The 144,179-nt window shown below is 48.6% G+C and overlaps 1 protein-coding gene across 1 annotated transcript; it reads left to right on the top strand.

Moving 5' to 3' along the window:
* The first annotated feature begins 52,596 nt into the window (after positions 1–52,596).
* On the top strand, positions 52,597–129,365 carry LOC119405967 (uncharacterized). The gene is made up of 5 exons (XM_037672792.1): positions 52,597–52,835; positions 63,489–63,625; positions 98,463–98,545; positions 124,313–124,387; positions 129,136–129,365. The coding sequence occupies exons 1-5, from the start codon at positions 52,725–52,727 to the stop codon at positions 129,270–129,272; spliced, it is 543 nt and encodes a 180-aa protein (XP_037528720.1). The 5' UTR covers positions 52,597–52,724; the 3' UTR covers positions 129,273–129,365.
* Positions 129,366–144,179: the final 14,814 nt, after the last annotated feature.

The following is a 144,179-nucleotide window of genomic DNA, read 5'->3' as shown; positions in this document are numbered from 1 at the left end:
CTTTGGATACTCAGAATAGGACACACACACCGCATACACGCGTACCCAACGTTACTAGAACAAACTCAGTTTCAAAGCTCCGTATCTCCGCCAGCGGAGGAGGGTGGTCCGAACGGCGGTCGCGAGAACTAGCGGCGCTGCAGTTCCGTCTTGCGCCACTATCGGCGCGTCGTCTGCTGCCACGGCATAACGCTGCGGTCCGCCGCGCAGTTGCTCGCGGTAACTGCGCGGCAACTTTCTTATTGTACTAGTTAGGTGGATACTTAGGTGAATATGCATAAGGTCGTCTGTATGCATTGGCCCGCGTGCGTTGTTCATTGATTGGCTAAGAATCAATGTTCGGTCTATATTGCCACGCCCACTTCTTGTTTTATTTTGATGTATTCGGGTTTGACCAGCAAGGACGGTTATCAACGCTCGACGCTGTCCGCGAAGCAGTGTTCGAGAAGCTTCGCGGTTGTAGTAGATCGTTTGTTAAGATTGCGCGCCGCACGCGAATGTTCTAGCTTTGTCGAGAGATAACGCCGCCACCAGCGATATCGCTGGAAAGTTCGATAGCGCCTGTATAAAAGCCGACGCGCTTGACCGCTTGTCAGTGGATCGACGGTCGACGCTCTGTTCGCCGCTATCAGTGTATTGCTGTAGTTTGACTTTCAGTTTCCCGGCCACAAGTTCGGCCAAATAAAGAGTTTCATCTCGGACCTGCTGACTGCTGCCTTCGTCGACGTCACGACCCTGTGACAATATTTGAGCTGTCTACATTGCGCTTAACTTCCAAGAATAGGAGTTTCTAAGCGAATGAGGGTTTTCAGCGTAATTTTTATAACTACCACCACAATTTTAACCGCTGCCGTCTTATCTAGACCAAGAACAACCCAACACTTTGTGAAAGCCTTTATAGTGTACAAAGAAGCGTACTTACTCGAGATACAAAAACGTTTCAGAAAAACAGTACTCATGTTTCTACAATTTATTGAAAAAACTTTCTCGAAAAACATCACCAATGCTTTGCAATGTTTACAAGACACGTTTTCGCGACGGTTAAAGGGATACTGACCCAAAATCGGAAAATTTTACGAGAACTCGGTAAATGAAATCTCAGTGTGCGATTACATCGAATAGATGTCGTCTCTGAGCAATATTTTTTCAGCGGATAGTTGTATTTTCGGTGTCTCATCTTTCTATACGTCGCATCCTTCTACGGTACCTTAAACAATTCGAACAGATCGGCCGTGATGTGAGCACCGAGCAGTTATTCGCGCGTACTCTGTCGCTAGAAGAGTCGTCAGTATTCAACTTCAGTTTTTCAACTTCACCGAGCAGATGTTCCATGCCCGCAGCACTTCTTACACTGTACGACAGCCGTTTGCGTTTCGTGCTGTAGCCGTTCACTACGCAGTTAAACTGCTCGTCAACTACAACTATCTTTTGCACAAGTAAGTCTCCGTTCCCGAAGCAAAGTGTGGGATTGGGCTAGTTGGTGTTCCATTATTAAACTGCTCAGCGCAAAAAATTTGACACGGTACACATAGAAAAGACGAGGACCAGCGCTGGTCCTCGTCTTTTCTATGTGTACCGTGTCAAATTTTTGCGCTGAGCAGCCCGTTCCCGAGCCGGCGAGTGTAAAATATTCCGCACATCTTGTTCGATACCTCGTCGTAAAATCTCTCGAAAATCCACACCTTTGAAGGCATAGCGACAGCTGACAACTGGCGGCTCCTCCAAACTGGGCACTGGGCTTTCGCGGGACGCCGTGCGTTTTGGGGGGGATTTGCGCCTAAACCCCGAACATTCTGGCTTTGAAATGTGGGGTGGAAGTGTGGGAACAAGCGCGACACGGCACCGGGCGCGAGTTCCTACTTTCCACGTGGGATCAAAGCTTCTTGTCCCGCAACGACACGACGATAGTGCTTTACAATGTCGTCACTCTCAAAATGAACGTCACAGACCTTGCATTTCGCAGTAAGCTTTCTATCTTTGCGATGCGAAGCTTGAATGGCGTAGGATCTTTTGGAGGTCCGAAGAAGTGTCGTGAAGCGGAGTCGTCGTTGCGATAGCCGCTCTTGCAGCCCGGCGCAAAGCAAGTCGGCATACCGCACTGTGAATCTGTTCGCCCTCGTTACGCTTCGTACATCATGCACGTGTCTTCGTACAAGACGCTAAGCCTGGTCAAGAACAGTCGCAAAAATGACGAGCTAACAAAGCGCAGACGACGCTGTAACCCACGTGCGCTCGTACATCGGCGGCGCAGATCACAACAAGCGCCAGCCGCGGGAGCTAGACGTGACTGCAGCGCCACTAATTCTCACGACCGCCACGCGGACCGCCTCTCCGGCGGAGCTTTTAAACTGAGTTTGTTCTAGTAACGTTGCGCGTACCTTTATCAGCTGGTGACCCACCCAGCTGTGATAAATTTGGTCAGCCCCTCTCAGCGTTCATGTCTGGCTGGAAAGCCGGGAAATAGAAGCAACTCGGAAAAATGATTTTCTAGTCGTATTTTGTCAGCAAATCCCATTGCATCCAGTAATGTTTCTAAGTAACGAACAGTTTTAAATGCGATGCGTATCTTAGCGAGCATCAGGCACACTGGTCGTTTCTACCTACCTACCTACCTACCTACCCGCCTGCCTGCCTGCCTGCCTGCCTGCCTGCCTACCTACTTGCCTACCTACCCTACCCTACCCTAACCTAACCTAACCTAACCTAACCTACCTACCTACCTACCCTACCCTAACCTAACCTAACCTACCTACGTATCTATCTATCTATCTATCTATCTATCTATCTATCTATCTATCTATCTATCTATCTATCTATCTATCTATCTATCTATCTATCTATCTATCTATCTATCTATCTATCTATCTATCTATCTATCTATCTATCTATCTATCTATCTATCTATCTATCTATCTATCTATCTATCTATCCTCCTACGTCTGGGCGCTTTCCTGGTTGTCTCCATAACATGTCATATAACGAAATTGGCATAGCAGGGGATTAGTGTATAACGAACACGATTCACTGGTGATGACGTGAATAGCTCAAAACGGCTGTTGCTTACGTCATGAAATCCTTTCCCTGAGTGACGTGTGGCACATACCCGCATACCACCGCTTATTTTGTGCGGGTATGTGCTACAGCCTCAATCGACACATTAACGGCAAACATACACATTGAAGCGAAATTACAGTTGTACAATGGAGGAGAGGGAGGAAAAAGCTGCAGAAAGACGACTTTAGAAACCTCAACCCTCTTAAGGAGCGAGACACGTCAGCAAAGCATACAATAAGAAAGAATAGGCAGAAGACAAATAAAGCAATAAGTTTGGCGCAGCATGTAAGCACGTTCAATGGACGCTGCTGATACATTAGCAAATGCGTAAGGTATGCTGTGAGAAAATTGCCAGCTAAAAACAAGCAATGACAATCACAAGGGATGTCAACATAGCAGTCGCATATATGGAAGCAGGTGCCGTATGCACAGCTGCGAGAACAGTTGCACAGCAACTCGCCTTTAGAGCTGCGGCGGTGCTCTCGATCGGCTCGTGGGCAAACAGCACCGGCGTTATACGAAAGTGCTGCTCTTTTCAAGTTCTACAGCTGTTGAACATTGAAAATAGCTTTATCATACAGCACGTGCAGTCGCGCCCAATATGAGTTGCAACCTGTGCGTGCTCAAAGTGGCGTCAACACTGCAAGGCACCGCCAAAATAGCAAGAAATTACTGCCGTAGACACTGCGTCAGTTGCTGGTATTCTCTAAACCAACTGAAAGCGTAAATAAAAACCGACATCAGCAGCGTTGACCCGACAAATGCAAAGAATAAAATTTAGGATACCAGCAGGAATCGAACCCAAGCATTCTGTGTGGCATTCAGGTATTCTACCACAGAGCCATGCCAGGTCTACAAACTGGTTTGGAAAAACAGCCTAGAGCACTGCACGGGCCCGGGCCGGCCCGAAAGCCCGGGTCCGGCCCGGCCCGCGGGCCGGGCCGTCCAATGCGTTTCCCGGCGGGCTCGGGCTGGGCTCGGGCTTGAAAGTGCGGGCCCGGGCTTGAAGCCGCGGGCTTGGGCCGGGCTTGAGGCTGCGGGCCGGGCCGGACTCGGACCCGCTCATTAAAGGGACACTAAAGAGAAACAATGAATTGGTTTAGATTGATAAAGTGTGCTCGGAGAACTCTTGTGTAGTTTATTTCACCACCATAGGCCGATTATTAGAGGAAAAACCAAGTTCAAAATTTCATTTATAATTTCGCGGCGAACTTTGTAATTCGTGACGTAAAACATTTCAAAGAGCATTTAACGTATTTTGGCGCCACTGGCCCGACGAAATTTCCACAAACTCGTTATGTCAAGTCTCTGGCCCCCTCAGAGGACAATGTACTTCGATTTAAGCGGTTAGGAACAACGTAGGCCCAAGCAGGCGCCGTCAAAATTATGTGACGTCACGGCAAATGGTGCGGGAATTCCAAGGTGGTGTCGCCACATGTATTTTCTTTTTGCGCGTTTTCTCGCTTATTAAGCGTCTTCTCGCAGCAAGCGTGGTGGTTTTGGTATCGTGGAAGACTACTTTACTAATGCGAGAAAAAACGTTTTGCTCTTTAGTGTCCCTTTAAAAGGCGTAAGTCGGGCCTTCGAGCACACGCGAATGTTATGAATTCCATGGTCTAAGGTATACTGTGCCAAGCTGAAGTGACACGTATATACATATATATATATATATATATATATATATATATATATATATATATAATATATATATATATATATATATATATATATATATATATATATATATATATATATATATATATATATATATATATATATATATATATATATACATATATATATATACATATATATATGTTGCATTTTTCCCCACCAAATTGCGGCCGCCGTGGCCGCGGGAGTCGCACCCGCGTCCTAGGACTTAACAGCGAAACAGCTTAACCGCTGACCTACCACCGTGGGCAAAGCAACATTTCGATGCATGTACACACCGGATTTTCCGTCCGATCGCCCGCTACAAAGCGCACGGCATTAATAATCATGATCAACAACTAATATCCTCTAGCGGGCCCGGGTCGGGCCTGGTCATGAACAAGCGCGCCCTGGATTAGTTTAGTAATGAACGCCCGCAGAAACCTGGAGACTTACAAAGAGGGTTCAACTTAAATTGAGGACGACGCAGCGAGCGATGGAAAGGAAAACGATAGGTGTAACCTTAAGAGACAGGAAGAGAGCAGAGTGGGTCAGGGAACAAACGGGGGTTAAGGATATCATAGTTGAAATCAAGAAGAAGAAATGGATATGGGCCGGGCACGTAGCACGTCGGCAGGATAACCGGTGATCATTAAGGGTAACTGACTGGATTCCAAGAGAGGGCAAACGCGTAAGGGGAAGACAGAAAATTAGGTGGGTAGATGAGATTAAGAAGTTTGTAGGTATAACGTGGCAACAGAAAGCACAGGACCGGGTTGATTGGCGGAACATGGGAGAGGCCTTTGCCCTGCAGTGGGCGTAGACAGGCTGATGATGATGATGATGAACGCCCGGGCCCGGGCCGGGCCGGGCTTGGAACGACGGACCCAGGCCGGGCTCGGGCTGGGTACGGTCAAGCACGCCTGGGCCCGGGCCGGGCTCGGGCTGGGTTCGGTCATGTACGCCCGGGCCCGGGCCGGGCCCGCGGTGGGAACCACGGGCCCGGGCTGGGCTCGGGATTCATAAAGCGGGCCCGGGCCGTAAAATCCGACCCGTGCAGTGCTCTAAAACAGCCTATGCAGGCGTAATGTCAGTGCAACGCCAAATATGGCTGTGGTGCTGGCTATCTAATTTTACAAGAAAGCAATAAACACTACATATGTACTCCTACTATACAGGCGTCATATCAGATTAACGTCTGTGGTTCCAGTGTGGGCTCAGCTTTTATGGTAGTCTAATAAACATTACATTTGTATTCCTATGATTGATCAAGCTGTATTGAAGCTTAGAATAAGAGAGAGCTGAGCTAGTTGGTAAGTATTCATTGTAAAATATTGAAGCATTGCTCGACCCCGGAGGAATACATTAACGAGAGCTAGGATGATGTTCACACGATTGCACCGTAAAGTGCACTTAGTTTCGATAGTACTGACTGATGTACTCTAGCGTGGGGGCTGACGTTACGTCGCACCATAAGTTACCCTTTAAACGCCATTGTCGACGTGCCTGGTAAGCCTACGATGTGCACACAGCTACTACGTTTACAAAAACACATCGATCTACCTCGTAACGCTTGGATGAAAGCCATAAAACACAGCATAGAAGTACTGGTTAACTGCATCGCATGAAATCGATTCCCACACAACGCGTGGGATCTGCCGATTGTTTTTGTTAAATTGTTGTTCCTGCCAGTAACACTTCTAAACAAAAGCTAAAGCCTATGAAGCAGTGATCCTTGGCCCGTTTGTGTGTACCTAGTACCGAACTTTTTCTTTGCTCTAGACAAGCCGTCATTACGGCTTCGCTATGTGGGTTTTATTGTAAATTAAACCAGCAGCGGCTGAGTAGCACCTTCTATTTTTCTTCTGAACTAACTATGGCAGGCGCACGTATATAGCTAAAAATCTGTCTAGTGAAACCAGACTTTTTTCGAAGTTCAGGATCTGATGAAGAAATTTCAATTACCCCTTAGGGGCCCATATATTGGGCGCGAGGACATTATGTGGCGCCGCCATGCGGAGGCATCCCTGTGACGTGCAAGGTTGGATTGCTCCGCCATCCCTCTCCCGCTCAGCCCGGAGCCACTTTCGCGTCTGCTTGTTTATTATTATTGTTGTACCTCACTTTGAGTAAGACAGTAAAATACTGCTGCGGCTTCGTCACTGACTGTACGAAATGCTAAATAACTGCTCAGAAAAAAATATTACGTCCTCATAATGCCTTAGACAGCGTCCTGACCGCCGGCGCCGTCTGCTATGGCCACCGATATGGAAACCACGAGGGCCGCGCACGCTGATTTTGTAAAAGGTAACGTTGCGTCGAATGGCCTTTAGCGCGTGCTTGCGACAATGACACATATTTTTGCTGCAAGAAATGCGTGTAACCATGCAACTTCACTCATTGTAAGTTTGCATTTAAAAGGGGGCCGCGGTTGACACGACAAGCATGGGCAAATTTACATTCCTGTTTAGTAGTCATAGCCCTATGACGCACGACGACAACGGTGTCTCCGTTTTATGGGAAGCAATCCAGTATGATTAGAGATTCATGCAGCTGCAATCTGTCTCGTATGATTGGAGACAAACGCACGAGAGCCATATGTACGCGCGCGCCTCATTCAGTGTTGTGGCTAGATAACATTCCACTTGAGTTTGTCTGCGGCATTATTTTAATATCTATCTGTTGCTTCTCATTGCACGAATTTTCTAAGGCTGTCACACGTACGGTGCATTTTCGATCGCCACCGAGCCACATCGGGATGAAAATTTTCCACAATTGACTCCGTTACACAGCTTGCACAAAGGGGAAAATCGCGATAAAAAATACGGTCCCGATCGGGCTCGACTGCGATAGCAAATGCACCGTGTGCCGGCCAGCCGTATTACTTGCGCACTTGAATGGCCATGCTGCAAGGTGTAGCTTATCGTGGTCTAAATGGAAATTTTATGTTGCAGTGAAAATACCAGCGTCCAGCATTATAAAGCTTCATTGATAAGCAGTATGACACTTCGCGGCTACTGTGAGAAAGTGAATCAGTGTTTGAAGCTGGCCATGTTTTCGCCTGTAGCGTAAAAGAACATCTATAGAGAAGAATAAGTGCCACTGGTTATGGGCTCGTTTTACAGAAATAATCTATAAGCAAGGAAACCCATGGGCTGAAGTCGAGAGTCTGACGGAAGCGCGTGTGGTCGGGAAAAGACGCGAGGACAATTAAATTGAACACGAGGGCGGGGGGGGGGGGGGAAGGCTCAAGCAAACTGTGGTGGAAGTTACATCGGCGAGACAGGCAACTTTCAGCAAAGACTCAAGCAGCACATGTATGACGTAAGAAATGCTTCATCGAACGCACTGGCCGAACACGTAGAAGCAACTGGCCACGAAATAGACCGGGATAAGGCAATGATAACGGAAAGACAAAAGAACTGGACTTCTCAGCTTTATCTTGAATCTCTCACAATCTAGACAACGGCGCACACGCTTAATCGTCATGACGACAACTTTCCAGACGTGTCCGTACGTTGCTTACGTCAAATTTTAAAACATACATAACCGGACTACTTGCGCATTCATTTAGTAACTGTGAACAAGGCTCCCGTGCGGGAGCCGGCACGTTTTGCTTTTATGAATATCCGTGGTCGGTGTCCATTTTAACATCATAGACTTGAAATAACAAAAGAGAAAGACAGGTGACAGCGGCATCATGCTCGTGAAAAACAGGGTAGCGATAAAAGTGAAAGCTCACGCCTGGCTCCTTCGCGTACGTAGTGCACTGTGGCACGGAGCAGAAGAGTACCAGGCCGCCGATAATATTTACGGCACTTTTCAGGATTGTGTAGTCTCTGGGGGTCCACACACAAGAAGTGAAAGCAAAACAACGCTGTTCAAAAGCGAAAACGCCGCGAAATCGCGGTTACAACAACGAATTCAACCGTCCGCTTCCCTTCGCCAGAGCAAGGCGAGGCCACGTGATCCAAACCTGCACGTCACAGCGATTGCAGCGCCCGCGTATCCAGTGGTGGGCCTCGCGTCCAATAGGTTTCAATGCTGTAGTCAGCACGAATTAACGAATGTAAGTTGGCCACCAGATCTGATCTAACCAAGCTTTTCCTGTAATAAATGTATAAAAAAGCCGTGGTTTCTCTCATTTTGACACAGAAGAGTTTTTCCCTGAGTGTGCGCTCTAACGCTACTGCGTTAGAACATCTCGGCGTCCTAGTCGCGGCCCTCGGTTTCTTTTGACGGGACTGCAAGCCACCCATGCACAGAATATTGGAGAGAACGGTGGCACACTCAAGTGCCAGATGATGCTAAGGGTGGCGGCAGTTCCTTTCCTTACTTCTTGGTATAGGTGACACAAAGAACAGCAAGTCTCCTCGCAAGGTTTTTGTTCGGCGTGCTCTAAGAACCGCTACATACGTTCTCCGCGTCTTTGCATATCGGCAACCTGTGAAAGTTTTACTTGACCCGACCGTCTACCTCGCCTGCATCGTCCGCACATGGAGGCTCTCATGTACTGCCGACATGGGATGCTTCATGTCCACGGGCGCCCTCAGTCCCACCTCACGGGCTTAGTGGAAACACACAGAAGCACACTCTATTGAAAATACACTCAAAACATTTCTACGGAACGCTCATGGTAATATCGCTTGCCTTCACCAATTACTGCTTCCATGCGGTGAAGTTTACTATTTTTGAGCGATTTGCATTCATGTAGACAGATAGAGGTTAGTACCCTACGAAAATCTCGAAATCTCTTGCCTAACTTGTACATCCGTGAGCAAAAGTATACGGACCATGGTGGCGCGTGCCGAAATTGCCGTCCGCAGTCGAGAGCATTGCTTTGGCGAATGCGCGGCAAGACAAACGCTCTCGACAGCAGATGGCACGCCACTAGAAGGCGCAGAGGGTAATTCGGCGCGCGCCCCCGTGGTTTGTATACTTTTACTCACGGGTGTACGTGCATTCACGTTTCATCTAGTCAGATGACTTGCTGCTGCAGGATCTTCATCCGTCTTTTCAATACCTAGGATCCCAACGTGAGTGGGGACTCATCAAAAACGAATTGTCTCTCTTCACTTAGTTTTGATAGTATGTTTAGGATTTCAACTATGATAGTTTAGTATTGAAATCATGTGCTGATGGTTTTCACAGCTCTTAAAGAATGGGCATGAATTACCAATTCCTGTTTCACGTTTGTAATATTTTGTAGTACCATCCACATTGCATAACTTTCAGTAGTGTCAACTGTGGCGAACTCTGTTGTCGAACCATGCGCTCTTATTTACATTCTACGGCACTGCTTTTCATATAAGTGTGCGCCTCAATCTCTTGGCGTAAAATTCTGCGTAATTAAGTGTTGTTCGTTTGCTGTACAATAAGAATGCCCTATAGTATGTTTTCACACGCCGTGTCTTGTTTTTTTAGATAGTGTTAGAGAAAATACGAAGAATATTGTGAAATCGTTCCGTAGAGGTGATCATGGAGCTTTTATAAAGGAATGTGCTTCAGTACTATTGTTGCATTCGTAACATTTGTGTTTGTACCTTAGTATCAGCGGTCGAATAGCAGCTGACTTGTTTGTGTAGTGTAGTCGTGTGTCAGTGTGCGTGAGAATAGTATGAAGTATGCGGTGTGGCAATGAAGGAATCAAGAGAACGTATGTACACATGAATTGCGTTATTCTGTGATCATGGACGGTTTGTTACTTTTCAAGTACAAGCTGGGGATGGGCGAGATCCACCAGGAACCGGTCGCCAAGCGTAGCCCTTTATTATAAATATCCAGCGCCAAAATGTGAAAGCGTGAGTGAAATGTCAACGCTTTTAAAAGGGCACAGAAAGTCAAAGAAAGGAACAATTTGATCATATTGAAACCGCGCTCTTCGCGGAACTTATTTACAGCAGTAGGATAGCGATTGTTGTTCGATTCCCACGATCAAAACAAAAAAAAACAACCTTTGTCTGCCGCATTTCTAAGAACTAACAGATAGTCATACGTATACGTTGACAGAATGTATTTGTGCCCTTTTGTATTGAAGCCTGCTGCAGTTCCCTTTCAGAGTAAGTACTTGGCAAAAATAAACACGGCTCAAAAGATGCCAGTTTACTTCGAGCGAAACGCATATGGTACAATGTGTATTTTACAGCACGGGGCATGCTGTGCCGTTGCGGCGAGAGGCAGCGCCACAATTCCGTTATGGTGACATCATGAGATCTATGCGAACACGCGTTCTGCTTAATGTGTTGATTATCGGGGAGCAATCTCAAGAAGACCATGAAATAACGTTTGCACTTTACTGCTGGGCTGACACAAAGTGAGGAAAATGCATCTACTGTTTCATGCGTAGGGTGCGGTGCTGCGTATGCTACGCAAGAAGTTCTGTTATCAAAACATACATCTGAGCGCGTTTCATCGTCAACCTTGACGGTCCCAAATGTTCGCATGAACCTGTATGTCATACGCTCGAAGGGCTGAAAATGAAAAACCAATAAAAAAGCAAGAAACACAAGATGGCCTTACATATTGTGTAACAATTAAGTATTCATATTAAAACTGCTTTATGCGCAAAAATAGCACACACCACAAGAGAAGGCGACGGGAGGCGCTGTTCTTGTGGTATGCGTATTTTTAGCGCTATTAATTATAATACAAAGAGATACCAACTTGCCCAGCACGAAAGCTCTCCTAAAATCTGTTTTCCAAAATTTGCCAATCTTCGAGCTGTGAAACGTTTCATTGCAACAAAGCTGTATATCCCTAGGGTTACATGCATTTTTCCTGTGCATCCACAAACACGCATGTGCCACAAAAACTAGGCTCGACTGGTCTAGTAAAAATGAAAAAGGGTACGCACGGGTGTCAAACATCAGTTAAGTTCGCGCATGAAATGCAAACACAAGCGGCAAGTCAGACAAGACAACGCATGTCGTGAAACGGAGAATGCGGCAAAAACATGCAAGTACCGTGTTGCTGAAATAGAAAGCTTTATTGTAGCACACGCTAAATTAAAAAGGGACATCCTGGAGAGATATTTCGGATTTAGTTTCAGGGCCGGTGTTTGATTGTCCATGGTCTGACATGTGTCACCTCTGTGTTGTATGCTAAACAGCTTCCCTAGTCATCCACCTTTACAGTGAGGAATGCCTCACAATTTTTATCACTCATCTTAAGTACAGACAAATTTCATGCAGCAACTGCTAAAAACAAACTCATTTGTGTCGCAAACGCAGCTGCCGCAAAGAAAGTTCACGCCTGCAGTGATCAACAATGCGGAGGCCAGCGTTGCACGCTATGTATGAAACGAAGTTTAGAACACCACTGTACAAGACAAAGGGCCAACAGGTCAGGAGCAGCTGCCGGTAAGTTAAATCTGAGTCCAAATGTCGACCTCATCAGGCGGTTGTGTAATTCTCTTCAGATATGTGCAACGCAAATCTGCGAAGAGTTTGGAGAAGTAGCGTTTCTGCTTTCCAATGACGTAGCGCATCATGAGCTAGTCAAATGTCAGCTTCAGAAGTTAACATAACGCGCATGGCTGCAAAGTTCGCTCAGCTAAGGAACGGCTAGACATGTACTTATTCATAGGAAGCACTCCACGAATCCTGTTTGCCATTTTAAAGTTCGCTAGGTCGCCAGCTTATACCGAGTGTCATTCACACAGAAGGGAAATATTAATTTCGTAAACGTGTAAAAGTCAAGGCGTCCGTGTATTCTTTATGCGAGATGCATGGTGAACTTTTCTTTCAGGCAGAGGATGGACTTGTACCTGGGGCGGCAGTGACATTTCAGGCGTCATAGGTACCTGTTTAGTTATTTTCGGAAGCATGTGCCCTTAACGTGCTGCAGTTTCATATGGACGAAGGGCAGAAATATCTTTAGGTTTTGAATGTGAGAACGTAACAGCTGTCACATTTTACTGAATGACCTGCCCTTCCAAATGAGTCAGATAATGTGCGTTGCTGTGCACTGTTGTCTATCGACTGCCAGTTCACAAAAATAATAAAAGTGGGGTCCTAACTTCACTCGGCTTGCTGTGCTTTCTCATTGAGCATAGAGGGTGGCGTGTAAATAACATGGAAAAAGATTCGCATTGTCATGAACGAAAAGGTGTCCTGCTGCTGCGCTTTTAGAACTTGTGAAATTTTTATACTGAGTGCACGCATGAACGCTGAAAATGGTCACCACAAGCGTCTTCAAGCTGCCGTGGTATAATTCGTCTCCTAAAAAATAGCTGATGTATTTGTCTGTGCGCTTCGAATGACTGACCTTTTCATAAGTAGATATTGTGATTCGCTTGCATCCTACCTCCTCGTTCTCGCACTCGAACTTGACCAGTTGCGATTCGAGACCATTTCAGAACCTTCGAAACCCTTCGCAATTTTGCTATGTTAACTCGAGCGCTCAATTTCACAGCACGTCATCGGAGAACCCAGCAGAACCGTTGTCTCTACGTTGTCTCTATGTTCCATGCGGGTTTTCTAACCTAAAAGGGCTGCCCTAGGTGAAAGAAGGAAAACAAAACTGAAGGGGCACCTAAAGAATTCATGTGATATGTATGTTCGAGAACGTTACTACTTGCTTAATTATGCCACTGAGTTTAGCGCTGTGACAGAACGTTGCAGAGCTCGTAGGTGGTGTTCCACAGAGCCGAGTCTATCGTGTCACACCAATTATTCATTTCCTTGTGTACTGCGCCTTCCTCTCCGTCTTGCAGCCCTCTCCGAAGTACAGAGCTCAAAACTGGAGGTTTCTGGTTAACCTCCCTTTCTGTCGTTTTCATTTCACTTCTTGACAGGTTTCGAGTGGCATGAGCAGGATGACTATGCGCCTGTCTCAAATGAGCGAGAACGTTGCGTCGCTCTAGCTCGCAGTGCTCGTTCTTCAGCCTACCGCTCTGCCTTTTGCGTTCTCGGATACTTGCTAACAGGTACACATATTCTTTTTCGCCCACTGGACAGCGTCTATTGCTCGTATTGTTCGTAAAATATACGTGCTCCTCGTCGCGAATTTACGCTAGAATAGCGGAAATGCGCGAACAGGAGCAGGCGAACGTTTGTTGGTGGTTTACCTTCGCGTAGTGGCGTGTTGCCGCAGCGGCGAGGTTCCGAACGAGCGCAGCTTCGACGCCTCTCCACAACGGATCACGTGGCGTGACGTCACGCCTGCTACACTTGCGTCCCCGCGGCTCAAGGTCATTACTACGCGATGAATGACCTTGAGAGACAGCATTTGTTGTCACAAGCTAGCTCCACATAGCCAATGACCGAAGTTCACATCCAAAAGGTTAATAAAAAATCGGCATACGCAGGGTAACACACACATTGACCGAAAGTGATCCTGTTCCCGAAGTGCAGCAGCCCGACCTCTACCCATTTGACCACGGACTCCCGAACGATCTAAGTTGGCTGTGACGTTTAGAGACGGACATTGTGGAGAGTGTGGAAAGTGCCTAAAAGTTGCTACTGAAGTTATAGAAGCAAATGCGCCCCGCATAAGCTCGTGCAAACGCCGAGAAACCTGCACACATTTTACTAAACCGGAAAAATACTTCGCGGAAGAGTGTCCCGATATATCGAAGGCCTACGAGAATGCATAGTAACAAGAAATGCTCTAGGAAAAGTTGGCTGATGCTCGGCAAAGACGTTAATACAACGAATGTTTGCAGTTACAGACACGTCTTTATATTTTTACTCACATTTTATTATTGCGATAGCATTTATATGGACACTCTCGGCCGATTTTTGCCGTCGCCGTCATGTCCCGAATGTGTATATATATGTATATATATATAAAAAAGGGACAAAAAAGCAGAAGAAAAAGATTTCGAAGTGCCCGACCGGGGATTCGAACCATCGACCCCTCGCTTCCCAGCGCGCTGCGTTAGACAACTGAACCACGCGCCATGCATGCGCCGGAGAAATAATGACGAGCTATTTATACACGCCACTTACCGCTGGCGGTAAGCGAATGTCGGAGGAGCGTGAGCGTGTTTTCTATCACGCAAAACTCCTACATTTTCTTTCAATTTGAAAACTGCCCTTCAGACGCGCACCACAAAGTGGCCCCTTTCTGTACCTACTCGTGATTTGGAAGAAAAAAAAATCACAGCATATCCACGGAGTGAATGATGATGAGTGGGCGAAGCTGCGGAGGTTCATCGGTAAACCGTGAATCTTCCGTGAATTCTGCCCAGTACATCATCACCGACGTGAGATCGGGCGCGTTTATACTAAAGGTTCGATGAGTTATGACGACTTGCAGCTCACTTTAATTTTACTTGTACGCTGTGAATTTTCATTGTTTAGAAAACCATCGCTTTAGAAAACATCTGGCGTCTTTCGTTAAGCAGCTGGCGTCTTTTCGTTTTGCTTTAGAAACATCTGGCGTTCTTCCGTTTTGCTTTTACAAAACATCTGGCGTCTTTCGTTGGTTTATTTCATCAATCAACGGCGTTTTGAACAAAATTTTTATTGTTTAATCACGCACAGGAGAAATCTCACCAGGCACTACCTTGGAGGTAAAGAATGGCTGCTAATGGGAATGAGAGACAGAAGAAGTCGGCTTTTAGCTACCGCTGCGAATTTTTTATTGTTCAACAACGCACAGGAAAAATCTCCCACCGGCACCACCTTGGAGGTCAAAGCGTAAGACTGGTTACGCACTACGACTACGACTACGAGGGACAAACGGGTGCCGCCTTAAGGAGCTTCGCCCCTAAAAAACAAAAAACACTGGGCAAACCTTGCGTCAGACGCCCCCGTGTGGCAGGAGAAGCAGAGGGGTCACTCCACGTGCCGCAGTTTAAGAGAAAAAAAATATCTAAGAGCGTCTGCTTCTCCATTGTCGACACTTGCAGCGCGTTTCTCAAGCACAAAGGCATAACCACTGTAACAGTTGTTAGTTCACGCTTTTCCTGTGTATGACTGTGAGTTCTTTTCGGGCGTCCTTCTTTATGCTTCAGCGGCGTCCTGCTAGTGTCGAGCGGCTTCTCGTTCTTCGTGTGACATTCCACTTTCTTGCTATCCCATTCATTGCTTCGCCCTTGCCGCGAAACTTACTTTCTTGGCATTTAATTGTTTTTATTTCCAATTGCTCATCTTCATTCACTTCTTAAATTTATATTCTGTTTCGGTGGCATGGGCATTTGGCTGGTCTTGGCGCACTTTACTTGTGCCATAGCGGTAGCAATAAACCTATTGTTCGTATGGCGTACATTGTGACTGGTCCTCTGTTTTTTGCTTTCACTTTATTTACGCTAGTTAGGCTAGAAGAAAAGAAAGTCAGTTAAAAATGCTGCCGGCCGGCGCATGTGTATTTGCGTTGGGCTCATTTTTACTCTTCGCGCAGATGGAAATGAAGAATTATTCTACACGCACCCCACGTGTATAAACATTGAACGGAAGACCGTTCTAAAGCTTTTCGGTTTGCTCACAAACAAAAGATTAACTGACGGATTGCAGGTATTTAGAAGAAAACTCAGGAAATCATTGCATATATGTACCTACATGTTCTGTTTATTAAAAGGCTCTAAATAAATGACCTTAAACCAGAGAGGGCATCCACAACCTACTTTACTGCATTTATGAAGATATTGAGAGTTAGAAAAATTACCGACTATTACGGTGCTCCCTAATGCGAAATGAGGGTGCAGTTCGATGCGGGATTTCATTTGTACTGAGGCAAACGATTTCAGATAGACGTGTGTCCGTACATATACATAGTAACCATTACTGTTAGTTTAAGTTTTAGTTTATTGAAATCTTTATTTGCTTTCAAATATTTCAGTTCAGTTTTTTTATATTGTCATTTATTATTGTTCTGTTTGCTTCAGTTTATCTTTATTTTCTGCTTCGGTGGTGCAAACTGCACTTAGCGACAACTATTTATATTAATTTATTTATACATTACCCCGTATTCATCTGTTATCTTTTATTTTAACGGCTTATTTTTATTCACTCTGAAATTTGTTTTCTGTTTCGGTGGCGGAGGTATCATAGTAATCCAGTTGACCTCGGCAAAACGAGAGCGTCGCGTGGATCGAGGTGTCCGGGAAAAGAGATCTTTCGCTACGCTCTTTGGATCCGGACGTGGGACGGCGCTCAAACAAGGAGCATATGGGTTGTGCTGTAAAATGCTGACAGCGAGAAATAGAATAGGCTACCCCTCTTCACACGAATAACATGAAAATACACGCACACTATGGAGCACACACTCGCAGGGCTTATGCCACGCGATTATCCGGCTTCTGTAGGACGTCTCGAACAACATATCTGTGAATGAGCGCGCCTACGGTACCCAAAATGTGTGGGATATTTTACCACACATTTTATGTTAGGTACATAAAACGGGATGGAACAAACAGGCGCAGTCAGCACCGTAGTGTGATCAACACGTGGGCATTTATTAGCAGCTTTTACAAGGGCAAGCTCGCCAGCCGCATCTAATAAAAGACCAATGTAAACATGATAAATGGCCGAATATAATGTTATTGCAATAGACACAAAACATAACACATACAATATACCGCAAATGGGGCGTTGCCGACGTTCCACTCACCACGGAAGTCAGCGGAACGTGCCGCGTAATCGCACCCATGGACCTTCCACGAGAGTCGACCGTCCACGGTTGCACCAAACTTCCAAAAAAGCAAGTGCTCTCCTCCTCATGACCTTGTGTAACCTCGCTCCCGATAGGCGGCGCCACCCCGGGAGCACAACGCCAACTCTCTCTCGGCGGCAGCAAACTTAACCACGCTAACTACGACGCGGAAAACGATTTTGCAGGGGGTGGTAGCAACGCTGTGATATGGGGCAGAATAGCGCAACCGAAACTAAGCGATCGCTGCCGAAGACGACTACGAAGAAGACGGCAAGCGCGTGACAGCGTTCGATTGAGCACAGCGCTCGAGTGCAGCTGGTTTTCGGATGGACGTCCGGTCCGGGGAGCTAGGCGAAGTCCTCTTGGCGCTGTATCTTGATTAAGTTCTTCACGACCAGTGGAGGAATATCAACGATGCCGCTGCTTTTACATTTGTAGACAGCTTGGTAATGGTTTCAAATCGCGAATTGAATTATTCCGACCGGATGGGTTTGGCGATATCAACGATGATTAGTTGTGTTTTACCCACTTCCCGCCGACTCATGAAGCGCCTGTAGGCAACATCGTAGGATTTCAAACGGCGAGGTGGGTGCCGGTGCTACGATCGCATAGAGATAAAAGAAAAATTCGGCAGATCCCACGTACCATGGGAGTCGATGTTATGCGAAGCATGCGGTGGGTAGGTGACTGTGGCGTAACTTTTTTTACTGAGCGACACGTTACAAAATGACGCTAAATATTTGAATAAATTTTATACGCACACATACATATCTTGAATAGCCGCATATGTGTTATATATCTAGTTGTTTACGGTTGGGTAACGATGCCAATGGCAACATGGGTATTACCAACACCAGAAGCGGTAAGCTGATATGTCGTGCCTATACGTGTCCCGAGAACGCACGCGCGTTTCACGAACCCGTGTGCATGTGTGCAAGAAGTTCTTGACAGTTCTTGAAGGGCATCATCACCGTGATCAGTGAGCACCAGCAGCTGGTCATGACTTGTTATCGGATCCGGTCGTGATCGCGGAGACGAGTGGTTCATGTGTAGTGAAGTATGAGGTATAGTACCGATGTTGGAAATCGTGGACGCCTCGGTCACTTTGTCGATAAATTGTCTGTCGATAGAGCCGGCGACATGCAGGAACCTGAAGTCACCCTTGGCGTTGGTGAAGTATAGGACATCGAGGCTGGTAGGCCTGGATAGTGCTACGTAGACCAACATCAGTGGATGGTGTTTGTCGTATTCGTAGACTACCTGGGCGTATGTGCCCTACGTAGCCTAGTCTAAAAAGCGGCTGTCAATCAATCTGGCATCATCCCCGGTCAGCATGAGGCCATCGCCCAGCCTCGTAAGAAATGAATAGGACACTGCGTCGTTCTGGTGGACGAAGTGCACTGTACGGTGCGATGATGTGGATATCATACGTAACTTTCGTTAATGTATTCCTCCAGGGTCGAGCAATGCTTCAATATAGCTTGCTGAATCATATAAATACAAACGTAATGTTTATTAGACTGCTATAAAAGCAGAACCAACACTGGAACTACAGAGGTTAATCTGATATGACTCCTGTATCGTAGGAGTACACATCATAGGAGCATCATGTAGTGTTTATTGCTTTCTTGTAAAATTAGATAGCCAGCACCACAGCCACAATTGACGTTGCACCGATATTACGCCTGTGTAGGCTGTTTTTCCAAACGAGTTTATAGACCTGGCGTGGCTCTGTGGTAGAATACCTGATTGCCACGCAGAATGCTTGGGCACGTTTCCTGCTGGGATCCTAATTTCCATTCTTTCCATCTTGGGGCCAACGCTGCCGATGTTGGTTTTCCTTAATGCTCTATTATTTAAGAAGTTATCAATGTCTGTTCTCGCCGTTCATGGGTAGATATAAACTGTCAATCATATGTGGCGCATACCCGTACACCGCGGCCTGTGGTAAACGTGTATGTGCCACACGTGTCTAGTGGATAGGGTTTGAGAGCGTACGCGACAGGATTTTAACGTTATTCATACCATGACCCGCAATCATATTCGTGAAATCCTCTTACGTTCCCATGCAAATTTTGGTCTACACCAAGGGAAGGAGGCGATCATGAGAGCACCCAGACGTAGGCGGCTAGATAGATAGATAGATAGATAGATAGATAGATAGATAGATAGATAGATAGATAGATAGATAGATAGATAGATAGATAGATAGATAGATAGATACGCTCAAAGTGCCAGAGGTTCGCTAAGAAATGCTTCGCATTTAATAAGCCGATTGTACAATTCTCGTGAGCTCGGTGAGCGATGGTAAAGCGCGGTGAGCGGATGAGAAAGACAGATTGCAGGAAAGAAATTCCAATGTGGACCTTGTTTTACTACTGTTTCACAACGATTGCAGAGACAAAGGAAGAAGGCTTACGTGGGCGAGAGAGGCACGGCAGCATGCCTCAAAAGCACCGCACGTAATTTGCCAAAGTGCGAAATTACGGGCGGTGGCTGTTTATTCCACACTATTGCAGTGCAAGCGCGTGTATATAGGTCAAGTAAGCCGTTGTATTGATTATAAAATGATTAAGCAACATAATTATCAGAGAAAATGTTTCAAGCAATTTAAGCATTCACTGGCAAGAAGTGCGCCTGCGTCCTCTATCTCAAAAACACGCCTATTTTCAACAGGGACAAAATAGGATGAAATAAGTTATTTAATATTTAAGAAAACTTTGGTTTTTGGTTTGGTTTTTGGTTTTTAAATTATGGCTTGATAACTTTTTTAATGAAGCTAGAGTAACCTAGAATAGGGGGAGTGTCCAAAGCGCCGCGCGAATACATGGGAGGAGCGAGGGCCTTTTGCGGTGAACTACCGCGCCGCGGCGCTGCCGTGCCGGACCCGTGGGCTTTCTCCGCGGCGGAAGCCGCGTCAAAGCGGCGAGCGTCTGCTACGCGCGTGATATTTTGGCCGCTGTTAGCTAAAATTGCGGAAATTTGGGCTGTATTTGATACTGCGTCACTGCAACATAAAACTGCAGCGACTCATCACACAGAGAACGCGGTTGTGTGTTGTGAAACGGGGATTTGTATATTTTCTTTCAGCTGGTTTGTCACCGCAATGGTCCATACTTACGCGGATGTTTGAGGAACGCATTCTGCGCGCACTTCACCGTGAGAGAAGATCGGTGTAAAAAAGTCTGCAACATGAAAATTTTCGCTTTTGGTGCTTAGTTCATATTTATTTATTTTTTATTTCCACCAAAAGGAGGAGTAATATTGCTGCGTGCAGGGATACAGGCAAGCATTCTCGGTTTTGTTCTTTTCGCTTTTTTTAACGCATTCACCCTTCGCTAGGTGGCTCCACCGACCCGGCTTGGACACGTAAACGCTATCCCGCTAAACTAAAACACGCTTTCCGCAACCAACGTTTGCGGCACGGTAACCCTATTCCCTTAGCCCCGCTGTCACGCTAACGCTAAACAATTACTGTCTATTGTGCAAAGTAAAACACGCGTTAAGGAATGAGTGTGTACAAGAAATGTTCAGCGGAGAGGAGGGTTGTTGATTGAGAAAGACAGAAAAAGTTATTGCCGTATTTTTTTTTTTTGTATAGTACACATTTCGAAGCCTGGTTACACATGGTTGAATCGCCGCGGTGTGTGGCACTTCTCTAACATAAGATCCAGCTGTTCATTGGGACTGCTAATGCTTGCCGACCAGGAAGGGTGCGTCTATTGGCCCCCGTGAACGAGAAACCGAGCGCTCTTTGGCCACCTGCCCCTCAATGTTTGCTATACGTTGGCCCTCTGCCTTATGTATGCTTTTCGCCTAAATGTTTCTATAACGTCATTGGTGCCACCGGTGAGCTAGCGACTCAGAAATCATCCATTGGAACACATTAATTTTGTTACTTTGCGAAACGCAAGGCCACATGGACGGCGTCATTAACAATGACACTTTAATTGTACCAGTCTTGCGATTTTGCTAGCTATTCTGTTTACTGACGGCGGCGCCACAAACAGCACTATGTTGAAGCAGGAATGGAGCGTCTTTTGTATCATATATGCAAGATCGCGCCAGAATATATAAATTTAGATTGGTTTTCACCCGCTGCGATGGCGTGCTTGCCTAGCAAGGCGCTTTCCAAATAATACTTCAGGATTATATATATATCCTGAAGTATTTCTGTTATATATATATATATATATATATATATATATTTGATTAAAAAGAAAAGACATGTCGCAAAACAGAGAGGTTTCTTAACGTTTCGGCCGTGAGACCGGCCTTCGTCTGACGAAGGCTGGCCCCACGGCCGAAACATTAAGAAACCATTGTGTTTTTCGACGTGTGTCTTCTTTTTTACTCATGAGAACTAACAGAAAATAATGCCAAGGAAAGTATAGGGGGTGTTATTTGTAGCAATTAGGATATAAATGTGACGAAGGTAAAGTGGACGAAAAGATAACTTGCCGCCGGCAGGGACCGAACCTGCGGCCTTCGAATAACGCGCCCGATGCTCTACCACTGAGCTACGGCGGCGGTCATCCCGCCGTCCACATTATTGGGCATATATGTGCATTTAAACCCTAGGAGTGTTAGTCAGCGCCCATCGCAGCCATGGCGGCGAGTGTTCCACACTCAGTGGTAGAGCATCGGACGCGTTATTCGAAGGTCGCAGGTTCGGTCCCTGCCGGCGGCAAGTTATCTTTTTGTCCACTTTACTTTCTTCACATTTATATCCTAATTGCTACAAATAACACCTCTGTACTTTCCTTGGCATTATTGTCTCTTAGTTGTCATTAATATTGTGCCTAACAAAGAAAAACGAGCCCTTAAAGGTTATCTTTCCTTCATTCATAGAAAGGGTCTCTTTCTGGCAGATTTGATGCCTTCAGGTAGTATGCGAGAGATTATTGGTCAGCTGCCAGTTCGTAAAAAGATCACGTGCTACGTGACGCCAAAAACGCAGAAAAAGGGTGTTCCACACTCGCCGCCATGGTTGCGATGGGCGCTGACTAACACTCCTAGGGTTTAAATGCACATATATACCCCATAATGTGGACGGGGGATGACCGCCGCTGTAGCTCAGTGGTAGAGCATTGGACGCGTTATTCGAAGGTCGCAGGTTTGGTCCCTGCCATGGGCAAGTTATCTTTTCATGCACTTTACTTTCTTCACATTTATACCCTAATTGCTACAAATAACACCCCCTATACTTTCCTTGGCATTATTGTCTGTTAGTTCTCATTAATATTGTGCCTAACAAAGAAAAACAAGCCCTTAAAAGTTATCTTTCTTTTTTATTCATATGATTTACCGGCGCACCAACCCTCGAAAAAAGTTTCTGGCAATGCCACTGCTATGGAATCCTCACGGACAATTTGTTACAGCTTCTAGATTTCAATGTCTGACTTTCCGATGCGGATGTTTGCTGGTTGTGTTCGTCGGCGAGAGCCAAACAGCAACACTGAGCTGGTACCCCGACAAGTTTCCCGCTGCGTCAAGTGGCCTTGCTGTGTAGTGAGAGTCAGGCTCGGTAGGGAGGGGAAAGGACTGCGCGTCGCCTGGAGTGTTGAGAGAAAGGGTCGTTCGGAGGGGGAGAAGGTGAGGAGCGTCGTTGTACGCCATGGATAGGGTGACCTAGAATAGGGGGAGTGTCCAAAGCGCCGCGCGAATACATGGGAGGAGCGAGGGCCTTTTGCGGTGAACTTCCGCGCCGCGGCGCTGTCGTGCCGAACCCGTGGGCTTTTTCCGCGGCGGACGCCGCGTCGAAGCGGCGAGCGTTTGCTACGCGCGTGATATTTTGGCCGCTATTAGCTAAAATTGTGGAAATTTGGGCAACATTTAATACTGCGTCACTGCAACATAATACTGCAGCGACTCATCACACAGAGAAGGCGTTTGTGTGTTGTGAAGCGGTGTTTTTGTATATGTCCTTGCAGCTGGTTTGTCGCCGCATTGGCTTCCGCGGCTGTTTGAGCAACGCATCCTGCGCGCACTTCATCGTGAGAAAAGGCGCTTAGCTTGCTTTCATGTGGAATGACGAACGTAAACTTGCTGCAGGAGAGAATAAACTGGAGATAACCAGGAGAACGTAGCACATATGCACGTAGTAACTAGCTCATGCATGCTAACGCGTACGTTTGCACCGTTCATATCCTATCTTTTATTTCGTGCATTCGATTTGTTTTACGAGGCTGCCTCCGGCGCTCTGCTGTTTCAAGCCATTTCATGCGAAGCCTAGTGTGTCAGTCGGCGTGGCCGCGGTACCAAAAGTAAAAAAAATTGGCCGCGTATCTGCGTGCTTCGCTGCAAATGTCGCCGAAAGACGATAGTCGTCTGCCTGCCGTACTACATGTATCCTCCTCCTCTATGTTGAATCGCCACATCTGGCTCATAGCGTCGCATTTGCAGCGCAGCCCGGAAAATACTAGCATTTTCCACGCAGCCTAAGAAACACTGCGGTCTTTAGAATTACGTATCGATGTACTTTCTAGTATATATCGATGTAGCGCCTCAGATATGCGTAACATTTGCTTTTTGATCGACTATGTTCCCAAGTATGAACGGCGGTACCAGTTCAAGATGGCTGGGCATTCCGCAAGTGGTTAAACTTTGGCCGGGTGGCTGAATCGGGTGACAGACAGACAAACAGAAAGACGTGATTGCTCTGTTGCGGACTGGTAGTCCCGGCGCAGCAACAGGCGAAGACCGGTGGTGACCAACGCGACCGGCGGGGACGCCAGCCAGCCCGAACACGCGGTTTGGCGCGAAGCGCCGAAGCAGAAGAAACGTCCGCACTGAACGAGTGCTCTCCACACACTCTTTTATATTCACGTCGCCTGGGTAAAGCAGGAATGCCAGAGTGGCGCCCCATGGCATTCGTACAGTGCAATACTGAACCGAAACCGAAACACAACAATGAGCTCGTGCAGAGGGCACGGAGGAAGCCAAGTTTCGGCGCAGTCGCATTTTCAGCGCAGCTTAAGAAGCTAGAGTCTCTAGAATTACGTATCTATGTATTTTCTATTAAAGGAACACACAACCTAATACTTACCTAGTGATGTTGCACCTCAGATATGCGTAATGTTTGCTTTTTGATCAACAATGTACACAAGTATGATCCTAGTCAGCCGTTCACGATTGCTGGCCCTTGGGCAAGTGGTTCAACTTTGGCCGAGTGGCTGAATCGAGGGACGTGCCGACAAAAAGAAAGACAGGCAGAAAGACAGACCAAAATTTTTGCGTTTAAGTACTCGAGTATTACTCGAGTACTTAAACTTCACCGCTTCCAACTTCAGAACAACTGCTCGCAAGACTGGGAGGATGTGCAGTGTTTTCTCGGCTGGACTTGGATCAGGCTTATCAGCAACTCTGTGTCGATGAGGACACCGCCATGCTGCAGACCGTGACAACTCACAAGGGCCTGTTCAAGGTGACACGATTGCAGTTTGGTGTGGCAGTCGCCGTAGCCATCCTTCAACGTTATATGGAAGGACTATTGAACGGACTGGAAGGGGTTCAGTGCTTTCTGGATGACATCCTAATTGGTGGAAGAACAGTTGCTGAGCATGACGAACGGCTGCGCAAAGTGCTGCAGCGTATACAAGACCACGAGCTTCGCCTGAATGCCGAGAAGTGTGCATTCAGGGACAACGAAGTGACGTACCTGGGGTACCGTGTCAACAAGGACGGAGTAAGTCCTTTGCGTGAAAAAGTGCAAGCCATCAAGCAAGCTCCGGAACCGAAGAACAAGAAGGAGCTGCAGTCGTTCTTGGGAGCCTTAAATTTTTATGGCCGTTTCTTGAAAGGAGCGTCACATGTGTTGGAACCACTTCACCGCCTCCTAGACAAGCACAAATCATGGAGTTGGACCGAGACGGAAGCGAAGGCATACCAAGATGCCAAGAGCCTGCTGGAATCATCAGCCGTCTTAGCACACTATGATGTGACAGGTCCCACAAGGCTGGCCTGCGACGCGTCTCCGTGCGGGCTGGGTGCGGTACTGAGCCAAGTGGGTGAAGATGGTGTTGAAAGACCAGTGGCTTACGCCTCGAGAACCTTATCAAAAGCAGAGCGCAACTATGCGCAGATAGACAGGGAGGCTCTGGCTTTGCTATTCGGAGTTAAGAAATTCCACCAGTATATTTTTGGTCGGAAGTTTCAACTCTTGACAGACCATAAGCCATTGCTAGGCCTCCTGCACCAAGCCAAGCCGGTTCCTGCCGTATTGTCACCTCGGATGTTGCGCTGGAGTCTGCAACTTTCTGCATATAACTACGAACTTTTGTACGTACCCGGCTCCAAGTTGCCACATGCCGACGTTTTCAGTCGTCTTCCGCTTCCTGTCAGGCATGAGCACGAGCCACCGTTGGGAGACATTTTGCTGCTTGAAGCAGTGCCGGAAGTTCCTCTGAATTCTACCAAGATCGCAGCATTGACGCGTACAGACCCTGTTCTGTCGCGGGTACATCGCTGGATTTTGCAAGGTTGGCCTTCCACGAAGGTGCCCGAGGAATTCCGTCCTTTGGTGGCCAGGAAGAACGAACTGTCCACCTACCGAAATTGTGTGCTGTGGGGATCTCGTGTTGTGATTCCAAGTTCTGCACAGCCGGGCCAGGTCCTAGACATCCTACACACCACGCACCCAGGCGTAGTACGGATGAAAGGTCTTGCACGCAGCACCGTGTGGTGGCCGGGCATCGACAATCACATAGAGCGCAAGGTATGGCTGCCAAGTATGCCAAGAAACTCGGCAAGCTCCCAGTAAGGCACCGGTGCACCCATGGGAGTTCACTAAGAACCCTTGGTCACGTTTGCACATAGATTTTGCCGGTCCCTTCAAGGGAAAAGTGTTTCTGCTAGTCGTCGATTCTCATTCCAAGTGGCTGGAAGTTTCCCTGATGGAATCAATGACGACAAGAGCCGTTCTTAAAGAACTTCGGTCAATGTTTGCTCGTTTCGGCATTCCCGAAGTGTTAGTGGCGCTCTTCGATTTTCCACTTCTGGCTACCCGCGGGCTGCCAGAGCCAGCTAGAGCGCGCTCGTTTTTCTCGGGTTGCTCCGACCCCCCCGCGGTGCATTTCCGGTTGGCGTTCGTTTTTCTCGGGTTGGACGGTTCTGGCGACCCGCGGGGAGCCCGAGGGTCGCCAGAACCTTCCAGGACAATTTAGTCGTGGAAGCTCTCTGGAAGGTTTCGGGCTAGCAGACGCCGAAAAGAGACGATACGCGCTCGCCGCCATCTTTGTGAGGACTCGACGGATTGCAATGCGGGCGCTTGCGGACTACACCTTTGCTTGTCCTTACGCTCGGGCCGCTCGGCGTCGTTCCGCCGTGCTAGATGGCGCGATTACGAGTGGCGGCGAGCATTTGGGGCTAATGTTTATTGCTTTTCTTATGTGTCCCGTGAAGTTTCCTTCCGTGAACAACACGGCGAACTGTCGCTTTCTAACCATTCTAACTGCGTCGTGCACATGTCCCAAAAGTTACGTACACGTTCGTACGAACGCATGGAGACCCCCTTCTAGTTTATTTTTTCGTAGTGGTATTGGATTGTGGTGTCGTGTGTGCTTTATGTGCATTTAGCTGAGACGATTGTGATCGAACTACCTATTTCGCTCCGTCGTATGTTTGCGTGCGTGAACCCCGTCAGAACTTAACTATTTCAACTAGGTCTTCGATGTTGATAAAATGCACTGATCGAATAAAAGCGATCGCGACATTGTTTTTTGTGTGATCCTCGTTTGTCGCGAACGGCGTGCGAGCGTACTTCGTATTATGTTATGCTACGACGCGTCGATGTGAAAAAAACGAAGATGAATTTACAAATGTATACATCCTTTTGTTGCTTATTTCATCGTCGGCTCAAATAAAAGCTGAGCTAGCTTGGAGTGCCACTTGTGACTGGAAAAGAGGCTCAGGCAACATCTGCCATAACGAGTCGAAGACGCGTCACACAGAAGTTTATTTTAGATATAACGCGCACTCGTGGTACCCATACCGCCGCATGTCTCAAGTTACGACAAAACGCAAGCTGGCCAAGCGTGTGTGCGACGTAGTACGCGATAGATCCTCGAGCTCTTTTGGGGACACGATCACTTTCGCGAGATTTTCGCGTCGTGTTGTGCAGTGACTGTTAGTACTAAGCAGACGTGAGCTAGTTAAGCCGTTAGCGGCGCGGTAGCTCACCTTGCATCTCGTTCGTGGCGCCGTGCGCCAGCTGGCTGTTTTGTTCGCGGACGGGGCGAGTTGCGCACGATTTTGCGAACGTACGTGATCGTATCCCAAATCCGTATGCTCGAGAATATCACTTCAGCTCTTCAGCAAACCTAGCCACATATTTTCAAGCGGGCAATGCAGAAAAACCAACGCGCACGCGGCGCAAAGTTTCGTTTGCTGCCACGGCGGTAGCGTTTGTTTACGTTTACGCTGGCTGTCCCAGCATTCGATTTTGTAATCTTGGGGCAGCTTCGGGTTGTCTCGGGCTTCCCACGCATGTGACCAAGACGCTGCTTCCTGTCCCGACCGGAACTTGCTGGCTGACCCTCTGGCTATCTCTGGCTGCCAGAGAACTGCCAGAAGTCCGAAAATCGAAGAGCCCCAGTGTCGGACAATGGAACTGCGTTCACGTCAGAAGAATTCGCCGAGTTTGCAAACAGAAACCAAATTCGGCACATTACAGTCGCGCCCTATCACCCCTCATCGAATGGTCCGATAGAGAGGATGGTTCAGGAGACGAAACAAGTCCTGCGTAAGTTGTCGGAGGGACACTGGGCCACCAAGCTGTCTCGTTTCTTGCTGGGCCAGTACATTTTACCCAGTACAACTACAGGGAAGAGTCCCGCTGAACTGTTGATGGAGAGACGACTGCGATCGGCCATTGACCGTCTGCATGCAGACTTTCACATGGTTGGGTCGTTCCTTCAGCATTACTTTAGTGATGGTTCGCAACGTGTTCGGCATTTCTATCCAGGCGACGCTGTGTATGTACGGAACTATCAAGGTGGCACCAAGTGGGTCCCCGGGTCCATTGCTTCAGTCACCGGACCCCTTTCTTACCAAGTTCGTCTGTCCGACGGTAGCTTATGGCGAAGACACGTCGATCAGCTCCGCAACCGGGCCAGCTCCCTGGACCTCGGTGAAGCTGACAGTGATACTTGTGGGAACTCAGCCGATGGTGATGACCTCGCTGTGACTGGCCAGGACCCACCACTGCCAAGATTGAGTGACACTTCACCCATATCAAGTCCACCTAGCAGTCCCGCCCCTGGACCCGACGGTCCTGATGTACCTGGAAGCCTTTCACAGGAGCACAGCTCTTCCAGCCAACTTCCAACAACCGAGGCTTCTAGGTACCCTCGACGTGAGAGGGAAGCCCCTCAGCGTTACCGGGACTACGTTCCGTAAGGGGGAAGGGATGTTGTGTATTCACCAGTGAATAAGGTCGGCAACCATGAGCGCCCGTGGCGCCGCCCTTGGAAGTGGAGTGGACAGTAGCTCTGACGGACGATTCATTCCTCCTCTTGTTTGGCAACGCTTTGTACCCAGCTAAGTCCCATATTGCAAAACCCAGCGCCACTGGGTACCAGCGTCCAGTGCCATGCCTGATTATGGACCCAGTGTCGCGCTGGATACTGGGCCACTGGAGCGGCGTTTTACTGGGAGGCGCTGGGTAGTCAAGCGGAAAACGGCTCTACAGCGTTAAAACGGCGGTGCCTACCTGCCATACATAAATATACTAGTAAAGAAAGCGATATAGAAAGCATTAGTGCAATAAATAAAAAAGAAAAGCCGTATGAAAAAAAGCACCACCTGGGGATTCGAACTCGCCACCTCTCGATCACCAACCGAGTACTCTACCACTGCGCCACGCTGAAACTTTTTTTTTCTTTCATGGTATTTATTACAAATGTGTGTAACTAGCATACATAGCGAACAAAATATTCAGGCGGTCTCTACCAGCGTACAAGCGATACACAGAAGCCCTAAAAGGGTATTAAAGCTATACATTTCATGAAGAGTGGATACCAGTCCGGTTGAAACTCTAATTGTTTGTAAAAGTCTTTTAGCTGAAGAGCCATTTGAATGAGATGCAACCGCGATGATACCATGGGTTACGCATGTCTGTCTAGCATGCGAGTTTTCCATAAACCGTGCATACCCATTAGTAATAGCATGTCAACAGGAATAGAATGGCTTTTCGGTGGCATGAGATAACGTATGCTATACGAATTTAAATCGAGTTGTTTTTTAAGGCCCTTTGTAGAACGTCCCAGAAGAGTATGGCGTCTTTACAGCTGATGAAGCAATGTTCTATAGTTTCCGGAACTTCACAGAGGCGACAGTTAACTGAAGATACAAAGATGCCTTTGCTGCTTAACCAGGCCTTCACAGGCAGCGTCTGTGTATGCACTTTGTAGAAGAATGTCTTGGATGCTGGTGAAATAGGCATTTTCTTCACACGCACAAGCACGTCGTGTCCAGGCAATCCAGCATATAGTGAGCGGTAAAAAGGTGCAGGAAACAACATATCTAATATGGCATTATATAGATCTTTTCGTGAACTAGAGAATAAATAGTCATTAGAGAATCTTACTGTCAAAAACCGCACTGATTCATACACTTCACGCATGAATCCTTGCAAATAGGGAGGCGAGGCACAATTAGCAGATACCACTAAACTTGGTAAAACATCGACGAGATTCACTTGTAAAAATGTTCGAAGCAGCGGATGATCGCAGTCCCGAAAATAGAAAAACGGGACACCAATTGTCTAATAAAGAGATGCACTAACCCAAAACCACCTGCACAAACTGGTCTAAAAACATTGTCACGCCTCATCGGCTCGTAACTTGATGACCAAATAAAGGTCGCGAAGATTCGGTGAAACTTCTGAATGTAAACCCTGGAACAATGTAGTATTTGCAGTACGTAGAATAATTTTGTTGCCAGGAATAGATTGCATGCTTTAGCTCTGCCAAAAATTGAGAGGTTATGGGGAATAAACGTCTGGGCGTAACGCTTTAGGCTGGGTACACGTTCTTTCCAATAATGTGCGCTTGACTTATATGCATCCAATGGAACGCCAAGGTATTTCGGTGGCACACAAGACCATGCAATACCCTCGAAATTCGTTGGTTTATAAGCCCATGGGCCAAACCACAGTCCTAAACTTTTAGCAATGTTCATTCGTGCACCAGAAATGGTTCCGAATTCCCGAATAGTGGACACCACTGTTGTTATGCTCGAAATGTCTGTACAAAAAAAAAAAATTCGGCAGATCCCACGTACCGTGGGAGTCGATGTTATGCGAAGCATGCGGCGGGAAGATGACTGTGGCATAATTTTTTTTTACTGAGCGAAACGTTACAAAATGGCGCTAAAGATAGGTATAAATTTTATACACACGCAGATACGTTGAAGAGCCGCGTATGTGTTATATAACCAGTTGTTTACAGTTGGGTAACGCTGCCAACGGAACGTGGGTATTACCACCACCAGAAGCGGTAAGCTGATGTGTGGTGCTTATACTTGTCCCTCATGACGGAGAACGCAAGCACGTTTCACGAACCCGTGTGTATGTGTAGAAGGGGTTCTTGACAGTTCTTGAACAAGGTCACCACAGTGAGCAGCAGCAGCTGGACCGGATTTGTTATTCGGATCCGTTCGTGATCGCGGTTGTGAGGAGTCTGTGCAGTGAAGTGCGAGGTATACGTAGTGCAGCTGGTGGAAATCCTGGATGCCGCGTGGTCCACGTTGCGGATCACGTGGACGAGTGGATTGTAGTTGAGTGTCTTCCAGGGGTGTTCTGTCTTCAGTTTCCCCACTTTCCTTACGTGTGCCGCGGTGGTGTAGTGGTTAAGGTGCTCGGCTCCTGACCCGAAGGTCGCGGGTTCAATCCCGGCCGCGGCGGTCGCATTGTGATGGAGGCAGAATGCTAGATGCCCGTGTTCTGTGCGATCTCGGTACACGTTAAAGAATACCCAATGGTCAAAATTTGCGGAGCCCTTTGCTACGGCGTCTCTCATATAGCGTGGTTTGCGGACATAAAACCCCAACGAATATTATTATTTTCACTTTCCTTGCGTGTCAATGTGTGTGTGCACGATTACTGTGTTGGTTGAGACTCTGTATCACCTGTGGCACATACCCGCATAACATTAACTCTGGTTTACGGGTATGTGCCACACGTGACTGAGAGAAAGGGTTTCATGACGTACGCGACAGGTATTTTGCGTTATTCATGTCATGACCAGTGAATCGTGTTCGTCATACACTGCTCCCCTGCTATGCCAATTTTGGTGTAATACTAGTTATGGAGGCGGCCAGGAGAGCGCCCAGACGTAGGCGGCTAGATAGATAGATAGATAGATAGATACGTAGATAGAAACGGCCAAAGTGCCTGAGGTTCGCTAAGAAATGCTTCGCATTTAAAACGCCAGGTGATCTGCATACGCTAATACTTTCACCTCATTTCCATAAACACTGAAACCATGAACATTGCAAGATCGAGCGCCACGCTGAAACTTGTCGATTCGCTGTAAAATGGCTAGTCAATAAAGTAACACAGCGTTTCGTTTCCTATTTTGCTGTCGCATACTCAAGGAGGACGGGGTCTTCCTTTCCAAATCAAGCCTGCTTCTCTATTAGACACGAACAAAGGGTTGCCGGCAACGAATGAAATGCCCAAAATGGGAAGAGCGCTAACTTTCTTTAAGAATTATCGTCTTAACTCCGAAAAATATGAAATGGCCCGAGAAGCAGGGTACAGTTTGGCGGCTGTTACTGCCGATTTTTGATAGCCGTTTCTCGCCCTTGCTAATAATCAACGTGTACAGAAGCTTTATGATGACTTGTTCGATAAACACGCGCGCAGATGAATTCGGCTGCTTTCAGTGAGCCTGTGTCAGTTGCTGAAAGCGCGTCGCATCGATGGTCATCCCTCCTTGTGCAGACACCGTGCACAAGAAAAAATAGCTAATTTAGGTTAACGGATGTCCATACTGTACTTTGCAGTCATTCTTACACGTTGGAATTGCGTGTATTTAAACGAAGAAGCGCCGGTGGCATGTAGACGGACTCAGCCGATACGCTAGGCCTAACGCTCATTGGGAGTCGCACTGGGTAGGAACGATCTCAGCGGAGATGAGTTGCGATGGTTGAAGCTTCCGCATTTCGGCCTCGGAACCTTTTTATCTGTTACCTAACGTATTGATGAAGTAAATGGAAGTGCAAGAATTGCCCGAGACGGCTTTCCGGTGTGGCGATATCGAACGACGGCTGTTTTTCTGGCTTCCGTTGGGAGGGCTCGCGAAGCCAGAGCTGATTTGCTTCTTGCCAACTGCACGGCAATGTAACGATTTGCTCTGCATTTTCAGACCTATAAACATTACAATATATGGACTCATTACCGCAACACATCACGGATGCAAATCTGATATATATGCGGGGCATGAACAAAATGTTTATTCATTGCTGTACGTGCTTCGCAAGAATTAACGGCGTTATCGGCACTGCATGAATAAAAAAAAAAGCGTGCTGGAAAGCAAAATGATCAGTGTTCGCTGCTTTGGATTATTAACATATTTTTCTTCACATTCGACCGGGAAACATTAAAAGTGACCGTGATTTCGCATATCACGTACGTATACATCATGAAAATAGTGCGCATCTCATCGTCTTTCTCTGCCAAGCTAGAATTTGTGACACATCCTTGGGACCTGTTAGGATAGCATCTATATCCGAAGCATTTCGCCGCGCACAATACTCAAAGCAGCGCGCGGCACTGGAAGAAAGAGTACAGGCTCCAGTATGTGCCAGCGCACGCCGGTGAAAATTCCAGCGTGTCCAGCGCTTCCCAGTGAGCGCCAGCATCACAGCGGCAAAGGCAGTGCCCCTACCAGTACGACCCAGCTCTTTCGCAGTGGGTTCACCGGAGTCCCAGTGAATCCAAGCGTGTACCAGTGTTCCCACTGTGATCCAGTGCCGAAAAACGTACTGGTATGACGCTGGGGGTACTTGAACGGCGCTGGTTTTTGCAATAGGGTCAGCTGGTAATAAACTACAGTTATGCATACATAACAACCTCAATATAGCGTCCACCACAATTTCGTGCTGAAGCACCGGAGTACTTAAATAGCGAGTCGGCTCATCTCTTGAATAAATATAAAGAGATGACCAGACGGGTAAAGCAAGCTTCTTTTGTCCCGCAGACGCGTGCAATCAGCTGCTCTGAACTGAGAATCACGTTTGTTTTCGGGCGATCGCTCGTAACATGAAGTGAGGCGTACACGATGTTGCACTGTTATTGCTTCATTTTCTTGGGTTTGCCTTTTTTTAACGCTAAAGCCTTAGATGCCTAATCAAACACGAAAATTGACCGTCGGCGTCCCGCGTAGCCAACACGAGTGATGCAGAAAATCATCACGCGATGACGTCGACAGAACTTGTGACGTCACTATGACGACATTCAACGTGACGTCATATGATGACGCCATAATATGACATGGTCGCTTTCTATTGCCTCCATGATCGGGGGCCAATCACGGAGGCAATGAAAGCTTGCAATGCCTTCGATCCTGTCGGCAGTCCGAAACCACGTTATGTGCAGAAAGCTTTTGGAGAGGGGCGAGGGAGGATCAGTGCATCGACTGACGAAAAAGATGGCTTTCGTTTTCGAGTCATCTCCGGCGAATGCAAAAGGGACCATGTTTTTTTTTTTTTTCGTGTATTTTTTTCGCATGCATTTTACCTATGCGGTCAGTTCTTCGAAATGTATGGGTAAGTCGAACATGTTGACATCGATATTGGTGACCACCACGTTTTTTAGAACCTGACGGAAACAAATCGTCAGACCACACATCGTCAGAATTATTTCTGGCTACAGAAAGCAGGTTTGCGCGCCACACACCATATTATTATTGTTAGTCGTTACGCAAATGGCAAGCATGTTAAGTTAGTGATGTCATGACCTATCGGTCGTGTTGGGCATACGTACATTCGTGCCCCTCCGTGCCAATTTTCGTATATACCAAGTGAACGAGACGCGAGTTACGCGAGTTACGCGAGTAATTTTTTACTTTTGGTACCGCGACCACGCCGACTGACACATTCGGCTTCGCATGAAATGGCTTGAAACAGCAGAGCGCCGGAGGCAGCCTCGTAAAACAAATCGAATGCACGAAATAAAAGATAGGATATGAACGGTGCAAACGTACGCGTTAGCATGCATGAGCTAGTTACTACGTGCATATGTGCTACGTTCTCCTGGTTATCTCCAGTTTATTCTCTCCTGCAGCAAGTTTACGTTCGTCATTCCACATGAAAGCAAGCTAAGCGCCTTTTCTCACGATGAAGTGCGCGCAGGATGCGTTGCTCAAACAGCCGCGGAAGCCAATGCGGTGACAAACCAGCTGCAAGGACATATACAAAAACACCGTTTCACAACAAACAAACGCATTCTCTGTGTGATGAGTCGCTGCAGTATTATGTTGCAGTGACGCAGTATTAATTGTTGCCCAAATTTCCACAATTTTACCTAATAGCGGCCAAAATATCACGCGCGTAGCAGACGCTCGCCGCTTCGACGCGGCGTCCGCCGCGGAAAAAGCCCACGGGTTCGGCACGACAGCGCCGCGGCGCGGAAGTTCACCGCAAAAGGCCCTCGCTCCTCCCATGTATTCGCGCGGCGCTTTGGACACTCCCCCTATTCTAGACACCGTTTCATACATCAGGTGCAACGCTGTGGAAGCTATGCAAGTAGTTCGGCCAGCAAAATGTGTATATCCGCGTGTCCTTTGCTTGGCCTCTGCGATTAGTTCCTGCAGCGCGCTGCCAGTGCCAATCGCGGAGGCCACGTTACCAAAAAAGAAAGACACGCTAAGCGATGCAGAACAAAGTATCGACAGTACTGTAAATAACGGGGTACGTTTATTTCTTGGGCACAAATCGCCTTCTTTTATTATAAGGCCCTAGGAGGGTAACAAAATCACATTACGGGTGGTAAATTCAGTGAACTGTTTCTTCGCGCGAAAGCATCTACGGCAAGAAGTCTCGCTAGCTTCCATAGCGTTGCACCTGATGTATGAAACGGAGTATAGGTCACTCTATCCATGGCGTACGACGACGCTCCTCACCTTCTCCCCCTCCGAACGACCCTTTCTCTCAACACTCTAGGCGACGCGCAGTCCTTTCCCCTCCCTACCGAGCCTGACTCTCACTACACAGCAAGGCCACTTGACGCAGCGGGAAACTTGTCGGGTACCAGCTCAGTGTTGCTGTTTGGCTCTCGCCGACGAACACAACCAGCAAATATCCGCATTGGAAAGTCAGACATTGAAATCTAGAAGCTGTAACAAATTGTCCGTGAGGATTCCATAGCAGTGGCATTGCCAGAAAACTTTTTCGAGGGTTGGTGCGCCGGTAAATGATATGAATAAAAAAGAAAGATAACTTTTAAGCGCTTGTTTTTCTTTGTTAGGCACAATATTAATGAGAACTAACAGACAATAATGCCAAGGAAAGTATAGGGGGTGTTATTTGTAGCAATTAGGATATAAATGTGAAGAAAGTGAAGAGCATGAAAAGATAACTTGTCCATGGCAGGGACCAAACCTGCGACCTTCGAATAACGCGTCCGATGCTCTACCACTGAGCTACAGCGGCGGTCATCCCTCCGTCCACATTATGGGGCATATATGTGCATTTAAACCCTAGGAGTGTTAGTCAGCGCCCATCGCAGCCATGGCGGCGAGTGTGGAACACCCTTTTTCTGCGTTTTTGGCGTCACGTAGCACGTGATTTTATTACGAACTGGCAGCTGACCAATAATCTCTCGCATACGACCTGAAGGCATCAAATCTTCCAGAACGAGACCCTTTCTATGAATGAAGGAACGATAACCTTTAAGGGCTCGTTTTTCTTTGTTAGGCACAATATTAATGACAACTAACAGAAAAATAATGCCAAGGAAAGTACAGAGGTGTTATATGTAGTAATTAGGATATAAATGTGAAGAAAGTAAAGTGGACAAAAAGATAACTTGCCGCCGGCAGGGACCGAACCTGCGACCTTCGAATAACGCGTCCGATGCTCTACCACTGAGTGTGGAACACTCGCCGCCATGGCTGCGATGGGCGCTGACTAACACTCCTAGGGTTTAAATGCACATATATACCCAATAATGTGGACGGCGGGATGACCGCCGCCGTAGCTCAGTGGTAGAGCATCGGACGCGTTATTCGAAGGGCGCAGGTTCGGTCCCTGCCGGGGGCAAGTTATCTTTTCGTCCACTTTACCTTGGTCACATATATATCCTAATTGCTACAAATAACACCCCCTATACTTTCCTTGGCATTATTTTCTGTTAGTTCTCATGAGTAAAAAAGAAGACACACGTCGAAAAACACAATGGTTTCTTAATGTTTCGGCCGTGGGGCCAGCCTTCGTCAGACGAAGGCCGGTCTCACGGCCGAAACGTTAAGAAACCTTTCTGTTTTGCGACATGTCTTTTCTTTTTGTTCAAATATATATATATATATATATATATATATATATATATATATATATATATATATATATATATATATATATATATAATAGAAATACTTCAGGATATATATATATATAATCCTGAAGTATTTGGAAAGCGCCTTGCTAGGCAAGCACGCCATCGCAGCGGGTGAAAACCAATCTAAAATTATATATTCTGGCGCGATCTTGCATATATGATACAAAAGACGCTCCATTCCTGCTTCAACATAGTGCTGTTTGTGGCGCCGCCGTCAGTAAACAGAATAGCTTGCAAAACCGCAAGACTGGTACAATTAAAGTGTCATTGTTAATGACGCCGTCCATGTGGCCTTGCGTGTCGCAAAGTAACAAAATTAATGTGTTCCAATAGATGATTTCTGAGTCGCTAGCTCACCGGTGGCACTGTTATGACCGGCAGTCGGTGGCGAAGCACTGACCATGAGAATCGGCGGACGAGGCGTTCTCAAACTGCTAGAACACCTGCATCCTTCCACGAAACGGAATTCCTGTGACGACGAGTGACCAACAATGGACAGAATCTCGGCCTCAAAAGTCTGGGACGGCAAAGCCAGAGACAATGGACCACCTGGGCTTGGCTTGGTACGCTGCCGAAGCCACCTGACGGGTATGTCTGGACGGGAGTCTCCGCTACCCTGTTGCTGCCGTCGGGAAAAGATCTGCATGGGCAAGCACGAGGAACCTGTTATCCTGCTTCTCCCCACCTGCGTGCCGGGACTCTTGCCGCTTCAAGTGTGCCATGACCCCTCCGCGACTGTGAAATGGACTGTGCCATGGTGGGAGGTGTCGTGTGTGTGATTGGTGGTCATCAAGAGGGAGGAGCCAAACTGAGGGGTTAAAACGACGGTGCTGAGTGAGAAATGGAGCTCTGAGCCCTCGGTAACAGGCTCATCCAATGCGCTCGTCGCTGAACTCTTACCTTGTCATGATGTAAATTGAGTGTTCAAAAGTGCCAGTAAACTTGTTATTGTTTTCCCATCTTGCTAGCATCAGTTCCTCAACCCCGGAGACTCGACTACGCTACCAAACGGAGTCCGGGTACGACGCTGCCCTCTCGTAGCAACAGCATGGTTGTCGAGAAGGGACGGATCCAAATACACCGGCACGACAACAGGAGTCAGCGGTGGGATTGATCCAAAAACCCGGTCGCAACAGCACCAATGACGTTGTAGAAACAGAGGAAAAGCATACATAAGGCAGAGGGCCAACGTATAGCAAACATTGAGGGGCAGGTGGCCAAAGAGCGCTCGGTTTCTCGTTCACGGGGGCCAATAGACGCACCCCTCCTGGTCGGCAAGCATTAGCAGTCCCAATGAACAGCTGGATCTTATGTTAGAGAAGTGCCACACACCGCGGTGATTCAACCATGTGTAACCAGGCTTCGAAATGTGTACTATACAAAAAAAAAAAAAAAATACGGCAATAACTTTTTCTGTCTTTCTCAATCAACAACCCTCCTCTCCGCTGAACATTTCTTGTACACACTCATTCCTTAACGCGTGTTTTACTTTGCACAATAGACAGTTATTGTTTAGCGTTAGCGTGACAGCGGGGCTAAGGGAATAGGGTTACCGTGCCGCAAACGTTGGTTGCGGAAAGCGTGTTTTAGTTTAGCGGGATAGCGTTTACGTGTCCAAGCCGGGACGGTGGCGCCACCTAGCGAAAAGTGAATGCGTTAAAAAAAGCGAAAAGAACAAAACCGAGAATGCTTGCCTGTATCCCTGCACTACCTGCACGCAGCAATATTACTCCTCCTTTTGGTGGAAATAAAAGTAAACAAATATGAACTAAGCACCAAAAGGGAAAATTTTCATGTTGCAGACTTTTTTACACCGATCTTCTAGATAGGTTTAGGGACGTTCGAAATGGGAAGCGATCTCAAAAACTACGCTAAGTTATCCGTAATACCGTGTGGTCGAAGTTACCTGAAGGCAAGCGAAGCCATTTCGCGCAGTCGTTTGCTACGAAAGAAGTGGATCCGTCCACATCAACGCTAAATTCAGTTCAAAGCGGGCGTCCAAAACCGCCGCCATGTGTTACGTACACTACGTTAACCACGCAAACACGCTAACGCTAAATCTGAAAAATAGCGTGCGTACGGTAAACGCTACGGGACGTTTACGGTACTGCGCATGCGCACTTCAATCCCCTATTCCGCTAAGCCCGCTTTTCCGCTAAACCCGCTAAACTATAACTGTCTAATGTATCAACGTTTTCTACCCTCTTTTTCTGAAGTTCCATTGGTTTTTATTTCGAATTACCCATTGCATGATGTACCACACCCCTTATGTAACGCCCCTATAAACGGGGCCTTTAAGGAAAATAAACTGAACTGAACTGAAGAGTACTTAACAAATGCGCAACCTACGCTGCTACGCTGCATTTACTGTGAAGCCTGATAGAGCACGGCCACGGCGAGCGCTACGATAGCGAGCGGAACAAGCGCGCTCGCCATCGAAAAGCTGTGCAAACATCGCCTGTCTGATGGAGCCCTGTGGGTCATGAGGTTCCGGGTGCATGGGGGTGGCGAGGACAGCCAGCTTGAGTCCGTCATGCTCGCGTCGAAGCGTCTATTTTAGCGTGAACAGGAAGAACAGAAAAATATCTTGGATAATTTCCGGCGCAGGCGGTTCTGGGTCGGTGGTGCCTGCCACCACGAAAAATTTTCGCGGGGAGTGGGGGGGGGGGGGGGGTGTCGGTTGGTTGCTACCCGATAAACCCGCCCCACCCCTGGCTACGTACCCGTTTTATAGGCATAAATGAGGCAATTACAACTCACCTTGCAAAAGTATAACATGTTGTCGACATGTTGAGCGCTTCATCAGAACTACAATATATTTGACACATCTGAAAACATTTAATACACGTGTTGCCTGGAGGTAGTTTTGTGAAGTTTTTATTAATTTGTCAAAGTAAAATTTGTCAAAGTGACACAATAAATGTTGCTACATACGAGCCTACATAAATGCTCTTTTGCGGAGAAATTGGCTATTGTCAGAAGCGACGTGAATTCTGGATGTAGGTATGAAGTAAATCTGAAAATATTCAGACAGACAAAGACCATTCAGAAATTGCGCAGCCATGTTGTCTGAGACAGTTTTTAACTGATGAAAACAATTACTTTAAATTTTGAACGTTGTGGTTATTTGCCTTGTGATGACCCCTATATATCCTTCCGTGAACTCTGAGTGGATGAACTTTTCGCGCCATTTAGACGACATGCCTGGAGCCTTTCTTTGGCGCGAAAGCTACGCTTATAGATGAAGTTACATTCTTTTTGCGGCATACGCCTCATATTATCAAAGCAAGGAGTACATTTCCCACGTTTACGAGAATAACTTTACTCTTCGATGGGTTCAGTTCTAAATTTGTCAGGTGGGTCATCATTTCGATGAGTCATTAAGGGGAACTGGTGGTATATTACGTCACAGAATGCTGGAAAGTTTCGAGGACGAGGTTACGTGGCTTCATGCAGCAGGTTACTCTGGAATTGTATAATATCCATCCAAAACTGTCCTTCCGAAACGAAGGAAACTAGGAGACATAGTTCTTGGATGTGGGCGCGAAAAGACAAGGACGAAGGGAAGAAGACACAAACACTCGTCCAAGAACCAACCCACATCCAAGAACCATGACAGACCAACAAGCCCGCGTCGCTACCCTAGGAGACACAGGCAGCCAATGAACGAAAGACCTTTGGTTGTGCCTTACGTGCGTAAGGTTGCTGATGACCTAAAAAGGCGTCTGACGACTGCAGAGAACCTTTTAAGGCCTATTGGCCTGGTGTGCGACCGATGGCGGCGCTGCGAACGGCGCCTATATGACGTCAGAGCGGGGATTCACGCGCTTTCGTCTGCTACGTAGGCCCAGCGCCGTGTCGAAACCACCGTTGTGATAAATCTCAACAAAAAAGCAGTTCAGTTGGTTATCTTGCGTATGGTGACTACTGACGCTGTTCGAACAACCGTTGGTCTGCTTTTAACGTTCATTTAGAACTACAGCTCTTTACTTCGTAAAACTGCGGCCGCTTGTCTCCGCGGCGAGTGCTGCGCAATGGTGAAGTACTGCTCTCAGTGTACTCCGTCCGCTCGTGAAAAAGGCGTTAGTTTTCACAACTATCCTAAGGACCCAAAGCTGGAGAAGAATTGGATAGTCAAGCTCAGAATGGGAAAGCGCCCCACGCCTTCATCGACAGTGTGCAGCAAGCACTTCTCGGACAGTGACTTCTGCTACCCACCGTATACGCGCCACTCTTCGGTAAACTTGTGACCGCGTTTATGCGCCTCGCCAATACTTAAGCTGTTTATTGCACGCAGGCTATAAGCATAGGCGACGTACACCAGGTGCGGGGCCGTCCCACAACCTGCCGCGAAGGCCCCTAGAGAAGAAGCTGACGACGCGGCCTCCGAATCGCCTCGCAGGAAAGCGCGCCTGGTGAGCTCAGCTGAGCGGCGCCGGATATCTGAGGCTACGGCTGCATTTGGATGGTGTACATACGTATTTTACTTATGAACTCAAGCGTGCGCCTAGCGGACTGCTTATCATAAATTCATAAGCAAAACCTGTTGCCGCTGTTTAGAGTACATTCTCTAAAAGTTTTCACTTGAGCCAGCACAGACACCTTTTTAAAAGCGGAGCTCTTTAAGTTTTTCGTTAGGCTGCGTGGTGTGAAACTCGACCCAGCTTGCCTTTGCCACGTTAATCTCTGTGGCCCTGTGAGTGGTATAATCTGCGATTAACTATTTGTTATATTCTAATACCCTTGCTACGGCCCTGTGCGGTGTTAATATGAACTATGTCGTAATATCGTTGTCACTGAAGCAACATTACGGGACAAACTGCGATCATGGGTATCGGCAGGGTGGTGCAACAGGGCGGCAGTTGCGCGCTTGTTTGCAGGACGAGAGCTGCGACGGTGATGCGTTCTCCGTTGACAGCCTCGACCGGGCATTCAACAACGTGGCCTGCGTCGTACACCGCCTCGCCCTCGATGAGGCACCGCGACCTTTCACAAGCTTTATCTACATACTTGTAGATGCTGTAGAACGGCACGCTTACTGAAGTATCGAAAGAAACACCCAAACTAATTAGTATCGTACGGCGGAAATAAGATAAGGAGCGAGAACACTCACACACAGTTTTACTTTCTTACCAGCAATGCGGTCGGTGGCATCGACGCACTCGTCGGCCATCCGGGAGATTTCTTGGCGCTGTCGATTGGGCCGCAACTAAAGCAAGTTCAAGTTCGAAAACATTCGTTGCAGCGTCAATTGACCGTCGCGAGGCTGTTCGTTCGACAAAGTTCCCGCCTGAAGCAGACGATCCGCATACAGGAGCAGCGGCTGCTGCTGCGCGGTTGAGAGCGGAGTCCCCGCTCTGACGTCACACGCGAGAGGGCGCCACTCCAAGATCTCGAGGCCAATACATAGTCCAGCGTAGCGTGCACGCGCGACCACGCGCTACGCGGTGAAGCTACGCCGGCGAAAAGTGGAGAACTGATAGTCTGGCGTCACGGCGTAGCCGGCGCGCCCGGCGACATTCGACGCGCTCCGCGTGCCCGGCGCAGATATAGAGATGTTCCTATTTCACGCGCTCCGCGCCGCTCACGCGCCGCTCACGCTCAATGCAGTGCTTCTGCCGCTGGGCAGAAGTGCAAAATGGCGGCGTACGGTGCGCGTACAAAAAGTCCAGTCGCGGTGTTTTCAACGCCCGTGGATGATCGCTGCACAGCCGAAGACGCGACGGTTGAGCGCCTGCTCGAAGGTATCAGGAGTCATCCTTGCGTTTACGACGTCAAACGCAAGGTTCCAAAGTTTTATAACGAAGTCAGCACGGAAACAAAGGGAAGAAGCGACTGCGGCTCCCAGTTACTGAACGTTTTCTCTGTGAAGACTTGGGAAATATCTTGCATATTATATAGAACGTCGTGGTACACTCGGCTTCAAATTGGTCCTTGTGTGGGGAAGAAGAAGATCATATGCGGCAGTGGGCCACGATGACCATCGGAGGTTGGGCCGTGCCTTGCTGGGTGGTTTCGTCGGCTATTTCTGGGGGAGCGGGCAGTCTCCTGTTTCGGAGTTCCAGGTTGAGTACCCCGCACCTCCACCACTCTGGAATGAGGTTTATTGGCGACAAGTAGCACTTGAGAAGCAGGCTCACGGACGCTGAAGGCGGCGGCGAAAACCAACACAAGAATCACAGTCCAAACGCCAACAGCTCGCGCTCGGCTCTTTCAGCTAAGGTCGTGGCCCACTGCCGCATATGATCTTCTTCCCTGCACTTGAAAGTGTGGGGGGATGGAAGCAGCCGTTCTGCAAAGAAATGTGAATGTATGTAGAAATGCTTTCGCTCCGGTATCCGCTGTTACTAACACCTGATTTATGTAATCTTTTTACGTCTTCGTAACGCGCTGACGAAGTCTAAAAATTGGCAAGGCTATATGCGCATGCAGCAAAGAACGCTTCTCCTTCGGTTTCATAACCCATTTTCTGAGTTCACAGGAACGTTGAGGTTTGCCCCCAACGTGCAGAACCCCGAAATGCAGAATTCTCCCGAGCAACTACCGTGCAATATCTCTACTGCCATGGATCGCATGAAGCTTCATCAAGATACTGTCCGTTAATGAAAAAAGAATGGAGCGTATTGGAACAGGTGGTCAGGGATGGCTAAACACATAAATAAGCCGCTGATATTACCGGAAAGTGACAACGAGCCTCCCGTCGCCGACGGAGGTCTAGGAATAGTGCTGTCCAATGTCATTCTCCAGGACTTCTCTTTGCTAACAGCTACCATCACTGCCGCCAGCACCAGCAGGAGCCAAAACGTTACATTCGGAGAGCCAGCAAGACGCACTGTTGATGAAAGTGGCAGAAATTATATTGAGGCTTCAAGAAAAACATAAAATAAATGCCTCAGCCTGCACCACCGAAGTATAAGAGGTTTAATGATGAAAGTGGCAGTGGATGTCGCATGGTCATCATTACCACCATTGTGTCCTCATAGAAAGCCCGCACAAGATTCCGCTAATGACCTTCGTTACGAAGGCCTACGTGTCAAAGCGGGTGCGACTTGGTTAACCTCCCTGCCTTCACTTTCCTTTGCCTTTCTCTCTCTGTTTCTCTTTCACCTTCTCTGCACTGCTTCAAATTTTCTTCTTAGATAAAAATGACTGATTTGGAAGAAGAGACCGTTGCTTTGAATGCACTCGAGCAAGGACGTAGCTTAATTATGATTTAACAACTTTATCATGGTGTTGTGCACCTCAGCCAATCTATCTGCGATTAAAGCATTTAATTTAAGTTTTTGTGGCTGAATATCATCATTGTAAACTTCGAACAGGTTTCTCAGAGTGATGTTCGTCGGTACAAAATATTTTGCAAGAAAGTATGCTTACATTTGACACACTGACTCACGGCGAAACATGCCATATCACAAGAAAAGCGACACGTCAAGCGAGTCTTTAAGATTCACAAACCACAAACGAGAGAAGGGTGACGCTTGCTAAGCAATCATTTTTACCAAATCCCTTGCGTTGCATGAGATCTGCAAAGTATGGAGAACAGTCTGTTAGTGTTGTTTGAATGCGAATCATTTCTTAGCGAACGAAATGCGCTTTCTATCTATCTATCTATCTATCTATCTATCTATCTATCTATCTATCTATCTATCTATCTATCTATCTATCTATCTATCTATCTATCTATCTATCTATCTATCTATCTATCTATCTATCTATCTATCTATCTATCTATCTATCTATCTATCTATCTATCTATCTATCTATCTATCTATCTATCTATCTATCTATCTATCTATCTATCTATCTATCTATCTATCTATCTATCTATCTATCTATCTATCTATCTATCTATCTATCTATCTATCTATCCACCTCCGTCTGGGTGCTCTTGCTGTCTCTTTAACTTGCTATGTACCAAAATTGGCTAGGCGGACATGAAGGCATCACTTACTGAATGATAAGAATGCGCTGCATATAGATGCGCAGATAGGAATAACACAAAAACACAAAAAGGGCAAGGACCTCGGGTGTTCTTGTGTTGTTCGTTTCTGTGCATCTATGTAGCGCATCGTTACCCCTTCACTATGCCGTACCAACTAGCCGCAGTGCAAGCATTGTTGGGTGCATGACGAATATGAGTCACAGGTCATTCGCCAGGCCAGGGTTTTATGACGTGGCGGCAGGCAAGTCACGTTACATAAATAACGTGACTTGCCTGCCACCACGTCACAAAACCTTTTCCACCAGTCACACCTGCCAACCCACATAACATGGCCCGCGTTAATAGGGTATCCGCCAAAGGTGATTCACAGTATACATCAACCTAAGAACAGCTAAAAAGACTGAAAATTTTCGGGCGAAAGCGCAGAAAATTCGGTGCCAGCGTTGTCGATTAGTGAAAAATCGCGATGGCAGTAACGAATAAAAAAAGTTATACCATATCCCACTAAAGGGAACCATGTGGGCATGCGAAGAAGCGCATGGGTCGAATTAAAGTTCCGCTCATCACGGGCACCTTGCCCGATGTTAACGCGTCCTTACAAGTGGAGCACACCATGAATTCACTGTGGTTGCTGTTGCTATTACTCGTCCCGAACTATTGTTGGAGCACGGCACACGGGTTCATCGCGCGTCTGCAGAATCTCGTTCCCCGACGCCATCAGGTGATTTATGAGAGAGTGTAAGGGAGAGAGGCCACAGCGTCTTACCCAGGCCCCTTACACAGGCCTGAACGCGCTAGCGCGTGCCAGCACACATGGTTCTGCCTGCGTTACGCCAAGCTAGGACAGCATACGGCAGCCCGGGCCCCTAAAGTGCTCTGCACGTATCATCATCAAGGCGATCGAAGAACAAGAGGAAGAACGCTTCTCCTTGGCGTGAGCGCGCGCTCAATATGTTACAGATGGCTATGCTAGGTGGTAGAAAGCGGACGGTCGCCAAGGGACTGCCATAGCCCCGAGCAAAAGCTGCTTCGCATCTGAAATTGCAGCACGAGCCGGAATCGAACCCAGACATTCTGCATTGCAGCCAAGTATTTTACCACAGAATAGGGGTGTGCGAATATCAAAATTTTCGAATACGAATCGAATACGAATATCCACCTTCGAATATCGAATCGAATATCGAATATCAAAGGAAAAATGCCTCAACAGTAACAATATTTTATTTAGCATGTAGCTATTTGAAAAAAAAACATTAACAGCCTGACTGCCAACAAAACATACACTGCTATCTCCAGAACACAATGTCCAGGCTAGCATAATGCACATCACAACACAAGCAAATATCACGGCACAATGAAAGTAATGACTATACGTTATCATGTAGAAATATGAGTTCCTCCACATGATCAGGCAGCAGGCGCTCCCATCTAACAGAGTCAACCCCCCCCCCCGCCCCCCGCCACGAAAAAGGCACGCTCGCTTGGAACGGAAGTGGCTGGTATAGGGAGTTACATGGGGCAAAGCTTTGCCAGACTGGGGTATCTGAAGGTGCCTACAGTCTGCCACCAGTCACGTGGGTCACTGTCTTTCTTCAGAAGTGGTCCCGCATAGTGAACAAGTGGTAGTGCGGCACGTTACGGCCGCATAATATTGAAAATGTACGGTTACATGATCGCAAACAGCGCTGCACGTCGGAGATGCACCAGCAATAAATCATACGTATTGGGGCGCTCGTCGCAGGCAAATATCGTGCCTGTGTGTACTTACGATGTTTATTGCTCCTCTCGGCAACGTTTTTAGCTATACGAACGCAGCAGAAATGTGAAAGACGAGTTATTTTATGCATGATAATCGAATCGCATATTCGAATTTTTCGAATATTCGAAGTCATCGAATATTCGAACTTTTCAAATACATGATTTTCGAACCGAATGCGAATATTTCGAATGTAATATTCGACGAATATTCGAAACTTTCGAATATTCGCACACCCCTGCCACCGAATCATGCCAGTGCTTCAAACTGCTTTCTAAAAACTATCTACAAAGACCATGTCGAGGTAACGTCAATTGCGGTTGCAGTGTAGGCTATTCGCTTTTATAACAATCCAATAAATATTGACTACCCAAACTATTCGCAATGCCCATAGACTGTCGCGCCACCGAGCGGAATTCAGGAGCGTCCTCTCGAGGAGGGTTAGTAGGCGACAAAATGGCGGCACTATGCAGTCGCTCCCTTGTTCGGCTGTGCTAGCCTCAGTGTTAACGCGTTGGCAAGAAAGGAACACTACGACTTTGCATGTTCCCTGCATCAGTGAACAAACCGGGCCCTCCGTGACACGAGAAATCTGATTCGTTCTTGCGAGACGCGAAGTTTTCGTGAAAATACGTGGCAACTCGCGCTTTCAATGCTAGCCCATAGTGTACACATACTATCAGCTTCGCGAGGCTTTTGTAGCCACGTAGGTAAGTTAAATGTTATCGTCTGACATATTCAGTTGAAGCTCACCCTGTTTTACTTGCATATATAATTGGTCAGTGTTTCTTGTAGTGCATGAGTCCCATAACACTGTACGCGGGAGGGAGGTCGCGCGGGCGCGCGATATGCTCCTGTATAACTTAGCGATCTCAAGTTGGCGATACATTAAAGTAGGGCCTCTATCCTTTGTCAGCAAAGTGCTGTTACGAATCGTGCGAGCGACGTTTCAATCATTCGAGGACGCGTCTGCTCGACGCCTTTCGTGGAGCGAACGCTTTCCATCCACGCCGTCCTTCGCCAGTGTGTTGGGTTTCATAGCCACCGCTGCGCCGCTTGTTTTTGTACGTTTGTTGATAGGTGCCAGCACACTGCAAGCGATTTGCTTGTTGACCGGTCTGAGAGCAAAACGTTCTTCGCGCCCAGACGTCTGTCTAATTGTAAACGTGGTGACGCGGAGTGGTCGAAGTCGTTCGGCGGAGGAAATTCTTCAGAGTGCTTTCAGCAGTGATGTTGAAAGAAACCATCTTGACGACGACAATTTTTCACTGGACGTAGAAGACTGTGAAAGCACCGAGAGTGACAGCTACGATGAACCACCAGCTGCTAACTCACGAGGAGCGAGTTGCATTTCACGTCCCCTCGTGCGTTAATGTTATTTCACGCTCGTAAGTCACTTTGATTGTATTCAATGTATAACATCCTTGAGCGAGATCATAATAAAAGCATAGTTCCTCTTGTGCATTGCATGTATCACAATCATTGTGAATATTATAGAGCGCCGCGTGCCGCCGACACGCTCGAGCTCGACCAACGAAGCGAAATGGTTAGAGCGATGGAACGTGCAGTCACGGCCACAATCCACGCCTCTCGGCGAACATCTTCGACGTTGCGAAAAGCATACGTGTTTATTCTTTTCAATATTCATGTTCCGATTGTGCTGATCGAACCTGCAACATGCGAGTGAAGTACACACGGCTAGAGTCTCAGCATGGCTGTGACACAAGCGCTACTGAATGGCATGTTAAATGCTTGTGTTCCGTTGAAGACGTAACTCCGCGTTTTCCACTGCGCAAGTAATGACGACGGGGTATTATCACAGAACACATTTATGTTTGCAAGCCATCATTACGCGCAGCAGCGATGGCGCTACTCGCTGGCGGCCTACTACTGCGGCAAATCCGTCAGGCAGGCTCGGTACGTACTACCTCGGAGTGCCGTTCAGCTCATACGTCAATTCTAGTTCATACAGGTTTATGTAGCACGCACAGGATTTCGCAAAGCATCGTTATGCACGGTAACGGAGCTGAAATATAACCTTTCACTTCGCAGCAAATAATTAGGTGGCGTACTTAGCACTTTCCATGGTTGGGGAAGTATTTTAGTCTCATATCCATTTCAGCGCAGCTCATGACTTCATCCGGTGAAAGTGGCACGGTCCGTACGTCCGCACGTCCTATCTGTTTATGCTAACAAACGGGTTGACCCTCCTCCTGGCGCCATATTGAAAAGCACGGCGCGCCACCTATAGTTCGTGGGCATTGCGAATAGTTAAACCTTGCTGGAATACACCGGCGAACTCGACACACATATGCACATAATTGGACCATGGCCTAAACTTTGTTCCCAAAGGCTTACATATCTGCTATAATGTGAGTCCAACGATACGTCGCACCATGAGCCACCATTTAGACGCCAAGTGTTGTCAACCGCGCCTGCCAATCCCACTATATGCTTACAACTACAAAATGTACACAGAGAGGTCAATACACCTCGTCATGCTTGGCTGAAAGCGAAAAACCTTCTGTAGGCTGCTACTGGCTGACCACTTCGCACGAAATTGATGCCCATGATGCGTACGATCGGCGTGAATTTTCATACATAACTCGTAATTCCTGCAACTACTTAAATATTAACGGAAATATTGGTGGAGCAAAATTCATTAGTCTTGCTCTTAAAAATAGACGGTTAGTCTGTGTTTAGCTTCACCATGACAGAAAAACTTGGCTAAATATGGGAATATTCAAGAAGAGCACCAAGTTAGACCTGTGGGAGGACGTTCAGCGCAAAGGCTTTTAGCTGCGGAGCAGTTTAGGAGGCCGCCTTGTCGTCGTCTGATGTGTCGCGCTGCCGTCACGCAGGTCCCACGTTTGATACAAATAAGTGGGGCAGGCTGCACACTGGAACGCCTGCGCTTGCTTGCCGTGAACGCTAACCTCCTCCAAAAGCTAATTGGTATCTCAGAGCCTGCATCGGCAGTTACACGCCCGCGCTCGGCGCAGCAAACAGTAGAAATGAGGTCATAGAATAGAAAATAAATAATCGCAAAACAAATCAGATAATTACAACAAGAACGCAGCAGGATATAAAATATGCCGTCATCACACGAAAACAATAGAAAAGAGCAGAACAACACAAGTAAAGAGCACATAATAATTGTTGGGGTTTTACGTCCCTAAGCCACGATATGATTATGAGGAAAACCGTAGTGCTGGCCTCCGGAAATTTCGACCGTCCGGTGTTCTTTAAGTGCACCTAAATCCAAGTACACATGCCTCTAGCATTTCACCTCAATCAAATTCAGGCCGCCGGGGCCGGGATTCGATTCGGCGACCTTTGCGTCAGCAGGCGAGCATCATACCCACTAGACCACCACGGCCATTGCGAAATGAAGACAAACGATCAGAAGAAGCAGGTAAACAGAAGAGAAATACCTGCAAATCAGTGCGCGGCAGCTCTTACACCTGTCACTGGGGATAGAACTGGCGCACATTTTCTAAACTTTGCTAACACACATAGATAAAGGGGTGAGAAAAGGGTATGGTAGAAGTTCTTTTGTTTGCGTTGTTGAGCAAAGCTTTAAAAAGTTTGTCTCCTGCTCTTGCGCAGTGATACACGAATTTCCCTTTCCTTGTAGGCGGGTGTACGTGGGGCATACGGGAAGTTGGTCTAATATTCTGTTAAGAGAACGTCTTAATTGCTTTTTGGATGGTTATCGCTTCGTTGCTAAGCATTGTAATGTGTAAAAAAATGTAGAGCAGCTTCGCACTAGAAGTCGAAGCTGCCTTAGTAAAAGTAGGCTTAACTTGACTAAACTTGCAAGTTGTGCCTTTTGTAGGCTTATCTAGACATTTTTCTGACTTTTATATGATATGTTAGCGCGCGCCGTGTGGGGAGAGAGAGCGAACGGCGCGCGTTGACTATGGAAACGCTCTTTCTGTGATGAACGCTGAACTACCAGTTCACAAGGAACGAGAACGCGCCCTCGCCCGCGAGAGGCAACGCCGACGCAGGCAGCTCTGCAAGCGAGTTTCTTGATTGAAAAAAAAAGTAACAGTTTCGCCACAAGGCCGAAGCAATGGATGCGAGAGCAAGAAACTATTGCTATACGAAGTGAGGCTCGCCAATGGATACTCTCAGTTTGAACAGCGCCCCTGTTGCAAAGGCGGACGGAGCAGCGAAGGAAACTAGCGTGCTTCAAGTGTCGAGCTGTGACACTTGATAGTTCGCGCTCGTCTTCTGTGTGTTCGTTTAGCGGCGTCCCTTGAGCTCGAGTGACTTTCGTACGCTCCGTAACATGAGCGCTGGCATCACGGTGAAAGCGTGAAACATCCCTCTTCCCCTTACCACGAGAAAACCGCGCGAGCAGACAGCGGAAGGGCAAGGTTCTCCCTGCGCAAATATAAGAAGCGAGCGAGCTCGCCGACGACTTTTAAATGCGCCCGTCGCGCTCCTAGCGCTATGTCGCTGGTAATGAAGAAACGCTTATAAGAGCCTACCGTCTCGCAGTCCGTCCAGCGGTAAAGGGTGCGGATATAACGCTCGCCGTTAGCTACGTGAAGGATCTGCGTTTCGTGGAGCAGTGGTTAGCGCCACTCGCTGCGGAGCAAGAGGTCCCTGCTTCGATTCCGCGCTTCGGAAGCATTTTTCTGAATTATTTTTCTTTGGGGCTTTTATATATATATATATATATATATATATATATATATATATATATATATATATATATATATATTTTTATACATATACGGTGCATGACGGCGACGGCAAAATTCAGCCGAGACTGTCCATATAATTGCTATCGCAATAAAAGCTGACTGCTCGCGCTGCACAACCGTTCACCGGCCACCCCGCACATATAGGCACTGGATCTTCACCTGCAATGTAGTGACGGTGGGAGATTCCTGTTGTGCGTTGTTGAACAATAAAGATTGGCAGCGTGCACTTTAACTAAAAGCGTATTCAGGATAAACGGCAGCGCAGACCGGGTTAAGACACATACACGGAACACTAGAGGACGACACTAGCGCTAGTGCCATCCTTTTTTAGTGTTCCGTGTATGTGTCTTAACCCGGCGTGCGCTACATTTTTCCTGAATATGACCAAGCAACTAACCCAAAAGTACATTTTAAACTAAAAGCGGACCGCGCGTCTTAGTTCTGATCTGTCTTCTGTCTCTCATTGCCCATTATCAGTGAACTTCCTGTGGGAAACACCGACGCACACTGTATGCTTCGCCGCTCAACAGGTTTCACGTTAGTGGAGCTGAAGCACCCTTCCCTACATGCTTTTTTTTCATCAACTGTACCTCACGCGCCGCAGCGACGACTTTCACTGATTTCAGGCATGTCAGGAGGCTCAATCGAAGCCACACTGATTCCAGCCATTGCCTTAGCTCCCCCCCCCCCCCCCGTTGTTGCTTTAGTCGCCGAGAGTTGTGCTATCTATGCACAATAGCCAATGATAATGAGTAGAATGCTGTTAAAGCTTGTGTCATATAACCGTTAGAATTATTCATACGCTTTTAATTTAATAACACATGGATTGCGTAAAAGAAACCTTATTATATCCTTGTTTCCGTCGTTGCAACTAATGCCACGTTTTGTTCCCTTCGGAGAAGGAATGGAGCTCTTATTGTATTGTCTGAGTTTGAGATGTCTTTAAACGTTCCAATAAATGTCTGTCTTCTCACATTATCTCATTTCGACTTCAAACATCACACGTGGTGATATTTATCAAATATCAGCGTATCATCGCGATGAAGTCGCCTATCTCGGGTATATATTATGGTGCATCAAATGTTACAATTGTCAAGCTGTCGTGAGTAGTTCTGTAGTTTGTACTTTTTTCACAAAAATATTGACAAATGACAAGTGCTGCCATGGACCAACTTTTATTTACACGAGCAGCTGCATTTGAAAAGGGCGCTTAGATCGGATATTAAGTTAGAGTTAAACCTACTCACTCTGCGCTGAGGCCTATGTCCACTGGACCTCTAATGTCATATAATAAATACTGCGTTCAGAAGGCTTACAATACAAAAACGACGAATCACTGTTCTTCGGCATATATATTTTCATTAACAAACGGCTGTAGATCTCTTGAAGAGTGCGAAAATCGTCCCCTTTCTCTTTTTGCCTTACGTGCCATACTACACAGCAAACATGGTATTCTTGGCAAGATTTTTAGTCTTAACCCTCACCGTTGGCACGTTTTTTGATGGCCTGCGAAGTTCCGATGCCCTGGAGCGCCCCAACTTGGAACAGCTTATAGACGTATGTATTACATTTGGCTTGAGTGTTTGCTGCAAAAGAGCATTTCACGCTATTCTACAAATCACGGTGAAAATGGGTTGCAGTAATGTTTGTACTTTATCATTGACAACAGGCCTGCGGAAGCAGTCGAAGAGCGCGATAAAAGGAGACATCATCGGACACGCTGCGAAGACCACTTTCGTCATAGCCAGTCTTGCTCTGAATTTTTTCATTTAATCCACAAAGCATAGGGTATAGGCGAAGCACAGTCGAACGTATTTCCATGCGTGAAACCCAAATGTCCTGGTCATAACTGAAACATGGCTTCACACTGGTATCACCGATGCTCGCACCGTGCCAGAAAAAGACGAGGCGCTCAAACGGAACGAGAACTTACGGGAGGGTGGTGCTCTCATTACTGTAAAAAATGACTGCGACGTCACTAGTTAAGGGCAATGGTCTAGCAAAACCGTAGTGCGAAATAAGCGCTTCAATTACAGCATACCAGCTGTGGTCGTATATAAACCACGAGTCACAGGACAAGGGAATCGTGATGAACTGAATAGTTCCTTTCACTTCCTGCAATTGGGATCAGGATGTGCATAACGACTAAATGCTTCCGTTTGCCACATAGTAGCTGGGACGCTCTCTCGCCATGTCAGCTTCAGATGGATATTACTGTAATATGTTAGAAATACTTTTTGCTGAAAACATGACGGCAATAATGAATGTACAGGTGCGATCAAAAGTGTGCAGACCACGGGATCGCGTGGCAGAATGCATCGACGCGCCAGCCAGCGACGAGACACGACGAGATACCTGCTGCAAGGGCGCATGCGCGTCCCGTCTTATCACTTGGCTTCTCATGTCGCTCTGTTGGACGCGGTTACGGCGCTCGTACCCAAAACGACAACTGGGTGTCGCTTTCTTTGCTCCATCGAATCTGTGTCATTCTTTTACGTAGCGGCTGCGACGGGGCCGGTTCAACACCGGCTCGCGTTGTTATTGACACCGGTTGAGTAGGATAAGTAAGCATAGCGAGCATCGCACAACCTGACGAAGCCAAACGCACAAAATTAAATTTTCTCAGGCCAGCTTGCCTTTGTCGGGCTAATCCAAGTTGCACTTAAATGAGCTTAGTTAAGTCAAAGTTAATGTAGCCGAAATTAATCAAATGTAGTCGAGCACTTTATGACCTAAATAAGTGAGGTGTAAGTAGGTTTAGTTAAGCCCAGTCCAGCTTGGTGTTTTCATGTTAAGCGAAGTTAAGCTTAGATGAGCCCAGATGAGTCGAAATAAGTATAGCCAAATCTAATTAGGCAAAGTTTATCATGCTCATCCTTAACCTAGCCGTGCAAAATTAGCCTATACAAGGCAAACGTTATCGTGGCCAATTAATCTAGGTCGACTTCCCCATGAGCCCACAGAAGTCAAGGCCGCTATGCTTACTTATCCTAATCAACCGGTGTCAATAACAACGCGAGCCGGTGTCGAACCGGCCCCGTCACAGCCGCTACGTAAAAGAATGACACAGATTCGATGGAGCAAAGAAAGCGACACCCAGTTGTCGTTTTGGGTACGAGCGCCGTAACCGCGTCCAACAGAGCGACATGAGAAGCCAAGTGATAAGACGGGACGCGCATGCGCCCTTGCAGCAGGTGTCTCGTCGTGTCTCGTCGCTGGCTGGCGCGTCGATGCATTCTGCCACGCGATCCCGTGGTCTGCACACTTTTGATCGCACCTGTACATAGTAAGAAAACAGCTTCATCTGTACCAGTGTTGGAGTGTCACCGTGAAAGAAGATATCAAAATATTACATACGTGTTGATACGGTTTTTTCTGATCAGAGATTGGGTTTTGTTAGAATTTTATTGAGCGAGTTAGATCATTTTTAATGGTGTAGAAGTGGCGAATTTTCGAATGCAGGTGAATGAATGAATAAACTTATGAATGCAGATGAGACTTTTATTATTGACCCGGTAAAGTATTCATTTATCCAATTTCAGTAAACATCTGAGCAGGAAGTAGTCGAATTGTGGCAGCGTATGAAGGATTTTGTCAGCCATTGCATTTGTAATTTAATTTCTGTTGCGCTGAACACAATTAAGAAGCGAAACTGTGATACCGGTCATAAGCTATGACGTAGGACCGTCGTGATATGCGCTATAAAAGCAGAACCTCTTAGAATAAACATGCATTCGTTCCTGCCTGGTTCCGGCGTTCGTGTCCTTCCTTGGCCACGATATAACAACTGGCGACGACGATGGAACTGAGAGTACGATCGTGAAGCAAACGTCCGTTCCTCTTCAGTACGATCCTAAAGTGGAACGGAAGACCCGGCCACAAACAGAAGGCAAGTGTTTCAGAATGTCGATTCACTAGCTTCGCAACGTTTCGGAAGCATGCCAGAGTTGAAACCGAGAAGCGACGACATCAAGTCGTATTTCGAGAGGCTTGAAAACTTTGTGGCACTTAATGATGTTCCGGAGACAAAGAATCTGAGGTTCTTCTTGAACGTAGTAGGAAGCACAGTGTACGGGGAGCTCCAGAAAATTTTCCGCAAATCGTCCAGAAATCGCCGAGAAAATCCACAGAATCGCCGAGCGTTGCAAATTCAACAAACGCACACGAGAAACGCACACAAGTAAAACCAACGTATAAACTGAAGCCACCACTCATGCGACATCCTCAACTCGTTCTGAGAACGATGGAGGAATCGGCCTAGAAGAATCGGGAGTGCCAAGAAGCATTTTACAAGCTTCAGCTTCTCGAGAGGTTTTCGCCAAATGCAGTGTGCCAAGTCAACCTCCTCCAAGAAGACGAGATACAACTCGGGTACCCTCATCAGAGTTAAGAGATTCCAACAACGAGTAGACTCCACAGGTCTTACCACCAAGACTACCACAAGACCCTTCATCAGTTACAGAAGGAGGGAATGCAGCACTAACAACACCGAATCCAACTCCACAGCGGTTGAGCAGCCTATTCTTACCGGCAACGAGTCTTCGTCAGCATTACTGCGACGAAGCACCCATCTGCGAAACCGTCCCGAGTGGTACGCTGCGGAAGTCTTCAAGAAAAAGAGCAAGTGAAAACTCAAATGAGCTTTATTTCACTAAGGGAGGAGTGTGGTATCGGTTCAAACTATGACGTAGGATCGTCGGGATTAGCCCTTCTTGAATGAGCATGCATTTGTTCCTGCCTGGTTGCGGCGTTCGTTTCTTCCCTTGGCTACAATAGAACACGCTGTACATTTTTGATTTCATAAGAAAAGAAAGCTACGTAACCTGCGTAAGAGAAAGCATCAGTGAAAGGGAAATGCGCGCATGTCTAGATAATCGAATGATTAGTTGACTTAATTCATGTCTGCATTACATAGAACTTGTGCACATTTCTTGAAGATTGCATTGAAAGCGTTCGCCCTGTATGCATGACAAGCACAGTAATACTGGAAAACTGAAGCACTTGTTAAGGTGTTTATTTGACGGCACTCAGCGACAACACGCAGTGGCGACAGTCAAGGCAAAGGGTGGACTCTCAGCACTAGCGGCATTCTTTCAGGAGAAAACAAAGAGGACGAGCCACTAGAAGGCGCTGGAGAGCGCAACCCATGAAAAGGGAGCCACCCGGCGACCTAACAGCTTGTCACTATGAGCGGGTCATAGTAGTCCTTGAGGCGCTCCACGTTGACAATGTCGCTTACTCGACGGCGCATGTCCGAAGATGGTTCGATGGGTTTTATCAGGTAGTTCACCGGGGATGTGCGCTCGACGACACGGTAGGGGCCTTAGCATTTCGGCAGTAGTTTTGAATAGAGTCCACTTACAGTGGTATGGACCGAGAGCCATACATGCGCCCCAGGGCGGAACGCGGGCTCTGAAGTGATGGTGTCACCGCGAATGCTCTTTTGCCGCTCTTGGTCATGCGTAGTAAAGGTCTTGGCAAGCTCGCGACACTCCTGAGGAAGTCTGGCTGTGGCAGAAATAGGCGCACACTCAGATCGATCCGGCTTGTATGGAAGGATTGTGTCGATTGTGTGCGACGGGTGCATGCCGTACAATAAGAAAACGGGCGAGAAACCAGTGGTGCTTTGAGGGGCGGTATTGTAGGCGTAGGTGACGAAAGGCACAATGGAATCCCAATTTGTGTGATCGGCGGCGACGTGCATCGAGAGCATGTCACCGAGCGTGCGGTTAAAGCGTTCCGTGGGCCCATTCATCTGTGGGTGGTAAGCAGTAGTTTTGCGGTGAACAACGTTGCACTCTTAGAGAATGGCTTCGACCACTTCCGAGAAGAAGGCGCGGCCTCCATCGCTGAGAAGCTCCTAGGGGGGACCGTGACGCAGTAGGAATCGGTGTAGTAGGAAGGAGGCAACATCGCGCGCTGTAGCCGCTGGGAGGGCGGCGGTTTCGGCGTATCGCGTTAGTCAACAGCGACGATAGCCCAGCGGTTACCAGCCGACGGCAGAAGAAGTGATCCATACAAATCGATGCCGCGCGCCAAAACGGATGGTTGGGGCACGGTAATGGTTGTACACCGGCTGACGGCACGTGCGTGGAAGGTTTTCGGTGTTGGCAATCGAGGCAGGAGCGAACGAACTTCTGCGCGTAGTGGTACATCCCTCGCCAGGAGTATCGTTGTCGAATGCGGTGGTAAGTTTTGGATACCCCAGAATGCGCGCATTGTGGATCAGAGTGGAAGGAGTCGCATATTTCAGAATACAGACAGCGTGGTATCCCAAGTAGCCGCTGGCGGGCATCGGCGTTGTAATTGCGTCGCTGCACTAGGTCGTCAGGAATGGCAAAATGGTGGGCTTGACGACGCAACGCGCGAGTGGATGGTGTGGCCGACGTATCAGTGAGCAAGTCTATCAGCGGGGGGATCCATTTAAACTTGCGCTGTTCACTAGCGATCGTGTGAACGCCGATGGATGAAACAGCAGTGTAAGATACTGAGCCGGGGGCATTGTCCTCAGGAAAGGAGAAGTGTGAGAGGGCGTCGGCGTCAGCATGCTGGCGTCCGTTGCGGTACAGCACGCGGATGTCGTAGTCTTGCAGGCGAAGTGCCCAGCGGGCGAGATGGCCTGATGGATCCTTCAATGACGCATCGTGCATGATGGCCGGTGACGACATCAAATGGGCGACCATACACACTTAAATTCTCACGCGAGAAGTTTACATCGCGAATAGCCTAGCTTGTTTTTTTTTCAGTGTCGTTATACGCGACGCACAAACGACGAGTGAAATGGACTGGGAAAGTGGTTGCATGGCATATGCTACTACAGATTTTTCCCGTCACGATATCATTCATGGAGTTTCACGCAAACGTAACAATAACTGCAATAAAAGAGAAAATCCATTTCGTAGAGTTTCAGCGCTTTTGTTAGCAGGAAAAAGGTACGTTGCATATTCGCAGCAGCAAGCAAATAAACAAGTTGTCGGGGAAAGATACTCAGCGCGATTCGAACGCTGAGCCGTGCTCCCAATTAGGGTTGCAGAAGTTGCGCCTTTTTCTTTCCTCAACCTCTCCTCCTCTTCCTCCTCAAATATTTATTTGCACCTGAGAATGAAAAATCACACCATCTCCCGCTAAAGGGGACCATGAGTCGATGTGAAGCAGTGTTTCGGCATGTAGAGCCCAACGTTTCAGAGGGGGAGTGGTGAGGAGGAAAGGGGAGAGGGGAAGTGGAGAGGCGAAGTAGAGAGGGGGAGTGGGAGTGAGGAGGGGAGGGGAGAGGGAAAGTGGAGGGGGTTTGCGCATGCGCCTTAAGGGCGGTCACGCCGCACACCACCACCACCGGATTGAACTCCGCTATAAGATGCTTCACATCTAATAAGCGCAGTCATGTTGCAGTGTGGGACATGAGAAAGCAATTGCCCTTGCTTGTTAGCCAAAGGTGGTTAAGAGTCACCATCAATAACCGCACTTATCCTGCGAGCTTTGTAATCCTACAAAACTGCTCCAGGGATGTGAAACTAGGAATGGACTTCCTAAGTGACCACGGCGCCGATATCGCCCTGAGGTCTGAGTCGATAACACTAACCTCAGACAAAGCGCTCCCGCCATACGCGAAGCCAGGGAACCATGCACTGAATGTGATAGAAGAGCAGGTGACCGTTCCGCCGCGCTCCAGCGTCATTATTTCCTTCGGCACCGAAAAACCTGCGAACCTTGAAGGCGTAATCGACGGCGATCAGCAACTACTCCTGAATCGTCAAATTTGCGTCGCAAGAGGTATCGCCGAGCTGCATGACGGTAAAGCAAAGGTACTGCTGACAAACTTCAGCCACGAATATAGGCACCTCAACATGGGTACGACGGTTGCCTACATCGACGAATGTGTAGCCGCCAGCGATGCTTTCGCCCTCTTCGATGCTGCCGAACCTGCTTCGACGAATACATGTCCCGAACTGGATTTTCACGTCAACCCGAGCCTTCCGAAGGTCAAGCAAGACCAGCTCAAAGCCCTGCTCCTGCAATACAAGGACTGTTTCTCGTCGTCATCGCGGGTCCGACAAACGCCCCTTGCTAAGCACCGCATTATAACAGAAGAAAATTCTCGACCACTCCGACAGAGCCCCTACAGAGTTTCGACGCGAGAACGGGAGGCCATAAAGAAACAAGTCGACGAAATGCTTCGCGACGACATCATCCAGCCTTGAAAGAGTCCGTGGGCGTCACCCGTGGTGTTAGTGAAGAAGGACGGGACACTGCGCTTCTGCGTCGATTATCGGCGCCTGAATAAAATCACGAAGAAGGACGTGTACCCCCTTCCACAGATAGACGACACCCTGGATCGACTTCACAACGCGACGTACTTTTCGTCGCTGGACCTCAAGACCGGCTATTGGTAGGTCGAAGTGGATGAAAGAGACCGAGAAAAGACCGCTTTTATAACACCCGACGGCCTCTTTGAGTTCAAGGTCATGCCTTTCGGTATTTGCTCGGCACCTGCGACGTTCCAGCGCGTCATGGACACCGTACTGGCTGGACTGAAGTGGCAGACGTGCCTTGTGTATTTGGATGACGTCGTCGTGTTTTCCTCGACCTTCGACGAGCATCTCCGGCGGCTTGAGGCAGTACTTCAAGCAATCAAGACCTCTGGACTGACCCTGAAGCCAGAAAAGTGCCGATTCGCATACGACGAGCTCCTGTTTTTGGGTCATGTGATCAGGAAGTCTGGAGTGCGCCCAGACCCGCGGAAAACAGCTGCCATCGCCGACTTTGCGCCACCCACCGACAAGAAGGCCGTGCGGCGATTTCTCGGCTTATGCGCCTATTACAGACGCTTCGTCAAAAGCTTTTCACGGATCGCCGAACCACTGACGCTTCTCACGAAGACTAACGTGGAATTCAGGTGGGAAACGGCGCAAGTGAAAGCATTTCAAGAACTTAAACGACGCCTGCAGACGCCACCCATACTTGCGCATTTCGACGATTGCGCCGATACGGAAATACGCACCGACGCAAGCAGCGTAGGACTCGGTGCCGCCCTTGTGCAAAAGACTGACGGGCTTGAAAGGGTTATCAGTTAAGCTAGCCGGTCACTATCCAAGGCAGAAGCCAACTATTCCACAACAGAAAAGGAATGCCTTGCCATCATCTGGGCTACGTCAAAGTTTCGCCCCTACCTCTATGGCAGGCCCTTCAAAGTTGTCAGTGACCATCACGCCTTATGTTGGCTAGCTAACTTGAAGGACCCTTCAGGTCGTCTCCCACGATGGAGTCTGAGGCTTCAAGAATTCGACATTACCGTTGTGTACAAGTCCGGACGAAAACACTCTGACGCCGACTGCCTGTCCCGAGCCCCCGTCGACGCGCCGCCGCAAGAGGACGACGACGACTGCTTCCTCGGAACTATAAGTGCCGACGACTTCGCCGAAAGGCAACGAGCCGACGCGGAACTGCGGGGCCTTATGGAGTACCTCGAGTGCAAGACCGCCGTTGTTCCGAAGGTATTCAAGCGAGCACTGCCGTCGTTTTTCTTACGGAACGGCGTTCTCATGTAGGAGAACTTTTCGCCAATTCGAACCGACTACCTTCTTGTCGTGCCCTCATCATTGCGACCAGAGGTCCTCCAGGCCCTACACGACGACCCGACGGCTGGGCACTTCGGTGTTTCCCGTACGCTCGCCAGAATACAGGAAAAATACTACTGGCTACGCCTTGCTGCCGACGTCGCCCACTACGTTAAGACTTGCCGAGATTGCCAGCGACGGAAGACACCGCCGACTAGGCCCGCGGGGCTTCTGCAGCCAATCGAACCGCTTCACCGACCATTCCAGCAAATCGGGATGGACCTACTGGGGCCGTTCCCGACGTCGACTTCCGGCAACAAGTGGATCGTCGTAGCAACTGACTACCTCACCCGCTACGCCGAGACAAAGGCCTTGCCCAAAGGCAGTGCCGCCGAGGAAGCCAAGTTCTTCGTGGAGAACATCGTCTTGCGTAATGGCGCCCAAGAGGTCCTCATCACAGACAGAGGTACCGCCTTTACTGCGGACCTAACTCAGGCGATCTTAAAATACAGCGAGACGAGCCACCGCCGCACCACCGCCTAGCGCCCGCCGACCAATGGCCTCACCGAGCGTCTAAATAAGACCATCGCCGACATGCTGGCCATGTACGTCGACGTTGAGCACAAGACGTGGGACGCCGTCCTTCCGCACGTGACCTTCGCTTACAACACGGCCGTCCAAGAAACGACGCAGATGACGCCGTACAAGTTGGTCTACGGAAGGAGCCCGGCGACGACACTGGACGCCATGCTACCGAATGTCACCTACGAAGAAAACCTCGACGCCGCCGCTTACTTAGAACGTGCCGAGGAAGCTCGACAGCTCGCCCGCCTGCGCATCAAGACCCAGCACCACACCGACAGCCGTCGCTACAATCTTCGACGACGCTTCGTGGAATACCAGCCCGGCGACCGTGTCTGGGTCTGGACGCCGATACGCCGACGTGTCCTTAGCGAAAAACTCCTTCGGCGATACTTCGGACCCTACAAGGTACTTCGACGTCTCGGCGCTCTTGACTACGAGGTCATCCCGGACGGCATTACGAACTCCCAGCGACGCCGCGCACTACCTGAAGTCGTCCATGTCGTGCGTCTTAAGCCGTTTTTTGCACGTCAGCGAATCTGGGGACTATACGTTTACCTTTGTTATTGTTATTTATTTATGTATATGCACTTGCTTTTTTTCTCTTTGTTCTTTCACAAGCATCGGGACGATGCTTTTTCAGAGGGGGGCAATGCCACGCCCACTTCTTGTTTTATTTTGATGTTTTTTGGGTTTGACCAGCAAGGACGGTTATCAACGCTCGAGGCTGTCCGCGAAGCAGTGTTCGAGAAACTTCTCGATTGTAGTAGATCGTTTTGTTAAGATTTCGCGCCACACACGAATGTTCCAGCTGTATCGAGAGATAACGCCGCCACCAGCGATATCGCTGGAAAGTTCATAGCACCTGTATAAAAGCCGACGCACTTGACCGCTTGTCAGTTGATCGACGGACGACGCCCTGTTCGCCGCTATCATTGTATTGCTGTAGTTCTAGTTCTCATTTTCCCGGCCACAAGTTCGGCCAAATAAACAGTTTCATTCTGCAAACGCCGACTGCTGTCTTCGTCGACGTCACGATCACGTGACAATATCATGACAGCACAAATGATGATGTGTTCGGTACAGCAATCACCAGAGCGCGATGTTCGCAAAAGAAAATTGCGTCTGTTCGTAATCTGAATGCTTGTGCCCTTTTCGTCTCCTCGTAACTTTCGTATACGACCTAAACATCGAGGTAGCACATTTCGATATTTCATATGACCAGTGGATCTTCGCTTTGGTACAGCTGTGTACTTGGTGCGACTGCAGCACAAGAGGGCTGCTTGCATTTACGAAATATTTATGAGTGGCTTTGTTCTCGCTTTTTTTTTACGATGGAAAACAAACATCTCACAAGGCGTCTTCCGTTTATTTTCTGAAATCGCACGTTGCCCAAGTGGCAGCTGCAATGACGGCCACTAAATAATTTGCATTCTTGTGTATTCTCACGATAAAAGAAAGAGTTTGTCATCGTATCCATTGAGCGATATAACCTAGAGACCAGTTGTAGGGGAAAGAAACGGGGTATGGCGTAGAACACCCCAAATTTTCAACTGCGCAGGCCTGTAACATAAACCTAAAGTTGCTTACTTTCATAAGCAGTCACTTGGTGTGCCCAGTGCGTTTGTTCCGTATGGGAAGCAGACACTTGATTTCCTTTCTGTCTCAATCGGCTGCATGGCTTGATGGCAGGGACCGCTTTTTACGTCGTTTCCATTTCTCTGTGGTTGGAGGAGGACGAAAATAAACTTAGTTGTTGCTTATTCCCTAGAGACGTATTACTCGATATTGCCTGGATTTTTCCGGCAGCGCTTGCGTCCCTCACAACAGTACGCTGCAATATTGCACAAATATAAGCGGATGTTTAGATACCGCATTACATCTCTATGTAATTTACCACTGACATGGCGTGGAAAACGCTTTAAATAAGCAAGGCTTAATGACATGTTCTGCTGTGACAATTGTGTCTACAATGAGTACCATCTTATAGCGTAGTGCAGGTTGAACTGTTACGGAAAGTATTGGTGACGCGCGAGTAACAGCTGTTACAGCACCAATTGTTCTTTCGTTCAAGGTATTGAGAGCGGATGAAATCACTGGGCTAAAAAAACGCAGTGACGACGGAAATGGGCGTGAGTGCGTTTACTCAACAAGCACCAAGGTCGACGGGAATGAATGCCAATTTGATTACGGTTACAGAAAGGATGGAACGTAAGTACAGTGAATAAAATACAAGCAATAAAACTGAGACGTGATATGCAAGGCAATGATGGCGATGTAGACAAATAATTTGTATGTTTGATTCGTACACAATCATCCTCGTATTTTCGTAAGTTGCGATAAAAGGATTTGAAGAAATATCCTTAAGTATACATTGTTATGGCTGCCACTGGTGACGTGTCATCTGTGAGAGTTGACCCGCAGTAAATTTCAGTGTGACTCGGGACACTTTCATCGTTCGCGGAGACGGGCTCTCCGCGACCAGAAGCGCCCCACAAAGAGAAGAAAACAGTAGAAGCTAAGAGGAACAGCGGGGCGACGCCAAGCTGGCGCCGACTTCGCAAGGGGCCGCTGTGAGTTGTTTGAGATCCTACGGCGCTGATCAGAATCGTGTGTTTTGACTGTTAGGTCGCCGTAATCCCTTTCCTGCCCTACTAGGGAGATACTAGGAATTGCACCGTATCCCGTTCGCACGGCTTGACACGCGTGAGAGTGTCATTGACCGCCGGAACTTTGCTGCATCACCGTGTGCAACATTTCACCTGCGAGTGTCGTGCTGTTGGCTGGCGTCCTGATGGGTGGTGTGTTGTGTGATTAACTATCGTCAGGAAGGAGGGGCCAGCTTGAGCTGTTATAACGACGGTGCTGAGTGAGAGAAGACGCTCTGCAGGGCCCAGGTGAAATTGCTCATGCAGTAGATCGTCCCTGAACTCTTTATTATTACCTTTCCACTATGTATTAAGTTTGCAAAAAGTGTCAATAAACTGGTTTGTTTTCGTTTTTCCAAATTCCGAGCATCAGTTTTCCTCAACTCGAAGACTCAGTCGCGCTACCAAATGGAGTCCGGGTCCAACGCAACCTAGAGGAGACAATAGCACGCATTTTTCAACGAAGCTACAAAAGAAATAGCCTAAAGCAGGGGTCTCAAGTACGCGGGCCGGCCCGCACATGACTTTCTTCGTCCAATATTTTTTACGTAAATTATATGTTCATGCGCTACACAGACGTGGCTACTCTCAAGCGTTTTCTTAGTGAGCCACCCGACGCGGTCATTAGGAGTGTAAAGAACTGAAACACGGCGTCGACAACAGAAAGTGTAAGACGCGACTGGACAGGGGCGTAGGCCTGGCGAGCGACCAGCAAACAGCAACATCGTCCAACACGAGCCTCTCCTGCGTAGCGCTCATCAGGCTGCGGAGTTCTGCAGGGTGCACGTCTTCGTTATACGTGGAACAAAAACTGCGTATTTTAGAATTGGTTTCCATATTTCAATCATTCTGCAGATCAGTGTCGATAGGTTTCTCGAATATTGACATCAAGGCACCTTCAGAAATGAGCCATATATGACATATGGGAAAGGCTTCCTTTCAAACAGCAACGCTAGTAGACGTTTTATTTTAACCACCCCCTCCCCATCCCCCTCTCCAACCTTCTTCACTGTCCCGGCCCTTGCAAGGGATAAAATGTCGTGACTACGGCCCGCTCGCTGAGGTGAGATTGAGACCCCTAGCCTGAAGAATGCTGTGGAGACTTTAGAAATCATTTTTATGGGACTGCATGATCCCGTGTCCACATTACGCAGTTAGGGATGTCTTATATGAAACTATTAAACTGGGAAATTGCGAACTTTTACTATAGAATTGAGTTGAAGCAACATAAAAGAAGGCATTTTAAACAACGTTTTTTTTACATATTCACAAGCAAGAAATTGTGCGAAGTTTTGCATGGTCTATTAGGCGCAAGAATAAATCTGAGAAGGAATAGTCGCACCCGCCGTCGAGCGCCGTGATAGTGTGGGCGCCGATAAGAACGTCGAGTTCGCTTGTTCGTCGTATTGCGTTGCGCTTATGTCGCCGCGTCCGTTGACGGATACGTCGGCTTGTTCTACTACTCCTGTGCGGCATCATCAGGTCTTCTGCTGATAGCGAAATTTCGTCTTCCGGTCTCCGTTTGGCTGGCGGCGTCTTGCTAAAATTTCGTCGCGCCGTCGTCGTCAGGGGAGGATCTTATCACTGGGTAAATATGTGTTATCACTGGGAAGAAGGCACGCCAGAATTGATTGGAACTATAACGATTGTTCGGGAATAATCTGTAAGGTTTGGAGCACTACTCCAGTAGTTGACTTTATTGTGGAAGAAATAATACGGCCAGAAATAGCTCTGGGATGTTCGACCGCGCAAGTATAAAAGCTGACGTGTTTCTCCCACGGTTAGGATTGGGGGCGAGGGGTTATGGAGTCGCCATCTATCGGGCACGCCTGTCTTGTATGCTAGGTTGGATAACGCCGGCGCACTCCTTATATTTATAAGTTTGGCTTATGTTCGGCTGTCGGCATTTTACGAAAACACCACGCGGAAGCCCACCTAGGTATTTCTGTGAATGTTTTCGAAACGAGTGATGTTTTTGCACTCAAAATATAATTTTGGACAAAAGTAAGCACAGAATTGTTCACCAGCGCTATTTGTTTGCATAATATATGCAGTAAGCGCACAGTGCGCGCGGTCGCCGCAATGAGGTATCCTAAAACAAGCTTCTTGCGCGAAAGGCAGGCGATTCCTGCTTACCATGTGGCATACACTCTTACTTTAAGGTCGCGGGATCGAATCCCGGCCGCGGCGGCTGCATTTTCGATGGAGGCGAAAATGTCTGAGGCCCGTGTACTTAGATTTAGGTGCACGTTAAAGATCCCCTGGTGGTCAAAATTTCCGGAGCCCTCCACTACGGCGTCTCTCATAATCATATCGTGGTTTTGGGACGTTAAACCCCAGATATTATTATTATTATTACACTCTTACTTTGGTCTGTCTTCGTATATTGGTCTCCCCAGTGAGCAGTTTCCCGCTGTTTTCCTTACAATTTTCTTTTTAATCAGGTACATGCATTGAATAAAAGACGAGGACGCCGATCAGAAAAGAATAAACAGTAAATCCGTTGTTTATCTTCTTGTGGTTGGTGACCTTCTTTTTTATTAGCGCGATAGACTTTTATTTTTTTTTATTCCGTAACTTTGCCCTACGGCATCGCGATAGACTTAAAGAGCTCGTTTCGCAGAATTTCCGGCGTCGGTGTCGGCGTCGGCGTCGTTAGTTGTGAGCGAAAAATCGGCGTCGTCCGTGAGCAAAAATTTGAGATAGATGCAAATAAATAAATAATAAAAATGTTTTTTCCGGGCAAGACTCGAACCCTGGCCTTTCGGGCAGCAAGCAGGTGATCTAACACTGAGCCACGCCAGAGCTTGAGAAGGGATTCGTAAAAAAAAAAAACGCTATAAGTATGTCATATATTGGCTAAGATCTCCTTAGCGCATGTAATATTGCGTGGCAGAATCCTTGAATCGCACCAGGCATCAAAAGATGTGAATTGCACAACGAGTGTGTGATTGAAACCTGCCCACCCATTACAAAGTGTGCAGCTGCGCAAGTGCGCGTGGCACCTTACGGACGCTTGGTGGGTAGTTCGCCAATTTGCAAAAGGAAGAATTTTGGTGTAGTGGGCACTTCGCAACTGTACATCGAGTAGACATTCTAGGGTAGTTTGAAACAACTAATGCTACGCGCACAAACGTTCCTTTACTTGCGGCATGGTTGAAGGCGATGCGCACGGGGCCCGATTACGCTATCGCGTTGTACTGTTGTACGCGAAGCTCAAGTGTCTTCCAATTTCTTCAGTGATTCTTCCCGACCAGACAGGTTTCCGTCGAAGCTTCGATTTATTCTAGTACATTCATTGGTTGTGCGCTAAGACACATATGCTCGTATGCTGTGCGGCGTGTATTCTTTTATATCATGATTCCTACCTCTCCCTTTCCATTCTACTTAACTTGCCAGTGCCCATAGAATGGAAAGGTGCACAGACAAAAGTCTAAAAGGCTGTTGTCTTCGCGACTGCTGCTAGAAGAAGAAGCATTCTACAAGGCGACGACGGAAAAGCTCCCCATTCAATCAGAATTACAGCGCAGGGGGCAATCTAAAATTTCGTTTTCAGTACTCGTCGACGCTGCCGACTATCGCTCATCCTGCCTATCACGTCATGCAGACGGTGGCGCAAGCTTTTCCAGTGGTGGGCCTCGCGCCGAGTATCGACCGCTGACGACTATACTAGCGGATATTGTTGCATTTTGTGTGTTGCTTTTTTTCTGTCCACTGGTTCGCCATTATAGTTACATCTTTACCTGCCTGAGTTTTGCATGCTTCACCGTCACAACTACGTGACATCTGGTGGAGGCGCAGGTTCGAATACCGGACACTCCTGTCAAATCCGTGAACGAAGCCGACGCCACGGAGACGACACCAGTACTATCCCAAAGCATCGAGCTACACATTCTCCAAGGATTACAGTTACAGTGCTTACCACTACACAATAAAACAACAGCCATGATGACAACCGCTGGTTTACTTGCTATGTTCGTGTAGCAGCAGTTTATGGAAGCCGGCTTTCTATGGATCATTATATGAAGACCCATAAAGCTGGCTGGCGACGTTTTACTATTTCGCCACCTTGAACAATCGGGAATCAAGAGACAAGCTGTGTTACGTCTATTTCTACCTGGAAGACGCACCAAGCACCTCATTTGGTCAACATTTGGTTCAGGTTAGTTCGCACACGATATGACACCTACAAAACAGAAATTTTGGAGAGCTTGTAGGCCTTGACAATTGAAGAAGCAACGCAAACAACAAGGACATAGGAAGGAAGAGGAAGACGAGACGAGCGCTAACCACATACATAATTAAACCTACATACGGGCTTTCTACTTAACTGTGATATATATGTCCCTGCATTTGGAAAGAAGCAAGATTGTTGCACGACACGTCCCACTGATTTTTTTCATATTTAATTACGAGGTTTCTTTCAAAATCTTCACTGTCGATTAAAGCTTCGCTGCGTATATTAGCAAGTGTCGCGAAAGGGAAAGGACGGACCGAAGAAATGTGCCCGGGGAATGCATTGCAATCACTGAGAGCTCTCTCACCTTGTAGGTGTGAACCAGAGAGCAACCTTGGAATAAATGTTCTTTACTTTATATTGCGTAACGTGCCTTCACTTTTAGCTCCGTGGTTAAAATATGCAATGCACACGTTACCGTTAACCGGTGTGCCATTAGACGTCATTCCTCGGTGATATGCATCACAACGCCACAGTGTTTCCCACAGTAATATCCAAATATTTTCCATGGAGTGTAGATTGAGATGCTACAAAGCTGTCGGCTTAGGAATGATTATATGAAAAATGTGACTTATACTTTCTGGCTAGTTCAGTTTATTTGCCTAAACCCGCTTTGTCATAGGCACAATATAATGAGCGGGTAAACATAGCGAAAAATTAAACATCAGAGCATTGAAAAATAACAAAAATGGTAGTGTATAGTGTCACTCTGCCCTTTAAAGATTGATGACCAAAGCACCTATGCCTAATTATGCATAGTCATTGAAAACGTACCACATCAGACAGGGTTAGTATTTGCCTGCCCCTCCTGGCTTCCCGCTTACAGAGTGTCTTGAGCGCGCTTGGCCTCCGCGTCTTTCTAGTTCACTCTAAGAACTAAGAGAGTGCTGGGCACTCTCTTTGGGAGAGTATATTCTTGTCCCATATTTAACTCTTTTCCAGAGTAAATCACCTCTTCTTCAGGCAGAGTATAGTAATGCCCCCCGAAAGGATTATAGTACTCCACCTCAACAGAGTAACGTAACTCTTGCCGAAGCAGAGTAGCGGGACCCCTCCGAAAGGAGTAGTAGTACACCTCAAGAAAGAAATAGCAGAACTCGGGCCAAATAGGGCCTTAAAATTGCATTTGAGAATTTATTCAAGCGTATATCGTAATGATGACATAATAACGAGCACTGCGACAAAAAAAAAACGTGAAAACAAAAAAAAAAGCACGCGCAAGTGAGGTTCCAACCAGCGACCCTCAGATTGTGAGGCCGACGCGCTACCACAACGCCACACTCGGACGACGAACACGTCCTTTTTCTTTCATGTTGTCACTTATTGCACTGACCATATTGGTGATCTGTCTTCACTTTCTTGTTTAGAACGCCGGTTTGAGTATCTCAGTACATGCGACAACCAACTACAAGATAGTTCATTTGTTTGTTTTGTACTTCCCAGTATCAGAACGTCAATCCGGCCCGTTTTTCTCAGCAAACAAGAGTAGCGTAACCGAGGATATGTGCGGCATTCGCATTGACCAGCTAAGCGGTTGGTCATTTCTGTGTAGAAAACGCTGTACTTCTGAACTGCACATTGCACAGTTCAGTTTTCGTCACGCCCTTGGACATAGTTTCGGTCATTATTGTTCACGTTCCGCGACTACAGCCGTAATAGCGCACTCTAGCCGTACGGACCCTTTAGCTTAGGGCAGTGTACTCCGTGCGCGACGTTCGAGCGAAAAACGGGGATACTGAAATACGAAGAATTTAAAAACCTTTCGAATGTAGTTTCGATCGTCGACCGACTCGATGAGGTGATATTCGCTTATCTAACTGCACAAATACAAAGCTAAAAACGCGGATATTAGGCTTTATTCCAGTGCCTTCCTGTACAATGAAAAGCACTGGGAGGAGCTGGATTCCAGTGCATTCCAGTACACTGAAAAGCACTGGGAGGCGCTGGAAACGCTGCTTTTTTTTTATTAATCGTCTCCAGCGCCGCGACGAATGCAATGCTCTCTACTCTATATGCGTGTGCTTAATAATGAGCGGTCATCGCTCGCGGTATGCCGGCACATCGATATATACATATATCAGGAGCAGGAGTATAACTGCGTCTTACTCTGTTATGCCAGAAGAGTATACGGGCATTCCACTCTCTCAGACAGAGGTGGAGTATAGGCACATTTCACTCTCTCCTTTCGTACAGAGTGATCATGCATTTCACTCTATGCGATGCTTTGCGAGAGTAAGAGAACGCTCTGAAGAGTAACTCGGCTTTCTTACTCTTGCGATACGCTTGCCAGTTTTTAGAGTGTTGAGCCTGAGTGGTCCTGTCCTTTCGGCGTTGCTTTCGCTGTCTTCATCGATGTTTGCCGCGCTTTGCCGCCATTGGCATTATTTTCTTCAGTCCTCACAGACACGTTGCATTCGGCAACTCCACCCATTCGTGACCGCTGCATAGCCTATGCAAATCACGACTGCAGCGCACCAATCGACCACTGCCATCTCATATGGGTACCATTGACACAATTCCTGGCCAATGGGACCGTGCGTCAACGCTTAAATGCCTCTATGGAGTGCCTCAAAGTGCTCTGTCTCTCTCCTCTCTGCCGTGGCGTCACGGAGCCCGGCGCACAGACACGAACTTTAACCCGGATCATATCCATGAGCAACTGTAACAGCAAAAAAATGACAGCGTATCCACGGGGTGAATGATGATGGGTGGGGCGAAGCTCCGGAGGGAATCATCGGTATACTGTGAAACTCTTCCGTGAAATTCGCTCAGTACATTATATAAAGAGTGAAACACCCTGTATATAATAAACATCAAACTTTTATTGTACTGTTGGTTTACGTGGTCTCTTCATTAACCCCGCTTTGTGATCGGTGAAATGCAGGGAAAGTGTCCGCTCCCGAGCGACAGAGAAAGCGCGCCAAGAGCGACCGCATTCCCCGCTCGCCCTGTGAGAATTAACGGCAAGGCTAGAGGGAAGACACGACGCGCGTAGCGTTTGTCTTCGCGTTCCACGACGCGAGGTCGGTAGCATGTCCAACGAAAGCCAACGGAACGCGATGGTGCAAGTGCTCCGGCTTTGCGAAAAATGCACGGCGTTTAATGCACATAAAGCGTCCCAAAACCAAACATCTTACTCAAGGCGTGCTTTGCGTTTTTCGTAGAAATATTTACTTTATCAGGTTTAAGACGAAAAGTGGAAAGCTCACTAGAGTATATCGCCCGCAAAGTATGTGTTTTAGTGTGTGATTAAATCAAGGAACACTACGATGTCTTGTAAATTATTATATCTAGCGAATTGCTCATCTAATGAGCAATTCATTAAACTAGAGCTGGCTACATACATACATACATACTACTAATACTACTACTACTACAGAGGAGGGAACGACCCACATCCTAAGGAGCTTCGCCCCTAAAATTCGGCAGATCCCATGCCGCGTGGGGATAGGTTTCATGCGAAGGAATCAGTGAGTAGTTCTTATGCTACATTTTTTGTCTTTGAGGTGGAGGTTTTTTAAGCACAGTAGTTGTGTGCCCATTGTGGCTTTACCAGCCACCTCGACTACACTGGCGTTTAACGGGTAACTTATGGTATGACGTAACGTCAGCACTCACTTTAGAGCTGTAGTGTGCACGTATCTCACAGGAGTACGGCCAGTAGCGTGGGTTCGAACTTAACGAGCCACAGGGCCGCGTTTGTCGTCGCCTCGCGTGAACTAGCGCGCCGCTGCACACGTGCGTTCGAGCGCAACAAAAGCACCGAGCGCAGCGCGGAGAGTACACAGTACTTCTCTCGAAATCCGTAAGACTTTATTACCTGCGGCAACACTACAAACGCAGTACAACGCCTGCTCCGAAAAGCGGCGGAAGAAGCAACGCAGGCTTAACCACGCCACGGGCGAAGGGCTTACGGCGACACGTCGCTGAGGGAAAACGGTCCCTCGCGACCATAGAGTTAATATACTGACTTTAGACGAAAAGCTCCCCATAAGGCCCATACATTGAAACCTATAACCGCATGGGTTCCGCCATGATGGAACAAAACGAACGTTGCCAGACCCTGAGACGCTGACTATATTTGACGGTAGTAATCAGTTTTAATCTACCAACCTAAGCCAGATACGCGCTTTTCAGGGAACATCAGCTGTGTTTTGATGCGTGAAGCCGTGTGTTAGTGTAGCGTTGTCTGTGCAGCTGGCCCGATTGATAACAGTTAACATTTCCACCTGTTTTTGCATAGTTTTTACTAGGCAGGCCCTACACATAACGCATAACGAACAACGTTTCTCCGTTCGCTGGCACAAGGGTCACTCAACAGAATCGCACCTCCACGCAAAGTGCGTAGGCCGTGCTCGCGCGGTGCTTCGACTTGCAATAGGCACCGTCTAGTTACCAGAGGGCGCTGCGTTTATCGCACTGCCATAGAGTAACATAGTAAGGCACTGCCCCGTCCCAAGTTCGATGACATTGGCCGTTAGGGGTACGCAGAAAACAGACGCGCGACGCGTGTCCCGTGTAGCCCGGCCACAATCCTCCCACTAATGCAGGGAGGGAAACGCGCGCATCGCGTTCAATTTTGACCGACCCCGTCTCATTATCACTTGATTTATCCGCTAGGCTTTGCGATCTGGCGCTGCAGTCACACTGGAAAACTTGACTGTACGGTGCCTATGACGAGATACCTGTATGCACGTTCTTTTTCAGCTCATTGCTGCCGTGCTTCAGCACATAGTGCCATAAAACAGAACTATGTCGATTGCAGCATGCAGCGGCGAATGTGAGTGAGACGCCACCGAAAGCGTCAATCACGGAGTAAGAAAAATAATTTAGGTGTGGACACTCCGCCCGACGGCGCGTCCACATAATGTTCGCCTCTTTCCTCCTCTCGGCCCCCATGTCGCAGCGCCTCCCACGCTACCGCGGCCGGCGCATGTGCTATAGAAGACGAGCTGCGTGCGTAGCGTCCGTAACGGCGTTGCGCACGTGAAAAGTCAGCGAGCAGAAAGACTGCTCACGCGCTCTAAGCAAGACGCCGCGCTTTTAGGTACGCAACGCTGTTAGGGACGCTATGTGCGTCGGGTGCGCTGTTTACACCGTGGCCGTATGAAAACTCAAAAAATGCAATGAGGTGAAAAAAAATGAAGAAAAACGCGCGTTTGCCTGGTCACAATAGGTTTCTTAAGCCCCCATGTCGCAGCGCCCCCCACGAAACTGCGGCCGGCGCATGTATTAAAGGCGAACATTATCTGGACGCGCTCTCCTTCGCGGCGGGCGGAGAGTGTCCACACCTAAATTATTTTTCTTACACCGTGGCGTCAATCAACCCTATTGCAAAACCCAGCGCCACTGGGTACCAGCGTCCAGTGCCATGCCTGATTATGGGCCCAGCGTCGCGCTGGATACTGGGCTGCTAGAGCGGCGTTTTACTGGGAGGCGCTGGGTACTCAAGCGCAAAACGGCTCTACAGCGTTAAAACGGCGGTGTCTACGTGCCCTACATAAATATATTAGCAAGGAATGTCATATAGAAAGCATTAGTGCAATAAAAAAACAAAAAACAAGCCCCCCGTATGAAAAAAAGAAAACTCCACCACAAAGATTCGAACTCGCCCCCTCTGAATCTTCAAGCGAGTATTCTGCCACTGAGCCACGCTGCTTTTTTGCTTTATTGCCTGTTTTCAGACATGAATTACATCACAAGGACACAGAATAAATAACAACAAATGGTGTCCGTCCTACTGGACAGACATCAATTTTAAAGTTCCTTGAGCACGGTCAAGGGTTCCACCCTCGATAACCACTCAGGTACAAACTCCAGCGTTTTCTGCAATTCAACAAATTTCGACATACGCTCTCGAAAGTACATTCTTGCGGGCCTTGCATCTAGATCGCGGTGAAATCCCGCCATACGGGCCCGTCATAGACAGTGGAGGCCGGTTAACATTATTAGGTCTAACGGCAATCCATCCTCATTATCTATTGGGAGAAACCTGATACCATATGGATCTAACGGGAATTCCTTCTTGATTGTCCTCTGTAGTACATCCCAAAAGTACACGCCCTCCCAGCAATGTAAGAAAACATGGTCAATAGTTTCTGGCTTATTACAGATAAGGCAGTCTGAGCCCCAAGGTAAGAAAAAACCACGCTCCTCAAGGAATACCTTGACATGCAATGTGCCTGTGTGAAGCTTAAAAAAGAAGGACTTCGTGGACGGCGCCACTTGCATTCTTTTAACACTTTTTAGCACGTCCTGCCCTTGGCCTCTACTGTGTATGGCCCTGTACAGAGGGACGGGTAAAACTGCATCACACACATCTTTGTAGAGCTTTTTACGTGTCACTGAGAGCAGATAGTCATTAGAAAATCTAACAGGCAAAAAGCGAACACTTAGAATCACCTCCTTGAGACACCCGCAGACTACGCCATTCATGTGATCTGTACCAACTACATATTCAGGTAGAGCCCTGATGAGCCTCAATTGGCACACCGTGCGCAGGAAAGGGTCACTCACATTACGGAAAAAGAAGAACCTGTTTATGATTTGCCGAATGAAAAGATGTGGCAGTCCCAGACCTCCTTTCTTTACTCGTCTAAACAGATTGGTTCGACTGCATCGTTCCCAACTAGAGGCCCACACGAAAGTTGCGAAGACACGATGAAATTTCTGTATATTTGCCCGTGAACAATGCAATACCTGCATCACGTACCACATTCGTTGGCGGCAACCCTTTGTTTGTGTCTAATAAAGAAGCAAGCTTGATTTGGAAAGGAAGATCGCATCTGCCTTGAATACGCGACATCAAAATATGAAACGAAACACTGTGTTACTTTATTGACTAGCCCTTTTACAGCGACGCCGGCATGTTTTAGCGTGGCTCAGTGGGTTTATTCTTCCCACTGAGCCACGCTAAAACATGCCGGCGTCGCTGTAAAAGGGCTAGTCAATAAAGTAACACAGTGTTTCGTTTCATATTTTGATGTCGCGTATTCAAGGCAGATGCGATCTTCCTTTCCAAATCAAGCTTGCTTCTTTATTAGACACAAACAAAGGGTTGCCGCCAACGAATGAAATGTGCACAATGGGAAGAACGCTAAGTTTCTTTAAGAATTCCAGTCTTAACTCCGAAAAATATCAAATGGATCGAGGAGCAGGGTACAGCTTGACGGCTGTTACTGCCGATTTTCAATAGCCGTTTCTCGTCCTTGCTAATGATGAACATGTACAGAAGCTTTATGATGACTCGTTCGATAAACACGGCCTACATGAATTCATGATGAGTAGTTTTCTCGCGCGAGCGACGATATTACTGCGGGGCGGGCGCGCCTGTATTCTGATTTGCAGTTCTATCGATCGATACATACAACTATGAAACCGCTCAGCAAAAACAAATACAATTCGTTGAAAAAAGATGTCGGTGTGTTAGTTCACTAACGCGTACCAGTTGACAGGTATGTTTTCTGACGTATGAGTCAGAGAAGTACCGGCGAGTGCAGCCGGCTGTTTTCAGTGAGCCTGCGTTCGTTGTTGAAAGCGCATCGCATCAATCGTCATCACTCTTTGTGCGGATGCCGTACACAAGAAAAAAAGGTTAATTTAGGTTAACGGATGTCCAGACTATACTTTACATGAAATCTTACACGTTGGAATTACGTGTACTTAAGCCAGGAAGCGCCGGTGGCATGTCGACAAATCGGCTGGTACGGTAGGCCTAACGCTCGCTGGAGCCGCACTGGGTAGGACCGATCTCGGCGCAGATGAGTTGCAATGGTTGAAGTTTCTGCATTTTGGCCTCGGAACCTTTTGAACTGTTATCTAACGTATAGCTGAAGTAAGTGGAAGTGCAAAAATTGCCCGAGATGCGTTTCCGATGTGGCGATATCGAACGACGGCTGTTTTTCTGGCCTTCGTTGGGAGGGCTCGTGAAGCCAGAGCTTATTTACTTCTTGCCAGCTGCACGGCGATGTAACGATTTCCTCTGTATGTTCAGACCGCCGCCTCCAGGCTTATAAACATTACAATATGAAGTCATTACCGTAACACATCACGGATGCAAAACGGATGTATATGCGCGGCATGCAAAAAATGTGTAATAATTGCGGCTACGTGCTCAGCAAAAATTAACGACGTTATTGGCACTGCATGAATAAAAAATGCGCGCTAGAATGCAAAATGCTCAGTGTTTGCTGCTTTTGGTTATTATATTTTTCTTCACATTCGACAGGGAAACATTAAAAGTGACCGTGATTTCACACATCATATCACGTATATGATGAAAATAGTGCGCATCTCATCGTCTTTCTCTGCCAAGCTAGAATTTGTGACACAGGTTTGGAACCCGTTAGGATAGCATCTATCGGTGCCATCGAATCAAACATTCGGTATTCAACGATGCCAAAGCCTTCCGCCGCGCACAATCTGAAGGCAGCGCGCAGCACTGGCAGAAACAGTGCAGGCTCCAGTATGTGCCAGCGCACGCCAGTGAAAACTCCAGCGTCTCCAGCGCTTCCCAGTGAGCGCCAGCGTCACAGCGGCAAAGCCAGTGCGCCTACCAGTGCGACCCAGCTCTTTCGCAGTGGGTTCACCGGAGTCCCAGTGAATGCAAGCGTGTACCAGTGTTCCCAGTGTGATCCAGTGCCGAAAAACGTACTGGTATGACGCTGGGGGTACTGGAACGGCGCTGGTTTTCGCAATAGGGAAAACTAAAGATACACGGCACATGAAATTTTATCACCGTTAAAAAGACTGAAAAAAACTTCGGTTGCGCCTAGTGACATAACTTTCAGTGCGCGTCTCGTCTGTTCTTTGCCGTCCGTCCTGGTTTGCATTGAAGTTTTCAGCTTGAAAGAAAAAAAAGGCTGTCACATGAAGTCGAGTGGTACGTGGACACAGAAAACGCACACAACGGGACGCTATGACAACTACGAGATACACGACGTAAACGAAGTTTCGGGGGCTTTAACACGACGCGGAAACCGGCGCAATCGGCCGTGAGCCCACTCTCGAGTGTTGGCGTTGATATGGTTGATATGGTGGCGCCATCTAGTAAACCAGCCTCCAAACGCTCCTTTCCGCGCACACTAAATTCCATAAATAGCAGTCGTATTCTTTCGTAAAAGTATTCAAAGTAAACACAAAGCAATATCCGTGCGTTTTTAATTGTGGAAATGCTTCTTTAGGATTGATATGTGATCGAAAGAATGACAACGTTCCAAGATGTCGGCGCTCTTGTGGTTAGCGGTCTCGCGGCCGAGCTTTTCCTCTAGAGTCAGTATATTAACTCTATGCTCGCGACTACGCTGCGCACTCTCACGATCCGCGACCACAGGGCCCGGTCGCTCGAGCGAGGGCAAACTCCGCTCGCGTTGGGGCTTCGATAGCTACGGTTTCGGCGTAGTATGACCACACGCGAACACACCGCACCGCTCTTCGGCCTAGCGTTCGGAAAGGACAACGTGAGGTAAGCGCTCGCCGCTGGCGCAAGGCACCGTTAGCGAACTCCGTCCGAGCGAGCCCAAAAAGAGGAGCCGACAGACGGGAGGGAAAACACGTGCTTACCATACGAGGTCCAGAGAGTGTCTCAGCCCCCCGCCGCTCCCACCGCGCGAAACGCCTCGCGAGACGCGAGACTCGAGAGCGGCGCCACCGTCGAGATCCGGCGCCTGGGTGAGGGAGGTTAACGTACTCCCGCTCGCCCAGCGCCGTAGGACGGCGGAGGAGGGGAGCGTCATGATCGGACACGAGGATGGCAGAAATAGGCGCCTAAATTCCCACAGAAATGGGGCAAGCCTCAATTCCCACAGAACAGAGATTCCAGTACTATCGAAACGAAGTGCAATTTACGGTGCGATGATGTGAATATCACACGTAACATTAGCGTATTCCTCCGGGGTCGAGCAACGCGTGAATATAGCTTGCTAAATCATAGCAATACAAATTTAATGTTTATTAGATTTCTATGAAAGTGGAGGCAAGGCTGGAAACGCGATTGACGTTAACCCGACATGACGCCTGTATCACACATTATATATATATATATATATATATATATATATATATATATATATATATATATATATATATATATATATATATATATATATATATACACTAAGAAGAGGTTTATTGGCGGTGCGTTCCTGTGGTGACGCTCTGAACAAACACAGCGAGTCGGGGCAGAGCACCGTCCAGAAAGGTGCCAGCGACCAGCATCGCGAGGCGAGCGTTGGCGATACTGCTGACCGGCGACGCGTCTTCTTCACTATTCGCCCCCGCCGAAAAAGAGCCATCCTGGCGACCTAGGAGTCTGGAGGCAGAGGGCTGTGGTATGGCTTGAGACGTGCCACGTGAACAAGGTCACGTCCACGCCGGCGCATGTCGTCAGATGGGGAAACTGGCTCAATGATAAAGTTCACCGGGGATGTTTGCTCCAAAACACGGTAAGGCCCTTCGTACTTTGGGACGAGCTTTGAGGAAAGCCGAGGAGCTTGGTAAGGAACGGCCAGCCATACAAGAGAACCAGAGGAATAGCTGGGACTTGGAAGTGAGTCGGCGTTGTTTTCCTTCTGGCGCTGTTGTTCTTGGGATGTAAAGGTGCGCGCGAGTTGGCGGCACTCTTCCGCTTGTCGGGCAGCTTCGGACACAGGTGGGCATTCGGAAGCGTCCGGACGATATGGTAGGAGAGTGTCGATGGTGTGCGAAGGTTCGTGGCCATACAGGAGGAAGAAAGGTGAGAATCCCGTGGTAGCCTGTGTCGCGGTGTTGTATGCGAACGTTATGAAGGGAAGAACGCGGTCCCAGTTACCGTGATCAGATGTCACGTACATCGCGAGCATGTCACCGAGGGTGCGGTTGAATCGTTCGGTGAGCCCGTTAGTCTGCGGGTGGTATGCCGTGGTCCGTCGATGAACAACGTGGCATTCGGAAAGCAGAGCTTCGACGACTTCCGAGAGGAAGGCTCGACCTCTGTCACTAAGGAGTTCCCGAGGTGCGCCATGTCGAAGGATGAATCGGCGTAGGACGAAAGACGCTACGTCCCGCGCTGTGGCACTTGGCAGAGCAGCAGTTTCGGCGTAGCGTGTCAAATGGTCCACAGCGACTATGATCCACCGATTGCCATCCGGTGTCATTGGAAGTGGGCCGTAGAGATCTATGCCGACGCGGTCGAAGGGGTTGGCAGGGCAAGGAAGTGGCTGCAAGGCTCCAGACGCGCGTGAAGGCGGTGATTTGCGACGCTGACAGTCGGGGCAGCACTGAACAAATTTTCGTGCAAAGTTGTACATGCAGCGCCAGTAGCAGCGATGGCGAATACGTTCATAGGTTTTGAAAACTCCGGCATGGCCACATTGTGGATCGTCGTGGAAGGCAGCACATATTTGTGATCTTAAGCTGCGAGGAATGACCAAGATCCATTTACGGCCTGCGGGAGCGTAGTTCCGTCGGTGTAGCAGCCGATCACGAATGGCGAAATGGGCAGCTTGGCGGCGGAGAGATCGGGATGCATGAGTGGTCGACGCTCCCGAAAGCTAGCCGAAAAGAGAAGCGATCCATGAGTCACGGCGTTGTTCAGTAGCTATGGAGTCAATGTCGAGACATGTGACTGAGTGTGTGCAGTTCGTTGCGCAGGCCGAGTCTGGAGGTAGAGGCGAACGAGACAAGGCGTCCGCGTCAGTGTGCTTGCGTCCGCTGCGATAGATGACGCGAATATCGTACTCCTGAATTCGGAGTGCCCAACGGGCTAGTCGGCCAGACGGATCTTCCAACGTGGCAAGCCAACAAAGGGCATGGTGTTTTGTTACCAAGTCGAACGGGCGACCGTACAAATACGGGCGGAACTTGGTAAGCGCCCATACTAGAGCTAAGCTCTCCTTTTCAGTGACGCTGTAATTGGTCTCTGTTTTTGTCAGCGTGCGACTCGCATAGGCGACGACGTATTCGGAGTAGCCGGTCTTACGTTGGGCGAGGACAGCGCCAAGACCGACCCCACAAGCGTCTGTATGCACTTCAGTTGCAGCTGTTGGGTCAAAATGGCGAAGGATGGGAGGAGAAGTGAGCAGACGACGGAGCGTAGCAAACGCGACGTCACACTCAGGAGACCAGGAGGAGAGGTCTGTGTCACCGCGTAGGAGCTGGGTCAACGGCGACATGATGGATGCCAAATTTCGGACGAAGCGCCGGAAGTAGGAGCATAGTCCGAGAAAACTTCGAAGCTTTTTGATGGTAACAGGCTTCGGGAACTCGGCGACGGCACGAAGTTTTGCAGGGTCGGGTAGAACACCGTGCTTAGATACTATGGGGCCTTAGATGGTCAGCTCCCGCGCGGCGAAGCGGCACTTCTTAAAGGAGTGGTGACACCAAAATTCGGACACAATTTGACTGTTGAATCGCACTAATGGGTGCATATAGGTGCCATCTATACAATATCAGCCACAAATAGAGCCTAAAAGGTATTCTAATTGAGTTTTGAAGTTCGTGAAAGTGCCGGATCAGGAATAGAAGCAAAAGATGATGAGGTCATCGAGTGGATACCACGTACGTCACGAGTTCTGGCCGGGTTACCGGAGGCGTGTACGAGACAGACAACGCTGGTAGCGACAGCTGATGATGCATATCCTTACCAGAGATCTACAATATAACATCGCAGCGACTTACCCGCTTACTGATTCCATTTAAAGCATTTGCAGTGAGATAATTAGCAACTCACAGTATTCTCATTGCTTTTTCTCCCGACAAAAATTACAACGCGACGGGAAAAATAGAAAAAAAATTATTATAGTTGGACAAAACGCCACAAGATGTCGCTACGGGCTCCGCAGTTGCTGCTACTGCTGCAGTCGTCAACAGCTCCGGTATAACCAGGTACCCGCAAACGTTAGGAAGTCTACAGACAAACTAAAGCTCTCTCCTGCCGGGATCATATTGCGTAATGGACAGATAACTGCTTCGACCCTCCGACGTGCGTACGTGGGATTGGTATGCCTTGAGAACGCGGCGTTGCCCGATATAAATACGAGTCAGTAAAGCGTACATCACGTCATTTGCATGTTACGCATAAACACTGTTACAGAGCGCCAATGTTGTGATTTCAATGCTTCCTTCGTCACTTCTCATCCTGCTACTTTACGAATGATCGGAGCGAAAATGTTTCAGCACGTCTAATGCTGCGGCTACTCCAAGCCTGGCGGAAAACGTCGCCTGAGTTGGACAACGACTACAAGAACAAAATCGCAGCTATCGGCGAGATTCGCAAAGTGAATCGCGCTTTTCTTACTGATTTTTACAGCCAGCTCTTTCGTCCATCTCCGCACTAGATAAGCAACGTAGTTTGACAAATCGAGGAATCAAGCACTCGTAACGCTCAACACCTACTCAACACAGTAAACGAAACAGCAGCACTGAGAACATAGCAGAAGCTGGCCAGTGACGTCACTGGTTCTTGCGGTCTTGTTTAACAAGTAGACCATTCACGTCACGGGGCTACCGAGTGCTCTTCGAAATCGAAACTGCCGCCGGTCGTAACATACGAGCATATAATAAACATTGGTCGCGCGCTGGGGCAAATGAGTTTCGTTGCCGCTATTATCGAGTCAGTAGCCATTGATTAAGAGCAAAAAACAGAGGTTAACAAATTTTCTGTCACCACTCCTTTAAGGTTGAGTTGCAGTCCAGCGTTGATTAAACACGTCAGAACCTGTCTGAGCCGATGTAGATGGGTAGGAAATTCGGGAGAGAAAACGACAATATCGTCGAGGTAGCATAAACACATAGACAGACAACTTGAGGCCACGCGATGTGTTGTCCATGAGTCGTTCAAACGTGGCAGGTGCGTTGCAAAGGCCAAAGGGCATTAATACAGCGACAGAGAAGAGGCCGACACCCGTGTTGCCCTGGTTCAACACTTCTTCCTTCTTTATTCCGTGCTCTCGAGCAGCCCCGCCTTACGCCCGCTTCTTCGCGCGTCTTGTGCGTGGCATGGCGTTTCCCGCCAACGTTTTGCCGCGGTAAACTCAACAGGCATCATGTTAAATTCGTACAGCCCTTCAGGTGTAATAAATGCAGTTTTCTCGCGATCAGCTTCAGCCATCGGAACCTGCCAGTAGCCAGAACGTAAGTCTAAGGACGAGAAGAATTCTGCTCCTTGAAGGCTGTCAAGGGCGTCGTTGATGCGCGGCAAAGGATAGATGTCTTTCCGCGTCACCTTATTTAAGCGATGGTAGTCGACGCAAAAACGAGTAGACCCGTCCTTCTTGCGAACTAGCACGACAGGAGATGCCCAAGGACTGTGGGATGGTTGAATAACGCCACGGCGTAGCATATCTTCGACCTGGTCGTTGATGACGCGACGCTCTGCAGCAGAGACGCGGTACGGTCTTTGACGCAACGGCTGGTGCGAACCGGTGTCAATGTAGTGGTGGACTTCAGACGTGCGGCCCAACTGCGGCTGAGAAACATCGAACGAAGCCGTGAAGTGTTGGAGAAGTCGAAGAAGCGTGGCGCGTTCTTCAGCAGTCAGGGTATCAGCGATTGAACTCGTGAATATTTCACTCGACGAGCCCTCCTGTGTTAAAAGGGCAAGAAGGTCGCTCGAGTCAGTATGACACGATTCGTCTGGCACGTTCAGAAAGAACGAAGGGTCAAGCTCTTCCACGCGACCGAGACATTCGCCGACAAGCAACGTAACCGGTGCGGAGAGGGAATTGTAGACAAAAATATTGCTGTGGCCAGCAGCGATGTCAAGAGCAGCAAAAGGCAGTGGGACGGCTCTGCGACTCATGAAGGTGTCGGAAGGTGTGAACAAGACCGTAGCATCGTTGAGGCCACCGCAAAAGACAGGGACAAAGGCAAGAGAGGCAGGCGGAATGTCGGTGTCCTCGCGCACGACGAGTTTAGGCAGCTGAACAAGAGCGTCGTGGAATGGCTCTGCACACAGCGGCGAAAATTCAACTTCAGCGCGTGCGCAGTCGATGACGGCATTGTGACGTGATAGAAAATCCCACCCGAGGATGACGTCGTGCGAGCAGGCAGAAAGAACAATAAACTCCACGACGTACATAGTGCCTTGTATGAATACGCGGGCAGTACAGGCTGCGAGAGGTGTAATGTGCTGTGCGTGGTCACTTTGCGTAGTGAACGGCAGAGCTTGGCGGCTATAACAGAAACGGCTGCGCCGGTGTCTACAAGGGCAAATGAAGGAACACCATCGACAGATACGGCGACTACGTCAGCAGGGGAAATTGCGAGAACTTGGGCAGTTCGAAGATGGCGCAGTTCTTGCCTCTTGAACTGCGGCTTTTAGTTTTCCTGGTTCGAGGGTCCGGTTCGGCGACGCATTGGGGAGAGCGATCGCCGTCGAGGAGATGGTGATCGGCGCGACAGAAAGTCAGGGTGGTCAGTGTAAGCATCCGATGGTGAGGGTCCGGTAGGAGATGGGCGCATGGGATGAGCGCCGTATCGTAACGGCCGGGTAGCGTCACTGGATGTTTGAAAGCGACGGCGACAATATCGAGCAACGTGCCCTGGAGTACCGCAGGCCTAGCAAATGGGGCGATTGTCAGGAGTCCTCCAAGAAGTGCTGACTCGCGGCTTGGCCCAAGTTGTAGGAAGAGGTGCAGATCGGTGGGCATATTGCTGCATAGGTGGGTAAGGCTGCTGGGGAGGCCTACGCATCACCTGGGCATACATAATAGGTGAGGCTACGGGCTGCATAACCGGCCCATATGTAAGAGGCTGCTGATGGTGAGCGATGGGTACGGCTTGAGCGACCTCTTCGGCAATAACAGCGCGGAGCGTTGGCGGCAGACGAGAGGGCGGCTCCTGTGTGAAGGGGACCAAGGAAAGTTGACGAGCAATTTCTTCGCGCACGAAGTTCTTGATCTCCTGAAGCGTCGGCGAGTGCTCAGGAACGGTAGCAAGACTCGAGAGCGAGTCGGCGTGCGATGAAAATGGCCAAGTCAGGGCGCGCTGCTTCCTCAACTCGTCATAACTTTGACATAAGGTGACGACTTCCGAAACTGTGCGAGTATTCCTGGCCAGGAGAATCTGAAATGCGCCATCGTCGATCCCTTTGAGGATGTGCTGAATCTTGTCAGACTCAGGCATGGCGGCGTTGACACGGCTACAAAGATCGATGATGTCTTCAATGTAACTTGTGAACGTTTCGGACGGCTTCTGTGCTCGTGTGCGCAAGCGTTGTTCGGCGCGGAATTTACGGACAGCGGGTCGGCCAAACATTTCAGCGAAAGACGTCTTGAATACTGACCATGTCGGGATGTCGCTTTTGTGGTTGTGATACCACATTTCGGCAACGTCAGTGAGATAAAACACGACGTGGGTCAACTTGTCGGCGTCATCCCACTTGTTGTGCGCGCTCACCAGTTCGTAGTTTGTGAACCAGTCTTCTACGTCGGTCTCACCACCGCTGAAAACCTTGGGGTCCCTCAGCCGAGGAACTCCGGTGCCGCTGCCGGACTGGGCGGACGGGGCCGGTTGGTCGACGTTGGTTGTCATGACGGGCGGAAGTGTTCTGCTTCGCAGCTCCAGGTTCATTTGACGGGGAACCTCAGCACCCTCCACCAATTGAGAAGAGGTTTATTGGCGGCGCGTTCCTGTGGTGACGCTCTGAACAAACACAGCGAGTCGGGGCAGATCACCGTCCAGAAAGATGCCAGCGTCCAGCAGCGCGAGGCGAGCGTTGGCGATACTGCTGGCTGGCGACGCGTCTTCTTCTTCTTCACAATATATATATATTGTAAAGGCGTTTATTGACGGCGGGATCGATGGCGACGATACGCAGCGACGACAGTAACGACAGAGCGCAGACTCGCAGACTCTCACGAGCAAGCGCACGAGGGGCGAGCTCTCCGACAAGAGGCGAAGAGGGCGACCCACTAGAAGGCGCTCAAGAGGCGGCCCATTACAGCGTTCTAATGCTTCTGTACAATTACCCCGGGTACGCAAAGGGAGCCGCCCGGCGACCTAACAGCTGGTCACTATGAGCGGATCATGGTAGGGCTTGAGGCGCTCCACGTTCACAATGTCGCGCCCTCGACGGCGCATGTCCGAAGATGGCTCAATGGGTTCAATCATGTAGTTGACCGGGGACGTGCGTTCGACGACACGGTAGGGGCCTTCGTATTTGGGCAGTAGTTTGGAAGAGAGGCCAGTTGCAGCGGTCGGGACCGAGAGCCAAACGAGCGCTCCAGGGAGGAACGTGCACTCAGAAGTGGTGGTGCCACCGCGAATGCTCTTCTGCCGCTCTTGTTCGTGCGTTGTAAAGGTCTTCGCAAGCTCGCGACATTCTTCAGCAAGCCTGGCTGTGTCCGAAATAGGCGCACATTCAGATCGATCCGGCCTGTAGGGAAGGATGGTGTCGATGGTGTGCGACGGGTGCCTGCCGTACAATAAGAAAAATGGCGAGAAACCAGTAGTGCTCTGAGAGGCGGTATTGTAGGCGTACGTGACGAAGGGCAGAATGGCATCCCAATTTGTGTGGTCGGCTGCGACGTACATTGAGAGCATGTCGCCGAGCGTGCGGTTAAAGCGTTCGGTGAGGCCATTCGTCTGCGGGTGGTAAGCAGTAGTTTTGTGGTGAACGACGTTGCACTCTTTGAGAATGGCTTCGACGACTTCCGACAAGAAGACACGGCCTCGATCACTGAGCAGCTCCTGGGGCGGACCGTGACGCAGCATGAATCGGTGGAGTAGGAAGGAGGCCACATCGCGCGCTGTAGCCGCTGGGAGGGCGGCGGTTTCGGCGTATCGCGTTAGATGGTCAACAGCGACGATGGCCCAGCGGTTACCAGCCGAAGTCAGAGGAAGTGGTCCATACAAATCGATGCCGATGCGCCCAAACGGACGGTTAGGGCAAGGTAATGGTTGTAGACCTGCTGGCGACACGTGCGTTGCAGGTTTTCGGCGTTGGCAATCGAGGCAGGAGCGAACAAACTTCTGCACGTAGCGGTACATCCCTCTCCAGAAGTATCGTTGTCGAATGCGGTGGTAAGTTTTGGTTACCCCAGAGTGCGCGCATTGCGGGTCAGAGTGGAAGGCCTCGCATATTTCAGAACGCAGACTGCGGGGTATCACTAGTAGCCACTGGCGGCCGTCGGCGTTGTAATTGCGTCGGTGCAGTAGGTCGTCACGAATGGCGAAATGGTGGGCTTGACGACGCAACGCGCGAGTGGATGGTGTTGCCGACGGATCCGCCAGCAAGTCGATCAGCGAGGTGATCCATTTATCCTTGCGCTGTTCGGTAGCGATGGTGTGAACGTCGATTGAAGCAACAACTATGTGAGATACTGAGTAGGGGGCGTTGTCGTCAGGCAAGGGACAGCGCGAGAGGGCGTCGGCGTCAGCATGCTGGCGTCCGTTGCGGTACAGCACGCGGATGTCGTAGTCTTGCAGGCGAAGTGCCCAGCGGGCGAGACGCCCTGAGGGATCCTTCAATGACGACAGCCAGCATAGTGCATGATGGTCGGTGACGACATCAAATGGGCGACCATACAAATAAGGTCGAAACTTTGTAAGGGCCCAGATGATCGCCAGGCACTCTTTTTCCGTGACTGTGTAATTGGTCTCGGCTCTGGTAAGCGTACGGCTTGCGTATGCCACGACATATTCGGGGAACCCTGGTTTGCGCTGCGCAAGGACAGCGCCGAGGCCTACACCACTGGCGTCCGTGTGTACCTCCGTTGGGGCCGTAGGATCGTAGTGGCGTAGTATGGGAGGCGACGTCAACAAACGACGGAGCTTTGCGAAAGCGTCGTCGCACTCTGACGACCACGAATGGAGGGGCCCGTTACTTCCGAGGAGCTTCGTCAGTGGCGATATGATAGTCGCGAAATTTCGAATGAAGCGCCGAAAGTAGGAACACAGTCCTACGAAACTGCGCAGTTCTTTGACGGACGTAGGTTTGGGGAACTCGGTCACGGCTCGAAGCTTGGCTGGATCGGGAAGAATTCCGTCCTTCGACACGACGTAGCCGAGGATTGTCAGCTGTCGTGCTGCGAATCGGCACTTCTTTAGATTGAGTTGCAGACCGGCGTCGCTCAAACGCGTCAAAACATGCCGGAGGCGTTGAAGATGCGTGGAGAAGTCCGGAGCAAACACGACGACGTCGTCGAGGTAGCACAAGCACGTGTGCCATTTCAGGTTGCGCAGAACGGTATCCATCATGCGCTCAAAGGTGGCGGGCGCATTACACAGCCCAAACGGCATGACGTTGAATTCGTACAGGCCGTCGGGCGTGACAAAGGCGGTCTTCGGTCGAGCGTCATCAGCCATAGGTACTTGCCAGTACCCTGAGCGCAAATCGAGAGATGAAAAGAATTCGGCGCCTTGCAGGCTGTCAATCGCGTCGTCTATTCGCGGCAGTGGATACACGTCCTTACGAGTGATCTTGTTGAGTCGTCTGTAGTCCACACAGAACCGCACAGAACCATCCTTCTTCGCAACAAGAACGACAGGAGACGCCCAGGGGCTGTTAGAGGGTCGAATGACATCGCGTCGAAGCATGTCGTCGACTTGCTCGGTGATTACACGGCGTTCTGCGGGAGATACGCGATATGGACGTTGCCGCAGTGGCAGGTGGTCGCCAGTGTCGATGCCATGCGTAACGGCCGACGTGCGGCCGAGAGAAGTTTGAGCGACATCGAAAGACGGGCGAAATTCTTCCAACAAGTCCAGAAGCTGAGAACGCTGGACCTGCGTAAGGCTGTCAGCTATGGAGGAACCAAATACGTCAGCGGGTGATGACCCAGACGTCGAAACAGCACTGAGCGTACTGGAACTTCGGCCGTACGAGTCATCGGGCTCGTCTATAACTTGTGCGTCTTCTAGGGGTTCCACGCTGCCGAGACATTCCCCTCGCACCAACGTAACACTGTACGAAGAGGGGTTTATTACAAAAATAGAGGTGCTGCCCTGAGTGATTTGAACGGTCGCGAAAGGCACCAGCAAGCCTTTCCTCGTGCAAACACGGTCATATGGCGACAGGAGTGCAACGGTGTCGGATAGACTGGCGCAGTAGACTGACACCGCCGTTGACGAGTTTGCAGGCACTTTGACGTCGTCTTTGACGAGTACCTTGCTCGCAGCCGATGGACTGTCTGCCGGCGTCAAATTAGAGAGTGGTGAGAGCTCTATTTCGGCGGGTGCGCAATGAATTACGGCGTCGTGGCGGGAGAGAAAATCCCATCCGAGGATGACGTCGTGAGAGCATGCGGGAATTATGATGAATTCGACGGCGTACAGAGCGTCCTGAATGATGACACGGGCTGTGCATACCGCCGTCGGTTGAATACATTGGGCGCTGGCTGTACGGAGGGAAAGATCGGAAAGTGGCGTCGTCACTTTTCGTAGCAGGCGGCTTAGTTTAGCGTCCATAACGGATACGGCGGCTCCAGTGTCGATAAGGGCAGATGCGCGAACCCCGTCCACAAAAACCTCTATCACGTTCGATGGGCTTCGCTGAGGGCTTTCGCAGTTCGATAGCGTCGCAGCCCTTGCCTCGTGGACTGCGACGGCTAGTTTTCCTGGTCGCGTGCGACCGGACGTGGGCGCATCGGCGACAGTGAGCGACGTCGGGGAGACGGAGAGCGCCGAGTAGATGGAGCTTGGCGTGACGTCGGTGACAGAGGCGTAGGTGGGGCGTAGAATGTGCGGTTTGACTGGCTGGTGGCGGGCGACAGGACTTGAGGCGGCTGGACGCGATTGCAATAACGCGCCACGTGGCCGGCGTAACCGCATGCGAAGCATATGGGGCGGTTGTCAGGTGTGCGCCATCGGTTTGCTGGAGCAAGGCCCGCCCATGGCGCAGGACGTGACTGACGGGGCAGCGACTGATGTGACTGCATCGTGGGCTGCGGTCGTGGCCTCTGCATTACGTCGGCGTAGGTGGCCGGCACAGCCGCTTCGAAGGACTGATGCCTAGCAGCGGCTTCCGCGTAACTGTGTGGGGCTGCCGTCGGTATTACTGGGGACGTCCTTGCGACAACTTGGGCGTAACTCAGTGGTGCAGGAGCCGGACGGTGCTGGTGGTACTCAGGCATGACCTCCGCGATTTCCTGCTCAATCGCTCGACGGAGGGGAGGGGGAAGGGTGGTTGACGGCTGGTGAACGTACTGAGGTTGAGCAAAGTCCAGCAGTGAGAACTGGCGCGCGATTTCCTCGCGCACGAATGACTTCACCTCTGCGAGCAAGGCGGAGTGGTCGGATATGGTCGACAAGCCAGCGAGCTCGGCGTCGCGGGATGGAGAGCGACGGGTCATCGACCGCTGCCGGCGCAGCTCCTCGTAGCTCTGGCAGAGCGTGATGACCTCGGCCACTGTGCTGGGGTTTTTGGCGAGCAGCATCGTGAAGGCATCGTCGTCGATGCCTTTCATAATGTGCCTCATCTTGTCAGATTCTGACATGGTGGCCTCGGCTTTCTTACACAAATCGGGGACGTCTTCAATGTAGCTAGTAAAGGTTTCGCCGGCCTGCTGAGCTCGTTCTCGCAAACGCTGTTCGGCCTGCTGCTTACGAACGGCAGGGCGGCCAAACACGTCGACGATGGCGGTCTTGAAAGCGGACCACGTCGGGAAATCGGATGCATGGTTGTTGTACCACATGCCTGCCACACCCGCGAGGTAGAAAACCAAGTTGCTCAGCTTGCCGGCTTCGTCCCATTTATTGGGGACGCTCACCCGTTCGTAAATCGTGAGCCAGTCCTCCACGTCGGTGCCATCCGCGCCGGTGAAGACAGGAGGGTCGCGGATACGGGGACACCGGGACAAGCGGTTGGAGTAGGAGGCGGCGTTTGCTGAGCGGCGTCTTGCGGCATGGTAGATGGCACGGTACGGGATCGAAGCTCCAGGGGCATCAGATGGAGACGGAAGTTGTGGGGACGGTACAGCACTCTCCACCACTTTGTAAAGGCGTTTATTGACGGCGGGATCGATGGCGACGATACGCAGCGACGACAGTAACGACAGAGCGCAGACTCGCAGACTCTCACGAGCAAGCGCACGAGGGGCGAGCTCTCCGACAAGAGGCGAAGAGGGCGACCCACTAGAAGGCGCTCAAGAGGCGGCCCATTACAGCGTTCTAATGCTTCTGTACAATATATATATATACAGGATAAATATAGTAATGTTTATTGCTTTGTTATAAAATTAGATAACAGCACTGCAACCACAATTGGCGCTGTACCGACATAATGCCTACGTAGAGTCATTTTTCATAGAGAGGGTGAGACATGACCTTATTTGTGTCCTTGGTGGGGTCAAGGGAGGCGGGGGCCGGGAGAGTAGCCCTACCGGAGCCCCCTTCCTCAGGCGGCGGCCAGACCTTGGGTCTTGGCGACGTCTTCGGCCAGCCAGACTGCCCAGAGTTGGTTATCCGGGCACGCGCTGAGCAGCATAGCCTCCCACTGCTCGGGCGTGGTTATGTTAAGTTGAGGGTTCTTGCTGTGTTTTATGGTGTGTGTCGCTGCGGCACATGCCCAGATAATGTGGTCGAGGTTGGCGCGAGCCATCCCGCAAGCTTTGCACTGTGGTGTGTAAACGTCCGGGTATATGCGACTGTACAGCGTGGGTGTAGGGAATGTTCGCGTCTGTAATAATCGCCATGTTGTCGACTGTTCCTTATTTAGCGACTTGTCAGGGGGTGGGTACTTCAATCTTGCCCTACGGTAATGCATAACAATTTCACCATGCGTGACCATTCTTTCTTTCGCGTGGCCTGCTGGGCTCGTCGGGAGGGTAGCTGTTCTGATGACGGGTGACGCGCCCGGTGGACGATTTCTCGGGCAGCGTCATCAGCGGCTTCACTCCCGGCAAGGCCCGAATGGCCCGGAACCCAGAATAAATGAACTTGGCGGCGACGAGATGGGGATGTGCTTGCAAGTATGCGGTTCGCTTGCGGTGAAATGAGGCCCTTGGTGAATTGCGGATAGCTGTCTTGTTGTTACTAACGATGGAAGAGGCGGTACTCCTCGCGTAGGCTAAAGCGGTGGCAGCTTCTTCGCCCTCTTGGGGTTGTGTGGTGAGTAAGAAGCTGGTGGTGGTAGTGACATGATTCTGCCCCGTGACGACAGCGAGCGCCATGGCCGGTTGTTGCGGGTACTCTGCTGCGTCGACGTAAGCTACATGCTTGGCCCCCTTGTAACTCTTGCTGAGATGTTTCGCGCGGTCGTCGTGCCGTTCTGCGTTGTAGAGAGGGTGCATATTACGAGGGCTGGGGGGAATCAGGAACGTTTCTCGGATGTCCTTGGACAGTGGGACCTTGGCTCCGGTCTGCGTAACGTATTCATTTTCAAGGGTACGGAGGACGTGCCGCCCGGTCTGTGTTTGCGAGAGCCGCTCGTAGTGTGAAATGCGCTTAACCTCAATTAACTCCTCAATTGTGTTATGTAGGCCTAATTCCTTGAGCTTTTGATTGTCCGTAGATTGAGGGACGTGCAGGGCTTGCTTGTATGCTTTCTTGATAATTATGTTAATCTTGTGTTTCTCGGCGTTGGAGAGGCATAGGAAGGGCGCGACGTACACGATGCGGCTGATAATAAAGGCTTGCACCAACCGTAAAAGGTTGTCCTCTTTCATTTCCATGTGCTTGTTGGCGATGCGGGCGATGAGCCTTCCTATTTGAGTAGCGTGGGTCTTAAGACGTTCGATAGTGTCTGTGTTTTTACGGTTCTGCTATATGCGGAGCCTCAAGACTCGCAGGCCAGGCACGCACGGTATGGGATGTCATTTGACTTCGAGCATGATGGGTTGAGTGCTCTCCTGACTCGTCCTGACTCGTTCGACGATGCGTTGTGGGGCGTAGGATTAGTAATTCGGACTTGCTGGACGAACATGAAAGTCCTCGTGGCTCGACATACTCGACCTACGCGTTGATTGCTTCTTGCAGGGTCTCTTCAATGTCGCCATCACTGCCTCCAGGAGTCCAGAGGGTAGTATCGTTCGCGTATATGCAGTGATTTAGGCGTGGGGGAGCAGACAGCTGTGCTGGAAGTCCCATGAGGGCGATGTTGAAAAGCATGGGAGAGAGCACGGACCCTTGTGGTGTGCCCTTGCTTCCCAGCTTGATAACCTCCGACTGGAGTGCCCCTATTGTTAATGTGGCAGTGCGGTTGGAGAGAAAATCTTTAATGTAGCGATAGGTCTTTGCACCATCGTTTAGTTCTGAGATTAAATCCAGCAACTCCGTGATTATTCCAGCAACGTGTCGCAGGAGGCAGTCTCGGAGGCCACGCGGCGCTCTTTCTACTTTTTCAACACGCCGTCGAGTGCCGCCAGGCCCTCAGCTAACTACGTTCATGCTGCCGTTCATGCTGCCGCTCATCGGATCATATGTATTATATGTATTATATAACATATGTATCATATAAGCAGTTTTTCCAAGTTGCGTAACGATGCCACCAGCAACATGGGTGTTACCAACACCAGACGCGGTAAACTGATATGTAGTGCTTGTATTACGCTGGATAGCGCGAATCCGAACAGGACAAAGGAGGAACACAGATGCACAGTACAGGCGTTACTCGCAACTAAGCTTCATTCACTAAACTGAGATTAAATCCAGCAACTCAGCGATTAATCCAGCAACGTGTCGCAGGAGGTAGTCTCGGAGGCCACGCAGCGCTCTTTCTACTTTTCCAACACGTCGTCGAGTGCCGCCAGGCCTTCAGCTAACTACGTTCATGCTGCCGCTCATGAGCATCGGATCATATGTATTATATGTATTATATAACCAGTTTTTCACAGTTGCGTAATGATGCCACCAGCAACATGGGTGTTACCAATACCAGACGCCGTAAGCTGATATGTATGTGCTTGTATTACGCTGGATAGCACGAATCCGAACAGGACAAAGAAGGAACACAGATGCACTGTACAGCTTCATTCACTAAAGTTTCTCTAGATATGTACACAACCGAGTGGCACGCGCAGGCGCACTGCACGTACGTTAAAGTGACCGTTACAGTTGTTATGCTTATACTTGTCCGTTATGACGGAGCACGCACGCAGGTTTCGCGAACCTGTGTGCTTGTGTAGAAGGGGTTCTCGACAGTTCTTGAAGAAGGTCATTATCACCGTGATAAGTGAGCACCAGCAGCTGGACCGGACTTGTTAATCGGATCCGTTCGGAATCGTGGTTATGAGGAGTCTAAGTGTGGTGAAGTGCGATGTATAGTGCAGCTGGTGGAAATCCTGGGTGTCCCTTACGATGAAATGATCTATGATGCCTCCTGTCGTGAACGTGGCAGCGAGGTCTGTCGATCGCCTGTCTACCCAAGCCGTCTTTTTACGCAGTGTAAGGAGCAAGCGTTGTTAGGTCTTGAAAAATCAATGTTGAAGCCACCGACAATGATGACAGGCCTGGTTCTCTCAGTAGATTCATTGTAGGAAGCACTGACCCCGGTTAATTGGAAGCATTGACCCCGCAACGTGGACCACGTGGACGAGTGAATGGTAGTTGTGCGTCTTCCAGGGGTATGTCTTCAGCTTCGTCACTTTCCTTCCATCCGCCGCGGTGGTGGAGTGGTTGCGGTGCTCGGATGCTGACCCGAAGGTCGGGGGTTCGAATCCGGCCGTGGCGGCCGCATTAGATGGAGGCAAAATACTAGATGTCCGTGTACTGTGCGATCTCGGTACACGTTAAAGAATACCCGATGGTCAAATTTCCAGACCCCTTCGCTGCGACGTCTCTCAATTCATATCGTGGTTTTGGGATATAAAACCCCAACAATTATTATTATTATCACTGTCCTTATTCGAACCTTCGACGCGACGTCCACACGCGACACATGATGTCACTGCTTTACCGACTCGGCAATGACGCCTCGACGTCCCCACGTGGGATACCTAAAGCCCGGTCGGCGAAAGCCCCGCAGGACCATCAATAAAGTTGTTACCAACCAAATCACTGTCCTTGCGTGTGAATGCGTGTATTCGCGGTTACTGTGCTGGTTGAGACTCTGTAGCATCTGCGGCACATACCAGCATAACATGAACCCTGGTATACGGGTATGTGCCACGCGTGACTGAGAGAAAGGGTTTCATGACTTACGCGGCAGGTATTTTGCGTTATTCATGTCATGACTAGTGAATCGTGTTAGTCATACACTGATCTCCTGCTATGCCAATTTTGGTAGGTTACAAGTTATGGAGACGACCAGGAAAGTGACCAGACGTGGGCGGCTAGATAGATAGATAGATAGATAGATAGATAGATAGATAGATAGATAGATAGATAGAAACGGCCAAAGTGCCCGAGGTTCGTTAAGGAATGCTTCGCATTTAAAAGAGGAGGGACATACGCCATGGTAGCGGCTGTAATGTGAATGCTTGATCCGTTAGGTGCAGCATCAGTACCGGCGATGCTATAGCTGTGTGCGAAAGACGCCGCCCGCATTGGAGTACGTGGTAGAGGACAGTTGCTATGGGCTAGGTGCCGCGGTACTGCCACAACAAAAAGAAAAAGCGATAAAGCGAAAGGTAGGTTGGGCGTACGTTCGCGGGCTTGCCTATCGAGACGACGCGAGCGACACCACGTGACTCTGCTCCAGCAATAGTGACGCTCGCAGCTCATCGCCTATCCTCGCTGGAAACCTCTGGTGGAAAGGTAAAATAACATCACGACCTTTAGTTTTATTCTGGTGAATTAGTGGCAGCAGTATCAGCTTAAGAAGCGGCGTTCAGCCAACGTTTATTGTTTCGCACGGTGGTTGTGGGATCGTCGTATCTTGTGCCCTAAATTGCACGCTACATTCCTTAGTGTATCGGAAATACAGATGCTGATGCACTTCTTGCGAGACGTATCGCAATACAGATACAAGACACGTAAAGAATATGTAAGATAGTGTCACGTGGTCGTGACGTCGACGAAGACTGCAGTCGGCGTTTTCAAGATGAAACTGTTTATTTGGCCAAACTTGTGGCCTGGAACCGGGAAGTTAATTTACATCAATACACACGGTATGCACTGATAGCGGCAAACAGAGCGTCTACCGTCGATGAACTGACAAGCGGTCAAGCTCGTCGGCTTTTTGCAGGCGCTATCGAACTTTCCAGCGATATCGCTGGTGGCGGCGTTATCTCTCGACAAAGCTGGAACATTCGCGTGCGGCGCGCAATCTTAGCGGAACGTTCTAAAACAATGGCGAAGCTTCTTACACATCGCGGCGCGGCCTGCACAGCGTGTTGCCCACAGTCTTTGTGGTGAAGCTTCAACTTAATAAAAATGAGACGCGCGGCAATAGTATCTATGATACATGTATCTTTGATACTGCCCAGCACTCATTGACAAGGTGGAATGGAAGAAGATGACGAAGAAACTGGCGTGAGCGCTCGAAAAACAATATAATAAAGAAATTCGGCAGATCCGACGTACCATGGGAGCCGATGTTTTCGAAGCATGCGGCGGGAAGGTGACTGGCGCAATTTTCTTCGCTGAGCGAAACGTTACGAAATGACGCTAAAGGATTGTACAAACTTTATACGCACACATATATGTTGAAGAGCCGCATATGTGTTATATAACCAGTTGTTTACAGTTGGGTAACGCTGCCAACGGCAACGTGGGTATTGTCACGTGGTCGTGACGCCGACGAAGGCAGCAGTCAGCACGTCGAGATGAAACTCTTTATTAGGCCGAACTTGTGGCCGAGAAACTGAAAGCTACAGCAATACAGTGATAGCGGCGAACAGAGCGTCGACCGTCGATCAAGTGACAAGCGTTCAAGCGCGGCGGCTTTTATACAGGCGTTATCGAACGTTCCAGCGATATCGCTGGTGGCGGCGTTATCTCTCGACAAAGCTGGAACATTCCCGTGCGGCGCGCAATCTTAACAAAACGATCTACTTCAATCGCGAAGTTTCTCGAACACTGCTTCGCGGACAGCGTCGAGCGTTGGTAACCGTCCTTGCTGGTCAAACGCGAATACATCAAAATAAAAGAACAAGTGGGCGTGGCAGTATTATACCAACACCAGAAGCGGTAAGCTTATACGGTGTGCTTATACTTGTCCCTTATGATGCACGCGCGTTTCACGAATCTGTGTGCATCTGTGGAAGAAGTTCTTGACAATTTATTTTTTGAACAAGGTCATCATCCCCGTGATCAGGGAGCACCAGCAGCTGGTCATGACTGTGTTATCGGATCAGGTCGTGATCGCGGTGACGAGGGGTCCATGTGTAGTGAAGTATGAGGTATAGTACAGCTGTTGTAAATCGTGGATGCCTCGGTCATTTTGTCGACAAATTGTCTGTCGATAGAGCCGGCGACATGTCGGAACCTGAAGTCGCCCTTCGCGTTGGTGAGGTATAGGCCGTCGAGGCTGGTAGGCCTAGATCAGTAGCAAACATCAAGCAAACATCAGTAGATGGCGCTTGTATTCGTAGTATGTGGCCTACGTAGCCTAGTCGACAAAGCGGCTGTCCATCAATGTGGCATCATCCTCGGTGAGCATGAGGCCATCGCCCAGCCTCGTAAAAAAGAAGAGGTCACTGCGTCGTTCTGGCGGACTAAGAGCACCTTACGGTGTGATGATGTGAATATCGCCCGGAAATTTCGTCAATGTGTTCCTCCGGAGTCGAGCAATGCTTTAATATACCTTGCTGAATCATAGGAATAGAAATGTAATGTTTATTAGACTGCTGTAAAAGCGGAGCCAACACTGGAACCACAGCCGTTAATCTTATGTGACGCCTTTATCGTAGGAGTATACACATCGTAGGAGTATCATGTAGTGTTTATTGCTTTCTTGGAAAATTAGATAGCAAGCCCCACAACCAGAATTGATGTTGCACCGACATAACCAGTTTATAGACCTGGCGTGGTTCTGTGGTAGAATACCTGACTGCCACGCAGAATGCTTGTGTTCGATTCCTGCTGGGATCCTAATTTTCATTCTATCCATTCGTCGCGTCAACGCTGCCGATGTCAGTTTTTCTTAACGCTCTCGCATTTGTTGTCTGTTCTCGCCGTCCCTTGGCAGATATAAACTGTCAATCTCCTGTGGCGCATACCCGTGCACCGCGGCCCATGTTAAACGGGTATGTGCCACACGTGTCTGGACGAAAGGGTTTGACAACGTACGCGAAAGGAGTGTCACGTTATTCATGTCATGATTCGACAGTCATATTCGTGAAATCCTCTTACCCTCCGATGCCAATTTTGGTGTACACCAAGTTAAGGAGGCGCTCATGAGAGCCCCCAGACGTAGGCGGCTAGATAGATAGATAGATAGATACGTAGGTAGAAACGCTAAAAGTGCCAAAGGTTCGCTAAGAAATGCTTCGCATTTAAAAGTGAAGTACCAATCAGAGAAGGCCACATAGATCAGCGGAGGTAAATCGTATTATTCTTGCTGCAGTAGTTATATCGGTGAGACTGGTAGGTGCGCAAATGTTAGATTACTGGAGCACCAGAGAAAATGCGAAAACAATGACCGATTATCAGACTTTGTTGCTCATTGTACACAACATCAATGCAAGCCACTCTTTAACAAGACAGAAGTGATAGATAGGCACAGTAACATGAACAAATGACTAATCCTAGTGACGTACCACAGTAACAAATATAGAGAGCAGTGTATCAGCCAGCCTTCTATCACCTTAAGTGATAAAGTTCAATTCCTGAAAGTCACGCACAGACGGTAAACAGATTGAGGTACTTCTTGCTTTTTTCTTTCTTTCGCTCATAATTATTTTTTTGCGGATGTGTCGCATGCAGTAAACCTCTGTTGAGTGTCAGCGCTGCCCGTGTGTGCTTCTTTCAGTGTTTCGTCCTGTATTCCGCGCTGTGCAATTCCATAGTATATGAAAGCAAAAGAAAGAAAGAAGTGATAAAAAGCAAAAACAGCAAAATATATATGCTCAGTTTGCACGATGGCACAACGCTGCTATGAGTATATCAAAGGAGCATATCCGTCGACTACCTTGTAGTTATGACCGCCAATCTTCTCCGAGCGCACAATCACTCCTCGCACTTTACATGTATTTGAGACCACATTGAACGTTCCATTCTGCCTTGGTGAACGGGGAAGAAATTGCACCTGAAGTCACGTTACTCAAATATTCGTATAACTTCAGAAAGTGTCTAAAGCAGCGAAGCTTGTTGTCTGAAATAAATTCGGCAGCTTGGTGCATAAAACGTTATTGAATTCATCTTTCAGATTCACTACACAGCGTTTCTACTGCACACTCTTTGAAAGCGATAAAGGGCCAGTGATATCAGTTAGGAACACAAAAGAAAAAGGCAAGTGAAGCCACAATACTCTTCTGTTTAGTTTCCATGAAGCTCCCTAAATGACCCTAGAATGTGATTTCAGCGCACTGACGTAAGCTTAAAAGAAACGGCATGAACATTTTTCGCGAAACGGAACGCTGACGTGCAGTAGCGGGAAGTCCCGAAAACTGAATAAAATTTTGTAAATTTCAAATTGTCAGAAAACTACGAATGTCTATGTCAAGGCCTTTTCGTAACTACGTTGACTCAACAGAACAGCAACTTTGTCCTTAACAAATTTCCTGTTACCCTGCATATGCTTGTAAATCTTCGCAAAGCCTACGTACTAAAACATTTCGCACACAAGTGGATATTTTCAAAATATCCGGAAACGAGCAGGATGTACATTTGTAAAGGCTACATTTTACTGAATTACCGATGAAGGCTTCGAAACTGTCATGTATATAAACGTACCGCGGCAGCGAAGGCCTCTTAACAGATTGACAAGTTTTGCTATAAGTACCAACAATGGAGTGCACTAACTACATACAGAAGTTCCCGAGGTCCCTGACCACGGAGTAGTAATTAACTACCTGAATTATGAGCGGAATAAAATGCGCTAAATGACTTGGTCGGTTACATGTACAATCCGATCAGTGCTACTATGTATAATGGAATGAATCGATTGCATGTGTTGCAAGGGCTGTTTGGAATATAAACACATATAATGTAAACTCTTAGGTCGTACCGTGGTGGCTTAGCAGCAATATTGTTGCCCCGCCACGGTGGTCTAGTGGTTATGGCGCTCTACTGCTGGCCCGAAGGCCGCGGGATCGAATCGCGGCCGGGGCGGCTGCATTTTCGATGGAGGCGAAAATGTTTGTGGCCCGTGTACTTAGATTTAGGTGCACGTTAAAGAACCCCAGGTGTCAGAATTTCCGGAGCCCTCCACTACGGCGTCTCTCACAAACATATCGTGGTTTTGGGACGTTAAACCCCAGATAATATTATTATAGCAGCAATAATGCTGCGCCGCTAAGCGAAAGGGCGCCGGTTTGATTTCCGGGCAGATATCGATGGGCAAGAAATGCTAGAAACATTGGTGCGGGTATTCTTAGGTGAGCGTTAAAGAACTCCGTGTGGTCAAAACTGATGCCGAGTCACCATGACACCACGGTAAAAATGCCTCATAACGACGTCGTAGGTTCACCAAGTAAACTTCAAAATATTGAACTCTTAGAGACTAAAAGTTCGGCAGATCCCACGCATTGTGAGAATCATTGTGGGAATGCCGCATTTTTCCTCTGTGCCAAGCGTTACGAGGCCAATCGACGTCGTCCTACCCTACCGGCAGAGTAGCAATTAACTACCTGAATTGAGCGGAATAAAAGGAGATAAATCACTTGGTTGGTTACATTTACAATCTGATGAGTGCTACAATGAAATGAATTGATTGCAAGTTGAGTACTTGGGTGCATATCGTGGGATTTCCAGGCACGCCGAATACATTACCGTGTGAAAGGTGCTCATGGTACGACATAATACTCACGTACAGACATCACTCTCTCCACAGTGCAGTGCACATTACGGGGGAATGATCTTCGTATTATTGAGAAGCGGTTGTGGGAGTATTCGAGAAACTCTATGCTATAATATAATACGACACTGGAAGTTGTAAAGGAGTACGGCTACTTAGGACAGGTAGTAACCACGGAGCCGAACCATGAGAGTGAAATAACTAGAAGAATAAAGATGGGATGGGGCTCATTCGGCAAGCATTATAAAATCGTGAATGGTAGTCTACCACTATGACTTGTGGGGGTGCCATATCACCCCTGTAAAGGCTATTGCCGTAACTTCGGCGCGGCCGCTGTGTTTGGAACGCACGTGCTTGGCGTAAGCCGAGGCGTTCGTCCAAGGTCAGTGATGCGCTTTGCTGTAACCCGAGTTTAGCGCGGTGGTGGTGGTGGTGAAAAGCATTTATTTACAAGGAGAGGCGTGGGACCTCTTTAGAGGTTCCTACAGATTAGGTGGAGTCTCTATTCCGGGACCCCATTGGTTGAAGCCGCCGCCCTAGCTCTCTGTACCGCGGCCGGACTCGACTCTCCCTCTCCTCCGCTCTCTCCTTACGGCCTTCGCAACGCGACGGGAGCGAATGGAATTTTTCCTTGGCGAGTTGTTCTACGGCGCGCCGCACGAGGTCGCCACCAGCTCACCGTCTCTGCGCGCGCGAGCTAGGCTGAGTGCTGTCATTTCTTAACTGGCACCTGCCTCGATTGGTGATTCGTCGTGCGCGCTGCTTTTATCAGATTCGTCGATGATGCCCACGACATGAGTGTCGACTTGCATCCTGCAACCCTGGTCTGTTTTTGTGGGCGCAGTTATCACGCCACGTCTGCGTTCGACAGCGGCGTCTGAAGGAACTCGTCTGTGCGCGCCAGCTTCTGCTGAACTTGTGAGCTTTCTCCATGGGATTGATGTAGGCGTCAACGTGTTGTTTCTTCCTGCTGCTTAGGGCGCGATCGCTGTAGCCATGGTGTACTGTTGTGTGCCCTTCTGCAGATCTCAACAGGGAAAAACGCCAGGTGTTTCCTTTCACCAATTTCCTAGCGATGCGGAACTGTGTTCTAAGTGGCGAAAGAACATTTCGCGTGAAAATCTCGTCATCAACGACAAGTCCGCGTCAACTGTGGTGTGTAGCAAACACTTCAACGAAAGTGACTATGTCCCCGGATGCCGAATACGGAAGTTGCTTGCTGGAGCTGTGCCAACCGTCTTTGAACTATATCCGTCGTACATGCTGCCTGCTGCAAAGAGACCGCGTAAGGACCCAGCATGCCGTCGCCCCCCAACTCCTAGAAATCCTTTAAAGCGAAAAGCAGAGTCGCCGCTGCCTGGCCATGAAGACTTTGGTGCGCTGGAGGAGGTAACCGACATGCGAACATGTGTTTCAACACAAACTAACAATAACGACGCTAAACGAGGTAGTCGCTATCTCTGCATGGTCAAAAGGCTTCGGACTCAGGTCGCTTACCAAAGTTCAAAGTGCGGCGGGCTCCTGAGACAGCTTGCTGTACAAGAAGATAAGATGAAAGCGTACAACGACGACAAACATTATGCTGCTGTCAAGAGGATCGTTGCCGATTCACAGACAGGTGATAAGAAAGCTGTTTTTCTCCGTCACCAGATCGAAATCTGTGGCAGTAAACGACCATCTTATTCAGAAGAACTTGTGAGAGAGTGCGTGATTTGGCGCTTCGTTTCGCCAAAGGGTTATGACCACGCTCGAAAATCTGACCTCTTGACACTGCCGGCGAAGTGCACACTTCAAAGGTATGTGGGCCCTAGCCCAACGTCGTCAGGTATGAGCCCTGTCATGTAGGAGAGGCTGATCTTTGAGGCATCGATGCTCAGCAGAAAACAGCACATGGCATCGTTGATCATAGACGAAGCTGCCATTAAGCCAAAGTGTGTCTACGACAGAAAGGCCGACACAGTTTTCGGTCTCAAAGACAAGCCCGACAACAGTGCAGCATGCAGCTCCACAGACACGCTTGCAAATAGAGTACTGTGCTTCGTTCTGCATGGTGTGGCTAATTCATACAGAATACCATGTGCCTACTATTTCACCAAACAACTGAGTGGAAGAGACCTGTTTACCTGGACCAAGGAGGTAATCTGTGCTGTGGAGACTTGTGGATTTGAAATTGTCAGAGTCGTTACAGATAATTACTCGGCAAATGTCACAATGTTTAAACACATGGGAAATGGATGTTTGTCTACAGTAGTACCCCATCCTCATGATTCAGATAGAGTGATTTTCCTGAGTTTTGACCCTTGTCATATTCTCAAAAATGTACGCAGCCAGTTCCTGGAGCGCGAGCTTACAGACGGCGCAGGGGTCATTACTAGGAAGTTTGTCCAGATACTGTACGAATATCAGAAGGACAAAACCGTGAAGTTGGCCAGAAACCTAACAAGGAAGCACGTTTACCCGTACAACTTAGAAAAGATGAACGTGCTTCGCGCTGTTCAGACATTCTCTCTGCAAGTGACTGCAGCTTTGTCTCACCTCCAAGAAAACCGCCGCGGCGACCCAGCCCTTTACAGTTTCAGAGAAGTCACCCCAACAAGAAGTCACCCCAACTGTTCATGAAGATGATGAAGCAATGGTTCGACATCCATGACACAGTGTACAGCGGGAGTGAGAACAAGAGGCCCATCTCTGAGGAAAATGACCCCAGAATGGTATGGCTGGAGAAGGATTTCACCTGCTACGTAAAGAATGTTCAGGAGGCCTCAATCGCATCAGGAAAAGGTGAATTGACAAATGAAACGTACCGCGCCTTGCTCTTCACCACGAAGGCAACAGTGGAGACTACAAAGTTCCTCTTAGGGCAGGGTATCAAGTATGTTCTGACGAGGAACTTCAACAGCGACCCAGTTGAAGCTCTCTTCGGACGGCTCAGGTCCATGTGTGGGGGTAATGATGTGCTTGATGCAAGGGCTGTCACAATTGCCCTTGATAACATCGTCAAAGAAAAGGCCATCCGCCCAAGGCAGGTCCGGCTGATGTCAGAGACTGAAGCTGAAGAGCTCGCTGCAGCCGTACCACAGGAAGTGACTGAACAGCTGGAGAACCTGAAAGGACACCCTTCAGATCCATCCCCTTCAGTGACATACTCCGGTCTGGCGTATGTGGGGGGGGGGGGGGGTACCTGGTGAAACTCATTAGCGAGTTAGGCTGTGATGCATGCTTGATGATGGTGACGACGACTAACGAAGAAGACCCTCTGTTCACTTTGTTGCACGAACAGGACAAAAGTAGACTACATTACCCAAATCGTGTGTTCGTGGCACTTTTGGACAATATTGTGGTTTTCTTTGAAACGGCTGCGAAGCACCTACCACGGACAAAAGTGCACGAAGTGCTGCAACTTCTTGTTACACCGTACCTCGAACAATCGCCCATTTTAAACTGCCCAGAGGATGTTGGCAACGGTCACAGAAGCCGTACAGCTAGTGTGATTGCTGACAGGTTTCTCAGGCTGTTTCTAGTTAATCACACCAAAATGGTAACAGAAAAAAACGAGAAACCAGTTGCTTACGTGCACAAGCCATCGAGAAAGCATTTTAGGCTTTAATGCACATGATAATAAGTTTGTCGGCACCAAAATGTGCAAGAGTGCTTTATATTGATCAGAAAATAAAGTTTGAATCTGTGAATACCTTTGTAGCCTCACAGCATTCTTATCCCATAACTTCACGTGCGCATTAAATAACCATATAGCCTAAGTAACGACGTGTGCTGAATAATTGTGAGTGTTGGGTTCATCATCCCCTTTTATTTTTCCAGCGTCGTCTGCTGCTAGCTTACGTCTTCCAGGAGAGGCTCTAAGCCGTTCCGTCCGCATTATATGATACTACGATGTTGACTACTAGCGCTCAAAATGAATATCAAGCTTAAAATAACAGATAAATTGGGTCCGCCAGCTGAGGTTACACAGATATTGCTGGCATGCAGCCTGCTGGAGCGCATCCGTCAATGCGTTTTGCGGAGGCGAAACGGTGAGCTGACAGCGCCACCACAGAGCTGCGGCGGTAGGCGGCAACATCCATCATTGCAAAGGCCGTAAGGGGGGAGCGGAGGAGAGAGTCGAGTCCGGCCGTGTCTGTACCAATGCCTGTTGGGCCTGAAGGTCTGAGCAGCCGAGCAGGGCCGCCTCCCAGTCCTCTCGGGTAGGGTTCTGGTGAGGAGTAAGGGCTGAGTTGTTTTGACAGGCCCACACCATGTGGTAGGTGTCCGCCACCTCCCCACAGTGCTGGTACTGTCCTGTGACCGTAGGGTCGAAATGTTTTATGATTGCAGGACATAACATTGTGTTAGTCTGGAGTCTTAACAGGATGCGCTCATCTGCTTTCTTCAACCCCCTTGCAGGAGGAGGGTAGCGGCGATGAATTTCCTTATAATATTCCAGAATTTCCATATACCTGAGGAGAGGGTAACCCTCCCCGTCTGTCTCTATTGGGATTGACGGAGGAAACCCGGAAATGAGCGCTCGGGCAGCCGCATCTGCAGCCTCATTTCCCCGCAATCCCTGATGACCCGGAGTGCAACAAATACGTTTCGCGTGATTGTCCGCGTCCCTTATGCAGTTTCGCAGTATTTTGTAGGCTAAGGGTGAGATGTACCCTGCTACGTAGTTGCGACACGCGCCCCGCGAATCCGTAATAATGCATCTGGAATTACTGTGAGAGGCCGCAAGGGCAATGGCGACCTCTTCAGCCTGTGTTACAGTATACGCCCTAAAGGATACCCCATCCACCTGTGTTCCTTCGTGAATAGCAGCGGCTGTGTACCACCCCTCAGGGTTTGGGCCAGCAACGTCCACGTAGTAGACACCTGGCTTCTGTCCATATTGTAGCTCCAGCGCCCGAGCGCGCGCCTCACGTCGTGCGGTGTGTTCATCTCTGTCCATTTTAGTGGGGAGAGGTCGAACCAGAAGGGCTGTGCGCCACAGTTCTGGTACCTTGACCCGCTCCTGTCGGTGGAAGTCATGTTTTATATGCAGTCGCGCAAGTAGACTTTGGCCAGAGTTTGTTTGGGCCAACCGTGTATACTGGTTGAGGAGATGGGCTTCCCTAAGCTCCTGATATGAGTTCACCACACCCAAAGCCTTGAGACGGCTGTTGGATGTAGAGGTCGGAAGATCGAGAGCCCTCTTTAACGTCTTCCTAATGACTGCTTCGATTTTTTCTTCCTCATGTTTGCGGAGGTAGAGGCAAGGGACGGAGTACATGACCCTGCTGGTTACAAAAGCGTGCGCCAGCCGCAACGCAACGCACATATAAACGGCAGTGAGGTCTCTTTTGGGTGTAGCAGCGCGCGCGGATGGACGTGTCTTCGCGATGGGTCCGGGGACGGTACCGCGGCTCGCTGCCCTCGGACCCTCATGGTGAGTCGTGCATCTGCGGCACCGCCTTCGCATTTGTGTTGTATTATGTTGTGTTATTGTATGTCTTATTGTATGTCTTATTGTATGTCTTATGCTATATTGTAATGTATGTCTTACATTGTCTCGAGTGTGCGTGTTGTTTCCCAGTATTCATTGTCAGCGCATAAGTTTAGCGTGTTAAGTGTTACGTGTTACTAATTCGACCGGCGAGCTCGCGATATATGTTTTAAAGTGTGTTAATAAACGTACATGTTTGTTGCCCGACCGCGTGAACTGTGTCCGTGTGTTCCGAGGGCGGCGGCGTTTATCGCCTCAGACCCCACAGACTCAAGAGGAAGGTATATAACAGCTGCATCTTACCGGTACTTACCTACGGAGCGGAAACCTGGAGAATTACAAAGAAGGTTCAACTTATATTTAGGACGACGCAGCGACCGATGGAAAGGAAAATGATAGGTGTAACCTTAAGAGACAGGAAAAGAGCAGAGTGGGTCAGGGAACAAACGGGGGTTAAGGATATCGTACATGAATGCCCTGCCACGGTAGTCTAGTGGTTATGGCGCTCTACTGCTGGCCCGAAGGTCGCGGGATCTAATCGCGGCCGAGGCGGCTGCATTTTCGATGGAGGCGAAAATGTTTCAGGCCCATGTACTTAGATTTAGGTGCACGTTAAAGAACCCCAGGTGGTCGAAATTTCCGGAGCCCTCCACTACGGCGTCTCTCATAATCATATCGTGGTTTTGAGACGTTAAACCCCAGATATTATTGACATCATAGTTGAAATCAAGAAGATATGGATATGGGCCGGGCACGTAGCACGTCAAAAGGATAACCGGTGGTCATTAAGGGTAACTGACTGGATTCCAAGAGATGGCAAACGCGTGGGGGGGAGACAGAAAATTAGGTGGGTAGATGAGATTAAGAAGTTTGTAGGTATAACGTGGCAGTAGGAAGCACAGGACCGGGTTGATTGGCGGAACATGGGAGAGGCCTTTGCCCTGCTGTGGGCGTACACAGGCTGATGATGATAATACTATATTTTGCGGGGCCACACAACGACATATATAATCATTATCACATTGTTATAAAAGCGGATCGCCAACACTAATCACAGTTGTCTTTGCCCCGACATGACGCTTCTATATGGTCTTCATACAAAATCGTTTCAAGCACTAATATGTCTGTGCGGAAGAATACTCTACTGCCATGCAGAATGCCCAGGTTTGATTCTAGGTCAAGCAGCTAATTGTACTCTTTGTTTCCATAGGGATTTCTTGCTCATCGACGACGCCGCTGATGCCGGTACAGGATCTCGTGCGACAGAGGCGCGTTATTGCTTTAAGATTTCCAGAGTACAGCCTCCAGCATTTTTAATATTATCGCGCGAGCGTCGACCGCGCGCAGTATCAGCGCCTTACAACGGATAATCTGCGAGACTGGCAGCAGTACGCTCAGGCGCACGAAGCAGCGCTAGCGCAAGCGTCGTCTGCCAGGCTGTTCCTTTCAGGATGAAACACTCCCTTTCTTTGTTAAAGGCGCCCGGAGTGCACACAATCAGAGATAGACACGTCACGGACGTTTAGCTTTTTTTTTATTTCCGCGTTTGCGTTCAACAGCAGTTGAGCAGCAGTTGAGCAGTTTCTTTGACTGCAATCACAGGAAAGATCAAGAGAACATGAATCGGTAGATCACGGTTTAAGTTGTGCGCATGGTTTTGTTAACAACGCTTTTGTTTTCCTTTATTTTATCTAAGGAGACTAATACAGTCCTTGTGGTAGGGCGTGCATCGTCCTGAAAGGAACAGCGTGGCAGACGACGCTTGCGCTAGTGCTGCTTTGTGCGCCTGCGCGTACTGTTGCCGGTCTCGCAGATATCGCCGTTGTAAGGCGCTGATACTGCCTGCGGTCGACGCTCGCGCGATAATATTAAAAATGCTGGAGGCTGTACATTCTGCTACCTGCGTTACAGACTGAATCACCTGTGGCACATACCCGCTTACAAGGGGCTGTGGCATGCGGGTATGTGCCAGGCGTCACCGGTGAAAAGGGTTTCGCGACGTACGCGGTAGGAAATCGACGTTATTCATGCAATGACCCGTTATTAAATGCGAAACATTTCTTAGCGGACCTCTGCCACTTTGAGCGTTTCTATCTACGTATCTATCTATCTATCTATCTATCTAGCCGCCTACGTCTGGGTGCTCTCATGATCGCCTCTTTAATTTGGTGTGGACCGAAATTGGAATGGGAGGGTAATAGGATTTGGCGAATATGATTGTCGCGTCATGACATAAATAACGTGAAAATCCTGTCACGTACGTCGTCAAACCCTTTCCTCCAGACCCGTGTGGCACATACCCGTTTACCACGGGCCTCGGTGTACGGGTATGCGCCACAGGTGATTGACAGTTTATATCTAACCAGGAACGGCGAGAACAGATATTGGTAACTTAAATGCGAGGGCGTTAAGAAAAACCGACATCGGCAGCGTTGACCCGACGAATGGAAAGAATGAAAATTGGGATCCCAGCAGGAATCGAACCCAAGCATTCTGCGTGGCAATCAGGTATTCTACCACAGAGCCACGCCAAGTCTCTAAACTGCTTTGGAAAAACAGCCTATGCAGACGTAATATCGGTGCAACGTCAATTGTGGTTGTGGTGCTTGCTATCTAATTTTACAAGCAAGCAATAAACACTACATGATATTCCGACGATATGTACTCCTATGATACAGGCGTCATATCAGATTAACGTCTGTGGTTCCAGTGTTGACTCCGCTTTTATAGCAGTCTAATAAACATTACATTTGTATTATTAGGAATAAATAAGCTATATCGAAGCATTGCTCGACCCCTGAGGAGTATAACGAAAGTTACGTATGATATTCACATCACCGCACCGTAAAGTGCACTTAGACCGCCAGACCGACGCTGTGTGCTCTCCATTTCTTGCGAGGCTGGGCGATGGGCTCATGCTGACCGAGCATGATGCCAGACTGATTGACAGCCGCTTTGTAGACTAGGCTACGTAGGCCACATACGCCCAGGTAGTCTACGAATACGACAAGCGCCATCCACTGATGTTGGTCCACGTAGGACTATCCAGGCCTAGCAGCCTCGGCGGCCCATACCTCTCCAACGCAAAAGATGACTTCAGGTTCCGACATGTCGCCGGCTAGATAGGACGCCGCGTGCGACTTTCACCGGATGAAATCATGAGGATACCAAACCATAATACTTGCCCTAATCACAGAAAGCGCTAAGTGCTTGCTACCTGATTACTTGCAGCTGTGTGTATTTAAATTTCAGCTATTTTACTGTGCATCAACGGTTCTGCTAAAATTGCCTGCGTAATGCAAAAACCGCCTGAACTAGAACTGATGTGTCAACTGGAGGGCAGTTCGATGGTCTACAGGCTGGGTGCGTAGCACGCCGGGCCTGTCTGACGGATTTGCCGCAGCGAGCATCTGATCATTGCTGCTCGAAACCGCATGTTTAACGCTACGGGAGTTTCAAAACGTGTTCCGCCAGTCAGCGTTACGTGCTCGGTAATGAACGCAGAATTACTTCCTAATTGGAAAGCAAGCACGTCTTTGTGGCGTTCAACTTCCAAGTCAGCAGCGCTTGGGCCACTGTCGCGCGATCAGACAGACATAGGATACTTGCTCAGACTGTAGCCGTGCGCAGCTCGCTTCTTTCTGATGTTGAAGTTTTGATTAGTACCTCGACACTAGAATCTCTAAAAGCATGCTTACGCACGCTTTTCCCAACGTGGAATGTTTCTCAACAACAAAACCGTTCGTGCGGCACAGGTGAAGTGCATTTAGCAACAGAACGGCGTGGTTTGTGGCCGCAACTATACTTTTCGTCACTTTAGCGCTTTCTCTTTCGCTTCTCGAGCACGGTTTCCCGGCCTATATTCCGCGCCACGTTTTTTTAGTCTTCTGTTGGTGGTATGCGGTACTCTATAAAATCTACAACAAGCTGCGCTGCATGCATCGCATGAGAACAATTGTGCTTTTATTTGATCTCACATTATTGTGCATTGAATTCACCTAAAGTGGCTTACGAATGGGAAAAACTTTAGAGCTCCAGGAGACGGGAAGTGCAACTCGCTCATCGTGAGTTGGCAGCAGCATCTTCATCGTCATTGTCACTATCGATGCTTTCACTACCTTGAGCGCCCAGTGAAAAATCCTGTTCGTCAGTATCGGCCTTTTCAACATCACTGACAAAATCAAGCTGAAGCACTTCCTCTGAGAGCACTCGATTTCATGTCACCGTGTTTACATTAAACGAAACGTGTCTGGGCTCTGGAGCTTTTTTTTGCCAGTTTCTCTCGAAGGTGCGGACATGGGGGTACTGCGGACATATATTTTCATCTGGAGTTAAAAACGCCAAACAACAAGAAAATTGCTTGCTGCCCATCAACAATGTACAAAACAAGCGCCTTCTGCGACGCGGCCTGTATTCGGTTGTAGTTCCCGATAGCTGTGGACGATATGGCGCCCCCAATCGCTCACACTATTCATCACAGCGGTTTTCTGTCTCGTTTTAAAGTATCAGGTCTCATTTTAAAGTAACAGGTCTTATTTTAAAGTATCGCCTATAAATTACGAAGGCCCTGCATTGTTTAGTTATCAAAGAGGACATCGCGAGCTTACGCGAGTCCTCATGTACGATGCTATGAGTTTCATGCACTACAATATCACCATCGAATGATACGTAAAAGCAAAACAGTGTAAATTTCGGCACAAAAGGTCACACAATAGCACTTCACTAACCCACGTAACTACGTTTGAGATCGACGTGGCTAACCTCGCGGATCTGAAATACGTACGTTGTGGGCCATCTTTGGCAGCGTGACTTGCCCATAGTGCTTTACTACGTATTTTCGTGAAAACTTCGCGTCATGCAAGAAAGAATACTATTTGTCTTTTAACGGAGGGCCCCGCTTGTTCAGTGATGCACAAAACGTCAAAGTTATAGTGTTTATTTCTTGCCTCTACGTTAACAATCAGGTTAACGTAGAGGCAAGAAATACAGCCGAACAAAAAACAGCCGAACAAGGGAGCGGCTGCCAGTTATACGTCTGCTAACCCTCCTCTCGAAAGTTCTCCTTACATCTATTTTGTGGCGTGGCATTCTATGGGCATTGCGTAGAGCTAAGGCATATTTGAAGCACTTCCAAACCCTTGAAATGTAGGATATGTGCCTTAGTATTCAAATGATCGTAAGTGAAGCGCGTCGTAGGTATACAGCAATCAATTAGCTGTAAACGCTGCGAGGTAACACGGAATCTATAACTGCGGTGGCTGCACTTCCTACTGCGGCTTCACTTCACTGATGGAGCCAATACTGGTAGGCAACTGAAGGCCAATACAAACCGAGAAAGAATCGGAAGATCGGAATGAAATATCGTGAAAAAGCACTCAAGCACGCTGATACATACTATTGAACAACATATTAGGTGCCGGCGGTACTACTCTCGGAACTGAAAACATCATGCTGTCATAGTGAAGGAGCCAGTGGAGTAGCCAGGGGGGCTGAGCGGGCTACAGCACCCCCCCCCCCCCCTCCGCCCCCGAAATTTTTTCGTACCGTCATGTACCGCCGACGAAAAGAGCCACCTGCGCCGGAAATTATCTGGATTTTTTCTAGAGTTTCCTTGCACAGTCAAAAAGACATCATTTGTAGCGGGTCGTTTAAAGATTCCAACCCATTACAAAGGAATCAGCCATAATTCTTCATCGTTATCAGCCGTCGCATGAACAGAGTGCACATAATGCCTCAAATATGGTTCCTCGCTTCTGCGCAGTATGACGAATAATGTCGTGGTGGGTGCTTCCCAACTTCACAAAAATGATAATTTGTGCCGTAGTGGGTACGTTGCTAGTGTACTTTTCTTAGTAGCCACAAGAGGGATCATAACGGGTTCTAGAAATACCACTCTTCCAGCTTTCGCTGTGAATGTGCTGCGCTTTCGGCGCAGGACTGGCGTTTTTTAGATGCGAAGTATCTTAAGGCGGAGCTCAATCCGGTGGTGGTGGTGGTGGTGTGCGGCGTGACCACCCTTACTGCGCATGCGCATACCCTCTCCACACACCTCCTCTCCCCTCCCTCCCCTCTCCACTTTTCCTCTCCCATACCCCTCTCCCCTCCCCCTTTCAACTCTTCCTCTGAAACGCGGCTAGACATGCCGAAATTCTCTCCTGCGCAACGCCGCGATGAGCTCGAGCGCATGCGCGTCCCCTCCCCTTCTCCCTCCTCTCCTACGCTGCCCCACTCTCGCCCGCCTGTCGACCGCGTTCCCCGCTCGCCCTGTGAGAGAGAGAGAGAAGCAACTTTTTAAAGTGAAAATATTTTCACAGAGGGATGGCGGTCAGGCCGTGCCTGGCGGCCACCTCCTCGGCTCGTTGTATGGCCCGGAGCTGTACTTCGAGGCTCGTACTGCGGAGTACACTTTCCCACGCCTCGGGCGAGGGAGTGGTCAGGAGATCAGGCGGGGGTGGATCCTCGCTGCAGTCCCATAATATGTGAGAGAGGGAGGCGACGGAGCCACACTGCGAGCAGTGTGGACTGAACAGATCGGGGTAAATGTGTGTGTACACCTGTGGGCACGGGAAGGAGTTCGTTTGGAGGCGACGCCACGCGATCTCTTGTGGTTTCGTGAGTTTGGGATGCGGCGGTGGTTTCGTTCGACGCCCGAGGCGATAGTGCTTGGCTATTTCGTGATAGGAGGTCAGGGGCTCGCCGAGGTCCCGGGGTTCGTGGGCGCGGCCCACCACTCGGTGACGAATTCTCGAGCTTGTCGGTGGGCGGCCTCGTTCCCCGTGTTTCCCGCGTGCGCAGGTACCCAGGATGAGAGATATGGGAGGTGGATCCCTCGTCTTCGAAGTGGCGAGGGACTGAAGGAGCCTTAAGGTACCGGGAGCAACGGTACCGCGAGCGAAATGGGAGATCGCGGTTTTCGAGTCACTGAGAATCGTGGTGAACCCGGAGGTCACCGCGAGAGCTATGGCCGCTTCCTCGGCTTCGGCAGGGTGGAGGGCACGGACGGAGCCGGCTACTCGTAAGACTGCGTTGGTGTCGAGGGGGGTGCGAGTGGCCATTACGCTGAGTGCGTACGCGCTTGGTTGAGAGGGGTAGCGTGCCGCGTCCACGTAGGCCGCATCGGGCCGCGAGGCGTAGGCGTCGTTTAAGGCTTGGGCTCGTGCACGCCGTCTACCGTCGTGATGTCCAGCAAGCATATTTTTCGGCAGTGGCTTGATGAAAAAACGTCGACGTAAAGGCGGCGGTATTGAGGCCGGGTCTGCGCCCGATGGCGAGGCGGTGAGGCCGATGCGAGCGAGTATCCAGCGGCCGGTCTTGCTGCCGCGAAGTCGCTGGATTTGTGCTGTACGGTGTGCTTCGATGAGTTCGTCGACGGTGTTGTGGATGCCAAGGCTGAGGACATTCGATGTAGAAGTCGTACGGACGAGGCCAAGAGCCGTCTTGTACACTTTGCGGATGAGTCGGTCGACTCTGTCCCTCTCGGATCCAGTAGGCGAAGGTAGGGCAGCGCGTACGTGAGACGAGAGATGACGAAGGCGTGGATAAGCTGGAGCAGGTCTTGTTCTTTCAATTCCTTGCTTTCGAGCCGACACGCGAGCGATGAGGCGGGTCGTTTGAGTAACGGTGACGGTGAGGCGTTCTAGCGCGAATGGTGTTGCGCTGATTCGATTTGAACGAATAGGCCTAAAATGCGGATGTTGTCAACGTGTGGTACGGCTACACCGTTGACATAGACGTGGATGGCCGGTAGGGGAGGAGACTTATTCCTACGGCGGTCGGGAGGGCGAAGCAGTAAGAGCTCCGACTTGCTCTCCGAGCACGTGAGGCCCGCCTGCGTCGCGTGGCTAACGACGGCGGCGGCCGCACGTTGGAGGGTCTTCTCGATCTGTCCGTCTGAGCCCGTAGTCGTCCACAGCGTGACGTCGTCGGCGTAGATGGTATGACGGAGACCCGGGATCCGATCGAGTGAAGAAGGGAGCGTGCGCATGGCAAGGTAAATAGGAATGGAGACAAAACTAGCTCCTTGAGGGGGTGCCTCTGTCTCCGAGTGTGAGGCGTTTAGAAGTGCAGCCGCCGGCCAACGAAATTTGATGGGTGCGGTAGAGAGGAAGTCGCATACGTAGTTGTACGTCCGCTCGCCCGGGTGTCAATGGCGGCAAGGTTGGAGGCGATGGCCGTGTGTCGCACCGAGTCGAAGGCCTTGTGAAGATCAAGACCGAGCACGGCGCGAGTGCCGGCTTTCGGCGGGGTCCGAAGGAGGTCGTGGTGTATCTGCACGAGCGCGTCTTGCATAGATAGGTGGGCGCTGAAGCCGAGCATCGTGGGAGGGAAGAGGTCATTTTCTTCAGCGTAGGTCTGCAATCTGGCTAGGACAACGTGTTCTATCAGCTTGCCAAGACAAGAGGTGAGCGATATGGGGCGCAGGTTGGTGATGTCCACCTTCTTGCCTGGCTTGGGGATAAATAAGAGCTTCGCGTGCCTCCACTCTTGCGGTATGTGGCCCGAGCGCCAGCACTCGTTCGCGTACTGCGTGAGCGCAGCCACCGATTTGGCGTCCAGGTTTCGAAGGGACTTGTTGCTTACGCCGTAAGGACCAGGCGCCGAGGTTGTGCGTAGCTTCAGCATGGCCGCGTAGATTTCCGCTTCCGTAATATCTTCGTCCAGTGGGGGGTTCGGTTTGCCGCTGTACGGGGGCAATTTCTCCGGCGGCGCGTCTGGCGAGGCGAGGCTCACGTAACGAAGAACTAGCTCGTCGAGCAGCTCGGCGTCCGTGCCAGGGTAGCGATGTAGAAGCCGTTGCAGCTGTTTTTGTGCAGACAATTTTGACGAGCAGGGATCGAGCAATTGCCGCAGTAGGTGTCACGTTCTCTTGGAGCTCATCTGCCCATTGAGGCCGTCACACAGCTGGCCCCATTGCTGTTGCGCGAGGGCGAGGCTGTGGTTCTCGATTTCGCGCGCTAGAGTCTCGAGGCGGCGGCGTAGCTTCTTGTTGTGACGCTGCCGTCGCCACCTGCGCAAGAGGCCAGCGTGTGCGTCCCACATGTGGAGGAGGCGAGAGTCGGTTGTGTGCAAGTCGGCGGTGGTCTCCACCTCGCGGGTTGTGGCTTGCACGTGCTCTTGTAATGAGGTGATCCATTCGTTGATGTCGGTAATGGTGTCGGACGCTCTTTCTTCACGCAACTTGCGGAATTTCGGCCACTCGGTAATGCGAGCCGTGAGTTTCGGCTTCTTACTTAGGCGCGTCTCGATTGTGATTGCGAGGATGTTGTGGTCGCTGCCTGCCAAGAGTCCCGTATTGTCCCAAGTAGCGCGCGTCACGTTCTTGCATAACGTGAGGTCTGGCGAGGTGTCACGGCACACACTGTTGCCTATGCGTGTAGGCGGCTGCTGCGGGTCGTTAAGCAGGGTGAGGCGAAGGTCTTGTACTAGCGACCAGAGCTTTCTGCCTTTCGGGTCCGTGTGCACGTAACCCCAGTCTGGATGACGTGCGTTAAAGTCGCCGAGCAAGAGCAGCTGCGCGTCACCGACGAGAGCGATCGTCTCACTGAAGAGGTGGGAGAAGTCTGCCGCTTTCTCACGTGGGGAACTGTACACATTCAGGACGAACAGCGACCTGTCTGTGCGCTTGCGAGGGAGAATCTCAACGAGCGTGTGCTGAATGCCCGTGGCTTCTATTTCGTGCTGTACGGCCGTGAGGCCTTTGTGAACGAGCGTAGATGTGCAGGGGGAAGGGTGCGAACCGAGCTGATGGTAAGCCGCGTAACCGGGGAGAGTGGAGGAGGTGGATGTCTCTTGCAAGGCGATAACATCCGGGGCCGGTTCCGTCGCCTGTGGATCAGCTTGCAGTTTCTGTACGAGCTGCTGCAGGTGGCTCCGTTTCTTACGGTACCCCCTGCAGTTCCACTGCCACACGGTCAGTGTAGGACGCGCCATGATTAAGCCGTTCCGGGTTTGGGGCCCGCCTGCAGCGTGGCAGGTTGGCCGAACGTGGTCGAACGCTGGCGGCGCTCGAGGCGCGCGTTGATTTCGGCTGTGGTGGCCTCCGTGTAATTTTGAGGGTGTTTAGTGAAGTATTGGTGGCCTCCGTATAACTCTTGAGGGCGTTCAATGAGCTGTTCGTGTCCGCAATGGCCTGTTGCAGAGTGTTGAAACGGGCTTCGAATTTGGCGTCTAGGTCGTGAGAGCCGCGGATACTGCCTTCGAGACCGGCGCGGCGATTTCTATTTCCGCATGAAGCGACGCGGTAGACGTGTTTGCTTTACGCTTACCCGCGGGCTGCGATTGCGGCTGGGACGGCGGAGAGGTAGCTTCCATCGGTTGCGGCGCGGTTGCGGGTAGTTGCGCAATGGTTCTGTCTAGCTTTGCTTCTAATGATTGATGTATTGTGTAAGGTTTCCTATTTGGGACATTAATTTAGAGATCTGAGACTGCTGCGAGGACAGTTGTGCCTTAAGAGAGGAGTTCTCCCTGACCAGCTCCCTCACCTGTGCATCTGGCGACGACGTCGGCGACGCTTTGAGCGACTCCGGGGGTCCTTGGGCCCAGGCGAGCTTCTTGGACCGGGCGTGGACGAAGACGGTGACGATCCCTGGGATGAATTCGGCGAGCAGGGGAGGGGCGACGAGGACGAGTTGAAGCGGCTGGTCGAACGGGACCGTGATCGGGACCGCGTTCGGGACCTCGATCGGTACCGGCGACGGGTGTGGGATCTGGAGCGGCTGGTCTGTTCCTGCTGCTGCGGCTGGCCGGGAGGCGGGAGCGACCGCTCTTGTGACGGTGAGCGACTGTTGGCGGAGGATCGACGGCTGCTGCTGTGGTGGCTCCTGGTTGTGTGCTTGCTTCGGCGCGTTGTCGGATGGGATGGGCTTCTTAATAAAACGATATTTGCAGTTCGAACTGTTCGTTGCGTGACCGCCATTACAAACGATAGAGCGGGCAAGGCACGTCGGTTGGGTACCCTGTGGGGTCGGCGGGTGGTCCTGGCCACAACGGGAGCAGCGGTTGCGTTTTGGATGGGGGCAAACGTCAGTTCGGTGGCCGACCTTGCGACAGTTGAAACAAGCTTCTACTCTTGGGTAGAAGGGGTAGAGGCGAATGTAGACGCCGTGATAGAGTATCCATCGGGGCAAACAGTCTCCAAGCATGGTGACGAGTACGTGGTTGGTCCTTCCCATGCGGCGGCCGCCCACGACAGGCATGCTTGGGTTGCTCTCTTGCAAGTCCTTCAGGATTTCGTCATTAGTGAAGCTGTCGTAGGCATTGAACATGATGCCACGAAGGCATCGTCGGGCGTGGGGCGTAAACGTGAAATTCGATGGTCCGGTCTCCTATCTGCAAGGACGTGATGCGAAGGTAGGCTTGTGCTCGGACGGAGTCTGGCACACTGATGGTGAAGGTGTTGTTTGTGGGTGAACACGTAGCTTATCGCGGGATGCTGGTGGCTGGTCCGGTAACGACGCGGCCTTCAGCAGGGCTTCGTACAGTTGCCATGGCGGCAGCTTGGTAAGGTCGACGGAGTCTTTGGCCGTCCCACGATGTGTATGGTGTCAGCTGGCATCCTAGGTAGTGGTCCGCGTTTTCGCTGGGGCGGCGGGCGCGGTTTCATGTCGTTCGTGTAGCCGACTCTTGCTGGGCGGCGTTCTGGTGCGGCGTGGCCTGGCGGAGCTCGAGCCGTCGCTTCTCCTGGGCGCGAAAACCGGGCGACGGCTGCCAGGAGCCGTCCGACCATTCTTCTGCCGAAATCGTGTGTCCTTCAACCACGCACTCCACGCCGGTGGCGACCGGCCGCGGCAGGGGCGCGGGGTGGAACGCTAAAGCACTTGCAAGAGGCCGCGAAATGGCCTAAAATCGAAGAAAATTGCGCCAAACTGCGCCAACGCTAGCGAAAACGAGGCGCAGAAGATGCGAAGTGCGACAGCCGGCACGGATCAGATAGGGCCGTCCAAAAGCTGCGACCGTGCACTATCGCGTCTGGAAGTAGAATCCCGAATGGGACGGACGCGCAGCAATATGGGCCCGTCGCCCTGTGAGAATTAACGGCCAGGCTAGATGGAAGATACGACGCGCGTAGCGTCCCTCTTCGCGTTCCACGACGCGAGGTCGGTAGCATGCCCAACGAACGCCAACGGAACGCGATCGTGCAAGTGCTCCGGCTTCGCATCACCTCATGGTCCCCTTTAGCGGGAGATGGTGTAATTTTTTAAATGCGAAGCATTTCTTAGCGAACTTCTGCGACTTTGAGCGTATCTATCTATCTATCTAGCCGCCTACGACTTTGTGCTCTCCTGGCCGTTTCGTTAATCGGTTGTATACCAAAATTGGTGTGTTATAAAATGGCCTTATTACGAACATAAATGACAGGTCATATCATGAAAATCATGACACGCATGTCATGAACAGCATGATTTACATTCCACGGCCTTTGGGCTCTTGCGGCCGTTCCGTTAATTTCACATATACCAAAATTGGCACGGCGTGACAAGAGTTCATGACGAACATAATGACAGGTCCTAACATGCAAATCATGGCACGCATGTCATGTGCAGCATAATTTACATGACATGGTCTGGGGCGCTCGCGGTCGTTTAAATGAAGGGATATATGCGAAAACTGGTATGACCAGACATTTCTGTATGACGAACATAACTGCCACGTGGTAACATGAAAATCATGACATGCATGTCATGTACGGCATGGTCAACATGCCACGCCCATGGCGCACTCACGGTCGTTTCGCTAGATTGATATACACCAAAATCGGTATTGTGCGATGTGACTGTATGAAGAACATGAATAACAGGTGGTAGCATGAAAACCATGACATCCATGACATGTATGCCATGATTTACATGCGACGCTCATGGTGCATTCGCGGCCGTTTCGCCTGCATAATATACACTAAAATTGGTATTGCGTGACGCGACTATATGACGAACTTAAGTGAGAGGTGGTATCATGAAAATGATGGAATGCAAGTCATGTACGACCAGACGCGTTCTTTCGCTACTACAAATCTCTCTTTGCTGGTGCACGAGTAGACGTAGAGCGTTTCAAAGACGCTTTCCTTGGGAGGATACCACAGTTATCTCAAGAAACAAAAAAGAATTTGGAATTAGCCATAACAGTTTCGGAAATTAAAAACGCAATAGATTGTCTCCCTCCTGGAAAGTCGCCTGGACCAGATGGTCTGGGTGCGGCATGGTATAAGGCGTTCAAAAAAGATATATCCTCAGTTTTGCTAGCTGTCTTCGAGGAAGCTTACAAAGCCAAAATATTACCGCCGTTGTTTGCGGAGACACACACAGTTCTCATTCCAAAGACCGAGGAAAAAGCAAAGCTAAAATTACTTACGTCGTACCAATCACTAACTAACATAACAATACTACATAACTACATAACTAATAACTACATACTACAACTACATACTACATAACTACATACTACAATAATACATAATACTACAACACAACATAACAATACATAACAATACTAATCACTAACTAACACCGACTATAAAATATTCATGAAAATACTTGCAGGTAGATTGCAGTCCGTTATTAAAGAAACAAGACAGTGGCATTGCTGACAAGTACTAAGAAATACCGAACTTTCATTTGTATAACACATGTCGTACTTATTATGCGCAGTCTCATATGACACCCATCATATGTGTGTGCTGAAGTGAATAACGTATCGACTGTTATGGTACTCACGAGCGAATACGTGTGCTCTGCTGTTTTGTGCTGGTCGGACCAAATATTAACGACGGACATTATCAGAGACTTCATTCGCTGTCTTTGCAACATTTATTTATCATTTTGCTGTGATATGTCCCTATAAGTGTGTTTTCGCATATGTGTGCCCGAGTGTTCTATTTTACATGAACTGCCTTGTATGTTTTACTTTAAGATATGTGTTCAAGTTTCATTCAAGGGCTAAGGAGTAGCCGGCGCCATAATTGTGCGCCAACATCTCCTTATATATCATATCAATAAAAAAAAGAAATAGCTGGTGAGCACCAGGCGTGTGGCATCAAGGGGCGTTCCATTTTGACGAACACACAACGATGCGTTGTGTCCTTGAATGCTGTGATGCTTTTCATTCAGCTGTAGCGATATTACAGCTTCAATTTGAAAAGGCATTTGATTGTGCACCGCATGATGTCGTATTTACCATACTTGACCATGTTAATGTTGGATCGGTAATTACAGAGGGAGTAGTCCTCGCGTATCAGAGATGTACCACTAGATTAATCATTAAGATGCCGGGAGCTGCTATAAAGCTGGAACGTTGTGTTCGCCAGGGCTGCCCAGCTAGCCCTCTCTCGTTTGCCCTTTACATTGAGAGTTTATTCTTGGCCATTGTACACAATGAAAGCATTCGTGGTTTTAGGCTACTGGAAGCTGAAGTGAAGGTTTTGGCGTATGCCTATGACGTGGCAGTATGTTGTAGATCGAAAGAACGTGTACAAGAGACAATTGACGTTGTTAAGAAATTGGCCAAATTACCGGAAGTCGAGTGAACTGGGGGAAGTGTCTCGGGCTATGGCATAGTGAATGGTCATCGGTCCCAGATGCTTCTGCCAACATTCGATGGTTTAGAAGTCCAGGAAAGTACCTAGGTATACCCCTCTAACACTATAAAAGCACCGATGAATACTGGGCTGAGCAGGTACAGCTAATGCGAGAAAAAGCAACACGGTGGAACGTTACTTGTCTCTCAATGTTTGCGAGAGCCACTGTATGTAATATGTTTTTTATGAGCAAGTTATGGTATGCGATGCAAGTACTAAGTTGTACACGAGTGAATGTGCAAAGGTTTCATGAGAATTCGCTGTTTTTGTGTGGAGGTCAACTTGGGAAACACGCAGTAGATCGAATCTGTTCAGATGAGTTAAAGCAAGGAGACTTAGCTTGTCGCATCTATTTGTCCGGCAGGTAGTTAATCGCTTTCTCTTTTTTCGGGACGTGCGAGATCCTTTTCTGCGAACAGTGTGCCAGCTACGCCTTTGTCGCGTGCTACCTAACATTGTTGTTAGCACTGCAAATATGTCTGGAGCCACGCGAGGCTTTTTTAAGGAAGTTGTGGACAGCATCGATTTTCTGTCAGTGAGGTTCTCAAATGAATATCTCTTTACAGTCACTCGAAAGAAATTATATAAAGACATATGTGATACGATTTTTCCAGTGCCTATGTTTAGGTCAATAAACAGTGGAGGCGAAGGAAAAGATCTACTCAAACGACTGAATAAAATGCAAATTCATTCAGGGGCGAAAACTTCCTTTTTTAAATTACATTCGGTACTTTATCAGTGCGGACCTTCTTGGGAGAACGGGGTTTTTACATGCCGCGGGGTTCTCATTATTTTATCTGTAGAAAACCGGATACAATAGATCACGTATTTTTGCACTGTTGGGAAGGGGTCTACCTCTGGGATGTTTTTGAGCGAGCACTGAAGAAAGAGTTTCCTCTGCATTCACTTGGAACCAGGTTTTTGCAGATAGAAAACGAGGATGGGATGCCTTTTGACCTTATTATGCTTCTTGGCCTCCACTGCTTATGGCGGGCGAGAATGGCCGGATTTCACTGCGACCCTGACAGGCGACCTGCACGTGTGCTTTTTCGTGAGAGCAATGTTCAATTCATAGATGTGTTCCAACAACAAGACTTTGTTCCTGACTGGCTGGCCAGGGTTGAACCTCTGGCATACCCTAATGAATTTTAAAGAAAGCCAGTCTCGGAATTTATCTTTTATTTTTATTTTATTTTTATTTTATTTTATTTTCATCTTTACAGAATCTTGTAGCATTGTGTATTACTGTAAGTGGTGTCTGTTATTGATGTACATGTGACGTTAATAAACCGGCGATAAAGGAAAAAGAAAACCGGCATGGCTGTGAGGTAGAACACTGGGCTCCCACGCAGAGGGCCCGGTTCGAACCTCGTTCGATCCAGGAATTTTTTTCTTATTTCGTTTTTTTTTCTTATTTCGAGCGATAGTGGTTACGGACACCGGCGGCGGCGGCGGACAACTACGGTGCCAAAAACGACCGTTTTTGTGATCTCATAACAGCTTCCGCTGTAAAAAGGGGCGTGGTCAATATGCTTTTAGGGATTAGCAGGTAACAATGTAATGCACACGATTGAACCCATGTGGAGGTCTCTTTAAGACCCCCCAGTAAAAGAAGTGGAGGACACGAAGGGATATCACCCTGCTATTGAGTCTAGTTGCTTGTCTAACATGGTGTAGAAGCAGATCAGCAAATATCCCTTCTGCAAGTTTTTAGTGTGGCTCTGTATCGGCTGACCACCTGAACTTAGCCGTTCGTATCGTAGAGACGCGTAAATAATATCTGCAACGTAGGAATCCAAACTTCAATTTCAAGTTAGCTGAACCCGTCTGAGATAGCCTTCAAGCACTAGCCCCCGGAAAGATCAACGTTGAAACTCCTCCGACATCGCAGTCGTGCCAGACCTCTCTGTGACTTCTCGCATCCGATCTTCGGGGACTCAACGCTTCGGGTCATCGCACGTATGCCTTCATCTGTTTATACTTTCGAACTTTCACATCTTTAGCTACTGTTAACTCGATTAACGTCCGCTGTTAACCTAGATGTACAGCCTGCGTTAATATCTACTGCTGTTTGTTAAATGTGTGATACTGGCCTCTTGTGTGCTGAATTGCTGATTGATCGATTTTATACGTACGTTAGTTATGTTGTTCGTTCTGGCACAAAAATACGTATGTTAGTTTGATTTAGGTGTTGTACTGCTGAGATTCCTTGAGCTGCGATACCGCTAGATTAAAGTTGTTTTGTTTTCCAAACACGTCTCGCATCTCTTCCCTGTATTTGCTTGCGTACGGAACGACCTAACCTGCTGTCATTCCCGTTGCCGACTTCGCGCTGGCGACGCTAGAGTGGCAACTTATAACAGTGTCACTGCACATTAACGCCTTTCCGGAAGATGCCCCCTCACGTAAAGGACTTCCGGGAGGAAGGTTTCACAGGGCCATTTCATCGTAAAACGGGGAAATGGCAGTGTGCCGCGCGGGCTGGCAACAAAGACAGCGCTCCGTTTCCATGAGAAAATCGCAGGTGCAGGATATACACATCTCTTTTGATGCAAAAATAATCGAAAAGACGGGTGAATTCTTGATTGTAAAAAGTTTACTCCAATTTAACAAAACAAATATTAACAAAATGGCATAGACGTTTCGCCACATATGCACACATGCACACCCCTGCACAGGACGTAGCTTCGACGTAAGCGATGAGGCGACGTTGGCTCGTGAACGAAAATGGGGCAAAGGAGAGCTCTTGGAATCGTGGTTCGTTTGTCTTAAACCATCGGCTTGTAGCGACAGCCACGGCCCCCTACTGGACGCTTACTAGGACGTATGCGACACCGGTCTATCTCCGCTCATTTGTTGCCAGTGTATATATACTCAGGATGCCACCTGCATAGGTGGCCAAGCTATAGACTCCCGAGGAAAACTTGTGTGCAATGCCATCTGACGCGAGAAGACTCGCCAGCACTCTTGCAGACTGCTCGACTCCTTGGCTCGTCGCACGCTAGCTTTTGTTTACTTCTGAACGTGCCTTATAGTTAGCCACTGTTGAGCATATGCTTTTTAACTGTTAGCGAATTGCGATTGGAGCGCTTGCAAACGGACGTTATATATATATATATATATATATATATATATATATATATATATATATATATATATATATATATATATATATATATATATATATATATATATATATATATATATATTCGCGATGCGCGCTGCGCATCGCGAATCCACTCGACCACAGAGCGTACGTCCGTCAGCTAACTGACGGCGAGCTATTTATATACGCCATTACCGTTGAGTATATAAATTTCTTCCGAGTCCGTGTATTTTCACACCTCGAATATTATAGTATTACATAATTATAAAAGTAACACAAGGCATGCTTATGATCGAGGTGGTATTTTGTGATGTTCGCAGCGTTCACATTAGAGAGTTTTAGTTCAGCGTTAGCGTGATAGCGGGGGTTAAGGGAATGGCGTCCCCATGCCGCAGACGTTCGTAGGTTCGTTGCAGACAGCGCGTTTTAGTTTAGCGGGATAATGTTTACGTGCTAAGGTTAGGCGGTGGCGCCAACTAGCAGAGGGTGAATGCGTTAAAAAAATGAAAAGGAAAAAAAAACTGAGAATGCTCGCCTGTATCCCCGCATCAATATTACTATTTTTTTAGTAACAATAAAAATAAATAAACATGAACAACGCACCAAAAGGGAAAAATGTTACGTTGCAGATTTGTTTACACCGTTCTTCTTGTTAGGCCTAGGAACGTTCGCAATGGGAAGCGATCTCAAAAACAACGCTAAGTTATCCGTTGTGCTCGGTCGTCGAAGCTACCTGAAGGCAAGCGAAGCCTATTTTACACAGTCGTTTGCTACGAAAGAAGTGGATGCGTCCATATCAGCGCTAAATTCATTTCGAAGCGGGCGTCCAAAACCGCCGCCATGTTATACGTATACTCCGTTAACCACGCACACGCGGTAACACTAAATCTGAAAAACAGCGTGCGGAAGGTAAATGGTACGGGTGGTTTAGCGTACCGAGCATGCGCATTTCCATCCCGCTAAGCCCGCTAAACTATAACTGTCTATCATTACATTCTCATCCGCGTGTTTGCAGCTGCCATTGATGTGTCAGGTATGGCCTGTACTTTACATATTTCTTTCGTACGACCACGCGTACAGCACCTAATGTGTGTTATCTATTTTCAAAGGTCCAAGTAGAGAGTATACAGTGAGACACATAGACACTGAAGAGCGTTGCGGTATTCTTACGCATAGGGAAAACGGTAAGTGATATTTCAACCATCCCAAACGCCTTTTGATTATAAAAATCCCACCCACAATGAGTTTCTTCGCTATTGATGACTGTTCACTTGTGTATCCAAATTAGTAGCTTGTTAAATGCCGTACAAACAATAGTTACTGACAGAGGTTGCAAGCTACCACCACCTGAATTTGAGACTTACCCGCAATGAGACTCAAAATCGGGCTCCCGGATGGTGCCGCTTGAGCCTCAAAAAGCGGCGTTGCTTGAGTAACATAAACACAATGCATTTAAAGTTGCTGCTTAATCCATGTAGATTGGTATGTATTTGTGATGTTTGAGATCGCACGTTGCAAAACACTAGCCGCGCGAAAAATGGAGGCGATGGTGCGCACCTATGACTGACAAGACATTTAGCACAAATCTGCACGTATAAAATACACCTACACGTAAATGAGCACACGCATCATGGTTCAAAAGCAAACGAAAGAAAAAGCACTTAGTCTCACAAGTTTTATGGTGACGGTCGGAGGCCAATGAAGCTGATGGAGACCATCTGGCTGAATAGCAACAAACATTGTGATGGCAAACGTAGCAGCCTTGAAGCTGTACAGCGCAGTAAAGGCTCGTTCACACCGGCGACCAGGAACGGTCGCGCGACTAAGTTAGTCGCAAATGGCCGTTTTGGTCGCAAAACGACTGCTTTGACTCAGTCGCGCGCTGCTCGATTTTATCAGTCGCGCGACTGCAGTCGCACAGCTCTGAGCCAATCACATGCGCAGGAACAGGACGTCACCTCATTTTACGGGGTAATGGCAATGCGAGCTATATACGAGCAGACGTGAATTCTATGCGGCGACATATAGAGGTCGCACGCAGGTGTGAACTAGAGCTGTGCACGGGCCGTATTTCCGAGCCCGAGCCCGGCCCGGGCCCGCTGACTTTGTCGAAGGCCCGCCCGAGCCCGACGGCAAAGGGCTGCGAGCCCGCCCGGCCCGGCCCGACGTACGAAAACACAATCCCGGGCCCGGCCCGGCCCGGCCCGGCCCGGCTTTTTGAAGGTTCGCTGTGAAAGCAAAGCATCGTTTTCCGGTAATTTTGCATTTTATTGAGCATATAAAATATGATCAAACGTCACACGACGAACAGTCTCTATTGCACAGATTACAAACTGTCGTGCAAAAACAGCAAGCAGTCCACCGATTCCGGTTTCAACGATGTGCGGCGCTTTTGCATTATGTAGCCCGCCGAACTGAAGTTACGTGCGCTGCTTGCACTCGTCGCCGGAATTGCTAATATCTTTTTTGCCAGCCTGGCAAGCTTGGCATATCTCTGCTGCTTGTTTTTTCCAGAAGACTAAAACTTCAGATGGACAGGAGGGCGATTCCATAGAGATAATCGGAGAGCTCATCTTTTGTAACTGCTACATTCTCACCTCTGTCGCTCTACTCGCCGAACAACTGCAATGGAAAGGAAAAGCGGAAAAGGCGCTGTATGCGTGCTGGAAAACAATTCCCGCTCATTCTCTATGTTTCGGGTTGAGTCGGGCTTTGCGCCGGGCCCGAGCCTGGCCCGATAAAACTCCAAGCAGCCCCCCGGCCCGGGCCCGAGGTGAAAATACGTCGGCCCGCCCGAGCCCGCCCCGCGGGCCGGGTCGGGCTCGGGCTACTCGGAGCCCGTGGACACCTCTAGTGTGAACATAAGTCGCTTTGAGTCGCTTTTTGACTTGCAGTCGCAAATGGTCGCGCGACCAGGGCTAGTCGCCGGTGTGAACGAGCCTTAAAGGTGCGTGGCCCACAGCTCGGTAGACGGTGGGAAGTCCCTAAGATATCTGACGCCTGGAAACGGTCTTAGTGTCTATGTCCCAAATAGGGGTGCCCGTTCTTCCGAATTTCACACGTGGATTAAGGTCCTGTGTGATCTGTAGGCATAATCGTGCTGGTGTTCGAACGATTTATTCTCTATGAGTTTGCTTGCTTGGTTGCTGGCTCGGTGCGATGATGATACCTGCCCACTACGCGGGAAAATTAAAAAAAACAAAGCCGAAAAGACAGGGTAATAGGAGCAATATTCACATTTTTAATAGTAGATTAGTAGGAGGAACACTAGGAATTGCAAGCAAGCTTTTTTAGCCATAGCAAGAACGTTAAGCAGCAAACACCTAATTTTGAATACTTGATCAAAAAAATTGGTGGTATTGCGATTCTTTTTCATGCACTGCGGGATACTGGCTTCAGATTTCGTCCGGCTGCTGTCACATGCGCGTCACCTGTTTTTCTCACTTATCTTTTATTGCGGTACTGTTAAACAGCCGCGTCGCGGAAAAATTCAAGGACACTTTGTAAATCACAAAGTGTGTTTGGCGAAAGCATCTGGCCATTCGACTGACTATGCCATGGTATCGGGGGAATCCGCATTCGTGGAGTGATTCTCTGAACCGCTTGCCGCCGTGAAGGCATCACCAGGCCGCTTGGGAGCCATCCGACTAATGGCCCGCTCACGCTAGCACCACGGCTGCTCGCCGTTTGCCGTTTGCCGTACTCAGGCCGCCGTGCGCAAACGGTTTCGTTCGCGCACGTCAGCCGTTCTTTACCGTTGGGAGAATAGGCCCAAAACTCATTTTCGCGCCGTTCTCCGGCAGCCCCAGAGCGACGTGGGCAATCAGCGACGGAGAAGATACAGCGGCGCGCCGCATCGTCTTCTTTCGGCTTTCCGTGTCCTCTGCGCCTGCCGCGGGACGCTTCGAAATGGTTGCTTCTCCCTCCGATGTTTTCACGCCAGAAGTGCGGATGTCGTCCATGTCGTTGCAAGGCATGGTTCCAGCAGTCAATACAGTGTTTTAGTTTGTCCGGTATTAAAAAAAAGCGTAGCTTAATACCAAATAACGTGTCCCAAAGCTGGCGTCAGGTCAAGCGGCGCCACCTATGGAGAATTTGAAACAACTAACAAACGCGTAATCTATGTCCTCCGAGATTTCGGAAGCGCCCATCTCGACTCTCCAAGCCTACAGCATCGATTATTTGAGTATGGTTCTCAAAAACGGGGCCGAATCGGCACAACTACATTGCTGTTCGAAGCTTAAGGACAAGAATCTTAAGCAAATGAAACGATCAGTTCGGAGCTTACAAGCTACAGAGCGCAGGGTGGCCACTTGATAGATTCGAGGTGGACGACAGCTGGCTTTGGCAGTGCGGCCATGTTTTTCGGAGGCTCGAATGCCTCGCCGGTGAAGCTTGCCGTGCACGTTGGACAGCTCTCGCGCGGACCGCGGCGGCCGACGTTCTACGGCAGAGCGCCGTCACGGCAGGCTTGCCGCTAGCGTGAACGGGCCATAACTCGACTGGACGCGGCGGCAACGTGCGCGCAAGGCGCTTTGGAAGGAGCAAGACGTAACTGTTGCTATGCGCCGCTGCGCCGTCACGTGATTGCTGAGAGAGTGTGACGGGGAGAGGCCACAGCTAGCACCGTTCCAGGGCACGGACGGCAGACGCCGCGAGTATGACATTAGAGGCTTTCGGTTAAAAAATATGGTGTCGATGCTGCGAGGTTGGTTATGAGCGAAAAAATGGCGCTGATTGCGCGAAGATTTACAGCGAGAGCTAAGATGAGGTCACAACAGCCGATTGTGGTGGCGAAAGTTGTCCGCCGCTGCCGGTGTCCGTAAAGGGGCTGATATACTGCGACGTAGCATGTGTGCGCGTGTGCGCGTGCCCGTTTGTGTAGACGCCACCAGGTGCCGCCATTGCGCCTTTTACTAGTAGAACGGCTGCTGTCTCGACCGCTGCGTTTGACGTTGTCCGCGTTTATAGGCGTTCCTTACGGGCCGGATTCTTTGATTGCTGCATAAAAAGACTGCATTTACTATAGTACAGTGTAAAGAAAGTTTGTGAAAACCACAACACAATAGTATCGACAACGTCGTCTCCTAGCGTTAACACCGCAGAACGGCGGGTTCATTGCAGTTCAGGAGCTAATCGCTAAGGAGCTAATCCATCGCGTTGCAGGAGCTAATCGCGGAAGCCACGGTCGGAATACATTACTTCATGTTATCGCTCCCAGAAGGCGACACCACACCGCCAACCCAGAGCACCGCGAAAGAAAGTGTGACATACAAAAGGCACGTTGGTAAATCCTCCAGAGTGTGTGATTTTGGCGCAGTGGATAGCGTGCCCGGCATCTCTTGTCACGGATCGAGGGGTCGTGGGTTCGACTACCAATGGTGGAACTCTTTTCTTTGCCATGTGACTGTGTGCTTTTTTCGACGTCATTTCCGTGACGGAAATATGTCACTGAAGTCTTGGTGGACCCCGGCTTAAAACACGTTATCCGGGATTGAGCGGAATTTGAACCCGGGCCCTCTGCGTGGCAGTCGAGTATCTCAACTGACAGCTACTCCGGTGCTCCGGTTTCGGCGCATTAAGCGTCAGAGGCCACTAACCCAGGCCGTCCTCCGCGCAGAAGGCTCTGAGAGCGTTCTTGCGTTTCTTGAGGACAACTGTTCTTAGAGGCAGATTTTCAGCAGCGTGGTCTACCGTATTATTCTTCTCTTTCTTTCTCCTTTTCCTTCTTCCACTTCTCTATTTTTTGTAACATCTCTTTTCTATCATCTTTTATTTCCCTTACTCCTGTGCCCCAGCACAGGGCAGCCAGCCTGCCTGAGAACTGGCTAACCTCCCTGTCCTTTCGTCTTTCTCTTCCTCCTCCTCCTGAAGACTGCTTCCGACGTTCCACAAATATATTCCAAGCCGAATGTGTCTACTTTTATTCCAGGCGAGGAACAGTGTCAGCAATATGTGTGGAGTGAATACATTGAGAAACCAGTACCAGATTGTGATACAGCGTACGCCTCGATTTGTAAAGAAGAAAAAGCACAGACTGTGTATGAATCAAGTTGCCAGGAATCATAAATACATACCTTCCTTTGTGTAAAGCCGGATCAATAATGCATTTTACTTCCCGAAAAATAAACTGACGCTATCTCATGGCGAAAGGCACCCGCCAATGTATTCAAGAATTTGTGAATTATTCACGAAGAACGTACACCCGCGTATTTTTTTAACCGAACAGCGCGAGTGTCGACCGCCGAGTCCACGAGCGCAGTGTAAAGGAGCGCAGCGGCGAAATGAACGAGAATACGCGCATGAACGCAGTGAACGGTCCACTACAGCTTTCCTAGCCAGGCTGTTAAGCGAAAACGACCCAGCCCTGCCTGCTTTTTTTGTCCTGTTTTTGGCTTGCCGTGGCAGATATCTTTGTTGCCTCAGGAAAGTGCTACGTGAACCACAGGAAAAAAAAATTGGAGGACGCTTGAGCTTCGCCATTAGGATTTGAACGCGAACACGCACACACACGCACGCACGCACACACAGACGCACACACACAAACACACGCACAAGGCATACCATAGTAAACGTAAGGTTTCCGCCCTCTTATAGAGCACTTTTATGACAAACCACTAAGTGTGTGTAACAGAATGTGCGCTCCAATGTATGTGCCCTTTGTAATGGGTGGTATGCTTTAAAGCAGCAGCTATTACGCGCGTGATACTTTTTCGAAGTTGCGATGCACCCACTACGTCGGGATGGAATCCCGGCCGCGGCGGCCGCATTTTTGATAGAGGCGAAAATGCTTGAGGCCCGTTCACTCAGATTTAGGTGCATGTCAAAGAACACCAGGCGGAAAAATTTCCCGAGCCCTCCACTACGGCGTCTCTCATAGTCAAATCGTGGTTTTGGGACCTTAAATCCCACGATTATTATTATTATTATTATTATTATTACCCACTACGTGTTCACAAGGAAATACGCGCAGTAATGTGTGTGCCTTTTGTATTGGGTGGCCGGCTTGTCACGTGGTCGTGACGTCGACGAAGACAACAGTCAGCACGTCCGAGATGAAACTGCTTATTTGGCCGAACTTGTGGCCGAGATACTGAAAGTCAAACTACAGCAATACACTGATAGCGGTGAACCGGGCGTCGACCGTCGATGAATTGACAAGCGGTCAAGCGCGTCGGCTTTTATACAGGCGCTATCGAACTTTCCAGCAATACCACTGGTAGCGGCGTTATCTGCTTCGCGGACAGCGTCGAGCGTTGATAACCGTCCCTGCCGGTCAAACCCGAATACATCAAAACAAGACAAGAAGTGGGCGTGGCACCACCAACTCGTTACGCAATTCACATGGTGCAATGGCGATAGCAATGTCCGCTGGCACCACGTTTTACTGCGATATTACATCTGGTACTGTGACGCCTGTACACAGGAGGCGTATGTTTGTGGACCATCAAAGTAACTTCCAGTGCAGTTCGAAGCATTGGCGTGGCTCTGTGGCAGAACACCTGCTTGCCACGCCTAACATAATTTGTTTTATTATTTGTATCCAATGATGATTTTTCGCTCATAAACCAACGACGCCAACCCTCACACCAGGACTCATGTGGCACGGGTCCTTTACCGCTATCGCGTTAAAATAAAAAGAAACAATGCTGATACGCAAGTATATTCAGCGGGGCTATATCAGAGCCCATCCATCTCACACGCGCAACCACTTCACATTTTCTTTATAACTTGATGGCAGCGTTTAGAAAAGAAAAAATTACACCATCTCCCAATAAAGGGAACCATGCGGGGATGTGAAGCAGCGCTGGGTGTTCCATTGTGTTTCTATTGCTGTTCCATTTGTATGTTTCCGTGTATGTTTCATTTGTGTGTGGAGTTACGTATATGTTGTGTACCGCTTATGTTACCCTCCCATCTCGATGTTTCCGTTGCGCTTCGGCTTCGCGTTGCCTCGTAGCTTCGAGATTCGCTTGCCGGCATTGCCGTTTACGTTCAGCTTCGCGAGGGTCCATAGCGCCGTTGCGTAGGAGAGTGCAATGGGAGCGAGCAAACGCCGCACTATATACAAGCGCACAGCTGTGGCAGAGAGAGAGAAACGGGAGAGGAGAAACGAAGGGGAGGCAGCGCTCACGCCATCTCCTCCACCCCACCTTCTCCCACCTCCTCGCGTAAGCGCAAGGAGAGGGCGGAGAGTTGCGCATGCGCAGTGAGGAGCGGGCGCGTGAGGGAAGGACGGACACAGCCTTGAGCAAAAGTTGCTTCGCATCTAAAAAAATCTTTGACCATTACGATACTGCCTATTGCGAATTCTGAGTGCAGCTTCGTGTTGGGGCAACGCCAACTGTGTTTGAAGTTTTGGCTATCCGCAGTCGTAGCAATGCAAGACTCGTTACATATTGCCGCAGAAACTGGCAGCGTTGATCTCTGTGAGAAACTGGCAGCGTTGATCTCTGTGAGATCGCGCAGCGATCTCAGAGAGATCAACGCAGAGAGATCTCAGAGAGCAACGCAGCGAGCGCGGAGGATGCGTTGCAGATGCGTGCTCTAGTCCCCCCCCCCCCCCCCACCCTCGCCTCGCGAGGCGGACGCAGGCAGCGTCTGCTAGCGAGTTTCTTGATTGAAAAAAACCGACTGCTCGCGCTGCACAACAGTTCAATGACCACCCCGTATATATAGGCACTGGATTTTGACCTCCAAGGTAGCCCTATCGAAAATTCTCATATGACACATATGCCTCGTATCCAATAATCTCGTATGAACACATATGAATCATTTGTGTTCTCGTATGATCATACGAGATTATTGGATATGTGTCATACGTGTCATATGAGATTTTTCGATAGGGAGTGCCTGTGTGAGATTTCTCCTGTGCGTGATTAAACAATAAACATTCAGAGCGTACATGTAAAAATAAAGTTAGCTGCAAATCGCCATGACTCTCATCGACCCTTTAGTATAAACGCGCCCGATCTCACGTCGTTGATGATGTACTGGGCAGAATTCACGGAAGATTCACATATGGCACGTGTCATTTGTGGAAGGGAATCGTTCGATTTAGTGCGGCGACGTACGCTAGGGCATAGAGTTTCCTACAATACTTACTAGAGGGAACTCTGGCGCTAGTGTCTATGGGAGCTGCAACGCATGACGCTTCAGCCAGCATGGGAATGATGGGTAGTACACAAATTTGTCTAAACTTCGTACTTTCGGCTCCGTTTGGCTCCGCGTCGGCTGCATCCGCTTTGTCGCAAAACGAAGTTCAGCAAAAGTCAGCAGTTTCACTTCGCTACTTTAACTTCTTTAGGCTCAGCAATTCAAATCTGGTCACGAAGTTCATAGCGATCCATTCTTTTATCCGAAAGAAATCCAAAACACAGCAATAAACAAAGCTACAAGTACGTTTGAAGCCGCAAGCACGAAGACTAGGCAAATTTGTGTACTACCCATCATTCCCATGGTAGCTGAACGATCGCAGCGCCAGAGTCCCCTCTAGTTAATTTTAGGAAACTCTATGCGCTAGGGGGACCGTTGTAATAAAATCCGCTCGCTGTTTGCGCGCTTTCACTTTCGCTCGGAGTATTCACGGTTTACCGATGATTCCCTCCGAAGCTTCGCCCCACTCATCATCATTCACCCCGTGGATATGCTGTGGATTTTTTTTCGTGCCTGATTCTTTCTATATCTTTCTATGTCTTTCTCTGTCCTTTTCTATCTCTATTTCTCTCTCTCTCTCTCTCTGTGTTTTTCTGACTTTTTCTATCCCTTTCTTATTAGCTTTCTGTTTTTCCTATCCTTTTTTTTCTATCTCTTTCGCTCCATAGTTTTCTTTGTCTTCCTGTGTTTTTATGTGTTGATTCCCTTTATTTCTCTCTATTTTTTATCCTCTTTATTTTTATTGCTTTCTTGCTCTTTCTAAGTTTCTCTCTATTTTTATTTCTCTCTCTCTCTCTTTTTCACGTGTTCCTTTTCGTTTGACACTCGCACGTGCTGTACACGCTAGTGGGGCTTGCCCAATTCCTGTGGCACATACCCGTTCGATTTGTTACGCCACCGACGCCGACGACGACGTTGCTCAACGCATGAACGGGCGCCTAAGAGTTGTGCTCTAAAAAAGATTACTATATCGGTGCTCAAAAGAAGCGGGGGGTGGTGTCCGGGTCCCGGGACAGCCTAGCAGTAGACAGCTGCACAGAACTGCTCATCGCGCATACGCACGTATTCTCGTTGATTGCGCCGCTGTGCTCCGCTATACGGCGGCTGCACACAAAAATCATAATAAAAAAAATGTCGTTCTTGTGTAGCGATTGGTGTAGTTCTAAATCATGCGCTCAATGCAGCTGCACTACTGTGAAACTTCAGGAAGTGCGTTGCACGGTCATCCACCATTTATGAAACCCTCGATGACGTCGATGTTTCATGTAAGCATATAGAGTTTTCACGGAACGAATAAAATCTTGTCAGGGAGATTCGCAAAGTCAATGTGCTGCATGCGCGCTACATTTTGCTGTGCTCTATCGTCTTCCTGCTTGTTAAGCAGTTGAGAATGGTGTCGTTCATCGAGTTCCGTCAGGTCGATTCCCCCTTCACATGTAGCAACGAATATGCTGCAGAAGCGCAGGTGGGAGGAGCAAACGCGCCTGGGGAGCAATCGCGGAAACATGCGGCGCGTGTGCGCCGCATGTTTCGGAAGCGTTTTCACCGACCTCAACCTAATTATTGCAATGACTGCTTGATGCTTCCTGTCAATTATATTATATTAGAGGCCCGTTTACTCTAACCAGGTTTTAAGCATTGCCACGCTTGTTTTAGGCCTGTATTGACCACTTGATTGTCACCGCGATCATGCCACATGACATATACGGAGGACAAGCCAGGCCCGTAAAAGGTTACGCACCCAAAAAACTTTAAGCAGAGTCTGCACTGAATAACGAGTCTCAACCGAGAAAATACCGCTACATGTAGGGGTCTACCGTGTCTGTAAGTTAGAGCTCGTTAATTCAGATTTCGGGGGACGGGGAAAAATTGTTCGAATTAACCCAATACCAATGTTACCAAAAAATAACAAAGAAATGTTTATTTTATTAATGCACTTTTATTTTCTTGATCAATGCGTAAATTCATTATTTCTTTTTGCATAGGAGGAGTGTAAAAGCCGCAGCTTTCGTCATTCGCGACTTCGTTCACAGCGTCATCGCAGCTGAAGACCCCGTTTCTTAATTAAGCTGAAACGTGCTCTGAAATAATCCCATATTACATACCGCCACCACCAACGCCACCACGCGCACGTCATTATATGTTTTTCGCCGAAAAAAAATGTCCGGCAACTGATTGGTCGTCCCCACGAGGTACCAACAGTTTTGTGCCGTCAAGCTGGCTGCGGGTAAAGCTTTTCATCTTGAACACCTTGCACCATGTGTGAGTTTTGTGTCATTGCGCGCATTGTCCCAAGTGAAAACAAAGCAACTGAGTGCCAGATCAGCTGTGGACGAAAGCGTGATCACTAACGATATATCATAGCCTGCACGTTGTACAAAATGTGCGCGCACAGCCCAAGCGCTTAGTCGAAACAAAACGGCTAGACCCCGCGAGTGCTGCTGAACAAACCTGGCTCGCTAATAATCTGGTTGCTTCTAGGTTGGGTTGTTTGTAGGAATTAGCTGGGTGATGAGGGTTGCTTCTAGGTCGTTGCTAAGTTTTAGTTAGGAGATACTAGGCCGTTTCTACGTTGATTCTCAGCGCAGAGAGCTTCGAGTTAAACCACAGACAGTCACAAACACGACGCGGATGTCCAAACTCCAATGACAGTAACTCGCGCAGTGGCGGCGGTTGCAACTGTGAACAAGCTCGTTTCTTAGCCTCCCCTGTTCCCTGTATAGATATCGTAAGCGCAGATCTAGTGTCACTTCACCCCGAGCTGGTCTACAGTGCATGCTCCAGCGTAATCAAGCCTGATCACAGGCTACTGTGCGGCGAAACGGCAGTGCGGTCTTCTTCCGCCCCTACAAAGAAGTCGTCTTTTCTGGAGCGTTAAAAGTAGTGGCGGCGGTTGAAACTGTGAGCGAGCTCGTTTCTTAGCCTCTCCTGTTCTCTGTACAGGTGGGAGTCGGTAATGTACTTTTTTAAGCATTGTATATTGCAACTGCCACCACTGCGAAAGTGTTGGTCTTTCATTTATCATGCCCTCAAATGTTCAGCTCGCGAAACCTCTTGACGCGCTGGAATACGACTATTCAGAGGAATCTGCCTAGCGTAGTCGAACAAGTTCTTTCGAGCGTTAAATTGAAGGTATCCATAGAACTTCGAGTGCTCACTGAAGCTTTTAAGAATGATATGAACGAATTGCAGGTGAGCCTGGCGCACTTAAATGAAACAATTGAGTATCTGAAATCTGGCAACGAAAAACTGAAAATTACGAACTCTGTTCTAACAAATCAAAACGCAGCTACAGAAACGGGAGTTCATGAGTCGGAGCAATACACTCGCAAGAACGACGTTGAACTGAGGGGGGTGCCCTGTACTCAAGGCGAACACTGCGTGGGAGTTCTTCAGGCCGTTGGTAATTAAATTCACTGCCCTGTGTCGAAGGACGACATATACATTGCTAATCGAGTTCGCTCTGCTTCTGATGCGAAAAAACGCCAGGCCTGCGCTGAAACCGCAGCACAGTCACAGCGAAAGCTGGAAGAGTGGCATTTCTAGAGCCCGTTGTAAGCTCTCTTGGGGCTACTAATACAAGTACACTAGCAAGGCACCCACTACGCCATAAATCACAATTTTTGTGAAGTTGGTAAGCACCTACTAAGCCATTATTCGTCATTCTGCGGAGAAGGGAGGCACCAGCTATACGTCTGTAAGGCATTATGTGCACTTTGTTGACGCGACGACTGATGACGATGAAGAATTATGGCTCAGACCTATGTAATAGGTTGGAAGCTTTAAACGGCCCACCAGTTATGTAATTTGCATTGGGTGACGGCCGGTCGCTATTTCTCTCTCCCGTCATGCTGTATAACATACGTTGAGAGACGGAGGGGGGGGGGACGAAGAACTTTACTGAGACCCCGAGGAAATGGATCATGCGCTTATGGGCTTCCTTGGCAACCAATACAAGTGCACTTGCGAGGAACCCACTACGCTATAAATCATTGTAATTTTACTGAGACCCCGAGGAAATGGATCAGGCGCTTATGGGCTTCCTTGGGAACCAATACAAGTGCACATGCGAGGAACCCACTACGCTCTAAATCATTGTAATTTTACTGAGACCCCGAGGAAATGGATCAGGCGCTTATGGGCTTCCTTGGCAACCAATACAAAGGCACTTGCGAGGAACCCACTACGCTATAAATCATTGTAATTTTGAGAAGTAGGGCAGGAGGCACTGTGCCATTTTTCGTCATTCTACGCAGAGCCGTGGTACCTGCTAAACGCATGTAAGGCATTATGCGCACTTTGTTGATGCTGTGCCTGATGACGACGAAGACTTATGGCAGAACCCTTTGTAATGGGTTGGAAGCAATCAACAACCTACTCATTGCGCAATTCGCATTGTGTGACGCCTGGTTACAGAATTCGCGTTGTGCGACGCTTGGTGCTTATTTTACTCTTCTACCACGCTATATTGCATATGCTAATGTGGTTCCTTCCCGACATGAAGCCTGTATAGGACCTTTTTGCAAAGCAGTTTCAAGTACCGGCATGGCTCAGAGGTTGAATACTGGGCTCCCACGTAGAGGGCCCAGGTTCGAACCTCGTTCCATCATGGAATTTTTTTCTTATTTCGTTTTTTTCTTATTTCGAGCGATACTGGTTACGGACACCGGCGGCGGCGGCGGCGGACAACTACGGCGCCAATAACGGCCGTGAAATGATCTCATAACAGCTTTCGCTGTAAAATTTGATTGCAAGGTTCACTTCGAGGGCTAAGAAAGCAGAATTCGTCAGCAAGGCACGTGAGGCGGGCCGTCAGACTCACGACCAGGCCCGTCGCCAGGCATTTTTTCGGGGGGGGGGGGATAAAACACCATGTGTCATCAAAATTCCGCGGGGGGGGGCTGCCCCCCCCCTGGCTACGGGCCTGCTCACGACATTGGCTTCCGTGGTGCAGCGTCAAGGCCAATATATGTCAACGACCATCTGACGAAGGAAAACAAAAACACTGTTTGCGAAGGCTCTGTTGCTGGCAGTTCCTGGCAGAAAAACGTTGGCAGTTCCTATGGAGAGATGGCTGCATATGCAGGGCAAGGGAGAACGCAGACAGCAGGGTTTTTCGCATCAGAGACGAGGATGATCTGAAAAGTTTCACTAACCAAGCGTAATAGCATTTGTTTGCTCTTTCAAGATGAGTTACATTGAATCAACAGAACTAGTATCCTTATTGTCAAATGCATGCTGCTATCCATTTTAATGCGAGAAGTCTACAAATACACAACGATGAATTTCATCTGCTTTTATCAGCGTTTCCTGTTCCATTTTCACTGGAGTGTGTCACGGAAACATGGCTAAAAGATAAAGATAAAAACTTGTTTTCATTTCCATTGTAAACTTCAGAATACTGTTATCGCGTGTCATCCAGCTGTGATGGTGCTGCTATCTTCATTTCCCGAGATATTGTGTATATACTCAGACTAGACTTAAACCCCGACCTGCCAGACTGTCAGACAGTGTGGATTGAAATAAATAAGTCATCGTTTGATACCGGTGAAAATGCACCATATTTGGCTTCATTTACTGGTCACCAACTTCCAGCACGACCACATTTCGCCATGGTCTTGACAATATACTGCATACTGTTTCGAATGAAATCAAGAATATCGTCGTAATGGGAGATATCAACATCAATATTCTGGATAAATATAGTTGTTATAACAGAGAGTACGTTAACATATGTCATTGGTACGGTGTCGAGTCATTGCTACAACTATCCACTAGAAATGCCACTAGCTCAAGCACTCTCATTGATCATGCGCTAACAAACCTGCTTCATCCTCTTGAGGTTTTATTGTTAGAAGCAATATAACAGATCACTTTTCAATCGTACTGCGTTATCAACGCCTCAATCATGCCATTGCAACAAAGTACACAACATCAATATTTGATAAAGATCACTTCAAAGAGTTAGCCACCAGATCATACTGGTCACGCGTTACATCGTTGAATGATGCTGAGGCCTCTTATAATAAACTTTTAGACATAATCAGCGAATCTATATCCTCATCAACAACAGTGGTTAAGTGCCGCAAACGGTTTGCTTCTCCCTCATATCCCTTGCTTGCAACAGTATTATTGGAAAGCATGCGTAAAAAAGAAAACCTATATCGTAAATGCAAAAATCGGCCATTTAACCAATCACTTAAGGTTCTCTTGAAGAAGTTTGCACTTTTCTAACACATCTGCTTAGAATAGCAAGAAAAACTTACTATGAAAATTTCATAAAACTGGGAATGATTCCCGAAAACAATGACAGATGCCTAATGCGTTTCCGAATAAAAACGCTACTATGAATAGGACCACGAAAATTCAAGAAAAAGGCCGCCTACTTCATAATGCAACCGATATGCCATGCGCGTGTTCAGCAACTTGTTTGCTACTATTCCAGATACCCCAGGCGTTAACGACACTCGCATATCACGCCAGACGTCACATTCATTCTGTCTTTTCCCAACTGACCCGATCGAAGTTCGTGATGCGATCATGAATCTTAAGAATTGTTGCCGTGGTTTAGATTGCATATGCTGCCATCATATCAAGAACATTGTTGACAATATAAGCGAAGGGTTCAGTCACATCATGAATTGAATTTTTAAAACGTCAGTGTTTCCTAGTTACGTGAAAACATCAAAAGTAATTCCAGTGTATAAAAAGGAAACACCACCTGATTAGCAAACTACAGGCCTATATATAAATTGCCGTGTTTTAGTTAAGCTGTTGAAAAACTGATTGAACAATGCATTTCCAAATATTTGGATAAGTATAAACTATTAACGCCAAGACAGTTTGGTTTTCATACCGGATATTCCACTAACTTCGCTTTATTCGCACTTAGTGACAATAGCAAAGCAGAAATTGACCGGGGCAGATCCGTGGGATCTGTTTTTATCGATTACTCAAAAGCATTCGATTCCCTAAATCACAGCATTATCTTTTCTAAACTCGACGCTTACAGCATAACAGGTCCGTCTTTGGCGCTTCTGCGCAGTTACCTACACGATCGATAGCATTTCGATTTCAGGAGTACTGTCTGACACAAAAATATAATAATAATAATAATATCTGGGGTTTAACGTCCCAAAACCACGATATGACTATGAGAGACGCCGTTGTGGAGGGCTCCGGAAATTTCGACCACCTGGGGTTCTTTAACGTGCACCTAAATCTAAGTACACGGGCCTCAAACAGTTTGGCCTCCACCGAAAATGCAGCCGCCGCGGCCGGGATTCGATCCCGCGACCGTCGGGTCAGCAGTCGAGCGCCATAACCACTAGACCACCGTGGCGGGGCGACACAAAGATAATTAACACTGGTGTAGCACAGGCGTCCAAACTCGGACCCCGGTTATTCCTCGTGTATATCAATAATTTGCCGAGCTCCCTCACTTCCACAGCATGTCTTGTGCACGCGGATGATGCCACTGTTTACACTTCCAATAACAACATAAACGCACTAACAGCAGATTGAACACTGAACAAAACAGTATGAACCGTTGGTGTAAAAAAAAAAGTTGCTCATGAACACACAGCCGAGAAAATTTATGGTTTTTAGTTCCACACAATAAAAATCTATCGAATATTTTTCAATTGCACATAGGATCCCGCCCCATACCTGTATCTAACGAATATTCATTTCTAGGTATTCAAGTTGATTCATTTTTGAAATTTAACATTCACATCACCGTGTTAAAAGAGATCGCTTAGGGCATCATGGTGTTTTTAAAGGCTAGACACTACTTCCAAAGGCACACTCTTTTCACATTATACTATGCATTGATCTTCAGTCATATAAATTATTGTATAACATCATGGCGCCTCACATATCACTGTCATATAGCCCCATTGCAACACATGGAAAATAATGCTCTTCGTATCACCATTTGGGCTCCGTATAACGGTCACGTTACCCCCATTTTCACCGAGTTAAATCTACTCACAATAAGTAAGCTTATCTCCTACATTCACGGCATCCTCATTTATCGCATGCTTAAGAATAAACAATTACATTATGTCATTGGTCGACACAGTCTTGCTAATCCAAATAATAATAGGTTCTCTTCACAAAATACTATTTTACGCACGAGGTCACGAAGCAACTACGGAAAACTAACTGTTGGTTTTGCGAGCGTGACGCTATCGAATGATCTACCAGTTCACGTAAAATTTCCGCCTACACAGTCATCATACCAATGATCAATAAAAGCCTTATATGATTTGTTTTTAAACTCTATCTGTTCTTTATTTTTTGTAATCTTATTTTTTTGTCATTATTTCTTTGTAAACTCTATCAGTCTATTTTTTGTCGTTCGTGTTATGTAATGAAATATTGTGCTACCATAAGGTCCATTATAATTGGAATGTAAGGAATATGCAACTTTTGTATATTTTACTGTTTTCAACCGACGCATATCTTGTTTTGTTGTGTAATTAATAACAAGAGATCCCGCAACAGTTTTTAGGTGCGGGGCCTCTTCCTGTATAATTTATTCTGTTATGTAATACTTTGAAAAACAATATACTAGAACGTGAACTTGAAACCAAGCGTTCGCTCCTATCAGAACTACGGGCGTATGCCTTCCATCGCTTCGGTGTCTTCTGGCAGCCGCCGTTGCCTTTCCCGTTTCTTATTGTTAGGCTAACTGTTGCCTTCTGCCTATTTAGTGGACCAGTGGTGAGTAGTGGGATTTTCCCAATTTCTGTGGCACATACCCGTTTATTATAGTTTTCTGATAGGCACATTTCTGTCGCACATACCTGTTTGTTGGGATAACTCTTGCCTTCATCATTTTTAGTGGACCAGTGGTGAGTGGTGGGATTTACTCAATTTCTATCACATATCTGAGAGGCCACACAGGAGAGGCCACACATATTACGGCTGCCTTAAACAGTTTCGCTGTTAAAGGGAAACGTAACAAGTCTGCCGCAGCCGTTGAAGCCTTGGTCGCCAACAACGTGATTTTGAAGGGTGACCACGCCCTTGTGAAGGCCCGCGGCCATTTCGATTGTTCGCGCTCACAGTTTTCGCTCCTTTGCGTGCCGCATATTTTATTTTTATTTTATTTATTTAGTACATACTGCCAATCCCTTCAGGGATTATTGCAGGAAGGACACAAACTATAAATATACAAAGGAAAATACAAAGGAAAAAATCATGCAGTGTAACATAACTGGTTTTTCTCTTTTTTTTGTGCGTGAATGGTAATGAAAAGATCGATAAGAATATTCACATATGCGAAATAGCTATACACAACTGTGAAATCCAACTGTACAATGCTGACACATCATATCATATCAATATAATTGCGATTATACAATCATAGACACTCACAGCCACGTAAGCTTTACAAAACAAAAACACTCTAATGATAGTAAGTGGAATGTGGGTATCGGGATAAATACTAATCTAATAGTAATATACATCACTAAGGAAAGGTGCGAAATATATGTAGTTTTATGTTTGTGCATCATGTAAGTAATTTTCAAGTAGTGATAGAAAGGTAGTTAGGGAGGAGGTATTGGTAATAGCGGAAGGTAAGCCGTTCCACTGTCGTATGGCTAGCGGGAAGAAAGAGTATTTAAAACAATTTGTACGAAAGCGATATTCATTTAGGGTGTATGAGTGCTTTAGTCGAGTTATTCTTGTATCTGAAATAGAGATGTACTTAGAACTATCAACATTTAACTTGTTATGAATTAATTGATGAAGCAGTTTCAATCGGGCGAGCGCAGCGCGGTTTTCAATTGTGAGTAATCCAGCCGATTTGATTAAAGCACTTGGAGAGTCTGTGAGTTGATATTTATTGAATATGAATCTTATTGCTTTTCTTTGCACTCCCTCTATAATGGTAATTAATTTATTAGTCGATGGAAACCATGCCGGGGTAGCGTATTCTAATACTGATCTAACGAGTGTATTATAAGCTAGTAATTTAGTCTCACGGGGCGCTTGACGAAGGCGTCGCTTAAGAAAAAAGAGCCGCTTAAGTGCCGTTGAGGTAATATTATTGACATGGCAATCCCATCTAAGGTCAGACGTTATCGTTAGTCCAAGGTACTTGTGCTGCGAGACTACTGTTACCGGGTCATCGTTTATGGCATAAGGAAACTCCTGTACGTGTTGTTTTCTTGTTATTCGCAAAAGAACTGTTTTTTTAACATTAAGGCTCATTTGCCAGTTAGCACACCATGCGGAAACTGTCATCAATGCATTATTTAAGGTTTCATGGTCGACTGGAGAAGTAATTTCTTTGTAGAGTATACAGTCGTCAGCAAAAAGTCTTATGTTGACAGGGATGTCGGTGGGTAAATCATTGATGAAGATGAGAAATAGTGCTGGAGCCAAAACGCTACCTTGAGGAACTCCGGAGGTGACATGAGTAAGTTTAGAACTGGTGTGGTTAATTTGCACATATTGCGTCCGGTTAGATAGGTAGTTCTTTATCCATCCACTAACGGGCCCCTTGCCTAATGTGTGTTCAAATTTTAGTATTAGTTTTTGATGTGATACGCGATCAAAGGCCTTTGAAAAATCAAGAAAAATAAGGTCTGTCTGGTTTTGTTGATCAATACTACCCGAGATGTCATGTATAAGTTCAACAAGTTGAGTGACTGTGGATGATCCCTGTCGGAACCCATGCTGCGCTGGCGATAGAATGCTATTCTGCTCGAGGTAAGTATTTATATGTTTGAGGATGATGTGCTCAAGTAGTTTGCATGAAGTGCTAGTAAGGGAGATGGGCCTAAAGTTAGAAGGTTCGGTTTTATTTCCTGACTTGTGAACTGGGATAATTTTTGCGATCTTCCAATCACTTGGTAGAGCACAAGTTGCTAAAGATTTTTGATAGATGATTGTTAGATAATGGGATATTTGCTCAGCATATCTTTTAAGAAAGGCGTTTGGAATTTTGTCTGGTCCGGGGCTTTTTTGCTGTCTAGTTTCAGTAGCAGGTTAAACACACCGCTTCTGGTTATGTTCAGAGGTGCTATAGCAGAACCCGGTCAGAAAAATCTGCAACCATTCTGAAATACACCAGTAGACAGCTCATTGTTTGAGTGGTATGGGTGGTGCCTATCTGTTTCTTTCTTAAACTATAAAGAGGCGCGAAAACTATTTTGCCTGTCTGCAAGAAGAAGCGCCGCAGTGGTCGCCCTGAGCTTTATGCTTCCCAGATAGAGAAAATGTTAATTATGCGGCTTTCGTGCGCATAGTTCGAGAGAAACAGATAAGCACAAAACACTACGCGCAAAAGTAAGGCGATGCGCGGGCACAAGTGAGATGACTTGCAGCTTTTCACGGAAACATACGGCCGCGGCGCGCCGTTATTCAAATTTCGTCACTCCCATGTGACGGGTAGTTCCGCTCTGGCGTAGCACAGGAGTCGCCCTTTGTGCGCGCCGGGCGCGATTGGTTTCGATTGCGACCTTGAAATTCGATGATGAATATCTGGAACTACGCGGAACTTTCGTGATTTCTACAAAAAATATGTATGCCGTAAATTGGCACGCGCTATAGCCTTGTACTATAAACACCTGCCCTCAAGTCAATAATTAAAATGTTAACGAGTTTTTGTTAACTAGTAGCAACAGTGTCATTTTAACTGCCACAAAGTATTTCCAGCTAGTGTGGCTGAGGTCATATCATTCATGGTTCGCTGGGAATCTAAGGACGTTGAGAATCTAAGGGCACTTTACAGAAGCAACAATAAAGAGTCATAAACAGGCTTCGACTTTCTTTACACCTTCCAAACAGACTCGTCAATTCGCG

This window comes from Rhipicephalus sanguineus, chromosome 9 (assembly GCF_013339695.2).
Source record: "Rhipicephalus sanguineus isolate Rsan-2018 chromosome 9, BIME_Rsan_1.4, whole genome shotgun sequence".
In the NCBI taxonomy this organism is placed as follows: Eukaryota; Metazoa; Arthropoda; class Arachnida; order Ixodida; family Ixodidae; genus Rhipicephalus; species Rhipicephalus sanguineus.
This window is presented reverse-complemented; position numbering and strand designations above follow the sequence as displayed.

Bases quoted from the DNA above. Each gene is read 5' to 3' on its own strand.
- LOC119405967 (XM_037672792.1), top strand. From the start codon at position 52,725: ATGGTATTCTTGGCAAGATTTTTAGTCTTAACCCTCACCGTTGGCACG. The intron at 52,836-63,488 runs GTATGTATTACA...CTTTCGTTCAAG, and splicing joins ACTTGGAACAGCTTATAGAC to GTATTGAGAGCGGATGAAAT. The intron at 63,626-98,462 runs GTAAGTACAGTG...TTCATCTTTCAG, and splicing joins GGTTACAGAAAGGATGGAAC to ATTCACTACACAGCGTTTCT.